General features: G+C 45.7%; 2 protein-coding genes across 2 annotated transcripts; one reads left to right on the top strand and one right to left on the bottom strand.

Annotated features, from left to right (window-relative positions):
- Positions 1-25,223: 25,223 nt before the first annotated feature.
- PMEL (premelanosome protein) lies at positions 25,224-32,814 on the bottom strand. The gene is made up of 12 exons (XM_077297573.1): positions 32,673-32,814; positions 30,637-30,768; positions 30,069-30,215; positions 29,826-29,966; positions 29,584-29,745; positions 29,008-29,382; positions 28,354-28,758; positions 27,907-28,059; positions 27,567-27,660; positions 26,036-26,241; positions 25,788-25,875; positions 25,224-25,552 (listed from the first exon to the last, which is right to left on the bottom strand). Exons 1-12 carry the CDS (start codon positions 32,734-32,736, stop codon positions 25,405-25,407), a joined length of 2,115 nt encoding a protein of 704 aa, XP_077153688.1. The 5' UTR covers positions 32,737-32,814; the 3' UTR covers positions 25,224-25,404.
- Positions 32,815-45,812: 12,998 nt separating this feature from the next.
- CDK2 (cyclin dependent kinase 2) lies at positions 45,813-96,933 on the top strand. The gene is made up of 7 exons (XM_077297572.1): positions 45,813-46,099; positions 54,428-54,505; positions 54,588-54,708; positions 63,331-63,501; positions 63,606-63,707; positions 94,735-94,938; positions 95,948-96,933. The coding sequence occupies exons 1-7, from the start codon at positions 45,984-45,986 to the stop codon at positions 96,047-96,049; spliced, it is 894 nt and encodes a 297-aa protein (XP_077153687.1). The 5' UTR covers positions 45,813-45,983; the 3' UTR covers positions 96,050-96,933.
- Positions 96,934-129,765: the final 32,832 nt, after the last annotated feature.

Here is a 129,765-nt window from a genome sequence, read left to right as displayed (position 1 = left end):
ACACTGACCAATGCAATTCAGTTTGCTGGCTCACGTGAACATTTTTGTACCTTGACCAGAAGTCTTCATGTAAAAAAAATTGCTGTATGCACTACTTTTATCCATAGTCCGGATCAGACTCGCCCATTATAAAGCAATGGGTGCACAAGCAACACATCATATACGGGTTGCCATTCATGTCATGTGTTTTTCACAGATCTATTAGGCTATGTTCAGGATTTTTTAGGGTATGTGCACACGTTGCGGATTCTCTGCGGATTCGCAGCGTTTTTTTGCAGTGCAGAAACGCTGCAGATCCGCAATTGATTTACAGTACAATGTAAATCAATGAGAAAAAAAAAAGCTGTGCACACTTTGCGGAAATCAGCAGGGGTAAAAATCGCAGGAAATTCTAAAAAAAAAACGCAGCAAAAATGCACAAAAAACGCTGCGGATCCGCACAAAAAACGCAGCTGCGTTTTCTGCCAGGAGAGGCAGAATCCGCACCAGAAATTCCTAAGGCTAATCCGCAACATGTGCACATAGCCTTAGCGTTTTTTCAGCCTTTTTCCGCTGAAAAAACGCTAAAAAAACGCTTACATAAGCACGCCATCATTTTTAATGCATTCCGCATTTTTTGTGCACGTTACATTTTTTTCCGCGGCGGAATAGCATTCTGGAAAAAAACGCAGCATGTTCATTCTTTGTGCGGAATCTCGGGGATTCTGCACACATAGTAATGCATTGATCAGCTTACTTCCCGCATGTGGCTATGCCCATCATGCGGGAAGTAAGTGGATCATGTGCGGTTGGTACCCAGAGTGGAGGAGAGGGAACCATATACCTGGAAAAAAAAAACATTAAAATAAAAAATCGTAATTATTTTTAACAATGTATCTTTTTACTATTGAGGCTGCATAGGCAGCATCAATAGTAAAGAGTTGGTCACACTTGTCAAACACTATGTTTGACAAGTGTGACCAACCTGTCAATCAGTTTTCCAAGCGATGCTACAGATCGCTTGCAAAACGCTAGTGTTTAGCGGGAATATGCATGCTAATTCTGCATGCGTTATATCCGCGGCAGGGAGTTGCAGAATTTCCACGGAAATTCTGCAATGTGTGCACATAGCCTTACAATTACAAAGATATAAAAATGGATTTGTCCTTCATGATTCTTAGGCCGGCGTCACACTTGGCGTAAGACAATACGCCACGTATTATACGTCCGTACTACGGCCGTAATACGGAGAAATGTTCCCAAAATATTGATCCGTAGTCAGGGTGTTTCAGCGTATTTTGCGCATGGCATCCTCCGTATGTAATCCGTATGGCATCCGTACTGCGAGATTTTCGCGCAGGCTTGCAAAACCGACATCTAATGGATTTATGTGCTCAAATGTTAGGGAAAACATATATACAGCATATATATATATATATATATATATATATATATATATATATATATATATATATATGTCATTGTGACACATATATATATATTCTGTATTTAGATTTCAATCAGCGCGATCTATGTGAAAAGCCGGTAATTCAATTGCCGGCTTTTCATTTCTCCTGCACAAACCCGACAGGATATGAGACATGGTTTACATACAGTAAACCATCTCATATCCCCCTTTTTTTTGCATATTCCACACTACTAATGTTAGTAGTGTGTATGTGCAAAATTTTAGCGCTGTAGCTGCTTAAATAAAGGGTTAAATGGCGGAAAAAATTGGCGTGGGCTCCCGCGCAATTTTCTCCGCCAGAGCGGTAAAGCCAGTGACTGACGGCAGATATTAATAGCCAGGAGAGGGTCCATGGTTATTGGCCTCCCCCTGGCTACAAACATCTGCCCCCAGCCACCCCAGAAAAGGCACATCTGGAAGATGCGCCTATTCTGGCACTTGGCCACTCTCTTCCCACTCCCTGTAGCGGTGGGATATGGGGTAATGAAGGGTTAATGCCACCTTGCTATTGTAAGGTGACATTAAGCCAGATTAATGATGGAGAGGCGTCAATTATGACACCTATCCATTATTAATCCAATTGTAGGAAAGGGTTAAAAAACACACATTATTAAAAAGGATTTTAATGAAATAAACACAGCGGTTGTTGTAATAATTTATTGTTCTCTCAAATCCATTTGCAGTCCCTCGCTTGGCAACATAATAAACGCACAAGATACATACCTTCTGATGTACTGTCAGGTCCAACGATGTAATCCATCTGAAGGGGTTAACTAATATTACAAGCAGGAGCCCTGCTATAATGCAGCTGTGCTCCGTGCTTGTAATTCCCCTGCGAATGAATGAAATGTAGGTCATTGACCTACATTTCATTCATTCGCGGTGAGGCGCCCTCTGGTGGATGTTCTCATGAACTGCAGCCTGGGAACTTTTTCCCACGCTCCAGGTCATATGAGGACATCCACCAGGGGGCGCATCACCGCGACTGAATGAAATGTAGGTCAATGACCTACATTTCATTCATTCGCAGGGGAATTACAAGCACGGAGCACAGCTGCATTATAGCAGGGCTCCTGCTTGTAATATTAGTTAACCCCTTCAGATGGATTACATCGTTGGACCTGACAGTACATCAGAAGGTATGTATCTTGTGCGTTTATTATGTTGCCAAGCGAGGGACTGCAAATGGATTTGAGAGAACAATAAATTATTACAACAACCGCTGTGTTTATTTCATTAAAATCCTTTTTAATAATGTGTGTGTGTTTTTTAACCCTTTCCTACAATTGGATTAATAATGGATAGGTGTCATAATTGACGCCTCTCCATCATTAATCTGGCTTAATGTCACCTTACAATAGCAAGGTGGCATTAACCCTTCATTACCCCATATCCCACCGCTACAGGGAGTGGGAAGAGAGTGGCCAAGTGCCAGAATAGGCGCATCTTCCAGATGTGCCTTTTCTGGGGTGGCTGGGGGCAGATGTTTGTAGCCAGGGGGAGGCCAATAACCATGGACCCTCTCCTGGCTATTAATATCTGCCCTCAGTCACTGGCTTTACCGCTCTGGCGAAGAAAATTGCGCGGGAGCCCACGCCAATTTTTTCCGCCATTTAACCCTTTATTTAAGCAGCTACAGCGCTAAAATTTTGCACATACACACTACTAACATTAGTAGTGTGGAATATGCAAAAAAAAGGGGGATATGAGATGGTTTACTGTATGTAAACCATGTCTCATATCCTGTCGGGTTTGTGAAGGAGAAATGAAAAGCCGGCAATTGAATTACCGACTTTTCACTAACACCGCTGCGTATTTCTCGCAAGTCACACTGCTGGTCCGTGTGGAATCCGTATTTTTCTCGCCCCCATAGACTTTCATTGGCGATTTTTTAGCGCAGTACGCTGACAAACGCAGCATGCTGCGATTTTGTACGGCCCTAGAAAGCCGTATAAGGCCGGTTTCACAGGTCAGTGGCTCCGGTACGTGAGGTGACAGTTTCCTCACGTACCGGAGACACTGACACACGTAGACACATAAAAATCAATGCATCTGTTCAGATGTCATTGATTTTTTGCGGACCGTGTCTCCGTGTGCCAAACACGGAGACATGTCAGTGTTCGTGGGAGCGCACGTTTTACACGGACCCAATAGAGTCAATGGGTCCGCGTAAAACACGGACCTCACACGGACATTCTCCGTCTGGGGTCCGTGTGCGTGCAGGAGACAGCGCTACAGTAAGCGCTGTCCCCCCCACATGGTGCTGAAGCCGGTATTCATATCTTCCCTGTAGCAGCGTTTGCTGTAGAGAAAATATGAATAATAGTGTTAAAAATAAAGATCCATGTGTCCGCCGCCCCCCCACCCCCTGTGCGCCCCCCCCCCCCCGCTGGTCAGAAAATAGTTACCCGCTCCCTCGCTCCTTCCTGGTCTGGCCGCGCCTCCTACTGTATGCGGTCACGTGGGGCCGATCATTTACAATCATGACTAGTCGGCTCCGCCCCTATGGGAGGTGGAGCCACATATTCATGACTGTAAATGATCGGGCCCACGTGACCGCATGCAGGAGAAGCCGCGGCCAGACCAGGAAGCAGCGAGGGAGCGGGTAAGTATTCTCTGACCGGTGGGGGGGCGGCGGACACATGGATCTTTATTTTAAACACTATTCTTCATATTTTCTCTACAGCAAACGTTGCTGCAGGGAAGATATGAATCGCAGCTTCAGCACCATGCAGAGTGGGTACCACACGCTCCGTGTGGTACCCACTCGCCATACGGGCGGCACACGTGTGCCGCAGGTATGGCCTCCGTGAGTTCCCAGGCACACGGACACGGATAACTCCGGTACCGATTTATTCCGGTACCGGAATTATCTGGACGTGTGGGACAGCCCTAATACTGAACCGCAATATACGGCTAATAGGAGCAGCCCCATTGAGAATAATTGTGCCGTATGTTATGCGAGTTTTACGGACGTAGTTTCTGCGCTCTTACGTCCGTAAAACTCGCCAGTGTGACGCCGGCCTTATTGTTCATGTAAAAAATGGATCCCAGATGCATGCAAAAAATGGACACAGATTATGAACATATCTATGACATACATATGAAAAAGAATGTCATTTTGTTCTGTATGTAAAACAGGAGTTTGCATTTGCTCGTGTGAACCCCACCTGAGACCTCCCACCATATTTATTAACGGAGCCATTCAATACACATGGTGCATATTTGGTGTCTAGAAAATCTAATACAGTACCAGCAATGCAAATGAGATTTTAAAATGTCACCAACATATTTTGAACATTTTACACACATAAATTGACCTGCGGTGCAGATTTAAAGGGGCAGGTGGGCCTCATGATTGTCCTTTACTTATGCTACAGAGGTATGGGTGCTGATTTCTTTAACCCCTTTTCCCCCAAGGGTGGTTTGCACGTTAATGACCGGGCCAATTTTTACAATTCTGACCACTGTCCCTTTATGAGGATATAACTCTGGAACGCTTCAACGGATCCCGGTGATTCTGACATTGTTTTCTTGTGACATATTGTACTTCATGATCGTCATAAAATTTCTTTGATATTACCTGCGTTTACTTGTGAAAAAAAACGAAAATTTTGAAAATTTTGCAATTTTTCAACTTTGAATTTTTATGCAATTAAATCACAGAGATATGTCACACAAAATATTTAATAAGGAGGTAATAACTCAGGAATGCTTCAATGGATCCTAGCGGTTCTGAGATTGTTTTTTCGTGACATATTGAGTTTATTTGTGAAAAAAACGGAAATTTGGCGAAAATTTTGAAAATTTCGCAATTTTCACATTTAGAATTTTTATTCTGTTAAACCAGAGAGTTATGTGACACAAAATAGTTAATAAATAACATTTCCCACATGTCTACTTTACATCAGCACAATTTTGGAACCAACATTTTTTTTTGTTAGGGAGTTATAAGGGTTTAAAAGTTGACCAGCAATTTCTCATTTTTACAACACCATTTTTTTTTAGGGACCACATCTCATTTGAAGTCATTTTGAGGGGTCTATGTGATAGAAAATACCCAAGTGTGACACCATTCTAAAAACTGCACCCCTCAAGGTGCTCAAAACCACATTCAAGAAGTTTATTAACCCTTCAGGTGTTTCACAGGAATTTTTGGAATGTTTAAACAAAAATGAACATTTCACTTTTTTTCACAAAAAATTTACTTCAGCTCCAATTTGTTTTATTGTACCAAGGGTAACAGGAGAAAATGGACCCCAAAAGTTGTTGTACAATTTGTCCTGAGTACGCTGATACCCCATATGTGGGGGTAAACCACTGTTTGGGCGCATGGCAGAGCTTGGAAGGGAAGGAGCGCCATTTGACTTTTCAATGCAAAATTGACTGGAATTGAGATGGGACGCCATGTTGCGTTTAGAGAGCCACTGGTGTGCCTAAACATTGAAACCCCCCACAAGTGACACCATTTTGGAAAGTAGACCCCCTAAGGAACTTATCTAGATGTGTTGTGAGAGCTTTGAGCCCCCAAGTGTTTCACTACAGTTTATAACGCAGAGCAGTGAAAATAAAAATTCTTTTTTTTTCCCACAAAAATTATTTTTTAGCCCCCAGTTTTGTATTTTCCCAAGGGTAACAGGAGAAATTGGGCCCCAAAAGTTGTTGTCCAATGTGTCATGAGTATGCCGTTACCCCATATTTTGGGGTAAACCCCTGTTTGGGCTCACGGGAGAGCTCAGAAGGGAAGGAGCACTGCTTTACTTTTTCAATGCAGAATTGGCTGGAATTGAGCTCGGATGCCATGTCGCGTTTGGAGAGCCCCTGATGTGCCTAAACAGTGGAAACCCCCCAATTATAACTGAAACCCTAATCCAAACACACCCCTAACCCCAATGGTAACCCTAAACACACCCCTAACCCTGACACACCCCTAACCCTAATCCCAACCCTATTCCCAACCCTATTTCCAACCGTAATTGTAATCCAAACCCTAACTTTAGCCCCAACACTAACCCTAACCTTAACTTTAGCCCCAACCCTAACTGTAGCCTTAACCCTAGCCCTAACCGTAATGGGAAAAAAAAAATTTTTAGGAATTTTTTTTACACATGTGAATATTTTTTTTTTACACTACAACATTGCCCCGGGGGGGACATCATGTTATAGTGTAAGATTGCTGATCTGACACGTTGCTGTGCACTGTGTCAGATCAGCGATCTGACGTGCACTCCTGCAGGCTTACCAGTGCTTGCTCTGAGCAGGCACTGGTAAGCCACCTCCCTGCAGGACCTGGATGCAGCCCAGTGGCTATTTTGGATCCGGGGCCTGCAGGAAGGAGGAGATAGGAGACTCTCGGAGCAATGCGATCACATTGCGTTGCTCCGGGGGTCTCAGGGAAGCCCGCAGGGAGCCCCCTCCTTGAGCAATGCTTCCCTATACCGCCGGAACACTGCGATCATGTTTGATCGCAGTGTGCCGGGGGTTAATGTGCCAGGGGCAGTCCGTGACCGCTCCTGGCACATAGTGCCGGATGTCAGCTGCGATAGCCCCGTGAGCGTGGCCGATCGCTATGACGTACTATCCCGTCGGTGGGCATACGGGCCCACCCCACCTTGACGGGATAGTATGTCTAATGTTAGAAAGGGGATAAGGGAACCTGTCAGCAGGATTGTGCACAGTAAGCTACAGACACTGTTGGCGCCATTATACTGATTAAAATGATGCCTTGGGTGATGAAATCCATCTTGTGGTCGTTGTGTAATCTTTATTTTTAGTTTCAAGTTAATGATATGCTCGTGCCCCGGGGCGGCCTGTAGGGGGTTCTTTATATGGTGCTCTGATTAGGTATTCATAATGCAGCCTGCTGATAGGTCACTGATCCCTCAGTGACCTGCCCGCTAGTTTGCATAATGAATACATGTAACACCAAAACACATCAACCTTCACACCAAAGGCAAAAAGATAAAATAGATGTAATCTTTATTTAAATACAGTACATATATATATTAGAATAAAATATTGGCGAATGAAAAACTCAAGACACAGGACAAAAGGTGGGTAGCCCAGAGCAAAACTCCATACATAACATAATAAATGAAAAATAAACGTTAATCAAAGTGCAAATGTGCAATTACTCATATATGACACGTCACAATAGTGAATAGTAGCATAAACAGCATTACTACTAAAGGCAAGGTAAGCCAGTAAAGTGACAATGTGCAAAATCTTATATATAACACATGTGATAAAGGCAGACAATAATATGTATATTTACCAGCAGGAGCGCTCCTGGGGACCCACCACTCCCGACGCGCGTTTCGCACCGAAATGCTTCGTCTGGGGGTGGTTAGGTGTCCACCAGCAATCATATTTGAATACATGTACATACTGAGGAAAAGAAAACATTCTACAGGCAGGTGCCGGCCGTGGTGCCTGCGATGCAGCATAACCACTGTCCTTGATGTTATGCACTGCGCATAATCTAACTAACTTGCTAGTGCCTGATGACCCGGATGTCGTCAGGACATGGCAAAGATGCCATGGCAATGATCGGGACCGCATGATGACGTCGCGGGATCTCCGATCCAAGGGCAGAGGGGCTTTCTTCCCTCTGCCTGCTCTCTAAATGCTGTGATCTCACCATTTAGGGGGCTAAAGTGCCTGGAGCGGTGCGGGCACCCCTCCTGGCACTGAGCCAGGTGTCAGCTGTCAGAATCAAATGACACCTGGAGGTGATTGCCATGACGTATATATACTGCAAATTTCAGGAAGGGGTTAAATCATTTCCCTATTAGTGTTGAGCGATACCTTCCGATATCGGAAAGTATTGGTATCGGAAAGTATCGGCCGATACCGTCAAAGTATCGGATCTAATCCGATACCGATACCCGATCCCAATGCAAGTCAATGGGACGAAAATATCGGAATTAAAATAAACCCTTTCTTTCCTTGTAGGTTCATTCTACATGAAGGAAAACAACTAAGAATAATGTAGGATGTATTGGGGGAGGTGGCGGAGACATTAAAGGCACAGAGGTTTAGCCCAATCAAATAGAATAGCAGGATTTTGTGTTTTTTTTTATGACGTTCGGCGTTAGAAAGATTTTGACTATGTTATTATTTTTTTTTTATTTTGTCAGATATTGATGTTTCACTGCTTCCACGCCCTTCACCTTCTTTTTTACTTCTCCCACATTTTCTTCTTCATTATCCTCATCATCAGCTTCTTTGACATCAACTTCTTCACCTTATTCATCTTCTTCTTCATCTTCTACCTATAATTTTTTTTTTTTACATTGTTCATATTCTTTTTATTTAACTATTATCTTCTTCATATTCAACTTCTTCATCATATTCTTATTTGTGACAGGCATTCCCGTAGTTGTTATCTATAAAAGTTTGAAGATTACACCTTCCGTTCTGCCTGTCACAAAAGAGTTACATTTGTCCGCGTTCAGTTTGGCCTGCAGCATCAGGCTTTATCCAGGGGCACCACGAGGAGGAACGGACTCACCCCCATACACTGCTTAGTCTTCTTCTGCTTATAATTTAGATAATATCTTTTGCTCTGATATTTAGTGTTATGCTTAATGTTCTTCTGCTCTTTGTTCTGCAGCCTCTTGTTCTTCTGCTTCTCGGTCTCCCATGTCGTCGTCGTCTCCAGGGTCGTCGTCTCCAGGGTCGTCGTCTCCGGGGTCGTCGTCATCGGGGTGGTCTTCAGGGTCATCGTCTCCAGGGTCGTCGTCATCTCAGTGGTTGTCATCTCTGGTGTCGTCGTCATCTTAGGGGTGGTCTTCCGGGTCGTCGTCTTTAGGGTCTTGAACTTGGAAATGTAGCAGAAGGTACAAGAAGGCTGAGAAAATGCCGAGAAACAGCTGATGGAACTGGAACTCGGATGGCTACCCGAAGGTCCAAGAGCCAATGGAACTACCGAGGACCAGCTGACGTTACTGGAACCCGGTTACTAAGCAGGAGGTACCCGTGCCTGAAAGCACTACCAAGGACCACCTGACGTTGGTGGAACTCGGATACCCAGAGGGAGGCACCTAAGCCAAAGGCTCTGCCCGGAACCAGCTGACGGTACTGGAACCAGGATGGGGAGCAGAAGGTACAAGAGCAAAAGACACTGCCGAGAACCAGCTGACGGTACTGGAACCCGGATGGGTAGCCGAAGGTCCAAGAGCCAATGGAACTACCGAGGACCAGCTGACGTTACTGGAACCCGGTTACTAAGCAGGAGGTACCCGTGCCTGAAAGCACTACCAAGGACCACCTGACGTTGGTGGAACTCGGATACCCAGAAGGAGGCACCTAAGCCAAAGGCTCTGCCCGGAACCAGCTGATGGTACTGGAACCAGGATGGGGAGCAGAAGGTACAAGAGCAAAAGACACTGCCGAGAACCAGCTGACGGTACTGGAACCCGGATGGGTAGCCGAAGGTCCAAGAGCCAATGGAACTACCGAGGACCAGCTGACGTTACTGGAACCCGGTTACTAAGCAGGAGGTACCCGTGCCTGAAAGCACTACCAAGGACCACCTGACGTTGGTGGAACTCAGATACCCAGAAGGAGGCACCTAAGCCAAAGGCTCTGCCCGGAACCAGCTGACGGTGCTGGAACCAGGATGGGGACCTATTCAAGCTTATCTTCCTAGAGCCCCAACTAGCGGTTTTGGAGCAAAGGGTCAGCAGGGGGAGCAGAGTGTAGGCCGAAGCCTGCACTGGAGGCATTTGTAGGTCTGTTGTGTCTGCGTGGCATTTGCAGGACACGTTGCCGGCTACACAGCAGGGGAACAGCTGGCGGTGCTGAACCCCACTGACACATTGGCGAGGTGTTTTTCTCTGTGCAGCCAGCACTTCGGGGCACCAACTGGCGGTGTTGGAGCCCAGGCTCTGCAGGGGGAGCAGAGTGTAGGCCGAAGCCTAATTGAACCAATTTTAAAGGTAACCTTTAACCCCCCCTCAGGTGTTACAAACTAGAAGAGCCACGCCTTATGCAACAGTAGTGCTGCACAAGTCAAAGGTTGCTCTTTTAATTTTGTTCCATGCACAAGCTGAATGAAACACGTACAACATTTTGGCCCTTATACAGTCAATCTGTCTTGGAGGCGGGAGTTCCCTTCGTAATGAGACGCAGCACAGCTGGCAAAAATACCACCTTGGTGCTTGGTGCGGCCTCCTGAGCATCGCATTTTGATGTACAGGAGTCTGCGTTGTTGCGTTATCCCTTGGCCATGCGCTGCCCGTCTTCTGACATCATTTCATGTCGGCTGGTGCGGTTCGCGATGCCCATGAATCCCAGCCCCGCAGTGTCTTTACAGTGTTTCACACTGCGGGGCTGGGATTCATGGCCTGGCGCAGTACATATGTTCGCCTCTCGCTCGTGTCCTTACACCTGCTACAGACTGTGCGGCGTCAGCTGATCCCTTATCGCATGCCACGACCATGAAGCCGCACAGTGTGAAGAAGGCGGAAGGAGCTGAGTGACAGCCTGGCGAAGATATGCACTGCTCATGCCCGTCAATCACACCCTCGCAGTCAAAATAAATAAGACACCGAGGGGCGTTGTGTCGGGCAGGGCGGCCGCAGAGGCGCAGCCAGCCAAACAATGATGCCAGAAGACGGGCAGCGCTACCAAGGGGGTTGCAGCGTGTCATTACAAAGGAAAGTCACACCTCAGGGACAGTTTAATGGTCACAGAGGACACATTTTAGACGTGTTCAGTTCCACATGTGCAAGGAGAATAAGTTTCTGAGCCACCTTGCACACATGCAGCATTACTGCTGTACAAGGTGGCGGTGAAACATACAAACGCCTGGGGGAGGGGGGACAGGTTCCCTTCAATTTCAGTTCTTGTGTCTGCGTGGCTGTTGCAGGACACGTTGCCGGCTACACAGCAGGGGAACAGCTGGCGGTGCTGAACCCCACTGACACATTGGCTGGTGTTTTTCTCTGTGCAGCTAGCAGTACCGGGCACCAACTGGCGGTGTTAGAGCCCAGGGTCAGCAGGAGGAGAGGGAGCAGAGTGTAGGCCGAAGCCTGCACTGGCGGCAGCTTTGTGTCTGCGTGGCTGTTGCAGGACACGTTGCCGGCTACACAGCAGGGGAACAGCTGGCGGTGCTGAACCCCACTGACACATTGGCGAGGTGTTTTTCTCTGTGCAGCCAGCACTTCGGGGCACCAACTGGCGGTGTTGGAGCCCAGGCTCTGCAGGGGGAGCAGAGTGTAGGCCGAAGCCTAATTGAACCAATTTTAAAGGTAACCTTTAACCCCCCCTCAGGTGTTACAAACTAGAAGAGCCACGCCTTATGCAGCAGTAGTGCTGCACAAGTCAAAGGTTGCTCTTTTAATTTTGTTCCTTGCACAAGCTGAATGAAACACGTACAACATTTTGGCCCTTATACAGTCAATCTGTCTTGGAGGCGGGAGTTCCCTTCGTAATGAGACGCAGCACAGCTGGCAAAAATACCACCTTGGTGCTTGGTGCGGCCTCCTGAGCATCGCATTTTGATGTACAGGAGTCTGCGTTGTTGCGTTATCCCTTGGCCATGTGCTGCCCGTCTTCTGACATAATTTCATGTCGGCTGGTGCGGTTCGCGATGCCCATGAATCCCAGCCCCGCAGTGTCTTTACAGTGTTTCACACTGCGGGGCTGGGATTCATGGCCTGGCGCAGTACATATGTTCGCCTCTCGCTCGTGTCCTTACACTTGCTACAGACTGTGCGGCGTCAGCTGATCCCTTATCGCATGCCACGGCCATGAAGCCGCACAGTGTGAAGAAGGCGGAAGGAGCTGAGTGACAGCCTGGCGAAGATATGCACTGCTCATGCCCGTCAATCACACCCTCGCAGTCAAAATAAATAAGACACCGAGGGGCGTTGTGTCGGGCAGGGCGGCCGCAGAGGCGCAGCCAGCCAAACAATGATGCCAGAAGACGGGCAGCGCTACCAAGGGGGTTGCAGCGTGTCATTACAAAGGAAAGTCACACCTCAGGGACGGTTTAATGGTCACAGAGGACACATTTTAGACGTGTTCAGTTCCACATGTGCAAGGAGAATAAGTTTCTGAGCCACCTTGCACACATGCAGCATTACTGCTGTACAAGGTGGCAGTGAAACATACAAACGCCTGGGGGAGGGGGGACAGGTTCCCTTCAATTTCAGTTCTTGTGTCTGCGTGGCTGTTGCAGGACACGTTGCCGGCTACACAGCAGGGGAACAGCTGGCGGTGCTGAACCCCACTGACACATTGGCTGGTGTTTTTCTCTGTGCAGCTAGCAGTACCGGGCACCAACTGGCGGTGTTAGAGCCCAGGGTCAGCAGGAGGAGAGGGAGCAGAGTGTAGGCCGAAGCCTGCACTGGCAGCAGCTTTGTGTCTGCGTGGCTGTTGCAGGACACGTTGCCGGCTACACAGCAGGGGAACAGCTGGCGGTTCTGAACCCCACTGACACATTGGCGAGGTGTTTTTCTCTGTGCAGCCAGCACTTCGGGGCACCAACTGGCGGTGTTAGAGCCCAGGCTCTGCAGGGGGAGCAGAGTGTAGGCCGGAGCCTGCACTGGAGCAAGTTGAAAGGGAACCTTTAACCCCCCCCCCCAGGCGTTTGTAGCTGAAAGAGCCATCTTGTACAGCACTAATGCAGAAAAAGGTAAACTTATCTCTTTTAATTATGGTCCTTGCAAACGCTGAACTTGACACTTCTGAAATGTGTCCCCTCACACCGTTAAAGCATCCGGTTGGAGGGACTTTCCTTTGTCATGTGACGCAGCACAGCCGTCATTCTTACCACCTTGGCGATGTGCGCCGCCTCCTCAGCGTTGTTTGAATCTGTCCCGGAGCCTGCGCTGTTAGGTTAGCCCTTGGCCATGCACACATTTTGCGCTGCCCGTCTTCTGACATCATTTGGTGTCAGGCTGGCTGCGTCTGTGCGGCCGCGCTGGCCAAGATCCCACCTCGCAGTGTCGTCCAATGTAATCCCACTGCGGGCCTGGGATCCATGGGCATGCGCAGTGCATATCTTCGCCTCTCACTCCCCTCCTTCCAGCTTTTTCAGACTGTGCGGCGTCACGGCCGTGGCATGCTATTAGGGATCAGCTGACGGAGCACAGTCTGAAGAAGGCGGAGGGAGATGAGTGAGAGGCGGATGTTAAGATATACACTGTGCATGTCCATGGATCACAGGCCCACAGTGGGATTAAATCAGAAGACACTACGAGGCGGGATCTCGTCCAGCGCGGCCGCACAGGCGCAGGCAGCCTGACACCAAATTATGTCAGAAGACGGGCAGCACAAAATGTGTGCATGGCCAAGGGCTAACATAACAGCGCAGGCTCCGGGACAGATTCAAACAACGCTGAGGAGGCGGCACACATCGCCAAGGGGGTAAGAATGACGGCTGTGCTGCGTCACATGACAAAGGAAAGTCCCTCCGACCGGACGGTTTAACGGTGTGAGGGGACACATTTCAGAAGTGTTCGATTCAGCGTTTGCAAGGAGCACCACGAAAAGAGGCACTTTTCCCTTTTGCATCATTACTGCTGCACAAGGTGGCTCTTTCAGTAACAAACGCCTGGGGGGGGGGCAGGTTCCCTTAAATTTAAGTTGTTGTGCCTGCGTGGCGGTCGCATGACACGTTGCCGTATACACAGCAGGGGAGCAGCAGGCATTACTGAACCCCACTAACACATTGGCGAGGTGTTTGGCTCTGTGCGGACAGCACTTCCGGACAACAACTAGCGGTGTTGGAGCCCAGGGACAGAAGGAGGAGGAGGAGGTGGAGGAGAGAGGAGGGATTGCCACACACACAGCAGGGGAACAGCTGACGTTACTGAACCCCAATAACAGAGGAGCGACTGTTGACTGTGCGGACAGCACTTCCAGACAACAACTAGCGGTGTTGGAGCCCAGGGACAGCAGGATGAGGAGGAGGAGGTGGAGGAGATAGGAGGGATTGCCACACACACAGCTGACGTTACTGAACCCCAATAACAGAGGAGCGACTGTTGACTGTGCGGACAGCACTTCTGGACAACAACTAGCGGTGTTGGAGCCCAGGGACAGAAGGAGGAGGAGAAGGTGGAGGAGAGAGGAGGGATTGCCACACACACAGCAGGGGAACAGCTGACGTTACTGAACCCCAATAACAGAGGAGCGACTGTTGACTGTGCAGACAGCACTTCCAGACAACAACTAGCGGTGTTGGAGCCCAGGGACAGCAGGATGAGGAGGAGGAGGTGGAGGAGATAGGAGGGATTGCCACACACACAGCTGGGGAACAGCTGACGTTACTGAACCCCAATAACAGAGGAGCGACTGTTGACTGTGTGGACAGCACTTCCAGACAACAACTAGCAGTGTTGGAGCCCAGGGACAGCAGGATGAGGAGGAGGAGGTGGAGGAGATAGGAGGGATTGCCACACACACAGCTGGGGAACAGCTGACGTTACTGAACCCCAATAACAGAGGAGCGACTGTTGACTGTGCGGACAGCACTTCCGGACAACAACTAGCGGTGTTGGAGCCCAGGGACAGAAGGAGGAGGAGGAGGAGATAGGAGGGATTGCCACACACACAGCTGGGGAACAGCTGACGTTACTGAACCCCAATAACAGAGGAGCGACTGTTGACTGTGCGGACAGCACTTCCGGACAACAACTAGCGGTGTTGGAGCTCAGGGACAGCAGGAGGAGCAGAGGAACACAGTGTAGGCCGAAGCCCGATTGGAGAAAGTCGAAAGGGAACCTTTAACCCCCCCCCAAGGCGTTTGTAGCTGAAAGAGCCAGCTTGTGCAGCACAAAGGATGCAAAAGGAAAAGGTGGCTCTTTTCATTATGCTCCTTGCAAACACAGAACTAAACACATATTATAAAATGTGTCCACTGATACCGTAAAACCGTCCCGGAGGTGGGACTTTCCTTCGTAATGTGACGCAGCACAGCCGTCATTCTTACCCCCCCGGCGACGTGCGTCGGCTCCTCTGCGTTGTTTGATTCCGTCCCAGAGCCTGCGCTGTTATGTTATCCCTTGGCCAGGCACACTTAGCGCTGCCCATCTTCTGACATCATTTGGTGTCAGTCTGGCTGCGCCTGTGCGGACGCGCTGGCCGAGAGCCCACCTCGCAGTGTCAACTAATGTAATCCAACCGCGGGCCTGGGATCCGTGGCCATGCGCAGTGCATATCCTCGCCTCTCACTCCCCTCCCTATGGCTTCTTCAGACTGTGCGGCGTCACGGCCGTGGCATGCTATTAGGGATCAGCTGACGGCGCACAGTCTGAAGAAGGCGTAGGGAGATGAGTGAGAGGCGGAGGTTCAGATATGCACTGCGCATGTCCATGGATCTCAGGCCTGCAGTGGGATTAAATCAGAAGACACTGCGAGGTGGGATCTCGGCCAGCGCGGCCGCACAGGCGCAGCCAGCCTGACACCAAATGATGTCAGAAGACGGGCAGCGCTAAGTGTGCCTGGCCAAGGGATAACATAACAGCGCAGGCTTCGAGACAGAATCAAACAACGCTGAGGAGCCGGCGCACGTCGCCGGGGGGGGTAAGAATGACGGCTGTGCTGCGTCACATTACGAAGGAAAGTCCCACCTCCGGGACGGTTTTACGGTATCAGTGGACACATTTTATAAGTGTTAAGTTCTGCGCGTGCAAGGAGCAAAACAAAAATAGCTACCTTTTCCTTGTGCAGCATTACTGCTGCACAAGGTGGCTCTTTCAGTAACAAACGCCTTGGGGGGGGGGGGACAGGTTCCCTTACATTTAAGTTGTTGTGTCAGCGTGGCGGTCGCAGGACACATTGCCGGCTACACAGCTGGGGATCAGCTGACGTTACTGAAACCCAATAACACTGGGTCGTATGTTTTGACTGTGCAGACGGCACTTCTGAGCCTCAACTGGCGGTGTTGGAGCCCAGGAATTTAAGTTCAGGTGGTAGAAAGATGAACACAACAGGAGACCTGGATACTGTAGACAGTCACCTAATTATTTAATCAGGAAGAGGAGTGGCAAATTCCTGCGAGATCCAGGCCTTGTTCATTTTCAGGAAAGTAAGCCGGTCAACGTTATTGGCGGATAGTCGCATGCGACGGTCAGTTAGTACACCACCTGCAGCACTAAAGACGCATTCCGATAATACACTAGCCGCAGGGCAAGCCAGCACCTCCAATGCATACTGGCTTAGCTCTGGCCATGTATCCAGCTTTGAGACCCAAAACTTGAAAGGGGAAGAGCCGTCTGGGAGTACAGCAAGAGGGCAAGACATGTAGTCTGTCACCATCTGACGGAACCGTTGCCTCCTGCTGACCGGAGCCGTCTGTGATGGTGTAGACTTTTGTGGCAGGCACACAAAACTGTGCCACAGTTGGGCCATACTGGTCTTGCCTTGGGCAGAGGCACTGCTTCTGCTCCCTCTTTGTGCAGAGCCTCCTCCACTGCCTGGACGCACTGAGGTGCTTTGTAATGCACTAGCAGCACTTCTCTCAGTTGGAATGGAGAAGATGATGGAATTCACCAGTGTGTCTTGGTACTCCCGCATTTTTTGCTCCTGGTTCAACGGTGTGATGAGGCTTTCTACGTTATAACTCAGAAAAAGAAAGATCATGTCCATATAATTGGGAGCACCTCAAACCAATAACCAGATAATTTACAATAAAGGCTTTTATTAATAAATAACACAGCAACTAACACAGAAAACAGAATAAAAACATTTAAAAGTGCAAAATGCAACCAAAACCAGCACAAAAGTCATTCCCTGATGTAGGGGAAATGACAAAACCACAACCCTGCCCTCTTCCACTAAATACATATAAAGTGCAATAGCTAAAGCATTATAACAAGAAACCATACCAAGATTTTAAAAAAATACAAAAATATATATAAATGCTCCAACTAGAGCTCCGAATGCATGGCTGTATAGAAAAAAATTTATTTTTTTTTTTTTTTTTTTTTTTTTATATATATATATATATATACCTGGTATGTACATATATATACGCAGGGCGTTATCTGTATCACAATACCACCTGGCTGGCAAAATAATTCACAGTGAAGATTACCAATAAATAAGCAGTGTGTCAGGTGGACAAGATATACATACGCCCTATGGACCTCAATCTAGGCCTGGTAAATGCAGGACATGCTCGAGCAGATAGAGGAAAAAATAGTATGAGGGAAGGACAGGGACGTGGGGTGCGATCCCACGCGTATCGCCGCAAACCTAGCGGCTTCCTCAGGGATGCTATTCTTTCCCTGAGGAAGCCGCTAGGTTTGCGGCGATACGCGTGGGATCGCACCCCACGTCCCTGTCCTTCCCTCATACTATTTTTTCCTCTATCTGCTCGAGCATGTCCTGCATTTACCAGGCCTAGATTGAGGTCCATAGGGCGTATGTATATCTTGTCCACCTGACACACTGCTTATTTATTGGTAATCTTCACTGTGAATTATTTTGCCAGCCAGGTGGTATTGTGATACAGATAACGCCCTGCGTATATATATGTACATACCAGGTATATATATATATATAAAAAAAAAATTTTTTTCTATACAGCCATGCATTCGGAGCTCTAGTTGGAGCATTTATATATATTTTTGTATTTTTTTAAAATCTTGGTATGGTTTCTTGTTATAATGCTCTAGCTATTGCACTTTATATGTATTTAGTGGAAGAGGGCAGGGTTGTGGTTTTGTCATTTCCCCTACATCAGGGAATGACTTTTGTGCTGGTTTTGGTTGCATTTTGCACTTTTAAATGTTTTTATTCTGTTTTCTGTGTTAGTTGCTGTGTTATTTATTAATAAAAGCCTTTATTGTAAATTATCTGGTTATTGGTTTGAGGTGCTCCCAATTATATGGACATGATCTTTCTTTTTCTGAGTTATTTCTGGTCTTTCCTTGTCCATGGTGAGCCCCAATATCTTTGCACTTAGTGGTGCCCTCCGTTTCTTTTCAATTATATGAGGCTTTCTACGTTGTCCCGGTAGCGAGGATCGAGGAGGGTGAACACCCAATAATTAGACATGTTGAGAATGTGGGCGATGCGGCGGTCGTTTCTCAGGCACTGCAGCATGTAATCCACCATGTGCTGCAGACTGCCAACTGGCCAAGAAACGCTGTCCCCTGCTGGAGGCGTGATCTCTGCCCGCTCGTCATCACCCCACCCTCGCTGTACACACTGAGTACTGGACAATTGTGTAACTCCCTCCTCTGGACGGATGTCTTCCTCCTCCATTGACTTCTCCTCATCCTCCTCACAAAGTGTCCCCTGCCTACGCGTTTGTGAGGAACCACGTGGCGCTGACTGTCCAGAAGATGATGGAAATGGTGAATCCTCATCCTCCACCTCTTCCACAACATCATCCCTTAGCGCTTGCAGTGATTTTTCAAGCAGGCAGATAAGGGGGACAGTCATGCTGACTAGTGCATCATCTGCACTCGCCATCCGCGTGGAATAATCGAAGGGACGCAAAACCTGGCAGACGTCCTTCATAGTGGCCCACTCTGTGGTTGTGAAGTCTGAACGGCGCGGAGTGCGACTTCTTTGCGCCTGATGCAGCTGGTACTCCATTACAGCTTGCTGCTGCTCACACAACCGCTCCAACATATGTAACGTGGAATTCCACCTGGTAGGTAGGTCACATATGATGCGATGTTCCGGCAGGCGGTGTCGGCGCTGCAGAGCCGCAATGCGCGATTTTGCCGTGCTGGAACGCCGCAAGTGAGCACACTCTAGGCGGACCTTGTGCAGCAGTGCATCAAGATCCGGATAGTCCCTCAAAAAACTCTGCACGACCAAATTGAGCACATGTGCCAGACATGGGATGTGAGTGAGGTTGCCGAGGCCCAGAGCTGCCACCAGATTTCGGCCATTATCACACACTACCATGCCTGGCTGGAGATTCGCTGGCACAAACCACACATCGCTCTCCTGCTTGATGGCATTCCAGAGCTCCTGCGCTGTGTGGCTTCGATTCCCCAAAGAAATTAATTTCAAGACGGCCTGTTGACGTTTGGCCACGGCTGTGCTCATATCGGTCGGAACAGGTAAACGTTCATCACGGGTCCATGTGGAGGTGGACTGTGACGGCTCCTGCAGCGATGATTCTGAGGAACTGGTGTAAGAGGAGGAGTCAATGCATACAGAATGGATTCCTGCAATCCTTGGAGTGGGCAGGACACGTCCTGCGCCACTCGCACGATCTGTACCCGGTTCAACAACATTAACCCAATGGGCAGTGAGGGAAAGGTATCGCCCCTGTCCATGTTGACTGGTCCACGCATCGGTGGTGAGGTGGACCTTGCTACTGACGGCGTTCAGTAGCGCGTGTTTTATGTGTCCCTCCACATGCTTGTGCAGGGCAGGGACAGCTTGCCTGCTGAAGTAAAAGCGGCTGGGCACATTGTACTGTGGGACTGCCAATGACATCAAGTCACGGAAGCTGTCAGTCTCCACCAGCCTGAATGACAGCATTTCCAGTGACAGAAGTTTGGCAATGCCTGCAGTCAGAGCCTGTGCTCGTGGGTGGTTTGACGAGAAAGGCCGCCTTTTCTCCCATGCCTGTACTACCGATGGCTGTAGACTGGGCTGGGAGTGTGTGGATGACTGGGAACGTGGTGCTGTGGGTGGAATTACTGTGGGTCTCTGGACAACAGGGCTAGAGGTTCTTCCACGGCGATCCTGGGAGGAAGCCGAACCAGCTGCGTGTGAGCTGGAGGAAGAGGCAACACGAGCTGAAGAGGTGGTAGCTGCCGCTGTTGGTTGGCCTAGCTCTTCAGTGTGTTTTTCTAACTCCGCCGCGTGCCTGGTGTGCACATGTTTCCACATGTTGGAGGTATTGAGGTTGCTGACATTTCAACCTCTTTTGACTTTGTGATGACACACCTTGCATTTGACATAGCAAATGTCATCTGCAACTGTGTCAAAAAAGGACCAGGCACTGCGAGTCTTGGGAGCGCCCTTTTTGGCTTTTGGAAGAGACATGCTCCAAACGGGTGCCAAAGTGGAGGCTGCAGGATCCGCAGTCTTCCCCCTCCCTCTCTCTCTTTGGCCCGTTTGGGGAATCTCTTCCTCAGAGCTGCTCCCACCACCTTCCTGTCCCTCACGCCAAGATGGATCAAGGACCTCATCATCTACACTACCCTCTGCCATCAACTGCTCCTCCTGGGTAGTCTCAGCTGGATACAACCAGGCTATGGCTGCTCACAGACTACAGGGCGAGCTGCAGTCACACGGAGACCGTGCAGACAGCCGTAAACGGCGCTGCAAGGCCCAAAAACCCTCCTCTACTTTATCCTATGTAGTGTTTTTCCACAAGTTAGCTGGATACGGGTGGAAAGACACTAATAGGAATTTTTTGAAAAAATGTGCAGCAGCCTGCACTACTTAAAACAAAAGGAAAATTGATTTTACGGTATGACGCAGTGAAGAACCCTGAGCTGGATACAACCAGGCTATGGCTGCTCACAGACTACAGGGCGAGCTGCAGTCACACGAAGACCGTGCAGACAGCCGTAAACGGCGCTGCAAGGCCCAAAAAACCTCCTCTACTTTATCCTATGTAGTGTTTTTCCACAAGTTAGCTGGATACGGGTGGAAAGACACTAACAGGAATTTTTTGAAAAAATGTGCAGCAGCCTGCACTACTTAAAACAAAAGGAAAATTGATTTTACGGTATGACGCAGTGAAGAACCCTGAGCTGGATACAACCAGGCTATGGCTGCTCACAGACTACAGGGCGAGCTGCAGTCACACGGAGACCGTGCAGACAGCCGTAAACGGCGCTGCAAGGCCCAAAAAAAATCCTCTACTTTATCCTATGTAGTGTTTTTCCACAAGTTAGCTGGATACGGGTGGAAAGTCACTAATAGGAATTATTAGAAAAAATGAGCAGCAGACTACACTACTTGAAAAAAAATAAAAAAAATTGAACAGTATGAGGCAATGAACCACCCTCCCTGAACTGAATACAACCAGCTATGGCCTATTGGCTGCACACAGACTAGAGAGTGGGCTGCACTCATACACACACACACACAGACCTTGCAGATCGCTGTGAAAACAGCGCTGCAAGGCAAAAGCAAGGTGATTAGTAGGTGAACACAGCAGTTGCTAAATTAGCCTTGGAAAAGAACAATGAAGCAAATCGCTATCTCTAAACTGGCCCTCAGTCAGCAAACAGCGTCCTGTCACTAACTGAATTCACAGCAGAGTGAGCGCAAAATGGCGCCAGCGACTTTTAAACTGCAGCATGACATCATTTCAGCAGCCAATCACAGCCTTGCCAGTAGTTTCATGCCCTCCATGCTGAACAGGATGTGCCCACACTTGGAATCATTCTCATTGGCTGAATTCGTGCAAATTTGTGCAGTTTGAATCATGGGGAACTTCCGATTCCGGTATCCGATACGCGGCAAGTATCGGATCTCGGTATCGGAATTCCGATACCGCTAAGTATCGGCCGATACCCGATACTTGCGGTATCGGAATGCTCAACACTATTCCCTATGTACATTTGTTTGCAGGGCAATTGTCCTGATTTTACCCCATTTAGCTTCCTTTTGCAGCCCCCTAGCCCTTACTCTGACCATTTTACAGCAATGAGGTTCAGGTCCCCATTGAATTATATGGGATTTGGAGTCAGAGGTCAAGTTCGGGTCCCAAATCGGACTTTTTAAAAAGTTTGTCCAATCCCAGCAAACCATCCATAGGTCCACTCATCACTAATTGTGATATTATTCAGTTACAGAACAAATACTCACCATATGTATCTGTATAATCTATATCCTGGCTGCTGCATTAACTCACATTCACCGCCCTTGCATAAACTCTTTACACTCCATCCATATCGGCCCCTCTGTCCTTGCCTTTCCTATGTATAGCACTCATGCTCTGTTCACATTGGTTAATAGCGCAGATCCATTTAGTCCCACCATCCAACACAAGAAACGCTCTCACAAATCACTTGACCACGCTGACGATCTGGCCAATTACTTCAAAGAAAAAATTGACCACATTCGACAGGAAATCATCTCCCAATCTCTTCATACCATGCGCTGTCCTCCCTCCCCCACTGCATCTAGTTCACTCTCTGACTTTGAACCAGTTACAGAAGAAGTAAGAAGGCTACTTGCATCTTCTCGCCCGACCACTTGCACAAGTGACCCCATTCTGTCACATCTCCTCCAGTCTCTTTCCCCGGCTGTCACCTCTCACCTAACAAAAATATTCAACCTTTCCCTCACTTCCGGTATTTTTCCCTCCTCATTTAAGCATGCCATCATACATCCATTACTTAAAAAAACCTCCCTCGACCAAAATTGTGCCGCTAATTATAGACCTGTCTCTAATCTTCCCTTCATCTCTAAACTCCTCGAATGCCTGGTCCACTCCCATCTTATCTGCCATCTCTCAGATAACTTCTCGACCCTCTTCAATCTGGCTTCCGCTCTTTACACTCTACTGAAACTGCCCTCACTAAAGTCTCTAATGACCTACTAACAGCTAAATCTAATGGTCACTACTCCATGCTAATTCTCTTGGATCTCTCCGCAGCATTCGACACTGTGGATCATCAGCTCCTCCTCACTATGCTCCATCGGCCTCAAGGACACCATTCTCTCCTGGTTCTCCTCCAATCTCTCTGACCGATCCTTCACTATGTTTTGCTGGCTCCTCCTCTCACCTTCCCCTTACTGTTGGGCTTCCTCAAGGATTAGTCCTAGGCCCCCTCTTCTCTTTGTATACTGCCCCTATTGGACAAATCAGTAGACTTGGGTTCCAGTACCATCTCTATGCTGACGACACCCAATTATACACCTCTTCTCCTGTTATCACGCCGACCTTTTTAGAAAACACCAGTGATTATCTTACCGCTGTCTCTAACATCATGTCCTCCCTCTGTCTGAAACTGAACCTGTCAAAATTGTTACCATCCACCTCTCGTGTCTCCCATTTTCCTCATAGTTTGTAAGCTTGCGAGCAGGGCCCTCATTCCTACTGGTATCTATTTTGAACTGTGATTTGTTCTGCTGTAATGTCTATTGTCTGTACAAGTCCCCTCTATAATTTGTAAAGCGCTGCGGAATATGTTGGCGCTATATAAATAAAAATTATTATAGTTACTATGTGGGTGGTAATATGTAGTCTGATCATGGTGTGGCGTTATTTTTCCTTGTATGTGGTACTATGTGGTCTGGTCACAGTGTGCCGGTATTTTGCACATATTTGGCTTGTGGCTGCTGAGGCCAGAAAATAGGCACAGCAGACCGTTGAGGTGACAGATGGTCATCCTATACAAATTTATTGATTAGGGTTTCTCTAGTACTAATTTTCAAAAGTTGTAGAGAAAAACAAAAAAAAAAAAACAAACCAACCTTGTACACCAAACCAAGACGATACTGACAGTTTAATTGGAACATGTGCTTGACAGGAGGCAATGAGACTATAGGTGTGGGTAGGCTGAGAAGGGTAAAGTTCTTTTACATTTAGCTACTGTTACTTATATTTTGTGGTTGAGGAAAGTGTGAACCGATGTGTGGCTTTAAATGGGCGTTATTTTCCAAGACAGAGAACCTCTTAAAAACTTTGAATCCTGACACCCACCCAGTTCACTGCCTGCCACTGTGCCCACAAGATCTCAAGCAGGATAATTGCTGTAGTTGTTTCTATGTTTGGAGCAAATTGCACGGAGTTAGCAAGTTAGTTTTCACAGGCACAGGACCCCTTGTATAGTTAACTGCTAGAGATGCCTTGAATGAGTAGTCAACTGGTGCAGTAATAAAAAAAAAAATTATATATATATATATATATAATATGTCACAAATTGTTCTAGTGTCTCGTCTGGAGGTTCTATGTTTCACATTTTGTGGGATTGTCCACTGCTTAAACCCTTCTGGGTGATAGTCCAACCCCTCATAAAGCGAGTTTTTGGAGTGGATCTCCCATTAATTCCTCAGCTCTTTTTAAATATTTTCCCTGAATCCATTTCCAGGAGATCCAATAGATTACAGCAGCACACTGTCTGCCTTCCACTGGAAGAAAACCTTGATGTTAGAATATAGATCTAGTTGGGAAGGTGGAGAGGTTATTAGGAACTTTGACTACCGGGCAGCCCTTAATGACAATACTGGGGAGAGATTTACCCTTGTTTGGTCTCCTTGGGATTCCTTTTGGTTCATGTTAAATATTTGATCTAAATGTGATAGATACAAGTAGGTCATAACATCCATTATCTCCCCCCACCCCCCTACTTTTGTCTGAGTCTGTAAAAATGTTACTCTATCTACTTGAAAATGATTACTAGAGTATAAGATTGGTTCTTAACCTATGAATGATAGATATTTTAGTGAAAATCTAATTTCTCTTCCTGTAATTTAAAGAAAATAATTCTTTTTTTTTTTTTTTAAAGTTCCTGAACATGGAGTATTTCTCCCAGAAAATTATTGCAATTACACACATTCCTTTGAGGATTGGAACTTCAAACAGGAAAACAAATAGGCAAATTGGACAGAAATTAACAGAAAACCCCCAAAATGAGCCTGACGTTGTTGGCACACCCTTTGGAATAATTCGAAGTTTGGGGAATCTTCAGACTGTAGTACACCTACTAGTTGGCCAGTTTTGCACAACATATTGCCCCCATACCTGTTAGATTAGCATGCAAGATTTTTTTTTTCCAGAAACATAGTACATGCAACATTGGGGCAGTAGTTACTGTTAGTCACATGGATGACTGCTGTATTTTAAAGACACCAGCTATAAATATGCTTAGTTTAGTTTTTAAAAAAAATTTTATTGGCAGAATTTCAGGAAGATTGCAGCAACTCCTATTTTCAGACAGTTTATGTACTGTTTGAAATGGGTTGGACCCTAGAAGGTAATCGTTACAGCCGCATGTTTGCTAAAAGTTGGGAAGTCATGAAAATAGTGACCCCTTTCCATCCTTCAGAAACTGTTTAAGGGTTCACACCACCCGGCCATTTAAGAGGGGGCTATTTTCCCCACTTAAGGAACGTCCAAGGGCATTTTGAATAAAGAGGCGAAGAGATGGACGATCAGGAAACCAGTTCACCGATTGTTCTGTTCTGAGAGGTGTGTAGGTCTTCAAATGCCTAAAGTGTGAGGAAAAAAAATAAATAAATATTGCATAGTTGTACAAGAAAATAGCTCCATATGCCACAAGTTTATTACATGTACTCCAAGTGAATATGCCCCCCATAAATACCCTCCCTTTGCAGAAAACCCTTCATGTCTAGTTCTGGGACATTGGTGTGTAACAACTCCAGCCTAATCTGCAGACAATGGCTTCACAAGTTTATCCCTCCCTAAAAGAATACTACCTCTCACCTGTATGTGTAAGCTACGGTAGCTACTGCCAGAGCAACTAGTAGTACACCGACTGTAACAGCAATTCCACTCACTGAAGAGGCTGCACCTGTACAGATAGACATTTGGGAATTTAGTATGCTCATCAGAAACACTAATGTTGCTACAGTATTTTTTGGACACTGGATTTATTTGCATGGGGCCTAGAATTACACTTTAGTTACATGTAAAATACAAGATATTGCTCTGGCACAAGGTCATAAACTCACCTGATGGCACACTAACTTGTGCACTAGCAACAGCCAAGCTAACATCATCGGTCAAGGACACATTTACACAGTAGACTCCAGTATCATTGAAGACTTGACGCAGTACTAGCTGGCAGCCAGATGAGGGCTCCACTGGGTTACATACAGTCTCTTGTGGATTCTCACAGTTCAGGTCAGAAATGACAGTACAGGCTTCTCTTGGTACACTAAAATACACAATTAAACAAGTTTCTAGGACAGGTGACACGTCTTGAGGAAATTAAAGTGGTGTTTGTGCAGGGAAGAACACACTAAGGGTATGTCTCCACGTTCAGGATTTTCCATCAGTATTTGTAAGCCAAAACCAGGAGTGGGTGATAAATGCAGAAGTGGTGCATATGCTTCTATTATACTTTTCCTCTGATTATTTGTAAGCCAAAACCAGGAGTGGAACAATCAGAGGAAAAGTATAATAGAAGCATATGCACCACTTCTGCATTTATCACCCACTCCTGGTTTTGGCTTACAAATACTGATGGAAAATCCTGACCAAATCCTGATGCAATCCTGAACGTGGAGACATACCCTAACACTCAAGTAGAGGACATGATTTTTTTTTTTTAAAAACCAGACAAAGAATTAAAGGCCATGAACACCTTTACACCGAATTTGCCCCTTCAATAGTTTGCCAGATGGAAACAAGCAACTTTAATACTAATAAAGCAGTTACACACACACACACACACACACTAAACCCTATGATGGGGCTTTGCTACCCATAGCTTATTTTGTTCTTGAAAATGGGAAATGTCCAGGTTGTAAGTGGAAAGAAATCATGATTTTTATGAAATGCAGAACAAGGACTGAAGCTGTACTGACACACGAGAGCTAGTGAGGAATCTGAGGACCATCACACCCATGGAAACCGGACATTCAATACTAATATCTTCTCAGCTGATCCACACACCCAGCACTGGGGCAAGACGTGCAGCTGGTTGTAAAAGTTTCTGAAGCATTTCAGGTGCCAAGTTTGCATCTTTTAATAAGGGAATGACTTCATGTACAGAACTGGGAAGAAACTATTGTTATTCATTTTTACCATCAACTCTGTACCAAGTGTTTATTGACATACAGAAGTGTATGTATGGCAGTGAACACCACGTCAGCAGATGTTGTGTCCAGGACATCTATACATTGCCACATGGAATATGAGGGGGACTGATGTGCGTCTGATTGCTGGATGCAGAGTGTGGACACTGACAATACAGGGAAAGATGTGACATTAATGATTTGATCATAGGCCATTTCTTTGCAGTTTACCCATTTTGAGTTCTGCTACAATAATTCTTTGAAGACAGTCCAAAAAAAAAAAAAATTATGTAATTACGGTGACATTTTTCTTAGCGTATTGCATCTACGCTAGTTCTACATAAAATCTATGTAGAAAAGAACCAGACTGTAACAAGGGTTCCTAAAGTGAAAGATGGCAGACAAACTCAGTACAGTGCTATCTGAAAGGTAACCACCAATACACACAATTACTTTTGTTTACCTTCCCTGGCATGTAACCACGAGATCCACAGCATTCTCGAGCCCAGCAGCCACAATTGGCTCCACTTGCACAATCTGTACACTTTCAATGCCAGCTGCAAAGGTAGAGTGTAACACATTAGTTGGGTTTGATGAGGTCATATGTCTTAGTGGGTATAACTAGCATCAGAAATGCTAATGGGGGGGGTCCCACTTAATTACTAGGGTGCTCTTTTCTTTAAGTGACATATCTAGCACTGCCCTATGGGTTCTGGTTATCGGTACCTTTAATACTTCTGCTGTGTCATTTGGTGGGGGGGGGACTAAATCCTTGTGTGCCTCCTATTATACAAGATACTTACAGACAATCTCCAGGTCACTAGCAAATGTTCCATATCTATACATTAGGCACCCAACATTTGGCCCCTCAGGAGCCTGTCGCTTGGCAAGCAATAGGACTTCTCCATTAGCTTCTGTGACTTGTACAACTTCACTGGATGCAGCCAGATCAGTTACTGAAAAATAAACGTTTTAGCAAATTGGTCAGAGGCAGACCATAAAATACAAGGAGTATCTAAGCAATATTGCTAGAGGAAAGCCAGCTGTAGGGAACAAGTCTTCCATTTGTAAGAGTGAGAACATAAGGCAAATACACAGGATCTGGTACTTTGTCATGTAGTAACAGATGCAATCTACTGAGCTAGAGTGCCATTATACATAACCACCAAGATGTATACATTACATTGAGACATGCATTGTGACTACCATGAGCCTTTATGGCCATGCCAAGAATTCTGCAGCAAGTATACCTTCAGCTGGTGCTAGTGTAGAGGAACCTTCATTTGTGGCACTTGGTGCAGCACTTTCCACAATGTCCTCAGAAAGCTGTGTTCCAGTTTCTGCAACCACTTCTGTTGGTAAGACTCCTGTTGCAGCTGCTGCATTACTTGGAATGACTTCCTGGGTAGTCGGCATGGCATCAGGTAAAGCTTCTGTTACAGCATCTTCAGCATTGACCACAGGGACTTGTGAAGTTTCATCTTCAAGGATAGCATTTGGTAGAGTTTCAGTTTCTTGATCTGTTCCTGGTTCTACAGATGCAGAATCTATGGCCACCTCATCGTTAACAGAAGTCTCCGTTACAGACAGATCAGCTTCATCAAGTGACAATGTGGAGTTAACTGGAACCAATACTGTTGTGCCACTGGGAATCACTACAAAAAAAAAAAAAAAAAATTTCCATACATATCTAGATTATGAAATTACTTATTCCCTAATAGCATTTAGGTCCAAGTTGAGTAAAAGTAAATTTGAATCTGTTGAAGATGGTCTACAAGTGTTTATGCATGTTGCTTTTTTGTATCCCATCTCTAAAGTTATGGTAGACAGACCCGAATACTATGCACATACTGAAATTTTACAATATTTCTGCTTCTTATAGTAGTCGTGCTGCATGGACATACCAGTCAGTTGTCCATTTGTTGTAGCTGCTCCAGTTGTGGGTTCTGCTGGTTGATTTGTCGTCACACCCTCCTGGGCAGATGTCACCACGGGAGCAGCACTGCCACATGGAGAGATTGGAATAGCAGCCTGAAGAACAACTTTTGCCTTGAATAGACCAGGAGTCACATATGTATGAGTAACGCCTGTATTCCGTGTTATAAGTGTACCACTCTCATCTCCAAAATCCCAGGAGAAAGATATGTCAGATGTCTCGAGATAATTGCTTGGGTCATGAACTGCTACAGAGAAGGACACTGCTCTGTTCTGGATGAAGCGCTTGTCCTCCTGGTCCAGATCAAGTACTTGCGATATGGAAACCGAGACTGGTATCTGATCTATAACATACAAGATTAAGAATTATGTCTAAAACAAGCCACCAGGACAATTTAGGTTATCTGTACATGGTGGTGTCATTGGTTACATTAACAAGTTCTCATCATCTCAACTGGACAATGCCTTAAAAAAAAAAAAAAAAGTAATAATTGTTTATATTCTAGAACACAAAGAAAAGTTTATACAGAGAAGCCATTTCATACCAGTGATTGCAAACTGGGAGGATGTACTGCCAATGGGGATGAATTTCTGTCTCCCTCGATAATGGTATACAACAACATCCATCGTGTATGAGCCAAGTGGAATGCTGTCTGTCTCTACAGTTAGATTGGAAGAAGGACCATCTACCGCCTGCCAGTACTTGCCTAGAAGAAATTATATTTTTATGTCATCTCTTCACATAAAAAAAAAAAAAAAAAAAGTGTAACAAGTTTAAGAAACCAACCCCATGCTTGCCAGACATAAACAAATTTGCTTTGTTTCTTCTCTGCTTCACGTGGGAAGGGACGTCCATCTGGAAAGGTACATTTAGAACCTTCTGCTGACTCATCAGGGTAGACTGGTTCACCTGCTGACACCCAGGTACCTACATAAAAAGAGATTGAACACTAGTTTCTGCCAAAGAAAGCCCTTAAAATCCAGTAAAGAATTTTCTCAGCACCAAGGTTTTCATTTAAGGGCTGCTTACTGTTGTCAGTGCAGTTTTGGCTCCATACAACCTGTCCATTAGGCAATATAGTCTGATTGTGGGGGAAATTCAGCTGGATAGAGAATGTAACTTTAGCACCAGTCAACGTTGGGGCATCATTTTGGATAGTAAATGTCACCTGGCCTCCTGTGAAGCAGAAGATGGGAAGAACACTTGTATTACCTTTGTGAACTAGTATATAAACACTTCTAAAAGCAAAATGCATGATATAAATGCCGATCATGCTCAAAAGTAATAAGGCTACATTCCATTGTTTTCATTTGAGGCTAAGTGAATTTATCTTAAATCTAGCTGGATTATTCAATGTTTTAGCACCTCAAATTTCGTCCCACAGCGTTTTGCAGCCATTTGAGTATAAGCTTTAATGTGGATTCCACCTCCAAGTAGTGACATGTCACCCTCTCAACCTGGCCAGATTAACAAAGCCTCAAGGTAGGGTGATGGGGCAATATTTATTTTGCCCTATGAAAAGCAATGTTAAGTGGAAAATCCAGGGAGTATTATATCATTTATTTGCATCTTGTCTAAGACCACTCAGTTTTCTGACCTGTCCAACAATCTCTTTTCTGGGCTTCACTTCCTTTCCAGACAGGGTACATCTGGCTGTTCCATGACTTGAAGGGCAGACGTTTCTTACTTTGCACCTCTAAAGCATTCTGTTGGATGCTGTTTCGAGACCCTAAAACAAAACAAAAAAAAAAAAGTTTAGATTGACATTGTTATGTGCCCTACTAAGCACAATACTAATGTATGACCAGAAGTCAAGAGTCACATGAGATAGTTTAATCCCCTGAGTTTGATTTAGAGGTTCTTCTGCCGTATGCTCAAGAATGTGCAGTCAGACTTTTTAGCTTAGAAAGCCCCTTTGTACCAGCATGTGATGCGTGATCTGGAGTCGTGCTGAGGGGCTCTAGGCAAAGTTGGTCACATGTAGGATTCCAAGGAGGATTGAGTTTCCATGTGACCCTCAGCTGAGGTGTCTAACCTGAGGATTTATGGGACCATGGTTATTTGTCCAGTGATACTATGATAAACTGTTGGTATACATTTATACTGAGGCAAGAGAACATTTATGCAATAACTGCAGTAGCAGAGATACAAGATTGTTTTAAGCTAGTTATCCTGATCACACACGTTCCAAGTGTCTGCACATCCCTTAGTGTTGTCCAGGATTTGACAAGTTACCCCTCAGAAAATGAGTCACTTGACCATAGGCCATGTCTAGTATTGCAATTCAACCCCATTTAAGTACAACTCATAGTCAAGGGTGGTGTTATTTCTTAAAGTTTCCTCTTCTAATCCTGAACATCCCCTTTAGAGCTTTATGCAAGTTTCTTTTTTCAGATATGACAGGTATTCTAGGCTTAATGCTCCATAAGGATGACCCTCCAGAAAGCTTGGAAGCCCCAGACCTCAATCACAGGTATTCAAGTGTGCTTGTTCTTCACCCATCTGACTGGCTTGGAGGTCAGTGCTAGGAATGGCATGTTCCTGACCCTCATGGAGTTATTCTACCTGAACCCTAGTGGCAATTTACATGCAGAAGTGATCAGACGTGAGGACTGAGGAGACATTTATGCGATGTTCTTTACATGTACCAGACTGAAATACATATACATTTTTTGAATTTTTAACCTATTGCCATCATGAACACAAATGACTTGGGTTTGTTTTCTTTTTAATGGTATTCATTAACTAGTGAGACTCAGGGACATGAGAGAGATTCAGGGATAGTATAAGTGAAACCAGACCATTTTTTATTTTTTATTTATTTTTTTATTTTAGGAGGTGTGAGTAGAACCTGATATTTTCCCCCATTGCAATGAGGCCAATTAAAATTGTAATTGTATGTGCCTTGCTGTACAGGCAGCCCTTGTAAAAATCAAATCTATACACATGCAAGCATGGCAGTAGTCATACACTACAGACCGAGTACTGCAAAGAACAAAGCAGCAGTAGAGCCAATACTGAAATTTATAAATGCATGCCAGTGTACAGCTGATTGAAGAAAAACTTTAAATGACATCTATAGTTACAGCCCCTTAAAGATGCTCCTCTTTGGTACATGGGACATTATGACATGCAAACCTGCGATGTGCCATGGCCAAAGGGCAGAAGATGATAGGAATCTCATCAGACCACATTGCCAGGGAGGACAGTCAGGCTCCACCAGTGGGAGCTGGGATTAATCCGTTACCAAGTACTTACGTTCCCATGATAGAACAAGACCTCTAAAGGGTTTAAGAGTGTGAACACAGCCTAAAAGGAGTTCCCTACCACTTTAATATTTTCTTTGCTGCCAAGAGAAACTGACATTTTAGATCTTTAGGCTACCGCACACTATATAATCTGTCATTGAATGTTGAGGATAAACTTAGTGTGAACCACCGAGTAACTAGACACAGGTCTATAGAACTACATACATAAATGCATTCTAGATATCGCAAACCTGCTTTAAACAATTAATGAGTGGGGAAACTTTTTTGGCACCCTGTTAAAAGTTAAGGCATTGCTACATTAGCTAGGGTCCTTAAAGGTTATTATTACATATCAAGCCAAGATATCCAGGCTGTCAGTACTCACTGTTCTGCGCCTCTATCCCAGCACACAGCAGCCACAAGACAGACAGCTGCCAGATTGCTCTCATCTCTGCTGTTGTCTTGATCCTCCAGCACAATGGAAGAGGAAAGTCAGGGGAACTTACTATAAAATACCCAACAAGTGGTCATTAGCATAATCATACCTCCCCCTGTGACTTTACATGGATTAATACATTCCAGTTCATCTCACAAGCCTCCCTACCCACAGAGGACAGAGTAAACGTTAGACCTCAGGCAAGGTATTTCATGTGATCACCATCAATTCTTATATAGAAGTGGGAACTTGAGAATCTGCCCAATTACAAGAACTACAGAGAGGAAAGAGGAACCATAATTTGCCCATTGAGTATCTCAGATGAGTTACATACAACGTGATCTGGCAACACAAATTGCCAAGAACTGGCATGCAGTATGCAAGCTTGGCCATGTGATATGCCTGTTCACACCAGTCACCTGGGGTACAGTCCATGCAGTTATAAACACTATTAAGTGTAACATGCTAATCCAGTCAGCCAAAGTTTGGAACAAGGTGTGCCATTCAGAAGGCTTCCACAACTGGTCTAACTTAACAGTTAGCAAGGCCAAAAAAAAAAAAAAAAACAAACATTTGTCCATTCAGTTCAGCCTATATTCCATCAGAATAAATCCCCAGATCTATGTCCTTCTAAGAACCTAATAACTAAGATACAATATTGTTACACTCCAGGAAGACATCCAGGCCTCTCTTGAACCCCTCAACTGAGTTCACTATCACCACCTCCTCAGGCAAGGAATTCCAGATTCTCACTGCCCTAACCGTAAAGAATCCTCTTCTATGTTGGTGGAATTATCTTCTCTCCTCCAGACGCAGAGAATGAACCCTTGTGACCATCACCTTCCTTGGTATAAGCAGATCCTCAGAGAGATATCTATATTGTCCCCTTATATACTCATACATGGTTATTAGATCACCCCTCAGTCATCTTTTTTCTAGATGAAATAAAACTAATCTCTCTGGATATTGTAGTTCCCCACATAGTCTTATCTTTATCCCAGACAAGATTAGTTACTATAACCACAGACGCACAAAGAGGACTTAAATATCCTCCAGAAAATTGACAAAAAAAAAAATCAGAGAAAAAAGCAGAGATGGTTACCAGGAGGTAACCATCTCTGCTTTTTTCTCTGATTTTTTTTGTCAATTTTCTGGAGGATTTTTAAGTCCTCTTTGTGCGTCTGTGAGCTTTTACTCAATGTTTAGCGTTAGGACCGGCAAAAATGTAAGGACCCTTGACGTGGGTTGCCGGCTTACGTATTGAGGCCCCAATATAAACGAATACCTTACATAAATTGATATGTTTTTTGTTTTTTTTTTGCACTTTATCTTGCAGGGCGCAGTCGGACCAAGATGGCTCTATAAGCTGTAGGCCTCTATTCACACAGCATGCATTTTGTAGCACTGGGCAGCCCGCCTGTATGTGCGTTAGTAATAGGCTGTAGACCAGATGCTCTGCATTGCTTGTGTGAACAATGCCACATACAGACTATTATCGCTTATCTTTTTGTGCACTAATGCCAAACAACCAATACTGGATTGAAAGTGGTTGTTTCATCAGTATTTTTTGCACCTGTTTTGTTGCCATCATTTATCGGGTCCGATGCGCCCAGCTGGTGCATTTCTTTGGAGGCTTCAGCAGGTAACCATCTCTGCTTTTTTTCTCTGTGATTTTTTTTTAGTTACTATAACCACCACACCAGGCACATGCCTGACAATCACATCACTGCCCCACCATTACCTGCACCTATACAGCCACTCACCTCATCCCAGGACATAAGGATCTACTATGAGTTTCCCATTTATATCTAAGCCCTGTAAGCTCAGCCCGGCTTCACCTGCTCATTTACACCTCATTAACCTGACAGCTAATGAAAGACTTTTGCTCTGATTGGAGGTCATGTGATCCTTTGATGCCTCTGAACTGTGACAAGCTGCCTGGATAATACATTCTTTTTATCTTTCAGAAAACTTGCAAAGCATGCCTATGTTGCAATTAGCCACACGGAGGGGTCCAGGGGTCTATATGCACAAGATGCACCTCTATATCACATGTAGGGGGATTTTTCATTCCCCCTCCATCAGTTTACTGGCATCAAAAAGTCACAACATTTTGCATAGGTTATAATAGTGCAAAAATGTGCAAGTTTCTGCTCTTTTGTGCCAAACCTAGAACTTTTGTTTAGGCCTCCTTCACACATCCGTGTGTCCAGTACATGTGCTGTCCTCTTTTTTATGGGTACCACACGTACCATATATATGCTATGCACTTGTCCATTTTTTTTACACGGACCATGTGTCCATGCAAAACTCACTCAGACATGTCTGTTTTTTACCGGCAGCATGGACGCCAAGGATCTGTAAAAAACACGTACAGCACACAGATGGCATCCATGTTCTGACCGTGTTTAACATTGCAAAGTATAGGAGAAGCTTTGTCATTTATTTTTATATTATCCGTACAAAACCCCCCCACTGATGACAGTCATTAAAAACAGACACACAAATGACACGCTGATGACACCAGTACTGTTTTTTCACATACGTGTTTTATATGGACGTCTGAAGGTGGGTGAGGAATGGCAGACGGTATTGTGTCCAGCCACCACGCAACAAATTTATTGGAAAAGTATGTGAATATAGCGTCTTTTAGGCTATGTGCACACGTATTTTTGAGGTCTGTGGATTTTTTCGCTGCGGACTTCTCAAATCCGCTGCGAAAAAATCCACAGACCTCAAAAATACCCTGCGTTTTACCTGCGGATCTACTGTAAACTCATGGAAAACTGCTGCGGACCCGCTGCGGATCTGCAGCAAAATCCACAACGTGTGCACATAGCCTTAGATGCTGAGATTTCCTAGGTGAAGCCGCTTCTGATAAATGATGGCGGCAGTTTCCTAAAGTGGCTTCACCGAAAGTTTTGCTCTCATACTTGCAGCGTCTTTCAATCTATACTTTCAAGTATAGAGAGCTTCCATTAGGCTAAGGTCACACCAGCATATATTCTCTCATCTGAGAAAATCACCCTGATCAGACTGTGATCGGACATGGCTGTGCACTAGGTTCATTTCTTGATCTGGGTTTGTAGTGCTTTTTCAGGGGAACACCATGTGGAATTTGACTAAGGCCACATTCACACGCTCAGTATTTGGTCAGTATTTTCCCTCAGTATTTGTAAGCCAAAACCAGGAGTGGTGATGTGTTTCTATTATACTTTTCCACTGATTGTTCCACTCCTGGTTTTGGCTTACAAATACTGAGGTAAAAACCTCACCAAATACTGATAGTGTGCACATGGCCTAAGAATGCAACAGTGTTTTTTTACGTGCGTTTTTTCAGGCTCCCCATAGAAGTTTAGAAAGAAAAAAATGCACCAAAAACTACACAATTGAACAGTGTCTTTACACTCACTGAGAGCAGAATATGGACACGGTTGCGTTGTGTTGTGTCGGACCGTCGCCACCAAAAAACATTGCATGTAACGTTTTTTGGTGCGTCGTCTGCAGCATTTCCGACCACGCATGCGCGGCCGGAACTCCGCCCCCTCCTCCCCGCATCTCACAATGGGGCAGCGGATGCGTTGAAAAACAGCATCCGCTGCCCCCGTTGTGCGGCGCTTCCACACTATGCGTCAGTGCGCTGCAACGTCACATATCGACGTGCAGTGCACGACGCTAGTGTGAAAGTAGCCTAAGCCAAAACCAGGAGTGGAACAATCTGAGGAAAAGTATTAAAGAAACACTTCACCACTTCTGTATTTTTCACCCACATTTTGGCTTACAAATACTGATGTAAAATACTGCCCAAATACTGAATGTGTGAACTTAGCCTTGAGGGCTCATACTCGTCAGTTTTAATAAAATCGGTCTGATGTTATTCCTGAAAGGTCGGACGTGTCATGCAAGTGTCATATATATGAGTGCAGTGTAATTTTTCTCACCTAGCATCCATATGACATGCATATGCAAACCCCAACACACCACAGTTCAGCAGCATCTTTAAACACACAGTGGACGCAGTTTTCTTGAAATCACATATGATTTACTTGGACAATTAGGCTATGTGCACACGCTGCAAATCCACAGCGGATTTGACGCTGCGGATCTGCAGCAGTTTTCCATGAGTTTACAGTACCATGTAAACCTATGGAAAACAAAATCCGCAGTGCACATGCTGCGGAAAAAAACACACGGAAATGCAGCGGTTTATATTCCGCAGCATGTCAATTCTTTGTGCGGATTCCGCAGCGGTTTACACCTGCTCCTCAATAGGAATCCGCAGGTGTAAAACCGCAGGTGGAATCCGCACAAAATCCACGGTAAAAAAGCAGTAAATCCACGGTAATTCTGCGGTAAATCCGCAGTGCGGTTTACCTGTGGATTTACCAAAATCAGTGCGGAAAAATCCGCACACCATTCCGCAGCGTGTGCACATACCCTTAACCCCTTTCTGACCTCGGACGGGATAGTACGTCCGAGGTCAGAAGCCCCGCTTTGATGCGGGCTCCGGTGGTGAGCCCGCATCAAAGCCGGAACATGTCAGCTGTTTTGAACAGCTGACATGTGCCCGCAATAGCGGCGGGTGAAATCGCGATTCACCCGCCGCTATTAACTAGTTAAATGCCGCTGTCAAACGCAGACAGCGGCATTTAACGGCGCTTCTGGACGGGCGGCCGGAAATGAGAGCATCGCCGACCCGTCACATGATCGGGGGTCGGCGATGCTTCTGTATAGTAACCATAGAGGTCCTTGAGACCTCTGTGGTTACTGATACCCGCTCACAGCACACCTGCATTTCTGCTGCATAGCAGCAATCTGATGATCGCTGCAATGTAGCAGAGCCGATCGCGTTGTGCCAGCTTCTAGCCTCCCATGGTGGCTATTGAAGCATGGCAAAAGTAAAAAAAAAGTAAAAAAAAATGTAAAAAAAATATAAAAGTTTAAATCACCCCCCTTTCACCCCAATCAAAATAAATCAATAAAAAAAAAATCAAACCTACACATATTTGGTATCGCCGAGTTCAGAATTGCCCGATCTATCAATAAAAAAAAAGCATTAACCTGATCGCTAAATGGCATAGCGAGAAAAAAATTTGAAACGCCAGAATTACGTTTTTTTGGTCGCTGCGACATTGCATTAAAATGCAATAACGGGCGATCAAAAGAAAGTATCTGCACCGAAATGGTATCATTAAAAACGCCAGCTCGGCACGCAAAAAATAAGCCCTCACCTGACCCCAGATCACGAAAAATGGAGATGCTACGAGTATCGGAAAATGGCGCAATTTTTTTTTTTTTTTTAGCAAAGTTTGGAATTTTTTTTCACCACTTAGATAAAAGATAACCTAGTCATGTTAGGTGTCTATGAACTCGTACTGACCTGGTGGGTGAATCATAATGGCAGGTCAGTTTTAGCATTTAGTGAACCTAGCAAAAAAGCCAAACAAAAAACAAGTGTGGGTCTGCACTTTTTTTGCAATTTCACCGCACTTGGAATTTTTTTCCCGTTTTCTAGTACATGACATGGTAAAACCAATGATGTTGTTCAAAAGTACAACTCGTCCCGCAAAAAATAAGCCCTCACATGGCCAAATTGACGGAAGATAAAAAAGTTATGGTTCTGGGAAGGAGGGGAGCGAAAAACGAACACGGAAAAATGGAAAATCCCAAGGTCATGAAGGGGTTAAACAAAATAGCGCACATCTCTCTGTTAGGCCGGTTTCACACGTCCTGATATTTCCGGTACCGGAGATATCAGTGTCCGTGTGTGTACTACATGCGCACACGTGTGGCTATCGTGTGCCCCATCAGTACCACACGGACGGCTGCCGGGGAAGTAGCGCTACTGTAAGTGCTGTTCCCAAGCAGCTGGTGCTGAACGCGGCTGTCATCTGTTTTCCCCTGATCGGCCAGCGAGCATGGGAGAATGAATGAATGATATGTAGCGGGCACAGGCTCAGTAACTAGTGCTGACGTCACCGAGTCTGTGCTCGCTCGCCGGCATGAACTCCTGTGACCTCAGGACCATGGGAGAATGCAAGTGATGAGCTCACGGCAGTTCAAGCTCTGTCACAGTAACCTCATGACTTGCTCGCTGGCATGAACTACTGTGACATCAGGTCCGTGGGAGAATGCGAGCACAGACTCAGTGACGTCACCGCTAGTTACAGAGCCTGTGCCCGCTGAATATCATTCATTCCCCAGTAGTTTACAGCCAGGCTGGTCGCATTAACACCACTCCCGGTTGTAAACTGAATATACTCCAGATATGGATTACGGTGTGGAACTGACTGTACGCTGGACAGGTATGGGTATATTGTTAGTTTGTTATTTTTTTTACAGGAGGGTCAAGGGCGTAGCTTGGATTACCAGTACAATAAAGATGGCAAAACTGTGTGGGGTATGATTTCGTAAAAATACTGCATGTGTGTTTAATTAACCCTTTACCAACTATAGGATTAGTAATGGATAGGTGTCTTATTGACATCTCTCCATTACTAAGCCGGCTTAATGTCACCTTACAATAGGAAGGTGACATTAACCCCTCATTACCCCACTTGCCACCGCTACAGGGCAAGTGGGAAAAACCAAAGCTCCAGAATTGGCATATCTAATAGATGTGCCTTTTCTGGGGAGCTGCGGGCTGCTGTTTTTAGGCTGGGGGGGCCATATCCATGGCCCTTTATCAGCCTGAGAATAGCAGCCCGCACCCGTGAGTTTTGGCGGGTTGGTTTAAAAACATAGAGGGACCCCACGTTGGGTTTTTCAGTCATTCGTTCTCCCCCGTTCACGCTGCTCGCCGGCACAGCAGGGGAGAGTGGATGAAAGCCGCGTTCAGCACCACACGCAGAGGAACAGCGCTTGCAGTAGCGCTACTTCCCCGGCGGCCGTCTGTGCACATGGAGGACAGTGTGCACTGTTCTCCATGTGCACCTGTGTGGCACGTTTTGTGGCCCGTGTGTCCGGGTAAAAATAGACATGTCTGCGTGTTTTGCACATGGACACATGGTTTCAGGACTCTGAACATTTTTTATTACCTTTTTGTGCATTACTGCCCTTTTCCAAGATGGCGTCTTTGGTCTCATGTGCAGTGTGTCTTCCTGCTATAAAACTCCACCCCAGCCTTCAGTCTGTGCTAGAGTATTCTGCCTTGCATCCAGCTCCTGACCTCTGGTTACTCTCTGGCTATATACCTGCTCCTGTGAAGTTATCCTGCTACTCTGTTCTGAGTTCCTGCTGCATACACCAGTTCCAGTAATCCTCCTTCATCTGCTGCTCTGTTTACTTCCATCTGCTTTTGCTGGACATGTAAGCTGTTGCTGCTCTGCAGGAACCTGAGACTATTACCCAGACCTCCCTGGTTGAGCTAAGATATTATTTGAACTGCCTTATAAGCATATCTATCTGTGTTTTGGACTAAGCAAGGACTTATTCATGTCAAGTATCCTCAAGAATAATTTTGCTTCATAGACTTTCTGCGTGATTGCATTTTCCTCTGAAGTTTCATATAGACTGCTGAGCTGCATTTGATATTTGCACCAAGTGTTGTGGACTTGAGTTTCTCTCTGCACCTGTTTGAATCACCGTGTGATAATATAGACTTTACCACTTATAAAACTGTGTCCTGTAGTTGTCTTGTTCCACGCAAAGAGTCTCCTGAGTTATCCCCTATAATTATTACACATGGTCCATGAAAACACATTGACATGTGCATAGAACCATTCATTTGAATGGGTCTACGTGTGTCAGTGTCTCATGTACGTGAGAAAACTGTCACCACACGTACTGGAGACACTGATGTGTGAAACCGGCCTTAGGAGGATCTTAACTACTGTGGGTGTGAAACATAACATCCAACAGGATTAAGGAAGGTGGGCTGCTGTATCTGAGACCGCTGATCATTGTAACAGGATAGTAGTTGCATTCCAAATTTCGGAAATGACGCGGTTATGCGTGTCATTTAACTGGAAGTGAGGTCAGAGGGAGGCTGCCGCCCTGTGTTCTATGATACCGGAAGCGACTCTGTTGTGTGTTGCAACGACTGGAAGTACAACTAATTTGAATCCAGAGTCATATTCTGGTTACACAAGAAGTATGGGAGTTGTTCTTTTGGAGCGGGACCTCTCAGAATAAGCTGGACAATTGGGGGTAAGTCCCTGAAAATGTCACTCAATTTCACTAATTGTCCACCATATATATACGGCCATTTGGTTACCTCACTCTCTGCAGGATTAGACAGAGAATGAAGGGACCCATTTTCACTCTGCATCTAGCACTTAGAAATCTATTCTAAAATACAAGTGTAAAGTCCCCTGAGGAATTTACTTGGTAGAATTGCGTTGGGACGTTCAATAAGTGAAAGTGCAGGGCCCCCAATGTAGGGCTAGCTGTAGACTGCCCTTGTCAGGGTAGGAGAACTTGGTGTTTCAACCAAATGTAGCCATTATAGGGATCTGTAGGGCTAGCATGCACGCCTTTTCTCCTGGATGATTCCTACCTGGATGAAGGACACTCCCACCTGCGGCAAAGAACACGGAATGTGTGAGAACGTTCCTTATATCTAACCATTTGGTGTTCTTAAATGTATCAGGGACCATATATAGGCTATAACCCCTCTGCTTGCCTGCTTGATAATCTTGGGCTTACCACTGTCAGCTTTTGACTTATGACAATGATATCTTGGGTAGAAACAACAAGAACTTTATGAATAATTGTCCTATAATTGTTTTGCAACAGGATATTACTGTCTCTAGGATTTGGATGGGCCATTTTGCAGTGAACACCTAGCTGTCCCTGTGTCCTACTCTATCCACGACACAACTGTTTGGACTTTCATGATCTGGACCTCCTTACTGCAGGGTCGTCTAGATCATTGTTTTTGAATCTCGTTTTACTAAGAGAGGTAGACCTCCATATCCCACAAATGGTCAGTTATACCTTGGGTGGTATCTACCCTCTTATTAGGCAGCACTGTGATTTTTTAAGTATTGAACTATTAAAAGTTAAGTCTGAAAGGGGTTGTCTGGTCAAAACAGATAAGCCTGCAGTCACTCTGTGTGACTGCAGATTTATAAATCCCCGGTTTCAGACCCAGGAACGGAGGGTATATATAACTTATACATACCCCTGGCCAGTGGGCATGGCCTTGCTCCATACACTTGTATTGAGCAGAGGCCAAGCCCCATCGAGTGACGGGGCTGTCTAGTAAGTGTGGCCTACTAGAGAGACCGGCCTCGGCCGATACAAGGGTATGGAGTGAGACTGCGCCCACTGGCCGGGGGGTATGTGTAACTCATACATACCCTCCAATCCCTGGTCTGAAACCGGCGAATCGTGTACTGGAGCGATTTATACGTCTGCAGTCACACAAAGCGACTGCAAACTTATCTGTTTTGACCAGACAACCCCTTTAATGTAACTCTCACATATTGCTATATTTGATATAATACAGTGAGGCGTCTTTCTTTGCAAGTGGTCTATTTATTCCCACTATCCTTGCTTTTCCTGAGGCTTGCTAATACTAGGAAATATCAAAAACAAAACAACTTTATTCAAATTATCACCTACCAAAATGAAACAAAAACAGCAGCATTAAAAACACATGAAAGGCCACATTCACACTTTGAGTATTTGGTGAATTTTTTACCTCAGTATTCGTAAGTCAAAACCAGGAGTGGGTGATAAATACAGAAGTGGCGAACTGGGAGAATATTGTGCACCACATTTTCTAAGGCTACGTTCGCATGTTGAGTTTTTCCATGTTGTATATTTTCTGCAGCATTTCTAGACCTATTCGGTATATTAGAAACTTGAGGTGTTTTTTCATTTTTTTTTTTTTGAGTACATTGTTTAATGAGGCAATGTTCACATGTTGAATATTTGGTCAGCATTTCACCTCAGTATTTGTAAGCCAAAACCAGGAGTGGGTGATAAATCCAGAAGTGGTGACGTGTTTATATTATACTTTTCCTCTGATTGTTCCTCTCCTTGTTACTGAGGTAAAAACTCACTCTGAAGAATATTGGAGATATAATTTCATGTCAATCATTTGCATCCTATTTGGCATGGGATTCTAATACCCGCCGTCAGTTGTGCAGCTGTAACAGGACACCTAGCTCAGCAGCACGGGTCAAGCATCAAAAGGCTGTAACAGAACTCACACCTTGAGCCAGCTAAGCTCAGAACAAGTAGTAGGAGCCAGGTAGCCAAGCTGTGTTTGGTCTCAATGCATAGCAGGGGCCTAGCTGGATCCGATGGCACTAAAACTGCCCCCCCTAGAAACGTCCATTAAGGCTGAGTGCGCCTCTTATTCCTGCACGCCCCTCAGTAAGGCCTGTTTCACACATCCTGATATTTCCAATACCGGAAACACCAGTACCGTGTCCGTGTGTGCACGACGTGTGGCAACCGTGTGCCACATCAGTACCACACGGACAGCCGTCAGGGAAGAAGCGCTACAGTAAGCGCTGTTCCCTGGCGACTGGTGCTGAAGCCGGCTGTCATAATTGTCCCCTGCTCTGCCGGCGAGCAGAGGACAATGATGAGCGTTAAATTAAAGTCCGAACGACAGCAGGTGGCAGCTTTTGGAGCTGTTACCCCCATTATCCGACACCTGCTGTCGCTAATAACAGTGACAGTAGGTGCGGAGGATGGGGGTATTCCACAGCTGCTGGCTGCGATCGTTCAGAAATAAATGAATGAAAAACCTGATGTGGGTTCCCCCCTATATTATTAACCAACCAGACAAAACTCACAACTGGGGGCTACAACCCTCAGCTGTCAGCTTCTGCAAGGTTGGTTATCAAGAATAGAGGGGTATATAAATAATTTAAAAAACGGTGTGGGGGTCCCCCCCCATTTTTGACAACCAGCCTTGCTAAAGCTCACAGCTGGGGGCTGCTATCCTCGGACTGGTAAGGGGTCATTGATATAGCCCCCCAGCCTAAAAACAGCAGCCCAGAAAAGGCATATCTATTAGATGCGCCTTTTCTGGTGCTTTGCCCGACTCCTCCTACTTGCCCTGTAGCGATAACCAATCTAGCTGAAGTTGGGGGATTGCAGCCCCCAGCTGTGAGTTTTGTCTGCTTGGTTAATATATAGGGGAACCTACCTCAGGTTTTTCATTTATTTCTGAACAATCGCAGGTGGCGGCTGTGGAATACCCCCATCCTCCGCACCTACTGTCACTGTTATTAGCGGCAGCAGGTGTGGGATGATGGGGGTAAGGCTATGTGCACACGTTCAGGTTTTTTTGCATTTTTTTCACGATAAAAACGCTATAAAAACTCATTAAAAACGCATGCATTATGCATCCTATCATTTAGAATGCATTCTGCATGTTTTGTGCACACGGTGCGTTTTTTTTTCCGTGAAAAAAAACGCATCGCGGTAAAAAAGCAGCGTGTTCATTAATTTTGCAGATTTTCTGCGTTTTTCCCGCAATTCTCTGCATTTGGAAAAAAAACGAGTCAAAAACGCGGTAAAATCGCATGCGGATTTCTGGCAGAAATGTCCGGTTTTTGTCAGGAAAATTTCTGCCAGAAATCGTGACGTGTGCACATAGCCTAACAGTCCCAAAAGCCACCACGTGCTGTCGTTCCGACTTTATTTTAACAGTCATCATTGTCCTCTGCTCGCCGGCAGAGGAGGGGGGAATGATGAGAGCCGGCTTCAGCACCAGCCGCCGGGGAACAGCGCTTACAGTAGCGTTTCTTCCCCGGCGGCCGTCCGTGTCACACGGAGGACATCAATGTGTTTTCTGTGTGCGGGACGTTCTGCTGTCCGTGATGATGGCAAAATACGGACATGTCAGAATGATTTGCCCACGGACACACGGTCTGAGGAAACACATTGATATGTGCATAGACCCAATCATTTGAATAGGTCTATGTGTGTATGTGCCTCCGGTATGTGTGAAAACTGTCACTACACATACCGGAAACACTGATGGTTTAGGAAGCCTAACATTGGTGTATGAAGTGCAGAACACAGATGCGGGGTGCGCCTCTTATTCCTGCACGATTAGTAAACGCTGCGGGTTGGACGCTGTGTACTTGTGCAGTGTCCAGATGTTACAGCATAGTGGATGGGATTTCAAGAAACCCCATGCCCACTATGCATGCACAGATGCCTGTGAGCCCCTGTGGAGACGGACATGTGGCGCGTCTTTCCAGACCACAGCACGTCTATTTATCTTTCGGAGACATCTCACCCATAGTGTATTGGACGCAGTGAATCTGCACGGTTCAGTGATCACATGCGGAATCACCTGCGCTCAATAGATAGCAGCGCTCCGGATGAGGCGAACATACACTGCGGCCAAAGCGCGGCCTCAGTGTGAACAGGGCATATAAGCACATGCAGATTATACAGCTTTTTGATCAGATCAGTTTAAAAACCCAACTCAGACTCTTCCTATTCATTTCTATGGGAATTCCACTTTGATGTTCGTGTGATTTTTTAGGTGTGGAGACGGTGGAGTGCCTGTCCCCGCTGTGGAGATGATCCTGACGGTATCCGTACGCTGGACAGTCAGGCTATGTTCACACGATCCTTTTTTTGATCCTTTTTTTTTCAGGTCCTTTTTCCATGCAGGGTACAGTCCAATGTTACTCTATGGAAAACAAAAACCGCTGTGCCCACTATCCTTTTTTTCTCAGGCACATCCGCGAGGATTTGCCTGCAGAAAAAAAGAAGTACCATGTCACTTCTTTCTGCGGATTCAGCTCCTGTTTTCAACAGGCACCAATAGGAAAGTGCTGTTGAAAACCCGCAGAGGAATCTGCAGAAGAAACTGCAGGAAAATCAGCAGTGCAGTTTTGCACTGCGGGTTTTCCAAATCAGGACCTGAAAAAAAAAGGATCAAAAAAAGGATCAAAAAAAGGATCATGTGAACATGGCCTTACCTATCAGGAAAAAACGCTTCAGTAAAAAAGAAAAACTTCACGCAGGAGCGCGGAGCGGTTTCCATTTCAAAAGTATTTGTGCAATAAGTGAGCGATGCGGATGACGTGACGCAGTCGGTGGCGGCAGTGTGTGGCCGCTCCTGGCGGAATTATTACTACGCGCGCGCCATTCAGAGCCTGACGTCACCGCAAGGTCTCCTGCTCGACCAATCGGAAGTTGCCGGGGCGTGGCTGACCGGTGGCGGGAAGTTTTCGGGGTCTGCATTGTAGGAATTCCGGAAGGCTCCGTTACCGATTCCAAACGAGTTTCCGGTCAGGCCCGGGTCCAACTGTACGGTCCTTGGCCTCAGCTGTCATGGATAACTTCCAGAAGGTGGAGAAGATTGGGGAGGGCACGTACGGGGTCGTGTACAAAGCTCGAAACCGGGAGACCGGGGAGGTGGTGGCGCTGAAGAAGATCCGCCTGGACACGTAAGTGCAGAGACGTGGGGGACTGGTCCTCAGTGCAGGGGAACTACAAGCAACAGCATGCTCTACTCAATGATAAGGGCTGTATCCTGCCCCCTGTGTACCTGCTGTAGTGATCGTCCACATGTATAATGGCCCCAGCCCTGTGCCATCCTCCCCCCCCCCCCCAGCCCTGTGCCATCCTCCCCCCCCCCCCCAGCCCTGTGCCATCCTCCCCCCCCCCCCCCAGCCCTGTGCCATCCTCCCCCCCCCCAGCCCTGTGCCATCCTCCCCCCCCAGCCCTGTGCCATCCTCCCCCCCCCCCCCAGCCCTGTGCCATCCTCCCCCCCCAGCCCTGTGCCATCCTCCCCCCCCCGCCCTGTGCCATCCTCCCCCCCCCCAGCCCTGTGCCATCCTCCCCCCCCCAGCCCTGTGCCATCATCCTCCCCCCAGCCCCGTGCCTCCCTCTCCTCCCCCGCCCCGTGCCTCCCCCTCCTCCCCCCGTGCCTCCCCCTCCTCCCCCCCTCCCCCCGTGCCTCCCTCTCCCCCCCGCCCCGCGCCTCCCTCTCCCCCCCGCCCCGTGCCTCCCTCTCCCCCCCCGCCCCGTGCCTCCCTCTCCCCCCCCGTGCCTCCCTCTCCCCCCCCGCCCCGTGCCTCCCTCTCCCCCCCCGTGCCTCCCTCCCCCCCCCCCCCCCGTGCCTCCCTCCCCCCCCCGTGCCTCCCTCTCCCCCCCCCGTGCCTCCCTCTCCCTCCCCCCCGTGCCTCCCTCGCCTCCGCCATCCTCCCCCCAGCCCCGTGCCTCCCTCTCCTCCCCCGCCCCGTGCCTCCCCCTCCCCCCCACGCCTCCCTCTCCCCCCCGCCCCGTGCCTCCCTCTCCCCCCCGCCCCGTGCCTCCCTCTCCCCCCCGCCCCGTGCCTCCCTCTCCCCCCCGCCCCGTGCCTCCCTCTCCCCCCCGCCCCGTGCCTCCCTCTCCCCCCCGCCCCGTGCCTCCCTCTCCCCCCCCGTGCCTCCCTCTCACCCCCCCCCCCCCCCCCCCCCCCCGGTGCCTCCCTCTCACCCCCCCCAAACCCCCCCCGTGCCTCCCTCGCCTCCGCCTCCCTCCCCCCCGTGCCTCCCTCGCCTCCCTCTCCCCCCCGTGCCTCCCTCTCCCCCTCCCCGTGCCTCCCTCTCCCTCGCCTCCGCCTCTCCCCCCCCGTGCCTCCCTCTCCCCCCCCCGTGCCTCCCTCTCCCCCTCCCCGTGCCTCCCTCCCCCCCCCGTGCCTCCCTCTCCCCCCCCCCCCCATGCCTCCCTCTCCCCCTCCCCGTGCCTCCCTCTCCTCCCCCCCGCCCCTAGGGGTTGAATAATAATTGACCCACACTTTTATGTTTAAAATTTATAAAAATTTAACTGAGCAACAAAACTTTTTGGTTTGTAAGATTTATGCATCTGTTAATAAATCCTGCTCTTGTTTGAAGTTTGAAGGCTCTAACTTATTTGCATCTTATTAAACCTGCTAAATCTGCAGGGGGTTGAATACTACTTGTAGGCACTTAGTGTGTGTGTGTGTGTGTGTGTATATATATACATATATCTATCTCATTAATTGGTGGTGAAAATGTGTCCGATAAAGGGTTTGTTTTTTTGTGTATGCCACAAACCTGTTTTATTATTTGTGCAATGGAAATGTCACTTTATTTGCTCCCGACTTGGTAGCATATCCGTCTGCTAGAGAGCTCTGCGAGTTCTTTGTCCTGGTTTCCTGTTGACTGCAGTAGACCATAGTTCAGTCATTCTTGTGCTTATTTGTTAGGCCTCTTTCACACTTCCGTCTTGGCTGCTCTGTCGCAATCCGTCGTTTTGGGGAAAAAAACGCATCCTGCAAATGTGCCCGCAGGATGCTTTTTTTTCCCATAGACTTGTATTGCCGACGGATCGCGACGTATGGACATACGCCGTGCACTGGATCTGCCTTTTTTTGGCGGACCATCAGCACAAAAAAAAACACGTTTTTTCATACGTCGGATCTGCCATTTCTGACCGCGCATACGCGGCCGGAACTCCGCCCCCTCCTCCCCGGACTTTAGAATGAGCAGCGGATGCGTTGAAAAACTGCATCCGCTGCCCACATTGTGCAGAAATTTCACAATGTGCGTCTGTATGTCGCGCCGACGGACCCGTACCGACGCTAGTGTGAAAGAGGCCTTAGCTACTGATGTTTCCATTACAAGAAATGCCAATGTCTGCATTTTGTGTTTTGGCTGGTACTTTCTAATAAAATATGCCTGCAAGAGTCGAAATATCATAGGAAGGTTTTCCCTTAAGTTGTTTACACTGCACCATGTTACTGGTCACATTATACCCAGTCTTCAGACAATGCAGCTGTGGTGCAGGTTGTTACCCTGTAACTTTGCTAATTTTTTTTCATCACCAAAAACTGCACTTGATCGAAAAGGCAGTATGATTGGTTACACGGTAATATAATTCTGCTAGACTTTTACCAAAATATGTACACATTAAAGAGAAGGTGCCGTGATTTGAATTTTTGTCTTCATAATTATTGATTATCACAATCAACTATTTTTTAATATAAAATTAAATTAACTACTTTCATAGTGTTTTTTTTTTTTTTTTTTAAATTTACCTTTATATTTGCAACTGGGGGCTGCCATTTTCATTAGTGTGGGCGTAAGTGTCCGGGCACAACACTTGTACACCTCACTTACCGCAGCCGACCGCATGTCTTGCTTTGAGGCCGCTCCTCCTGCCTCTTAGCTGTGACCTGGGCATGCCCTCCTGGGCTGTCCAGGTCACAGCTGTGGGAGGAGATCACGGCCATTTTGTTGTAGCCCGCAGCGTATATTGTGGGCTTTATTTTCCCGTCATCGCAAACACTGCTCAGTGTGTGCGATGACAGGAGCTGCCGGTCAGAGTGCTGCGGGGTCATGCTTTCACTTACGGCACCGATGCGTGAGAACTTTCCCACGCAGCGGTGGTGTCGTAAGTGAGCGCACCAGAGCTGATGAACTCCGGTGACTGCTCACGGCAGCTCAATGTTACACACTGACAGGAGGTAATCGCTCACGCAGTATCGTCGTCTGTCTTTGAGAGCAGTCACATCACTGATGTGATCACTGCGGACAGGTGAGGAATATTGTGGTTTATTTTTATTGCAGGAGACATTGGCTTCGCTGGATTAGGCGTTCGGTGAGTAGGGCTTAATTAAGATTATTAAAGGAGTCTGTGTTTTTATACAATATCACTATGGGGTTAGTAACGGATAGGTGTCTTATAGGGCTTGATGTCACCTGACAATACAAAGGTGATATGAACCCCACTTGCTACCGTTACAGCGAGGCTAAGCACCAAATTTAGCGCATCTTACAGATGCGCCTTTTCTGGGGCAACGGAGAGCTGATGTTTTTAGCCTGGGGGCAATATCCATGGCCCCTTCGTAGGCTATTAATATCAGCCCACAGCTGTCTGCAAAGCCTTCGCTGGTTATTATAGGGGTACCCCACGTTTTTGTTTTTTTTTGTGGGGGGGGTCCTCCATCTTAATAGCCAGTAAAGGCTAAGTATACAGCTGTGAGCTGATATTAATAGCCTAGAAAGCTCCATGGGTATTACCCCCTTCCCAGGCTATAAACATCTGCCCCTTGTCTTTCCCTCTGCTGGTTATTGAAATTACGCATGAGCTCACGCAATTTTTTTTTTTTTTTCACTTTTCTTTAAAATTAACAGTTAATAATAATAATAATCTTTATTTATATAGCGCCAACATATTCCGCAGCGCTTTACAGTTTAACAGTTTCAAACACAACAGTCATAGGTAACAATGTTAACAATACAGCAATAAAGCAAAATAAGATGACCCTGCTCGTGAGAGCTTACAATCTACAATGAGGTGGGGAGATACAAAGTACAGGTGTGTATTTACAATGATGTATTTACAATGATGGTCCAGCCATCTTCAGGGGGTGGGGGGTAGATGAGAGTGAATGGGCTACACACACACACAAACATAAAATGACTGATTAGGGAACGTGATAGGCCGCTCTGAACAAATGAGTTTTGAGTGAGCGCCTAAAGCTATGCAAGTTGTGGATGGTCCTAATATCTTGGGGTAGAGCATTCCAGAGGATTGGCGCAGCACGGGAGAAGTCTTGGAGGTGGGAGTGGGAGGTACGGATTAGTGCAGAGGTTAGTCGAAAGTCGTTTGCAGAGTGCAGCGGTCGGCTAGGCCGATAGACAGAAATGAGGGAGGAGATGTAAGGGGGTGCCGCACTGTGGAGAGCTTTGTGGGTGAGAACAAGTGCTTTGAATTGTATCCTGTAATGAATGGGCAGCCAGTGTAATGACTGGCGAAGAGCGGACACGTCCGAGTAACGATTAGCCAGATGGACGACCCTGGCTGCTGCATTAAGGATAGACTGGTGAGGGGAGAGTCGCGTGAGGGGGAGGCCAATTAAAAGAGAGTTACAGTAGTCCAGGCGGGAGTGGATTAGGGCGACAGTGAGAGTTTTTGTTGTCTCCATGGTGAGAAAAGGGCGGATTCTAGAGATGTTCTTTAGGTGTAAGCGGCACGAGCGGGCAAGAGATTGTATGTGGGAGGTGAAGGAGAGATCGGAGTCAAACATGACACCCAGACAGCGTGCTCTCTGGTTACAGCCTATGTACATTCGTTCTGTTAACGCTCCTACATAGGCTGGTGACAATGTGTGCGTAGGTTTGTGTGTGTGTTTGTGTTTACTTAGGCTACTTTCACACTAGCGTTGTGCACTGCACGTTGCTATGTGTCTTTTTGTAGAAAAAACGCATCCTGCAAAAGTGCTTGCAGGATGGTTTTTTTCTACATAGACTTGCATTAACGACGTAGTGCGACGCATTGCCACACGTCGCCACCGTCGTGCGACGGTTGCGTCGGACCGTCGCCACCAAAAAACGTTGCATGTAACTTTTTTTGGTGCGTCGTGCCCATTTTTTCAAGTCTGCCCCCGCCTCCCCACACCTCACAATGGGGCAGCGGATGCATTGAAAAACAGCATCCGCTGCCCCCGTTGTGTGGTGCTTTCACTGCTTGCGTCGGTATGTCGCAACGACACAATTCGTCGTACGACGCTAGTGTGAAAGTAGCCTTATCGGCTTAGTAATGAGTGTTTGAGTGCATGTGTTTTTCGCAGTTTGATACAGCGAGCAGCACCAACTAACAGAATCCTTGCTGCCTGCCATACTCGGTGACTGTCTATTTTTCAGTATAACTTTGTCACCGAGAAAATGGCTCCACCCTGTGTTCCTAAATGTCATCCTCTCTTAGGCTGGTTTCACACTTGCGTTTTTATCTGCATGCATTTTAAAAAAAAAACGCATGTGTGAAAAACGCATGTAAACGCGGTAAAACACATGCGTTTTTTAGACGCATGCGTTTTTATAGAAAAACACAAGAAAACACAAGAAAACCCTAACCCTACCCCTACCCCTAACCGTGACTGAAATACGTGGCACTTAAATACGTGGCACTTAAATACGTGGCACTTAAATACGTGGCACTTAAATACGTGGCACTTAAATACGTGGCACTTAAATACGTGGCACTTAAATACGTGGCACTTAAATACGTGGCACTTAAATACGTGGCACTTAAATATGTGGCACGTGGCACTTAAATACGTGGCATGTGGCACTTAAATACGTGGCATGTGGCACTTAAATACGTGGCATGTGGCACTTAAATACGTGGCATGTGGCACTTAAATACGTGGCATGTGGCACTTAAATACGTGGCACTTAAATACGTGGCACTTAAATACGTGGCACTTAAATACGTGGCACTTAAATACGTGGCACTTAAATACGTGGCACTTAAATACGTGGCACTTAAATACGTGGCACTTAAATACGTGGCACTTAAATACGTGGCACTTAAATACGTGGCACTTAAATACGTGGCACGTGGCACTTAAATATGTGGCACGTGGCACTTAAATATGTGGCACGTGGCACTTAAATATGTGGCACGTGGCACTTAAATACGTGGCACGTGGCATACGTGGCACTGAAATACGTGATACTTAAATACGTGGCAATATGACTGTCAGAAAATGTTCATTAAACGGTTAGGGGTGAGGTTAGGGGTAGAGTTAGGGTTAGGGTTTGGATCCCTTTATCACCTTGATGGTGGTGGGTGGCTTTTCAGTGTTTTCTGGTTTTTTTCTATAAAAACGCATGCGTTTTTAGCGCAAACAAACGCATGTGCTTAAAAACGCATGCGTTTACATAGACAGCAATGCATTTTTTTGCCGCGAAAAAACGCATGCGTTTTTTCGCGGCAAAAAAAGCGCAAGAAAATACTGCAGGTAGCATTTTTGAAAATGAACGCATGCAGACAAAAAACCCATGCGTTTGAAAACGCAACCAAACGCATGTGCAAAAAAACGCATGCGTTTTCAATGTTAAATATAGGGGAAAAAAACGCATGCGTTTTTTGTGCAAAAAACGCTGCAGACAAAAACGCAAGTGTGAAACCAGCCTTATCCCTTAGCAAACACGCAGAAGGGGAGGAGAGGAGTGACATCGCACCCATGTGAGCAGATTCAGTCGATATTTACTGCAGTCGTAATGTGAGCTAGTTGTACAGTAGGTTTTTGTCAAATTTCAGTAGCTGCTCCCCCTAGTGTTTAAAAGTGGAAATACCAAACCTTTTACAATTATTTTTCATATTTTACTAAATTATAAACAAATTATAATTTTTAGCAAAATGTAAACATTAATTCTTTACATTTTTTTTTTTTTTCCAATTGCTGAAAGAAAACATTTTTTGGGTGGCACCTTTCCTTTTAATATGTTATTTAACTGGATTGGAACGCCTAAGCCAGTTGCCGGTGTTGGTAAAATTGACAATGAAAATCCTAACTAGTGGATCCTCACATGATTGGACACTTGTAAAAAATCAAACACCGATGGTACTCTCCCTTAACAGGTCGTTGTGCTTTGGGTGAAGCGGTGACTAGAGCACACATCATGATTGGAGTACACATCACTGCATCATATCGCTGAGCTCGGTCATGCATCAGCAGAGTCTTCGAACTTGATTGGCTGCAGTGTTGATGTGCGCTGTAGTCGTCACCACTGCTGCAGCCAAAATGGAGAGACTGGTGCAGCAGCTGGAAGCCAGCGCTCTATTGGGGGAGGATGAGTAAGGTTATGTGCACACACATCGTCTTTTTAAAGCAGATTCTGGATATAAAGCGCTCAAAAAACACTGAAATATAAACATGCATTTCTATGTAAATAGACTTGCTGTTCATATGTTCGGGCATTTGAGCGTTATTTAACCACTCTAGGTTTCAAAAGATGCCAAGTGGCTAAATGAAGTCACCTGCCAATTGTTTACTCATTTTCCACCTAGTAGACTAGCTATACTTTACAATACCAGGGAATAGGAAAGCTCATGAGAAACCCAGCATCTGTTTTTACATCTCCACAACTTTTTTGTACAAAACCATACGTTAGAAAGCATGCTATTCTTTGGGACACTATTGTACCTTCCTTTTGATTAGAGCTTCCGATTTCACAGAGGCGCATTCGTAAGTGCTGATTTACTAAGCTAGTTTTGCAAAAAATTTGGCTAAGGCCAAATTCATATGTCCGTGAAACGTGGTTTGTGTGAATACTGTGATGTAGAAGACTGGCTGCTGGTCTGCCATCTTGAATGGCATACATGACTGAGTATAATTCAGGAAGCCCACTGTCGGTACATACATCCCCGACCATTTTGTATGGACGTATGAATTCGGGGGGACTTTGGGCGAGAGCTTCTTTAATTTTATTTAATAAAAAAAAAGTCTTTCATGGGCACGGCAAATTTATGGCAGCGGCATTCCTTAAAATTTATGGTGCAGTGCACACAGTCACCCATCACTTTTCAGATGCATCAAATTCATTAACAGGTATACGTGTCTTAATGAATCAGGAGTGTCTGACTCCAGCATGCCCCTTCATCCATATCGGGGTGAACAGTGCTGAATCGGGACCTTGGACTAAACAGTACACAGATGTGCCAGTTTTTTTCAGCCATCGCGATGAGCCACTTTGGTAAATTTGGTGCATTTTAGGTCTGTCTAGTCTCTAAATTAGCATTGTCTAAAAGTTAAGCTGGCTTTAGTAAATGAGCCCCAGAGTGCTTTTATTTTTTTGTTGGCCGAAAGAAAATGGTTGCATGATCTATTGGATGCCACATTATGGAGCTACAGTATTGTCCTCTAGAAAGAAGCTCTGCCCAGCAACTCATGTGCTAGCTTATTTTATTTTTGTAGTGCAGAAAAAAAATAAAAGCTTTACTGAGAAGAAAATGTTCACTTGTGATTTTTCTCCTAGGGAAACAGAAGGCGTACCAAGCACTGCCATCAGAGAAATCTCACTCCTCAAGGAACTTAACCATCCCAACATAGTCAAGTCAGTGGCTCCTCAACGTATCTGTGAACTTGTGTGCATTATTTGTTTGTAGGTTTTATTCATAGGTGTCTACTCTTGCTAGGCTACTGGATGTCATTCACACCGAGAACAAGCTGTATCTGGTCTTTGAGTTTCTTAACCAGGATCTGAAGAAATTTATGGACAGCTCTAATATAACAGGGATCCCATTGGCTCTTGTTAAAGTGAGTTCCAAGTATTGTCAGCTACACGGAACTTTAGACTGCTTGGCAAGTGTTATGTATGTATGTTTGTTTTGTGATGTGTGGTTTTGTTTTTTAACACTGACCTCCTGTAATAAAATTACCATTCTTTGAAACGTTTAGGATTTTTTGTGAGATTCCATTTATTTAGTGGTTTATCTTCTTGCTTTCTCAAACTTCTGACTTTCTAAAACTGTTCTTGCAGTCATGCATCGCAAGCTCTAACTTTGCTTCATAAAGTGACTCTGGCATATGATTCAATGCTGCTCGAACCACAGCAAGCATCCATCTGACTTCATCATGTGTGTGTTGAAGAGGGGGGAAAAAAAAGGGGGGTTTGGTACCATGTTAGCCAGTTGAAAAAAGAGACCTCTTAATGGAGGAAGCCATCCTCTTGGACTAGAGTCTCAAGCTGCGTAGTGCCCAGCAAGCCTTTAAACGTACGAGGGGCGTTCATTAAAGATTTCTCCTGACCCACTTCCTGTGGACTGAGAGCAATGAAACTTGGCACTGTTATTAGTCTTTCTCTACATAAGTGCCACCTAGGGACACACACTTCTCCCATCTCTTTAAGCATCTGTGGACACCGCTTGTAGTAGACAGGTTGCTTCAAAAGCCATATTGTGACATCAGAAATCAGTCTCCTATCTGGAAAATGCATGCCCTTCAAAAATAACTTCATTGTTGGAAAGAGGTGGAAGTCTGGTGCAGGGTTGGGTGAATAAAGGGGATGTGGTAGAATTTTAAAGCCACAGCAGCATGCTTCCATTTGGGCAACATGTGAGTTGTGAACTGGTGCATTGACTTGGAGAAGCTGGACGCCTTTTGGAGAGCATGCCACGTCTCTTGGTTTTGATGCTACAATTTCTCAGCAGTGAAGCATAGTATGCCCCAGTGATCATGGTTCCCTTTGCTAGGAAATCCATCAATACTACTCCGTGCTGGTCCCAAAATACTGTGAGTATGCCCTTGCCTGCTGAGGGTTGGCACATGCCTTCTTTGGAGGTGGTGAGTCATGATGCTTCCATTGCATCGACTGGATTTTAGTCTCCGGATCACAGTGATGGACCCAGCTTTCTTTCTGTGATGATCAGTCTGCTGAAAAAAGTCTTCCTAGTTTCCATGGCACATCTTCAATAGAGCCTGAGAACATTTGACTCTTTCCTGCTTTTGGGAAAGGTGTGAGCAGTCAGGAAACCCAGCGAACAGATACCTTATGCATGTGAAGATGGTCTTGGATGATTTTTTTTCCACGGACGCTACACTAATCTTGACATTTTGGGCTAGGTTTCGAATGGTTAGGTGGCGATTTTCCAAAATGGCGACCTCCGCTTGCTGGATGGTGTGTTCATCAGTAGCAGAGTTGGAGTTACCCTGGCATTGGAGCGGTTTGCCAGTTCTTGACTACATCATATGATGGGGAATCATCACCATAAACCTTTCATCTCATTGAGCGTCACCTTTGGTGTGCGGCCTTTCACTAAAGGAACTTGATGACTGCTCTGTATTCCACTGGGTCCATTATCAAACCTCCCAGCGCTTCACACCTGTAAAATCAAGACCGTTATCAGTTCTGAGTTACAAATTAGCACGTAAAGTATAGAGACTTATATCATTACACGTGGAGTTTCAGAGTCCTGAGATAAATAGAAGTGTGTCAGGGGAAATCTTTAATCACCGCCCCTCATATGTCCTCTCTGAAATACCAGAGCAAGTGTCTGATTCTTGCTGCCTGTGGTTTGGAACACATGAATCGGCTGTCCGGTACACTGAAGTCTGCATAAGAAAGAAAGTGAATCTGTGAATTTGTGTGCGTTTCTGTATGTTTACTAGGTTTAATTCATACATGTCTAGGCTACTGGAAGTCATTTCACACTGAGAAGAAGCTGGGTGTAGTGGGGACAGACAATTTCTTATTGGGGTTTCTAATTCACATTAGTTGGCTTAACAAGGAGATAACAATGAGCTCATGATTTATAGTCAAGTGGTATTAAAGATTGTCCAACCATACTCCCATCCAATCTGAGATCGGGCAGAGTGTTGCCTCTCAATGCACAATGTCAGGTCGGATAGTTTATGATTTATTATTGATAGGCTATATTCTGACTCATGGGTATGTAGAACGCAGTGGTGCCTGGATAGACCTATTCTTTTGGGCGCTTCCGTATTGACCTGTACTCACGTTCATACCGATTTATCAGATAGCTTAACTCAGCCACGATCTCATGTAAGAAGACTCCAGGAAAAGAGGATTGCTTTAACCGAAATTCTTGTATTATGATGAAAGTAGCAGGTAAAAAGGAATATTCAACAGAGGACATGTAGAAGATGCATACAGATATGGTGATGATGACAAAATGGAGAATAAGGGCGTGAACAAACATACATCACAGGACTACAGTGAGAGAGTTGGGACAAAATAAAGGGAAAGGCAAACTTCTGCCTAGAAAGAAGGATAGAACACAAGCAATGCAAAACATTGAATGATTTCCCAAGTCGTGGGACATGACACTCCCCGTCTGAAATCCTTGGATTTCACGATGTCCGTAATTCTTCGAAGTCGTACGAACCTGAAAAAAACAAGAGGAAGAAAACGTGCATGCAATAATAAAACATAAAAGATTTTTAAGTCCAACTCGTTGTTGTTGACCCGTAGATCACACCGAAAGATAAGTTCAAGTATATAAAACCCATCTTCAGATTGGGGAAGCCGCAAACATGCAAACTCTTCCACCAACCCAGAATCCAATGGGAATGTTAAGGGTTCAATCCAATGGAAAATGTCAACATTCAATAAACTGGGGAATGAGGAGGAATGCTCCCCGCCGTGAACAACGTCCAGGAGCATGTTCAGTTCATGTGATGTCCTCCTTTCGTAGAAGCAACACGAGTTCAGTGACCGGGCGGAAGAAGGTTCGGGTAGAGCCCCCTTTTGTCACCTTAACTTCTACCTTACGAGTCTTTCCGTCCTCACTGGGTAGGACCTTGGTGATAAGTCCCATTGGCCAGTCATTACGATGAGCCTCTTTGTCCTTTAAGAGAACAAGGTCTTCTTCTTGGATATTGGGACTGGGCGTCTGCCATTTGTGACGGTTTTGAAGCAAGTGTAAATATTTGGTCTTCCATCGATGCCAAAACACGTTAGCCAGGTGTTGTACTTGCCTCCACTGACGTCTGTAAATGTCCTTGTTATCGAAGTTCCCAGGTGGAACTGTAGCAGCTCCAATCTTCTGTGTGAGAAGTGTGGCTGGAGAAATATCAGAACCCAAGTTGAGGTCCTTTAGGTTTGTGGCGTGGTCCTCAGATGGAAACGCGTTCATTACGTCTTGTACAACTTCAGCAATTTCTACTGCCAATACCGCAGCGCAAAGCTCGAGTCTGGGTACAGAGTGTGCAGGCTTTGGAGTTAATTTGGCTTTACCCAGGATGAAACCACAGTGTACCTTGTTAGCTCCTAAGGTCATCAGATAAGCTACTGCGGCTATGGCTTCTGTAGATGCGTCAGAGAAAATATGGACTTCTCTTCTGATTGCAGTCAAAGGTGATCTTGGAGAATAACAACGTGGGACTTGGAGTTGCGCTAAGAACTTCAGAGACTTCTTCCACGCCTCCCACCTTTGCTGTTTCTGAGTTGGGAGCGGGGTGTCCCAATCCGTGTTCTCGGCCGTAAGCTGTCTTAACAGTATCTTGCCTTGAATAGTGATGGGTGCTACAAACCCGAGAGGATCATAGATGCTATTTATGACAGATAGGACTCCTCGTTTGGTAAAGGGTTTGTCATAGGGTGACACTTGGAAAGTGAAGGTGTCCCGTTTGATATCCCACAGTAGACCAAGGCTGCGCTGTGTTGGAGGAACATCGGAACCCAAGTTGAGGTCCTTTAGGTTTGTGGCATGGTCCTCAGATGGAAACGCGTTCATTACCTCTTGACTGTTAGAGATAATCTTGTGGAGTCTGAGGTTTGATGTGGATAGCATTTCCTGTGTCCTGGAGAGTAGGTCAATTGCATCTTCGCTTGTGGGCAAGGACTTGAGCCCATCGTCCACGTAGAAGTTCTTCTCTACAAATTGCCGAGCATCGGAACCGTACTCTCTCTCACCTTCCTGGGCTGTCCGTCTCAGTCCATAGATCGCCACAGCAGGTGAGGGACTGTTGCCGAAGACATGGACCTTCATCCGGTAGTCTATGACCTGATTGTTGACGTTGTTGTCCTTGTGCCATAGGAACCTAAGATAGTTTCTGTTGTCTTCTTTCACAATGAAGCAATGAAACATCTGCTGAATGTCGGCCATTATGGCAACAGGTTCTTGTCTGAAGCGGATCAATACTCCAAGGAGGCTGTTGTTCAGGTTGGGCCCAGTTAGGAGCAGGTTATTGAGAGAGAGGCCTTCAAACTGAGCACTGGAGTCAAACACCACTCTGATCTGATTAGGCTTGCGAGGGTGATAGACACCAAAGGATGGAAGATACCAACATTCTTCTCCCTCCCTCAGTGGTGGCGCAGGTTCAGCATGATTTCTGTCAAAGATGTTCTGCATAAAGTCAATGAAATGCTTCTCCATCTCTGGTTTCCTCTTTAGGGTACGCTTTAAGGATGAGAACCTTGCAGTTGCTTGCTGCAGGTTGTTCGGCAACCTCACTCTTGGGAAACGAAAGGGTAAAGGAGCTACCCAACTGTTGGAGTCGTCTTGAACAAATTCTTTATCCATAACCTTTATAAATTCTTTATCTTCCCTTGTGGGTGCCAACTTGTTGTCATTACTTGTGGAATCGAACACTGATGACCCGAGGTTTTCTTCCCAGGACTGGAGTGTGTTCATGTTGTTGAAGGATTCCTGTTGCCACTTGGTGTTGCTCACTTTCTCTTTCACCCAGTAGTGATGTGGGCATGGTTGGAAATGGGTGCTGCGACCATTTGACAAAATGTGTGTCTTGTAAGAGGAGATGTTGTTAGGTCTCTTCATCTTGTGTATGCAAACATTGCCTATGATTACCCAGCCTAGATCTAAGCGTTGGGCAAATGGTGCATCGTGTGGTCCATTAATTTGCTGACGCACCTTGTGCAGCCGGAGGATGTCTCTGCCTAGCAGAATCAGGATATCTGCACTGTTGTTGAGGGCTGGTATCTTGTTTGCTATCCCCTTGAGATGTTGGTGATGAAGAGCAGCCTCTGGCGTTGGGATCTCTTCTCGATTGGATGGAATCTGGTTGCACTCGACCAGTGTAGGTAACGGTATCTCGACGGTGTTCTCGAGAGATGTCGCTGTAAGACCACTGGCCCTTCTCCCATAAACCTCTGTAACACCACTGCAGGTACCTAAGGTGTAAGGGTAGGCATTTCCCTTTAAGTTAAACATATCAAAGAGTTCTGACCTTGCAAGTGATCGGTTGCTCTGATCATCCAGAAGGACGTACACCTTCACGGCTTTCTCTGGGTGACCGTTGGGATATACGTTCACCAGGCAAATCTTCGCACAGGACTTGTCCCAGAGGTCTTCTCCGCAGACTTCTGTGCATGAAGAAGATATTGTGGTATGGCTTGCAGTTTGAGCTGCGTCCTCCCCGCCATGGCTCGTGGTGGGGGAAGGAGTAAGTGTAGAGTCAGGACGGAATGGGTGGAGTGCTTGTACGTGGTCCTCACTGTCACACTCCATGCACTTAATTGTAGTTTTACAGTCTTTAGCAAGGTGTTCAGTAGAAGCACAACATCTGTAGCATACCCCGAACCTCTTTAGAAGCTCCTTGCGTTCCTGGAGCGGTTTCTTCCTGAAGCCGATGCACTTTTTTAAGGGATGTGGCTTCTTGTGGATGGGACATTCACGATTTGGGTTCTCTATCTTTTCACCTTTGTTACTCTTGTCTGGGGCTGGTGTTGGTAAGGGAAGAATATCCGTCTTCTTCACTGACACTGGACCTCTGCGGTTTCTGTCGTTCGAGCGTGCGCTGACGTATTTAGAAGGAGGTGAAGCTGGGCCACTGGATTCTTGGTAAGAAAAGCTTGGGTCGTTCTTGCGCTCTGCCACGTCTTTTATAAACTCACAGAAGTAGGAGAATGGAGGAAATGACACTTGATGGTCTTTCTTGTATTTTGACCCTAGTGTAGTCCACCTTTCTTGCACGTTGTACGGTAGCTTGGAGATAATGGGATTTACTCCACGAGCAGTGTCCAGGTAGCTGAGGCCAGGTAGGTGGGTGTCTGCCTTGGCCAGCTGGAGCTCTAACAGCAAGTCACTGAGCTCCAGGAACTTTGAACTGTCTTTGCTTGCTATCTTTGGAAAACTCTGTAGACGCTTGAACAGTGCATCCTCTATGGCTTCTGGACTGCCAAAGTTTTTCTCTAGTCTTTCCCATGCAGCCATGAGACCAGCCATTGGATTACTGATATGTACAGACCTGAGTCTCTTGACACGCTCTGTGGATTGTGGTCCTAGCCATCTGATTAGCAGGTCCAGCTCTTCGGCAGCAGTGATGCCGAGGTCACTAGTTACGGTTCTAAAGGCATTTTTCCAACCTCTGTAATTTTCAGGTTGGTCGTCAAACCTTGTGAGACCGGTTTTAGTAAGTTCGCGGCGAATCATGTACCTTGCGAAGTCAGACATGTCTGTTCTTTCTGACTTAGGATGCACGAATGTGGGCTGAGCGGTGTTGTACATAGGAGTGGAGACGTCTTGGCCTTGAAACGTGGGTAAGTATGGAGTGGCATATGCATTTAGTCCAGCAACCGGTTTGGTGGGTATAGTCTCTGCTACATGCGGAGCTGGCACTATGCGGTTGTCGAGAGTATAATGACCTGCCGGTATATTGGGTTGCGTGTAGATAATAGCCTGTGGAGTTTGATGAGATGCAGGGTCTTGGCGCATACCGGAATACGAAGGAAGTTCAAGTTCGGGAGCATTGTACTGACCTTGAGTGTAGGGTTCTGTAAGTGGATAGGCATCCTGGTGCCCTGGAGAAGCATGAACGCCATCAGGAGTGTTAGTGATGATCTGCGGTTCGCCATTTTGGCTTAGCACGTAGTCTCTTGTGCGTTCAATAGGGTCCTCTGCCTCCACTTCACACAAACTGATGCTGTCTCTTTGACTCCCACTGATAGCTCGCTCCAGGATCCTTAACTCCGCCATGGCTGTTGCATGCTCACATTCCTTCTCCAGAGCTTCCTTGCGTGCTGCATCCGCATCCATGTCTGCTCTCCTTTGTGCTGCATCCATTTCTGCTCTCTTTTGTGCTGCATCCATTTCTGCTCTCTTTTGTGCTGTGGCTGCGTCCATATCTGCTCTCCTTTGCGCAAAGGCTGCTTGTATCTTAGACGTTTCTGCCTTAGCACGTGCCCTTATAAGCTGCTGGCTGAGAGTGGAATATTTTGATGAACTTGACCTAGATGAGCGTTTTGAGTGCTTAGACGATTTGGATGAGCGAGATGATGCATCTGGTGTCCGTGCAATTTTAGCCTCTATCTTTGTCTTAATGTCGCGTACGGTGTAGTCCCTTTCAGAATTAAGTTGCTGGAAACTTTGCAATTCTTTTAAAGTCTCTGGCAGATTCAGTTTTTTCAGGAGAGTAATGTATTGGTCAGTCTTCTCCATATACCTTTGGTATGCTGTGCATAATTGTTCTAGGACTCCCTCTAGTGGTAACTCATGAGAAGCAGGCCTTGATACAGTGTCTATGTGACTCAGCACTTTCTCCCATAGTGAAGACACATCACGATATACAACACCTTTTTCAGTCTCTAAATTCTCCATGACTTTCCATGTAGGTTTAACTGTACGTTTTCCCCTTTCACTAGCTGGTGGATGGGGATCTAGGTCTCTTTCCTGTGTCTGTAAGTCTGGTAGGGACATTGTATACCTCGCTTCAGACATGATTTGTTTGCAGGCAGGAAGAGTGGATGATGAGGGTTATACTTCTCACTGTTTATCTGCAGTGTGTGCTTCTATGCACGCTGGGGTCTGGCTGGGAACTGGGTTACTGTGTATCTGGGAAATGTCCTTTTCCACTGAGGTTCAGCACAGACCTTGAGTTACTGTCTCTGAAGGCAGGTTATTCCTTTTTACTATTCTGACTCATGGGTATGTAGAACGCAGTGGTGCCTGGATAGACCTATTCTTTTGGGCGCTTCCGTATTGACCTGTACTCACGTTCATACCGATTTATCAGATAGCTTAACTCAGCCACGATCTCATGTAAGAAGACTCCAGGAAAAGAGGATTGCTTTAACCGAAATTCTTGTATTATGATGAAAGTAGCAGGTAAAAAGGAATATTCAACAGAGGACATGTAGAAGATGCATACAGATATGGTGATGATGACAAAATGGAGAATAAGGGCGTGAACAAACATACATCACAGGACTACAGTGAGAGAGTTGGGACAAAATAAAGGGAAAGGCAAACTTCTGCCTAGAAAGAAGGATAGAACACAAGCAATGCAAAACATTGAATGATTTCCCAAGTCGTGGGACATGACAGGCTATCAATTTTCAGAACCTGATAAATATCAAACGTGATAAACATGCTATTGCAGACTACAGTATAAGTATGGTTCTTGGTTGTAGATGATTGTTGTTTTTGAATGAGATGTAATCTGTGCCTTGTACATTTTCAGAGTTATATGTTCCAGCTTTTACAAGGCTTAGCCTTCTGCCATTCACATCGCATCTTGCACCGTGACTTAAAGCCACAAAATTTACTTATTAACTCCGATGGAGCGATCAAACTTGCAGACTTTGGGCTGGCTCGAGCCTTTGGTGTGCCAGTCAGAACCTACACACATGAGGTGAGCAGAGTCCATCTTTATCTCCACTAACAAATAGTTATGTTTTGCTTGTTGTACTTTTTTTCAACCTGTCTTGTACAATACTCCATGTTTTCTTTTACTAGGTGGTGACCCTTTGGTACAGAGCTCCAGAAATTCTTCTTGGCTGTAAGTACTACTCCACAGCGGTGGATATTTGGAGCCTTGGTTGCATCTTTGCAGAAATGGTATGTATATGTTAACTAATTGCATCGCGTAAACATATAAGTTGACTACGGCGCTGTCCATGTCACCTCTTTTGTCACTTTATGAAATTTTCCATGAATGAAAGTCTTTCTGTATGGTTCTGCCTCTTTTGTGTATATGAATAATGCAATAATTGGCTAAATATTTTCCTTAATAAGCAAAAGAAACGAATGAGGAAATGCTTGCCATAATGTTAGTTTTTCTAACAATTTGCGAGGAAGAATACAGCAGATAATATAATATTTCTGGCATACGGATTAGATGTTTCCTGGTCAAAATTAATGCAACTGCCAAGTCTTTGACATGAGCAAATATTATACAAGATGCAAAAAACAATGATCAAATTTAATTGCCAATCAAACTACCCACAGCCTCAGAGTGGAAAGCATTTTGAGCAGACTATATACAGGGGATGCTTCTGTAGACCAATGTTGTAAGCTTGACTTATGAGTTGGCTGCAGTGAAGTCTTGTTCACAATGGTTCCTGGACTTCCCCCCCCCCCCCCCCCCTTGCTCCCTTTTAAAAGCTTGGTAGGCAAATGCTGCTCCTAGAATTCCTGACCCATTTGAAATCCTGTGTGTTCCCAAAGACACATCTATCTACAGAAGAGCCACTGTTAGCAGTGAGGTGGCCATGCATGCCTGGAGCTCTCCCATTTATTTTGAACCATGTCATATGTGTCCACATGGGACAACCCCTCTTGGGGGGAATGTCTTAGGAAGTACTATGAACACATGCTTTCTCTAGTGATTACACCCCCCCCCCCCTCCCGCACAACCCAATAACTCCTTAAGAACTGGGCGCAAGTTTTTGTTCTTGTTCTTCCACCGCATTCTTTGTGTTAAATTCCCTGAATCCTGATTATACTCGGAGGACTTGATCCTGCGATCATCTGATTGCTTATACCTATATACTGCAGTATTGTAGTGTACTGTGAAAATCTCAATCCCCTATAGCTGGCCTTCGTAAGTATACCAATATGGCCGTGACATGGACCCCAGCTGTCATAGTAACCCATTGGTGCACCGTGATTGTGACGTGGGGGCTGATGGGAAGCAGTGCTTGCAAGCATCAGTTTTATTAAATGATGTTGTGAGAGATTGACAGCAGCATTTAAATAGTTAGAAGTAGCGACCAGAGCTCAGCTCTGCTTGCTGCTGTTAGTGATACATGCCAGCTATTTATTATTATAGCACCATTTATTCCATGGTGCTTTACATGTGAAAAGGGGTATACATAATTAAAAAAAAAAAAAAAAAAGTACAATCTTAAACAATACAAGCCCCTGACTGGTACAGGAGGAGAGAGGGCTCTGCTCGTGAGGGCTTAGTCTACAAGTGATGGGTGAGAATACAGTAGGCGAAGGTATAGGTGGTTGTGCAGAGTTATAGTGAAGCACTGCAGGTTGTAGGCTTGTCTCAAGAGGTAGGTCTTGAGGGGGGATGATGCACAGGAGAAATCTTTTATTTAAATGTGGGAAGGGGAGATAAGAGGGAAGTAGAGAAAGAGATCTTGTGAGTATTGGAGGTTGCGTGCAGGTAAGTACCGGGAGTATGGAGGAGACAGGTTGTGTATGACATGGTTAGGGTTTTGAACTGGAGTCTCTGGGCAATGGGGGAGCCAGTGAAGGGATTGATAGATAGGAGAAGCCAGTGAATAGTGGAGGGGCAGGTGGATTAGTTGGGCTGCAGAGTTCAGGATAGATTGGAGGGGAGGCCACAGAGCAGGAGGTTGTATAGTCGAGGCGGGAGATGAGGATGTACACAAGTGTTTTTGCAGATTCTTGATTAAGGAATGTGGATCTGCAAAATGTTGGAGTTGGCAGGAAGTGGAAAAGGCTGATATGTGGTTTGATCAGAGTCAAGGATTACCTCGAGGCTGCAAGCTTGCGGAACTTGGGAGAGTGAGCAGCCATTAATGTCGATAGATAGATCTGTTTGGGGGCAGGGAGGGGGTTGAGTGAGATGGGGGACAGATGATGTATTCAGTTTTAGGAATTAAGCAGAGATAAAAGATGAAATGGCAGATATATATGGTGGGATTCTAGTTAGTAAGGAGGTGATATCGGGTGCAGAGGTAGATCTGTGTGTCAGCATAGAGGTGATACTGAAAGCCGTGGGACTCTGTTGTGCCACACCAAAGGTATAGATGGAGAAGAGCAGTGGTCCTAGAACTGAACCTTGGGGGACACTGACAGACGGGGTGAGATGAGGAGGTGGTGTGTGAGTGGGAAACGCTGAATGTCTGGTCTGTTGGGTATGAAGAGATCCAAGGTAGGGCCAAGTCTGATGCCAAGAGACTAATCCGTAGTAAGAGGGAATGGTCCACTGTGTCGAAGGCAGATGACAGCGTAGTGTCGCTTGGATTTGGCAGTTAGTAGGTCATTGGTGATTTTAGTCATGGCAATTTCAGTGGAATGATGCAGTCGAAGAGGAAAGGCGGGAAGACAGTTCGTAATGGAGGTGTTGTTCCAGTAGTTTTGAAGCATAGCGGAGAAGAGATATGGGATGGTAGCTAGACAGAGGATGGGTAAAGGGAAGGCTTTTTGAGGATGGTGTGATCGAGACCTGTGGGAAGAAAGAGGGGAAGACACCAGTTGTTAGTGACAGGTTGAAGAGATCGGTAAGGTTTGAGATGAAGACTGAGATGAGGTGGGACAGGAATCGGGTCAAATGCACAGGTGGTGAGATGTGATCTGGAGAGTAGAGAGGAAAATTGATATTTCGTAATGGTGGAGAAGCTGTTTTTGGTGGAGGAAGGCTGTGGGGGACTGCAGGCCAAAGCTGCTTTGATTTATAGCAATCTTCCGCTTGAAAAATGAGGCAAAGTCTTCAGTTGGGATGGGAGGAGAGGGAGGAGGTGGTGAAGGATGGATGAGAGAATTGAAAAGGTTGAATAGCTGTCAGGGTTGAGACAGGTAGGATATGAGAGATGAGAAGTAGGTTTGTTTTGCTGCAGTGAGTGTTGACTTGAAAGTAGTGAGAGAGTGTTTGAATGCGATGAAGTGCTCGATGGAATGTGATCTTTTCCATCTCCGCTCAGCAACCCTGGAAACCCTCCACAGCAAATATAGTGTTAGAAGGTGGGAGCAGGAGAGGGCATGAGTTGGTTGTCTGTGTTTTGAAGACACAGGATTTTTTGTTGAGGAACATTTCTGAGGAACAGTTCTGAGGAGGTGAGATGGAGAGAGAGAACCAGTTTAGTGATGAGCGAATGTGCTCGGATAACGTCTGATCTGAGCATATGGTTTTGCTTGTATACTATGTTAGAATTCCTTCCGCCAATCACACAGCCGCTGTTAGACATCCTCAACACGTGGGGATTCCCTAACAAACAGGCAAACCCCACATGTGTTGGCTGTCTATCAGTCGCAAACCATGCTGCCGCAGGGACTCTTAACATACTAAACGAGCACGCCCAGATGCTCGGATAACACCCGAGCATGCTTGGATAACACGTTATCCGAGCATATTCTCTCCTCTCTAAGGCTAAGTTCACACTTGCGTTTGGCTGGTCTGCGTATGGCTGCGTACTTCCTCCCTTAAGCTCCGCCTACTTCCGCATGTGTCCTGCGTGCCTATCTTTAACATTGGGTACGCAGGGACATGTGCACGCACAGGAACGTCAAAACGACGCATGCGGACGTATCCGCATACCAAGCATGTCCCTGCGTACCCAATGTTAAAGGTAGGTACGCAGGACACATGCGGAAGTAGGTGGAGCTTAAGGGAGGATGTACGCCGACATACGCAGACCAGCCAAACGCAAGTGTGAACCCGGCCTAACCCAGTTAATTACTAGGTGTAGAGAATAGGGGGTTAGTAGGAAGTGAAAGACTATGGGCGAGAGTGGAAATAAACATTGTTTACTGTGCCTATCCAGTTACCTTCAGTTCCCCTCTGGTCTAATTCCGTGCAGCACACTTAGCCAGTGTCTGCCCAGTGCATCACCCATGTAATATAGCCAGCATCGATTGCTTGTTTGTGTTGCCTAGCTCCTTGGCTTCCTACACCGTGGTAACCTCTGTATTCATGTACTTGTATGTGATATTACAGTAAGTGGTTAAACACCGCATACACTATAAAATGTATTTGTTTTTTCATGCTATCACAATTTTTTTTTTTTTTTTCCCATAAGTGAAATCCTAGAAAAAAAGCAGTAAAACTTCAGACATGAATTTACCACACTTACCACAGTAATTATTGTTTATAGTTCTGTACCTTGTGTGCCACTGTAATGTCGGCAGTGCATTTCTGGTTGTGTGACGGTATGTCATACAGTGTTGGAAGTTTTTACCCAGGAACAAATAAAATGTAAAATCTGAATTACTGAAAAAAGTGTAGTCATCTGAGATACAAATACAGAATGGAGCTTTTGTGTATTCATATGGTGTGACTTGAATGTGGCTTCCACCACAGTCATGACCCTCTGCTTCCGTCCCCCTGGGGTAGGGATGGTATTCATGATTGTGAATAACCCTTCATATTAGGCTCTTCTCTGATAAAAGAATGCTCCTCACGGCACAATTCCTTGAACTTGCGATAGCAGCATGTGATTGGTGTATTCAGAATCTGAGACACTAAAGGAGCGGGCAGTTTGGCATGTAGACCTTTCAAGGATGTAATATATAACAAAGCAAATCTCTCATGAGCGTGGCAAAATGGCATAGTTCAAAGCCATAGAGTCAGCATCCATCCAGCAAAAGGCACCTCTGCAGGACCCTGTATTGAAGGGGCAAAAACTTAGTAATATTTGACATTCAGAAATTGCAATCAGATGGCGGTACAGACTGTTCCCATAGCACTGTGTTGTATCACTCGTAGCATATTTTGTACCAGGCAATGGGTTAATACAGTGGTGTGGATGACCATCAAGACAGCAGACTGTGACACACTACCACATAAAAAGGAGAACTTGTCAAAAGAAGGTGGAATGTGGTCCAGTCGTTGATTTCTGTACTGTTCACTGGATTGTATTAAATAGGCACATCTAGATATCATTTTCTGATATAAAAACTGTAGCGTTTCACCTACTACGTGTCTTGGGGAACACTCGCTTGGCACGGGATTAACGCACTCGGGCACGATTTTCTTACAAAACACAGTCTCTTAGGTTTTATTTCACATCAGCAAAACCACATCCACAGGAACCTGATAACAGCATGAACACCGTCTGCATATATTCAGCTTTACCACAGTTCGTCTCTGACCCCGGTCAGCATAAGCCACAGACTTCGTCCGTTACCTGCTGGTGACCTTCACAGGTTCCTGGACACCTCTTGGCCTCAGAGGTGCCCCATACACAATGTCTCTCTCTGACCCCGGTCAGTATCACACAGATCCCTTTCCGTTACCTGTTGGTGCTGCACAGGTTCTTTCCTTCACAGAGGTATCATTCAGACGTTCTCACTGACCCCGGTCAGTATTACCCACAGTTATCAGACCGTTCCACACACTGCCATATGCCAGGTCCAAAGCCCCACCATGTGCTCTCCAGGACCTTCCAGCACAGACCATTCAGGTCCACACCCAGAGCTCATGTGACCAGACCTCAGTCACATTATATGGTACGAACCACTCCCCTAGATGGGAGTGTGTGTGGCTAGTTTGACCCTCCCATCTCTCATAACTAGCCCTGACAGCCTCCCTAGTTGAACAACACAATTTACTTGTGGGACTACAGGTCCCAGCACATCAACCTAACTTCAGACTGACAGCGCAGAGTGTCTTCCTCTGCAACACACACACTGGCCATTTACACTCCTGCCGGATTTTGTCTCATCACATTTATGCCTCCAAGCGCATCTTGAAGCACATACACAGCGCCCCCTGGCTGTAACATTGGTCACTACACCACAAGACGTAAACCCCTCCCCTGATCCGTATGGAAACCTGTAAGGTAACCGGATCAATGCCTGCATCCTCCAATGTTTAATCACATGGAGCGAACAATTTGTTTTCCTAACTGGTGGAGAAAGGTTCAAATTGATGCACCTGGGTCTTTTTTTTTTTTTTTTTTTCTTTCTTTTTCTTTTTTCAACCTATCTAAAGTGTCGGTACTCTGTGCTCCGATCCTCCAATATAAAAGAATCGCTAAAAGAACATTTTTGTGGAAAAAAGTTAATGTTCACTTTTTTTTTTTTTTTCCTTCCACATTGCTTCAGTTCCTGTGAAGCACCTGAAAGCTTAATAAACTTGAATGTGGTTTTGAGCACTTGAGTTTTTAGGATGGTGTCACTTTTTGAGTATTTCCTGTCTTATAGGCCCTTCAAAGTCACTTCAAATGTGATATGGTCCCTTTAAAAAAAAAAAAAAAAAAAATTTGATGGAGAAATAAGAACACTGATCAACCTTTAACCCTTATAGCTTCCTAACAAAAAAAAGTTGTTTCCAAAATTGTGCTGATGTAAAGTAGACTTGTGGGAAATGTAATTTATTAACTACTAGCTGAAGAGCCCGGCGTTGCCAGGGCTTAGTAAATATCTGTGGTTAGTTATAGCACCTCACTTCTCTTATTTTCCCATCACGCCTCTCGTTTTCTCCCTTACACTTCTCATTCCCCCCTAACACTTGTCATTTCGACCTCACATCTGTCATTTTCCGATGAATCCACTATTTTCCCTCACTCCTCTCATTTTGCGCTCACACCTTTTCATTTTCACCTCACACCTCATTTTCCCCTCAGTATATACATGTTTGTCATCTCCCTTATATATAGTATACACCTGTATGTCATCTCCTGTATCTAGTATATACCTGTATGTCATCTCCCCTGTAAATGGTATATACCTGCTGTATGTCATCTCCTCCTCTATATACCTGTCATCTTTTATATAGTATATACCTGTAAGTCATCTCCTCCTGTATATAGTATATACCTGTCATCTGCTCCTGTATATAGTATATACCTGTCATCTGCTCCTGTATATAGTATATACCTGTCATCTCCTCCTGTATATAGTATATACGTGTGTCATCTCCCCTGTATATAGTATATACCTGTGTCATCTCCCCTGTATATAGTATGTACCTGTATGTCATCTCCCCTGTATATAGTATATACCAGTGTCATCTCCTCCTGTATATAGTATATACCAGTGTCATCTCCTCCTGTATATAGTATATACCTGTCATCTCCTGTATATAGTATATACCTGTGTCATCTGCTCCTGTATATAGTATGTACCTGTATGTCATCTCCTGTATATAGTATGTACCTGTATGTCATCTCCCCTGTATATAGTATATACCAGTGTGTTCTCTCCTCCTGTATATAGTATATACCAGTGTGTCATCTCCTCCTGTGTATATAGTATATACCTGTATGTCATCTCTCCTGTATATAGTATATACCAGTGTGTCATCTCCTCCTGTATATAGTCAGGGCCGGTTTTAGACAAAGTGGGGCCCTAGGCAAAAATTTAAAGTGGGGCCCCAAATGCTAACATTGCAAAATCACACAAACATTTAAGTTACATTACATGAGCAGGATGCGGATACAGTTGGTGGAGGGGCCTGGAGCCAGTGCTCACACTGTGGCCCCCATATTTAGGGGCCTTATATCAGCCAACAGGTCTGCCACTAGTAGCTGTATGCAGGGGCATTGCTAGGGTCAGAAAAGATTGTGAGCCCAAGACAAAGAGTTGCCCCCAACCCCCTCTTAATTTTTTTTTTAACACCACAGATAATACAGTGATAACTCTCTGAGTACAGATAATTTAGTAGATGTCACTTGCAGTCCTATGTAACACCACAGATAGACATAGCGTTTCAGAGTAGGACTATGTTCAGATGCAGCATTGTTTTCAGTAGCCAAAACCTTTTCTATTAGCAGTAAAAACGTTGCGTTCAAAGCACCTGTTTTTCAGCTTGTTTTGTGGTGTTCTTCACACTTTTTTCAGCTTTTTTTTTTTGGAGTGAGGATGTTTGCTTTGTCTACAGTATGTTTACAACCACATTCATGCGATCAGTATTTGGTCAGTATTTCACATCAGTATGTGTAAGCCAAAACCAGGAGGGTGATAAATACCAAAGTGGTGACGTGTTTCTCAGGGTATGTGCACACGTTGCGGATTTTGCTGTGGATCTGCAGCAGTTTTCCATGCGTTGTACAGCACCATGTAAACCTATGGTAAACAAAATCCGCCATACACATGCTGTGGAAAATACCGCGCAGAAAGCTGTGTTGTATTTTCTGCAGCATGTCAATTCTTTGTTCAGATTCCGCAGCTTTTTACACCTGCTCCATAATGGGAATCCGCAGGGGTAAAAATGCTGTTGAAAACCGCACAAAAAACGTGGTAATTCCGCCGTAAATTTGCTGGTAAAACGCAGGGCATTTTACCTGCAGATTATTAGGAATCTGCATGTAAAAATCCACGGCAGATTCGCAAGGTGTGCACATAGCCTCATTGTTCCACTGCTGTTTCTGCATTACAAATACTGATGTGAAATACTGAACATGTGAACGAGACCTAATAGTTTAATTCACCAAAACCACTTAAAAAATTGCAGTGAAAAATGCCGTTGCAATATCTGCAGCTTTTTTATTCTTTCATTGCTTTTTACAGGTGAAAACACACTGAAAGAAGTGACACGCTACAGATTTAAAAAGCGCTACTGTAATGAAATCCAGTCAGAAAAAAACAAGCGCATGCAGGAGATTTCGGAAATCTCCTATGTTTTGCTTGCACTTTGAAAAGCAGCTTTTCACCATGTTCATATGCAGAATTTTTGCAGCTTTTTCTTCTGCAATTAAGAAGTTTACAGCATTTTACAGCACAAGCAAAAACTGAGATTTTCAGAAAGACCCTGCACACCCTTTTATTTTCTCCTGACTGAATTTCAAAACTGCAACGTTTTTTTAAGTCTGCAGCATGTCACTTTCAGCAATTTTTTTCACCCATAGAAAGCAATGAAAAAGTTTTAAAAAAAAATGCTGCAAATGTTGCAACAAAGTTTTTTTTATTTTTTTTTCGCTGCTTTTTTTGTGAATAACACTAACTTTATTAACCCCTTCCCGACCTTTGACGCCACGTAGGTGTCATGAAAGTCAGTGCCAATCCGACCTGTGACGCCTATGTGGCGTCATGGAATGATCGCGTCCCTGCAGATCGGGTGAAAGGGTTAACTCCAATTTCACCCGATCTGTAGGGACAGGGGGAGTGGTACTTCAGCCCATCTTCCAAAATGGCGGGCGCATGCGCAGTGCGCCCGCCGAATCTGCCGGCCGGCAGATTCGTTCCAGCTACATTTTGATCACTGTGATAGGTTTTATCACAGTGATCAAAATATAAAAAATAGTAAATGACCCCCCCCCCCCTTTATCACCCCCATACGTAGGGACAATAATAAAATAAAGAAAATATATATTTTTTTTCCACTAGGGGTAGGGTTAGGGTTAGAACTAGGGTTAGCGTTAGAATTAGGCTATGTGCACACGGTGCGGATTTGGCTGCAGATCCGCAGCGGATTGGCCGCTGCGGATTCGTAGCAGTGTTCCATCAGGTTTACAGTACCATCCGCTGTGCCCATGGTGCGGAAAATACCGCGTGGAAATGCGTTGTATTTTCCGCAGCATGTTAATTCTTTGTGCGGATTCCGCAGCGTTTTACACCTGTTACTCAATAGGAATCCGCAGGTGAAATCTGCATAAAAAACACTAGAAATCCGTTGTAAATCCGCAGGTAAAACGCAGTGCCTTTTACCTGTGGATTTTTCAAATATGGTGCGGAAAAATCTCACACGAATCCGCAACGTGGGCACATAGCCTTAGGGTTGGAATTAGAGTTAGGGTTGGAAATGGGGTTAAGAATAGGCTTGTCGTTAGGGGTGTGTTGGGGTTAAAGTTGGGGTTAGGATTGGGATTAGGGTTAGGGTTGTGGTTAGGAGTGTGTTGGGGTTAGGGTTGTGATTAGGGTTATGGCTAGAGTTGGGATTAGGGTTAGGGGTGTGTTTGGGTTAGTGTTGGAGTTAGAATTGAGGGGTTTCCACTGTTAAGGCACATCAGGGGTCTCCGAACGCAACATGGCGCCACCATTGATTCCAGCCAATCTTGCGTTCAAAAAGTCAAATGGTGCTCCCTCCCTTCCGAGCCCTGACGTGCTCCCAAACAGTGGTTTACCCCCACATATGGGGTACCAGCATACTCAGGACAAACTGGGCAACAACTATTGGGGTCCAATTTCTCCTGTTACCCTTGCGAAAATAAAAAATTGCTTGCTAAAACATAATATTAGAGGAATGAAAAATTATTTTTTATTTTCTCTTCGCCACGACAGCACCCACTTGAGAGAGGGGATCCGCCCCTAGGAACAGGAAACCCTATGGAGAGATAAAAGGGGCGGTCCCCCTCGCTCCCACAGTTGGTTTCCTGTTCCTACGGGAGACGCTTGGAGAGAAGAGGATACCCAGCCTGGATGCCGCTTGCGCAGTTTACCTTTATGGGACGGCAAGGGCTCCAGAAGCTGGAAGCAGCGTCGGGGGTCCTATGGCAGCTTCCCCCCTCTGCTGGCAGGTACCGTGAGGCCGGGTCCGGGGAGTCGCCTGGCTCACGAAGATCTACCCAGCGGACCTGCAGGGACCGACTCGCTGGGGTAAGGTGATCCTGCGGCGCCATCTCGCATGGTGCGCAGGCAGCGTGGGTCCGGTGTATTGTCCCCCGGAAGCAGTATTGCGAACTTCCGGGGTGATTCAGGAGAGACGGCGCCTGCGCTGACGCTGGTGGGTGCGCAGGCGCATACAGATGGCCGCGACCCGGATGTAGCGGTCACTTCCGGGTGCGGCAGGAAGCAAGATGGCGGGATCAGTTTGTAACACCATGGGTATTGAGGACACGAAAACCCCTAAAACCCCACAGGACGTGATGTTTGCAGGCCTGTCAGAGAAGAAAAAACCTTCCTTTCCTGTAATTCCAGCAATAAAAAATGTAGTAAAAAAGGAGTGGGAAAGCCAGGGACAAAGAGGATTACCGTCTTCGTCAAAAAGACGCTATCCCTTTAATGATGAAGATTTCTCCATATGGTTAAAAGCCCCGAAGGTGGATGCAGCAGTGGCCTCCACTTCTAGGAAATCTTTGCTACCCGTGGAAGATTCCGGCTCCTTGCAAGACCCGCTGGACCGCAAGGCGGATACCCTCCTAAAAAGAGCATGGGAATCCTGTACGGGAGCCTTCAGGCCGGCTATATCAGCCACTTGCACTGCCAGGTCCATGTTGGTCTGGTTGAACGATTTAGAAGAAGGATTAAAAAGCGGCCTTTCCCGAGATAGATTAATCTCTTCCATGCCGTTAATTAGGGGAGCTACAGCCTTTTTAGCGGATTCTTCAGCTGATTCCATACGACTAGCGGCCAAATCGGCAGGTCTGACTAACGCGGCTCGTCGAGCCATATGGCTAAAGGGGTGGAAAGGAGATCCCCAAACAAAGTCTAAATTATGTGGTCTTCCATGCCAGGGTGAGTACCTATTTGGTACTAAGTTAGATGAAATACTAACTAAAGCGGGTGAGAGGAAGAAGGGGTTCCCCAATAACTCTTATCTTCCATCCTACAGGAGAGCGTTCCGAAAGCCCATCTTTAATAGGAGAAAGGACTATAAAAACCAAGACCGCTGGGCTAATAAAGATTTTAAACAAAAAGGAGCGTTTTTTGGGAAACGTCCATTCAAACCTGAGGATAAACCCCGTTAGGACAGATCTACCCGTTGGTGGTAGGTTGTCTTTTTTCTCATCACAATGGCTGACAATAACTTCCAATCCGTGGGCAACTAGCCTTATATCTACGGGTCTAAAATTAAAGTTTGCCCGAGTCCCTCCGGACTCATTCTTATTGACTTCCTTAAGGTCTCAATCACAACAAGAGGCCTTGGAACAAGAAATAACAAATCTACTGTCCAAAGGGGTACTAGTGGAAGTACCTTTTCATAAAAAAGGAAGGGGTTTTTATTCCCCTTTATTTTTGATTCCGAAACCAGACGGATCGTTTAGAACAATAATTAACCTGAAGAGACTAAACGTCTTCTTAGAAAACCAAACCTTTAAAATGGAATCTATACGATCAACCATTAAGCTTATTTTTCCCCATTGCTTTATGGCAGTGCTTGACCTTAAAGATGCGTATTATCATCTACCAATCTTCATCGAACATCAGCAATATCTTCGGGTGGCAGTTACGATGGGAGGTCAAGTAAGGCATTATCAGTATACAGCAATGCCCTTTGGACTGTCGATAGCCCCGAGAGTCTTCACAAAATTAATGTCGGAAGTGATGTCATATTTGAGATTAAAAGACACACTTGTAATACCATATTTAGATGACCTTTTGATAGTGGGTAACTCCTTTTCCCAATGCCATCAGTGAGTACTTCATACAATTTCGTCCCTGCAGGAATTGGGGTGGTTAGTAAACTGGGAAAAATCCAGATTATCCCCCACAACTCGTCAAACATTCCTGGGGCTTATTCTAGATTCTACAAGTCAGAGGTGCTTTCTTCCCGACTCTAAACAAATAACAATTATAAACAAAGTACATTCGGTGATTAATAACCCCCTAATCTCCCTAAGAGAAGGGATGTCTCTTCTTGGTTCTTTTACATCGTGTATCCCGGCTGTCCCCTGGGCCCAATACCATACTAGAAAATTACAGTATAAAATTCTACAAGAAGAAGAGAGGTTACAGGGCCAATTAGATAGTCGGTTATCTTTACCAACAGACGTGTTAAATTCTCTTACCTGGTGGTTAGATCAGAGTCATTTTACCAGTGGGGTTCCCTGGGTGGTTAAACCTTCAAGAACAATCTTTACCGATGCCAGTCCTAGTGGTTGGGGAGCACACTTAGGAGATCAAATAGTTCAAGGTCTGTGGTCTCTTGAAGATTCGAACGATTCTTCTAATAAAAAAGAACTGAAGGCTATCTATCATGCCATATGTAAATTTCTTCCACAGCTACACGGAAAGCATACAAGAATCCTTTCAGACAACATGACAGCGGTGGCATACTTAAATCACCAAGGGGGAACAAGATCAGAAGCTCTCATGTTTATAGCCGCCGACATTCTATCCATAGCAGAGGAGCACCTCCTATCCTTGTCTGCACTACACGTGAGAGGAGTCGACAATCCAAAAGCGGATTTCCTCAGCCGCCACACTCTCCGCCAAGGAGAGTGGGTTCTCAGCCGACGTATCTTTTTAATGATAGTCAAAAAACGGGGCACTCCCGAAATAGACCTCTTTGCGACGAGATGAAACAGACAAGTCAAAAGGTTCGCTTCATTGTTCCGATCCGACAATCCAGATATCTTCGATGCTCTGCAAGTCCCATGGACATTCCAGAAAGCATATGCCTTTCCCCCACTAATACTTCTTCCAACAGTGATCAGGAAGATAAGGGAAGACAGAGCTCATGTGATCTTAATAGCTCCATTTTGGCCCAAGAGGCCATGGTTTTCCTGGCTGAGTGCCATGTCAATCTCAGACCCGTGGATCCTTCCGGAGGATCAGGATCTTCTCTATCAAGGCCCCTTCAACCACCCTCAGGTGAAGGGACTGCGGTTGACAGCCTGGCATTTGAGAGGCAGCTGCTAAAAATGAGAGGGTTTTCTAACAAAGTAATTGACACTCTGCTACTAAGTAGGAAAAAATCCACCACATCCATTTATGTGAGAGTGTGGAAACAATTTTTAAACCTCTACCCAACAGCACTATCAAACAAAATTCATATCCCTATGGTCCTAGAATTTCTTCAAAAAGGGCGCGATTTAGGTCTGGCAGTCAGTACCTTAAAAGTACATATTTCTGCGCTTGGTGCTTTATATGGTCACGATATTGCAGGTGACAGGTGGGTAGCTAGGTTTATCGCAGCTTGCCAAAGGTCAGAGACAGTCCAAATTCCCCATGTACCACCTTGGGATGTTAATTTGATCCTCGAAGCTCTAACAGACCACCCCTTTGAGCCACTACATTCAGCTCACATAAAACATGTCTCCATCAAGACAGCTCTTCTTGTTGCTTTGGTATCAGCTAGAAGAGTAAGTGACATACAGGCATTATCGATAGATCCACCGTTTATGTCTATATTTCCAGATAGAATTGTCCTAAAAACAGACCCTTCCTACTTGCCCAAAGTATGTACTAAATTCCATAGGTCACAAGAAATTTTTCTTCCCTCCTTCTATGATAACCCTACGAATCAGGAAGAACAAAAATACCACACATTAGATGTGAGGAGAGCCATATTAGCCTATTTAGACAGAACTAGCACCTGGAGGAAGAGCAGGGCTCTCTTTATTTCTTTCCAGGGCCATAAGAAAGGAGATGGAATCACGAAGGGTACCTTATCTCGGTGGATTCGGGATGCAATATGTCTGGCCTATTCATCCAAAGGGGAGAACCCGCCTGAGACCGTAAAAGCACATTCCACTCGTGCGATAGCATCATCCTGGGCCGAGCGAGCGGAAGTTCCAATAGAACTAATATGTAAGGCCGCAACCTGGGCTTCTCCTACTACATTCTATAATCACTATAGATTGGATTTGTCTTCTTCATCTGACCTGTCCTTTGGTAGATCAGTTCTTAACACTGTGATCCCTCCCAAATGACTATCTCTGAAAGTCTCTCAAGTGGGTGCTGTCGTGGCGAAGAGAAAACACCGGATTACGTACCGGTAATGCTCTTTTATAGAGCCACGACAGCACCCCTTTACTTCCCACCCTATTAAGTTATTTTTATAAAAGCACGATTAAGGGTGTTTTTTTTTTTTTTGGTTCTTGTAGTTAGCCATACTAAGTTAACTAATGATAAATGATGAAATCAAATTGCATACTAAATCTGGTGGGCGGTTCCTCGCAATCTCTGTAACCCAACTGTGGGAGCGAGGGGGACCGCCCCTTTTATCTCTCCATAGGGTTTCCTGTTCCTAGGGGCGGATCCCCTCTCTCAAGTGGGTGCTGTCGTGGCTCTATAAAAGAGCATTACCGGTACGTAATCCGGTGTTTTCACGGCTCTGCGTTATAAACTTCTGTGAAGCACTTGGGGGTTCAATGTGCTCACTACACATCTAGATAAGTTCCTTTGGGGGTCTAGTTTACAAAATGGGTCACTTGGGAGTTTCTACTGTTTAGGCACATCAGGGGCTCTGCAAACGCAACGTGACGCCCGCAGAGCATTCCATCAAAGTCTGCATTTCAAAACGTCACTACTTCCCTTCCAAACCCCGACGTGTGCCAAAACAGTAGTTTACCCCCACATATGGGGTATCCGCGTACTCAGGAGAAACTGGACAACAACTTTTGGGGTCCAATTTCTCCTGTTACCCTTGGGAAAATAAAAAATTGTGGGCTAAAAAATCATTTTTGAGAAAATAAAAATTATTTTTTATTTTCATGGCTCTGCGTTATAAACTTCTGTGAAGCACCTGGGGGTTTAAAGTGCTCACTATGCATCTAGATAAGTTCCTTGGGGGGTCTAGTTTCCAAAATGGGGTCATTTGTAGGGGAGCTCCAATGTTTATTCACACAGGGGCTCTCCAAACGCGACATGGTGTCCGCTAATGATTGGAGCTAATTTTCCATTCAAAAAGTCAAATGGCGCGCCTTCTCTTCCGAGCCTTGCCGTGCACCCAAACAGTGGTTTACCCACACATATGAGGTATCGGCGTACTCAGGAGAAATTGCCCAATAAATTTTAGGATCCATTTTATCCTGTTGCCCATGTGAAAATGAAAAAATTGAGGCTAAAATAATTTTTGTGTGGGGAAAAAAAAGTACTTTTTCATTTTTACAGATCAATTTGTGAAGCACCTGAGGGTTTAAAGTGCTCACTATGCTTATAGATAAGTTCCTTGGGGGGTCTAGTTTCCAAAATGGGGTCACTTGTGGGGAAGCTCCAATGTTTAGGCACACGGGGGCTCTCCAAACGCGACATGGTGTCCGCTAAAGATTGGAGCCAATTTTTCATTCAAAAAGTCAAATGGCGCTCCTTCCCTTCCGAGCCCTGCCGTGCGCCCAAACAGTGGTTTACCCCCACATATGAGGTATCAGCGTACTCAGGACAAATTGGACAACAACGTTCGTGGTCCAGTTTCTCCTTTTACCCTTGGGAAAATAAAAAAATTGTTGCTAAAAGATCATTTTTGTAACTAAAAAGTTAAATGTTCATTTTTTACTTCCATGTTGCTTCTGCTGCTGTGAAACTTCTTGAATGTGGTTTTGAGCACCTTGAGGGGTGCAGTTGTGTCACTTTTGGGTATTTTCAGCCATATAGAACCCTCAAACTGACTTCAAATGTGAGGTGGTCCCTAAAAAAAATGGTTTTGTAAATTTTGTTGTAAAAATGAGAAATCACTGGTCAAATTTTAACCCTTGTAACTTCCTAGCAAAAAAAAAAAATTGTTTCCAAAATTATGCTAATGTAAAGTAGACATGTGGGAAATGTTATTTATTAACTATTTTGTGTCACATAACTCTCTGGTTTAACAGAATAAAAATTCAAAATGTGAAAATTGCGAAATTTTCGCCAAATTTCCGTTTTTTTTACAAATAAACTCAATATGTCACGAAAAAACAATCTCAGAACCGCTAGGATCCGTTGAAGCATTCCTGAGTTATTACCTCATAAAGGGACACTGGTCAGAATTGCAAAAAACGGCCAGGTCATTAAGATCAAAATAGGCTGGGTAATGAAGGGGTTAAACATGTACTGTAGACAAAATGCATACTGTAAAAAACGAACAGCAAAAGCTCTAAGGGTGTATGCACACAGTCGGTAAACGCTGCGGGTTGGCTGCTGTGTACTTGTACAGCTTCCAACCCGCAGCGGCCAGATGTTACAGCATAGTGGAGGGGATTTCAAGAAATTCCATCTCTACTATGCGCGCACCGACACCCGAACCTCACCCGCAGAGACTGATATGCGGCGCGTCTGTCCAGGCTGCAGCATGCTAATTTATATGGCGCAGACGCGAGTCTCCACCAGAGAAATCTCACCCTTGCAATGTATAGGATGCAGGGATTCCGCACAGATCAATGAACAGATGCGGAATCACCTGTGTTCAAAAGATGGCAGCACTTTGGACGCAGCACATGTCCACTGCATCCAAAGGGCTGCCATTTCCGGATCCTCTGCACATTCCCTAAAAAAATGGGTGCTTTGAAAGCAGTGTTTCTCTAGTCCCCTTCCACGACAGCCACTTCGGAGGTTGTCTTCCCCGCCCTAATAGGGGACAGGAACACAAAGAGGTTAAATACCCCTCCCCTTCCTGCACCGTCAGTGTTTTCCTGTCCCCTATGGGGCATGAAGAGATTCTGAAGGGGCTGCCGTGGGCGGCGACCGGAGCTCCACTTACCAGAAGCCGGGCAGCATGAGGTCGGGCGTCCCTCCTCAAAAGAACGCTGCTCCCGCCTCCTCTCTTTGGAGGGACTCTGGACCTTCCCGCCCCTCCTGCGCTCCCTTCGTGGGGTAATGCGGGGCGGTGAGGTGCGTACCGGGGGCCACCTGCAGCCCCCCGGTTTCCTCCTCCCTGGCTGCAGCGCTGGAGGTGGCGCGCGTTCCGGAGTCTGTAGCCGGCCGACGGCTGGGTCACTTCCGGGTTGACGCGCGTCACTTCCGGTTCACTCAGGTGCGCTCCAGGGAGCACGCACCGGCCGGCAATGGCGTCCGAAGCAGCAAACACGCCATACAGCAGCGGTTTCGGGGGCGTTCCAGGACCCTACCCCAATCGGGCAATGGGGTGGGGGGAGCACCATGGCGCTGGCCCTTCGATCCTTCATAAGAGATCCGGGTAGCAAGGTAAGCTGTCTGACTGTTCACTACGTGACGGACATGGACGGTGACAGACCCCCTTGCTCTGCTTCTGCAGATGCGAGCGTTCCCCCTCCTACCAAAGTAAGTAGCAGGTGTTGGGCCCAGCTATCCCGTATATACACATATGTATATATAAGTATATACCCTTAAGTGGCTTAGCAATCCCTCTTTCTCTCTTTTATAGGGAGAAAAGATTTCTGATCCTAGAAAATCAAGCCGCAAATGTAAAGTGTGTGCGACCAAACTCCCATTAACATACGGGAAAAAGCTCAGCCAATCCTGTACGGATGAGGTCCTACGCGCTGAACAGCCCTCGCTGCTGGATAGCATTAGATCCCTCATTAAAGATGAGGTCCGTTCCTCTATGGCCACCTTCTCACAGATGTCGGTGCCTCAGCCACCCCCTCCAAAGAAGAGGAAAAAAGACCCAGTAGAATCCGACCCAGACTCAGGGGAAATCCAGTCCTCGGGTTCGGAAGATAACTGGGAAAATGAAGGCTCCACTTCAACTCCCACCCTTAAATCAGAAAACAAAAAAGTACTACTTTAATTCTGAGGACATGAGTGACCTAATCAGTTTAGTACGAGGCACCATGTGGGTAGAGGATGAAGAAGTTACACTCACAGTACAAGATGAGATGTTTGAGGGTCTGAAACCCAAAGATCAAAAAGGGTTTCCAGTACATAAGAATTTACGAGATCTAATTCTTCATGAATGGGACCTCCCTGAAAAGGGTCTGACTGTGCCATCAGAGCTAAAAAACCGGTGTCCATTGGACGGGGATAACTCTCTATGGGAAACCCCGAAAGTGGATGTGCAGGTCTCCAGGGTAACTCAGAAAACAGCCCTTCCATTTGAGGACTCTTCGCAACTCAAGGATCCGATGGATCGTAAAATAGAGAGTTTGTTAAAGTCCTGGGACACCTCCACAAATTTACTAAAATCCAATATAGCCTCCACTTGCGTGGCCAGATCGCTATTTGTCTGGTTACGCAAGCTTGAGGATCACTTGACACAGAGTACCCCAAGAGAGGAGATTTTAGACTCCCTACCCTTGCTACAGAAGGCAACGGGATTCCTAGCTGATGCTTCTGCTGAATCGGTCCGAGTAGCCGCAAAAGCTGCCGTCCTTTCTAACTCATCCAGGAGAGCACTTTGGATAAAATCCTGGGGAGGCGATTTTGTCTCCAAGTCCAAATTATGTAGCATACCCTTTCAGGGTCATAATGTGTTTGGACCCGTTCTGGATGACATTTTGGATAAGGCGGCAGATAAAAAGAAATCTCTCCCTGAGCAGAAGATTCCTAAAAAACGCTTTTTTCGTCCCTCCCGTGACCAATCTTCACAGAGAGGAAAAGGCAAAACGGGAAGGTGGAGCTATCCCAAGGGAGGCAGGGGAAAAAATATCCTGGCCCCTCAGGCCCAACAGACCCCAGATAAGCAATGACTGTGCTCCGGTCGGGGGTCGACTCTCACGTTTTTTCACCAAGTGGCAGAACATCTCCACAAATAAGTGGGTCCTTCGTACAGTTCAAGAGGGACTAAAAATAGAATTCGTGAGACAACCCCCTCAATGCCTAAAGATAACCTCCCTTCAAAACCCAGACCTCCAAAACTCCTTGTTACAAGATCTACAAAAACTACTGCGGTCAAATGTGATCTCGCAGGTACTGAAATTGGAGGAAGGACGTGGTCATTATTCACGCCTTTTTCTGATAACCAAGCCATCGGGGAAGAACAGAATTATCATAAATTTGAAACCCTTGAACGAATCAGTCCGGTACAGGAGATTCAAAATGGAGACAGTCAAATCCGTAATCCCCCTCATCGGTCAAAATTGGATGATGGCGACTGTGGATCTGAGGGATGCGTATTACCATGTGCCAATCCACCCAGAGCACAGGAAATTCCTCAGATTCGCAGTCTCCAAGGGTCACCAGATCGAACATTTCCAGTTCAATGTCCTCCCCTTCGGCATCTCATCAGCCCCACGGGTTTTCACGAAAATTATGGCAGAAGCAATAATCTTCATCCGTCAACAAGGAATATGCATCGTCCCGTATTTAGACGACTTCCTGATTATGGCTCCATCTGCCCTCCGTCTGGAAACAGACGTATCAAAGACCCTAGAGATATTACAAACTCTGGGTTGGATCCCAAATCTGGAGAAGTCAGAGATCCGTCCCTCCACAAGGAGAAAATGTCTGGGGGTGCTACTGGACTCGGAAGTAAGAACATCTTTTCTGCCCAAAGATCATCAAATCAGGGGGGCGTGGTTTGCCAAGGGAAAGGAGTGGACGTGCTTTTGCTGGGCTCCTGTTAATCCCTTAATTGCTACTAATTCAGCCTACTTAATTCTGGACTATCCTATTCCCCAACATATATAAACATGCCAGGATCAAGAGGGAAGAGGAAAATCGCTGGCACACCTAAGAATTCTCCCTCATTTGGGCAGAGGAATACCCGGGAGAAGAACAATGGCGGCAGCAGCAGGCTTCCCCCTGGTGAGGAAGAAAGAAGTCCCGGGAGCCAAAGCAATGGAGCTAACGGCCGAAAACCAGAGGTCCTGCAACACCAAAGTGTACAGAAAATCACCCAGACAGCAGCTCTGGGGTCCCCTGCCCCTGCACCAACTCTGACAAAGACTGCAGGTACGTCGGTGGGAGGCAGAGGAACCGCTGAGATCCACAACGCAGCGATGCGGCGGAGGGATACCTTGAACAACGCTGGAGCGCCGGCTACAAGAATCCCGACGCCGGTCAAATCTACGACGCCGGGCAAATCAGCGACGCCGGTCGGTGAGGACAGGAGAGGGAACCGAGGATCCATGTCAGCGGCGCCAGCCACCGCGCCGTTGTGGGAGCCAAGAGCGGAGTTACCAACGGAGCGACAGTTCAGGCGCGGAGGGATCCCTCCGATACAGAGCGGCACACTGAGGAGCGACGCGAAGGAGTTCGTTCCCGGAAGTAAGTGGAACAGGGGACGCCAGACTCCGGGAGCCGCAGCAGGGGGCAGAGAGTTCACAGAGCAGCGGTGGGACTCGCCCGCTGCATTAAATTCAGAAGGAGAGTGCTGTGGGAGCCGATCGCCCCCCCAGAGCAAGGGGGGAAGGTTGCTCCCCAACAAAAAGAATGAGAACGATAATAATAAAAGCAACTACAAGCAAAATAATTCAAAAGGGGACAGGCTCATGGGAGATGGGGCGGAGCCATATTTCCAGCAGGGGCCCAACCACAGATATGGCTCCTATTCACCCCCACTGTTGTGCAATGATAAGAAGGAGGCAATAAAAATGGAATTAGGCAGCCAAATGAACTCCACCAATGACTGCATACCATCATTATGTAATAAAACAGCAGAACATGCTGTGTTGTTGCCCAAGTCACTTATGAAATCTTTGGCCACAGGGCTTGAAAAGAAAATCAAAGAACAGTTTAATTTTGATAACCCCTATTTGACCCCGGATCTTTCTATGACATCAATGGAAGAGAAAGGTGCACACTCAGACAATCATACAGATTCCTCAGCTTCCTCTGACCACGATTTTAAAGATTTTATGGTTGACTGTGACAATGAGGGGCTATCAGATCTAGAGGGATTCTCAGAGGAGTCCAGTGATTTTGAGGATTTTATTGGTTCAGATAATACGTCAAAAACCTCAGATGTGAGCGACATGGAGCAAGAGCAGCCATGCAGGGAGGTCCCTATTCACTCCCCGATTGATAACATTAAGGCCTCTGACGAGTATCCCTCTATGAAATTCATGGTTAACCTGTGTAAGGCTCTTCTGTCATCTATGGAGCTAAAGGGAACTAGGTCATCTGAAAAAATATTCAAAAAACTATTCAGAGAAGTTTTTTCGCAAATTGGCGGTGCCCCATTCTCTAACATCAACATGACCTCTGATGATTCTCCCAACATCCCGAATAAATCCTACTCTCCAAACAAACACCAAAGGTTGGCGTTTTGTAATGATGCGGAGGGCGAGCCTGCATGTCCAGATCCCCTGGTCAATCTAAAAAACGATATAGACTCCTTCAGGGCCAAATTAACTGATTTTGAAAATTACAAAAGAAAAAACAACTTGAAAGTCCGTGGTATCCCGGAATCGGTGGGGAAACTTCAGTTAGAAAAATATATCTCATCTATGATATCTTACATGCTCCCCGAGACTAAAGGTAAAAACCTAATAGTGAAAGCATTTAGGATACGGAGACCTCCCTTTCTCCCGCCCAATACTGCCGCTGATGTCATCGTCTCACTATATCCCAATTGGCTAAGAGACTCGCTGCTAGTCGCCGCAAGGGAGCCAAGGTTTCTCTCGTCTCAATATGGACACTTGACCTTGTACAGGGATCTGTGCAAGGACACTATGCAAAAACGTAAACGGTTTCAGTTCGTCACCAATAAACTGCAACAGGCTGGAATGCAATATAATTGGCACCAGTTCTCTAGTCTAAGATTCCTCTTCGCGGCAAAATGGCGTACTTTTACTTCTCCAGCAGTTGCGATGGACTTCCTAGATCGTGCGGGTATAGGACTTCCCAGATCTTCTTCTGACCCTACTTCCAAACCCAAAATTAACTCCTGAATGTTTCTCTTCTCTTTGTATAGTCCAGGTCACAACATGTGATTGAACCGAACTTGTTGCCCAATTAGTCTTGGACCATTAAATGGTCCTACTCCTAAGGTCATCTGGAGATGACCCAGAACTGACAGGCCTTCATATGTTATTCAAGTTTACTGGACTGCTTTAGAATATTATTGCATTACGTATGTCATTGCATTCTTTAACCATCTCCTTTTATTCTAGGTTTTTCTCTTCGTTAAGCTACAGCGTATTACATAAGGCCTACTACGGTGTTTCAGCCATACCAAGCTATAGCATTACATATAACCTAGATTCTATTGCCTATTACAACTAAGTTATTACTTTTTTGGTTTAAAAGAGCTACGTTTACCCTACTTAAAATCTACTTTGTATTATTTTATGATGCCACACCTATTTTGTAATTTTTACAATACTATGATTGCCTGTATCCCCTATCTTCATAGGGGATCTTTCCCTAGCCTCTTATCCCTCCCTCCCTTCCTTCCCTCCCTCGTTTACCCTTCCCGGTTAAATACAAAATTTAATAAAACGTTTGGAAAAACAAAGATCATCAAATCAACCTTGTCCACAAAGTAGCCAAATTCAGGGGCCAGCGTACACCGACCCTCAGAGAATCAATGTCTGTACTGGGGTCCCTGACCGCATGTATACAATCAGTGTCCTGGGCCCAGGCTCACACACGAGCTCTCCAGACTTACGTACTCCTACATTCCAGGAGACGACAGATTCCACGGAGTCAAAAGATTCCTCTTCCTGGCCATGTAAAAGCATCTCTAAAATGGTGGCTAGATTCCCAAAATCTCCAGAGAGGAGTCAGCTGGGATCACCTTCCCCTAAAAACACTCTGCTCAGATGCCAGCAAAAGAGGCTGGGGTGCAGTGGTAGAGGGTTTCCACTTTCAGGGACAATGGGCATCGAATATCAGCAGCAGCTCCTCGAATCTAAGGGAACTAAAAGCTGTAGAGGAAGCCCTAAAAGCGTCATTTTCGCTGATCAAGAATCATCACGTTCGTATTTACTCGGACAATATGACCACGGTAGCCTATCTACGACACCAGGGAGGAACGAAGTATGCCTCTCTGAAGGAAGTAGCTGCAAGAATATTTTTCTGGGCAGAGAAAAACCTTCTATCGGTCACAGCGGTACATCTGAGGGGGTTAGACAACACTCAGGCAGATTTCCTCAGCAGGAAAGACGTTCATCCAGGAGAGTGGTCCCTAGACCAAACAGTGTTTCAATCCCTAACCTCAAAATGGGGTACTCCAGAGGTGGATCTATTCGCCAACAGACAAAATGCGAAGGTAGAAACATTTTTCTCCCTTCATCACAAAGACAAGGCACAGGGAATAGATGCCTTCTCACAGCAGTGGAAGTTCAACCTTGCATATGCTTTTCCTCCCATTCCCATGCTGGCGAAAACTCTGCAAAAGATCAGAGCAGATGGAGTGACCACAATTTTGATTGCCCCATTATGGCCCGGGAGGAGTTGGTGCGGCGCCCTGTTAGATATGGCCCTGGAAGGTCCCTGCCTTCTACCTCAAAAGCTCGATCTCTACACCAGGGTCCCCTACTACATCCAGTCCTAAACAGGTTGAACTTGGCAGCATGGCTACTGAAGCCACAATCCTAAAAGCTAAAGGTCTCTCGGATGACGTAATTCAGACCCTTCAAAAAAGCAGGAAAGCGGTAACCAACGCCATCCATACTAAGGTCTGGAAAAAATTTACGTCCTGGTGCTCCCCAGAAGTTCCAGACCCCTTCAATCCTGATATAGCAAAAATCTTACAATTTTTACAGAAGGGCTTGGAAATGGGCCTTACCCCTAGCACACTCAAAGTGCAAGTATCGGCCCTTAGTAGCTTTTTTGATTTCAGCTTAGCCAATCACCGCTGGATCAAGCGATTTATGACAGCAGCATCCAGAATTCGTCCTACGCTCCGTAGTAAGGTGCCTTCCTGGGACCTCAATACAGTACTTAACGCACTAACCCAGAGTCCATTTGAACCCCTGGATGCTATAACCATAAAGAACTTAACTTTGAGAACAGTCTTTCTAGTTGCAATCACTACGGCTAGACGGATTGGTGAGTTACAGGCCCTGTCGATACAGGAGCCTTATCTAACGGTCACTGCGGATAGCATTATACTAAAACTAGACCGGTCCTTTTTACCTAAAGTGGTCTCGAATTTCCACAGAGATCAGGACATTCTACTACCTTCATTTTGCCCAAGCCCCTCCAACCCTAAAGAACAGGCCTTCCACACCTTGGATGTTCGCAGGGTGGTCTTATCTTACTTACAACAGACTGAAGCCTGGCGAATTGATCAAAATTTATTCATCCAGTTCTCGGGACGAAACAAGGGAAAGAAAGTGGCAAAAAACACTATTGCAAGATGGATTAAACAGTCTATTTGTCTGGCATATTCATCACAGGGACTGGATCCACCTGCCTCTCTAAAAGCACACTCTACCCGAGCGATGGCAACATCATGGGCAGAGAGGGGGAATGCCTCATCAGAGCAGATTTGCAGAGCCGCCACCTGGTCGTCCATCCATACGTTCACCAGACATTACCGGCTTAATTTCAATAGGGATTTAACATTTGGCAGACGTGTTCTGCAGGCTGTGGTCCCTCCCTAGAGAAATTAGTTGTTGCTACTACTCCGAAGTGGCTGTCGTGGAAGGTGACTAGAGAAAATAGAATTAGTTCTTACCGGTAATTCGGTTTCTAGGAACCTTCCACGACAGCACTAATTTCCCTCCCTATCTGATATTCTTATTGGATGATTCCTGCACTTTTGTGGTAATTATACATGCTACGGTGTCCAGGAAAACACTGGCGGTGCCGGAAGGGGAGGGGTATTTAACCTCTTATTGTTCCTGTCCCCTATTAGGGCGGGGAAGACAACCTCCGAAGTGGCTGTCGTGGAAGGTTCCTAGAAACCGAATTACCGGTAAGAACTAATTCTATTTTTCACTGCCAAGAGAGCAGGTTTTGGCTGCAAAAAAAATGCACCAAAAACGCTGATTCCTATGCACACCTGTGCTATATATGTGTATAGTTTACCCTTATTGTTTCACGTGGAATTAATTTATTTCTATATAATAAATGCCCTGATTCAGCAGACAATATTCCTGTCTTGTGTCATCCAGACAGTAGTGACAGCAGGTCGCCCTGTCAGATTGCAAGCAATGATTCAGTGATTGTGGTCAGAGCCTATGCTGATGGCTGCTGTATGTGACTGTGAAACCTGATCCTACAGCAATCAGCACAGAGCTCACTGCACTGAGGGGGTCTCAAGGGGGTTTGGGAGACACGTTCTGGGACTACAGAGCAATGCACAGCATTATTCGCTGCTGAAAACCCTCTGGGCACTTCTTACAGGGGTTGCAGATGCAGGGGGCTCCCTTGTAGGTGGGGGCCCCAGGCGTCTGCCTGTGCCAAACGCCGGCCCTGTATATAGTATATATCTGTTATCTCCCCTATATATAGTATATATGCGTGTTATCTCCTCCTGTATATAGTATATACCTGTCATCTCCTGTATATAGTATATACCTATGTCATCTCCCCTGTATATAGTATATACGTGTGTCATCTCTCCTGTATATAGTACATATCTTTGTGTCATCTCCCCTGTTTATAGTATATATCTGTATGTCATCTCCTCCTGTATTAGACCGCGTTCACACGTTATTTGGTCAGTATTTTTACCTCAGTATTTGTAAGCTAAATTGGCAGCCTGATAAATCCCCAGCCAACAGGAAGCCCTCCCCCCTGGCAGTATATATTAGCTCACACATACACATAATAGACAGGTCATGTGACTGACAGCTGTCGTATTTCCTATATGGTACATTTGTTGCTCTTGTAGTTTGTCTGCTTATTAATCAGATTTTTATTTTTGAAGGGTAATACCAGACTTGTGTGTGTTTTAGGGCGAGTTTCATGTGTCAAGTTGTGTGTGTTGAGGTGCGTGTGGCGACATGCATGTAGCGACTTTTGTGAGATGAGTTTTGTGTGGCGACATGCGTGTAGAAACTTTTTGTGTGTCGAGTTGCATGTGACAGGTTAGTGTAGCAAGTTGTGTGCAGCAAGTTTTGCGCATGGCGCGTTCTGCGCGTGGCGAGTTTTATGTGTGGTGCGTTTTGAGTATGTGCAAGTTTTGTGTGAGGCAACTTTTGCATGTGTTGCAACTTTTGTGCATGTGGCAATTTTTCCGCGTGTGCAAGTTTTGCGTGTGGCGAGTTTTCCATGAGGTGAGTTTTGCACGTGTGGCTAGTTTTGCATGTGGCGAGTTTTGCGCGGCGACTTTTGTGTTTCGACTTTTATGTGGCAAGGTTGGTGTATGTGTGGTGAAATGTGTGCTGAGGGTGATATGTGTTCAAGCACGTGGTAGTGTGTGGCGCATTTTGTGTTTGTGTTCATATCCCCGTGTGTGGTGAGTATCCCATGTCGGGGCCCCACCTTAGCAACTGTACGGTATATACTCTTTGGCGCCATCGCTCTCATTCTTTAAGTCCCCCTTGTTCACATCCGGCAGCTGTCAATTTGCCTCCAACACTTTTCATTTCACTTTTTCCCCATTATGTAGATGGGGGCAAAATTGTTTGGTGAATTGGAAAGCGCGAGGTTAAAATTTCCCCTCACAACATAGCCTATGACGCTCTCGGGGTCCAGACGTGTGACTGCGCGCACACACACACACACACACACACACACACACACACACACACACACACACACACACACACACACACACACACACACACACACACACACAGCTTTATATATTAGATTTTGTGTGACTGATTTAACCCCTTTCTGACCTCGGATGGGATAGTACGTCCGAGGTCGGATCCCCTGCTTTGATGCGGGCTCCAGCGGTGAGCCCGCATCAAAGCCGGGACATGTCAGCTATTTTGTACAGCTGACATGTGCCCGCAATAGCGGCAGGTGGAATCGCGATCCACCCACCGCTATTAACTAGTTAAATGCCGCTGTCAAACACTGACAGCGGCATTCAACTAGTGCTTCTGGCCAGAAATGCATGCATCGCTGACCCTCGTCATGTGATCGGGGGTCAGCGATGCGTCGGCATGACAACCAGAGGTCTCCTGTAGTCAGCGCTCATAGCAAAGCAACAATTCTGCTACATAGGGGTGATCTGAGCTTCGCTCCTATGTAGCAGAGCCGATCAGATTATGCCAGCTTCTAGCATCCCATGGGGGCTATTGAAGCATGTAAAAAAAAAAATGTTTTAAAAATATAAAAGTTTAAATCCCCCCCCCTTCACCCCATTCAAAATAAAACAATAAAAAAAACAAACCTCATATTTGGCATTGCCGTGTTCAGAATCGCCCGATCTATCAATAAAAAAGGATTAAACTGATCGTTGAACGGCGAAGCGAGAAGAAAACTCGAAACGTCAGAATTGCGATTTTTGGTCGCCATGACATTTATATTAAAATGCAATAACGGGCGATCAAAACAACGTATTTGCACCAAAATGGTATCATTAAAAATGTCAGCTCGGCGCGCAAAAAGTAAGCCCTCACCCGACCCCAGATCACGAACAATGGAGACGCTACGGGTATCAGAAAATGACGCTTTTTTTTTTTTTCTTTAGCAAAGTTTGGAATTTTTTTTCACCACTTAGATGAAAAATAACCTAGACATGTTTGGTGTCTATGAACTCGTAATTACCTGGAGAATCATAATGGCAGGTCAGTTTTAGCATTTAGTGAACCTAGCAAAAAAGCCAAACAAAAAACAAGTGTGGGATTGCACTTTTTTGCAATTTCACCGCACTTGGAATTTTTTTTCCAGTTTTCTAGTACATGACATGCTAAAATCAATGATGTTGTTCACAAGTACAACTCGTCCCGCAAAAAATAAGCCCTCACATGGCCATATTGACGAAGAATTAAAAAAGTTATGGCTCTGGGAAGGAGGGGAGCGAAAAACGAAAATATCCCGGGTCATGACTGGGTTAAGGGCATAAAAAGTAAAAAAAAAATTCTAACTTTTTTCCCCCCAACAAATAAATGCAAGTCTTATTAAATACATTTTACCATGATCATGAAGTAAAATGTCAGGAGAAAAACAAATCTCAATCAGTGGTATCCGTTGAAGCGTGCAGAGTCACTAGTCAGAGTTGTAAAATTTGGCCTGGTCATGAAGGTTCAAACAGCCAAGGGGCGTAAAGGGGTTAATATTTTTTTATTTTTTTTTCAGAAAACTACAGTGAGTATTTATATATTGACGCAGTAATTTTTTCGGTTATTCAGGTTTTCTGCATCCTTTTCATCTACTACCCATTCCTTTTCTCATGCCTTCCTTTGGTTTGGTTTGCTATTCAGTTCAAACCCAATTATAGTACTCGCAAAATGTGGACAGTTAAAGTTAACAAGTTTACACATACATGATTATGCATTAAGGAGTTTTGTGCCCATGCCATCCACAGTGGTAGCAATATACAGTTGGGATCTGAGCTACCGTATATACTCGAGTATAAGCAGAGGCACCTAATATTGACACAAAATACTGGGTAAGCTTATTGACTCAAATATAAGCCGGGTATGCATTGTCCCCTAATACCTGTCCTTGTATGCATGGCTCCCCCGTCCCTGTCTCCTTATCCCCTATCTATGTATGTATGACTCCTGTTAAAAAAAACTAAACAAAAAAACATCCTACTTTCACACCCACAGTGGCACTGTATCTCGTTCGTTCTGGCGCCAGCAGCTCTTCAGGCCGAGCGATCATGTGGCCCGGCTCATTAAGGTAATAAATATGCGCTCCACACCTATGGGAGTGGAGAGACGTGCTTATGCATTGCCTTTAATGTGCAGGGCCACGTGATCGCTTGGCCGGAAGAGCTGCTGGCGCCAGATCGAAGGAGATGCAGTGCTACTGAGGGTGCGCCAGTAGGTGAGTATGGTATGTGCTGGAAGCCTGTGGCTGGGGCTGTGCACTATTACAGCAGCAGCACAGGCTTTAGCCACAGCCGCTGGCTCCTGCCCCTGTGACCTGTGGCTCCGCCGCTCCCTCTCCCCAGACGGCCCTCTGGGACAATTGACTCGTGTATAAGCCGGGGGGGGGGGGGTTTTCAGCACAAAAAAATGTTCTGGAAAACTCCGCTTACACACAAGTATATACGGTATATCTGAGTCTCCAGCACTTGGACTCCTCAGATGCCTTGTGAAGGAGGGAGAAAGTTTCCTGTGTCAGCAGCGTGATTGCGGGGTATCGATTGGTTCCACAGCAACCTCCAGGTCTGCCATATATCTAAAGGCTATTGAATTCAGGCTTGGTTCATTGTCTTATCCCCCAAACGCTCTTGAACCTGCAGTTAATGGATTAACTGCATTCCAAAGCTGCCCGACTGCTGTACTGAAAGCCAGGCTGCCGAGAGAAAATTAACTTTATTCCTGCGGGTAGCCTCTGGCTTTCAGTTATAGAGGCGCCACAGACACCGCTTCAGTCACAGCTCAGTACATAGAGAGCGGCAGCTGTATCCAAACCCCCAAAAACTATAAATTGGGTATAACTGTAATCGCATCAACCCATACTGTAAAACTATTTTAATGTTGATTCTGCTCAGTGATGGCCTAAAAGACAAAACTGTCTAAATTACTTTGATGGTTTGTTTGTTTTGTGTGCAGAATTGGTAAAACAAAATTACATTTTCAAATACAGAATAAAGTTAACCTGTGAATGGCGAACAGTTTAATAAAAGAAGAAAATTACAGAATTGCTGTTTTTTTGCTTTGTTCCACCTCTCAAAAAGTAGTATTGAAAAATGACACGCTGTGTTACAGGGTTAAAATGACACTCCATAAGTAAAGGATGTTCTAATGACCTTTGCAAGCACCGATGGAAGTGGCAGCCTCCGTCATTGAGACTTCAGCAACCAAGCCAACACTGCCTAGAATAGCTCTGGTATAGGTCTATGGAGACTGGCATTTTTTTCTCTCATTAAGCTTTTTACTGATTTTGATTATTTGCTTTATATTTTGATTGAGATTTCACAAATGCAGCAATACAAAGTATGTTTTTTTGTTTTTTTTTCTTATTTTTAGTTTTAATTTTCAATTGGGCAATTTCTTTTACTCTATTTAATAGTCCCCTTAAGGGACTTGAAGCTGTGATCATCTGATCGCTTGTACTATATGTAGTTTGAATAGCTAAAATCACGATCTATGAATGCCAGCTAAAAGCTCAGGGGTCATCAGCAGATCCCCAGCTGTCATGACAACCCATCGGCACCCCGCGATCGTGTCACGGTCGCTGCATTGGGCAGGTGGCATGACACTGCCCACTTCTGGCATGTATTAAGTGCCACTGTTACTTATTGAGGTGGCATTTAACAGCTCTGCCCCACCCACGGCTGACAAAGGCATATGATAGCTGATTAAATGAATAATCATCTGCTGGGAGCAATGGGGGATCGGCGTGCGAGCCCGCATCAAAGTCATGGACACGACTCCTGACACACTTGTACGTCAAAGGGCATGAAGGCGTTGGTGTAATGTAAGTGCATGATATTTTGGAAAATGTAGCCTTATAATTTTTCTTTTATTTTTTGCACTCTTAGATAACACGAAGAGCTCTGTTTCCTGGGGACTCTGAAATTGATCAACTTTTCCGTATTTTCCGAACATTGGGAACTCCTGATGAGACTACATGGCCAGGAGTGACTACTATGCCAGACTATAAGTCCACATTCCCCAAATGGGCTCGGCAAGAATTTAGTAAAGTGGTACCACCACTGGATGACGATGGTAGAGAGCTTTTGGCTGTAAGTGTCATCAGTTATCTGTTTGTTTTGGCTTTCTTTAATGGCTATCAAAATTCTACTTTAAAACAATCTGTACAATGTGAGATGCCAGACATGGTGTAACTTATATTAGTTATTTAAATTTTTCTTACAAATCTTGCTTTTTCTGTTCTAGTCATGTTCATACACCATGTCCAATACCATAAGTTACAATTGCTGCAGTATTTCCTGTCCTCTTTGAAACATGAACAGCGGACATTGTTTTTTTGCCTACATGGTACAATACCTTACAATATTAAGGGAACCAGACCACTGATACGTGCTGCCTGATATACGGGCAGTATCTATTAGACTGTGGCTGTAAAACTTCAGCTATATATGTTGCAAATCTGTAATGCTGCACATTAAAGAGCCGCTCGGGAGACTAGTCAGATAGGCAGGTCCCCGGTGATCTGTCACCGGCTGCGGGTGGGGAGAATATGCCGAGGACCAGTCAGTCTCCTGTGCTGCTTGGTCCCTGGCAGCTATTACACTGTTTTTCTCTGAAATGTTGCAGTGTTTCAGGGAATTGTAAATGGCGCTAAAAAGTTCCCCAGTACTGAAAGTGTGGCTACCTGGAGAAAATGAACCTTATTCCACCTGGTAGCCACCCGCTTTCAGCCGTAGAGGCGGTGCCTAAGGCGCCTTCAGTCACTGCTCACAGCACGCTCAGGACTTGAATGCCCATATGTGCACTGTGATTACAGCCTCCATACATAGTATACATAGTGACTGTAGCAGCTCCACCGTCTCAGTCATGGGGACGTACACGGAGGGGCTTCAGTCACTGCTCACTATGCTGTGAAAAGTCTAGTTAGCGTTTCCAGACCTAGCTACATAATTGCTCCATGTGTCACTCATGGGATGAATTTCTGCTACGTACAGTTTGCACAATGAAAGAGATGAGCTCTAATATTTATTGGTGCCATTGACGCTTGTTAGTTGGTGTACTATGCTTCTGATCTCATAATCGGCATCATCTTCTTTACAGCTAATGCTCCAATACGATTCCAACAAGAGGATCTCTGCGAAGGCCGCCCTAACACACGCGTTCTTCCGTGATGTCAGCAGACCAACTCCACATCTTAACTAACCTGGTTGTGAGAGGAGATTGTCCATTGAATGAGTAATGGCACAGCAATGTAAAATAAGACTTTCTGCTTTAAGAATAGTACATGTATAATACCTCACTATTTATTACCATGGCGTTTAATGTGCCATTTAAATAAAACTTTTTTTTTTTTTTAAAGAATTGTCCTTTTACAGGTGACTGTCCAGATTTTATATCCTGGATTGATTCTGCAGTGTAGTTGAGAAATAACAAGTTTTAATATTTATGAAGCCTTGAGAATGTCTTTGCATTGATTTCATGCTTTTTGTAAGATCTGTGCAGAAAACCATTATTGCTTGTGGGAATGCCTCCAGTCTATACTGAAGGTTTCATGAATTGAGGATGAACAGAACTTGACAGCAACTGCTCGGAGATGAAGCTTCTTGGACCCTACATTTTTGGCGCTATAAGGCTTGACATCGCCAGAAATCTCCCCTTCCGTATGAGCCTGCTGAAGACCTAAGTGGCTTTCACATCTAACCATATTTCTATACAAGTCTGAGCTGGAACCTAGCCGAACAGTGTGATTTTCTCATTTTAATACATCAAGGACACGCCAGCAATTTTAATATATTCAGAATTTTTTTTCCCCTAAGTTTCTTGTTGCACAGATCTTTTAAAAATTGTTTAATACTAAAGTCTGCACCTTGTCTCTGATATGCATACCACCGTTTTCATGTATTTTTAATATAGATGTTTCGTTTTAGTGTATTTGCTTGTTCATTTAGTTAATTAAAATATTTTATTTCACCTTTGTCCCTATCACAAGCACATAAGGCCTCACTTTATTGTATTGCTTTCCTGGGTCTGTATACAGTTTTATGTGTGTGAGAAATTTCCGTGTAAATTATATAATTCATCTAATGGTATGTCTCCATCGATTACTTGTACACAATTCCCCAACACAAGGAATTATTAATGCACTTACATAGTTTATCTTTACGCAAAACATCTGACTTTCACTATTCGAAAGCTGTTCATTGCAATAGTAAGATATCCGCTGTTGAATTAATGCCAATGCTTGTAATGCATAGACTGGCGAGGCCTGCCACACTGGAGCTTTCTCCATATTCTCTGTACTGGGATGCTGCGTTAATAATCATGTCATGTTGCACAACTGCAGTACAAGGCTCTGTTCGCACTTAGCGCTCCTCTTACATTTCTCTACAGTCAGAGTATGCCCTGAAAACAAAACCTTACACATTTCCCAATATACTGTAACTTGAATCTCATTTATCTTCTAAATTCATAGGGCCACTTACAAATGTCCATGTTCGAATTTAATACCCAGCCTGACCAGCGGGTCTCCGGACCTGAATTATCCTAGGCTTGAAAAAGGCAATTACCATGTTTGCCTTACTTGGTGAATGACATCTGAGTGAGTATGGTGTCTATGGGAGTTGGGGTGGCAGCGTAGTCCGGCTGATCCCATAGCTAAGCCTCCAGGGGTCAGAGCTGGACAGAGTTCTTCCAATCTCCTCCATGACATTCTGAGATGGGATTAATTCTTAATGTCAGCTGGTGCTGTAAGGGGCAGAACTCTTATCGTTTGGCATATTTGAGAAGCGCCATGTAGAACCTATTACTCAAGGAGGGACTTTGTTGTGTAATTCACCAGATTTCCACATTTTGGTGTAAAACTGAAATGTTGCAGAAATTGTCCATAGTTCAGTTGCACAATAAAATGTTTGGCTTTTCCCATCTTATGCCAGTTCTTCTCACTATTCAAATGGATGCTTCTTGCCTTACAGTGAGGAGTGAAGTGGTGTAAATTAAGACAGAAATTCAGCGAATCCTTGCCTCCAGTGCACTCTTCATGAAGACTGGTATGTGCGAAAAATCAGTCTTGACTTGACCCCCCCCCCCCCCCCCCCGACTGTATGATGGCTTTAAGTAGCCCCCAACACTGAATGGATGGCCCTCAGTAGTCGCTCCACGAGCACTATTTAATGAAAAAAAATAAATTTTATACTCTCCTAACCATGAATCCTGATGTAGAAAAGCCGCGGAGACACCATCACGTGTTTCTCAACGCAAGCAATGAATAGCCCGGTCTTTCACCGGGAAGGAACAACCACAGGAAGGGCAGCATCCAATAAAGGACAACTACCTATGCCAAAATGCTGTGGATGGATACCATGTTTTGGCATAGGTGGTTGTCCTTTATTGGATGCTGCCCTTCCCGTGGTTGTTCCTTCCCAGTGAAAGACCTGGCTATTCATTGCTTGCGTTGAGAAACACGTGATGGTGTCTCCGCGGCTTTTCTACATGCATTTGCATATTTCTCATAAGGGATGGGGGGCAGTGTTCTGGATCACTGCGTTGAGAAATACGTGATGGTGTCTCCGTGGTGTTGGATGTTTTGATCTCCCCGAGGTCATTCATCCTTATGTTTATAATCATGAATCCTGATGTGTCTGCTGGCAGATAGGACCAAGGCGTGGGCAGACCAATTCAGTAATGTGGGAAATGTGCAGTCCAGTGTGACGACGTCACCAAGACATCCAACCTTGTCCCTGCTTTTCTGTAGACCATAAGCATAAATCAACCTGCGGTCTACAGAATGTGGAGTAGTAGTGCAGGCCTGCTCCAATGCCGTGTTTAACTGTATCTGTGTGCTCCACAGTACGCTGATAGTTTAGAGTGGCGGTAGCTCTGGATGGGTCCCTCTGACTAGCCATCCACCCCGATCGCCCTTTGTTTGACGAGATTTTGCATAAGAAGTGACCCGTCAGTCTAGGGGATCAGGGCAGGAAGAAGCAACAGGGGCGGCCTGCCTTGGTCTTAGTGATACCTCAAAAATAAAGCCGCAGCGACTCCCACATTGAGTATCTTCGGCATTCTCAAATACTATTAGCACACAAGCATGCATGCTCAGATAACCTTATACGTGCACGTTCAGATGCAGTCATATACAACAGTGACAAAGAATGTCTCCTTAAGTTGTCACGCTGTGGCCAGAGAGGACATGAACTCTGTGCAGAAGACTGTGTTCTCTAAGTACTATTAGCACTCCAAATGTTGGAATGTGAGTGGCTAATTGGGGGACAAAGTGTAAATCCCATTCTCGAGATCAATGGGGCTTCCAATGGTCAGACCAGAGATCTATAAGTTAGCTTTGAAAATGACACCATAGCTTTGCCCCTCTAAGGCTATGTGCACACGCTGCGGATTTTGATGTGGATCCGGAGCGTTTTGGACATGCGGAATTGCATCAAATCCGCAGTGTAGTGCACAAGCACATGCTGAAGAAAAAACGCACGGAGTCGCAGCAGGTTTTTTTTTTTGCAGCATGTCAATTTTTTTTTTTTGCGGATCTGCAGCGTTTGTGCGCCCATTGACTTCCATTGTGTCAGGCCAATCCACAGCAAAACCGCAGGTTTAAAAAAAGATCTGCAGTTGTGCCTGCAAGAAACGCTGCAGATTGGGAGGGGAAGAGAGTGTGGGCGGAGACTGTGCAAGTGTGCGTTTATCTGTGTGGGTGTAGGCAGGCATCGTCCGATGGGACTACTAGTCTCATCCGGCTATGCCTGCTACAGTGACAGGTAGCCGGATGATGGGACAGTAGTAGTCCCATTATCTGGCTACTGTGTTCAAATGTAAAAAAAACAGACATGCAGTACATACAACATACAGTACATACTCACCAATCACCTACACTGTGAAATCCAATTCGCATAATAACTTGGAACAGTGTCAAAACGATTTGTTTTCTTTTTCAAATAAACTCATGGATGGTATTGTGTCTCAGGGCTCAATGGATTACTGAAATCAATCTTAAACACATGTGATAATTAGTTTTCCAGGTGATTCTAATTAAAGGAAAACTACTTAAAAATGATGTTCCACATTATTAAGCAGGCCACAGTTTTCAAGTAACATGGGAAAGAAAAAGGATCTCTCTGCTGCCGAAAAGCATCAAATAGTGCAATGCCTTGGACAAAGGATGAAAACATTAGATATTTCTTGAAAATTTAAGCGTGATCCTCTTAGGCTAGGGTCACATTGCGTTAGGGCAATCCGTTAAGCGCAATGTCTTTTTCGGGGTCGCGTTAAACGTCCCCGCTAGCGCAGATCCCCGATCTGCGAGAGTGGGGAACGGACCTCGGGCGTGCCGCGGACGCTGCAAGCAGCGTCCGAGGCGTACTACAAAAGACCGGCACATCGCTAGCGCGTGCCGAAAATGACACGCGCTAGCACATTGCGGGCAATGGGAGCGCTAACGGACGCGGTGCACGGCGTTAATTTCCCCGTGCAACGCTGTCCGTTAGCGCTCAGCCATAAACGCAATGTGACCCTAGCCTTACTGTTAAGAGATTTGTGGCTGAATCTGAGCACAGCCGTGTTCGTGCTGATAAAGGCATAATGAGGAAGGTTTCTGCCAGGCAAGTTCATCGGATAAAGAGAGCAGCTGCTAAAAAGCCATTACAAACCAGCAAACAGATATTTGAAGCCGCTGATGCCTCTGGAGTCCTTGAACCTCAAGGTGTAGGATCCTACTATTCGGCCACCCCTAAACAGTGTTCACAAGCAGAAACGGTTGTAGTGGGCCCAGACATACATGAAGACTAATTTTCAAACAGCTTTGTTTACTGATGAGTGTCGAGCAACCCTGGATGGTCCAGATGGATGGAGTAATGGATGGCCACCATGTCCCAACAAGGCTGCGACATCAGCAAGGAGGCGGAGGAGTCATGTTTTGCGACGGAATCATGGGGAAACAGCTGGTAGGGCCCCTTAAAATACCTGAAGATGTGAAAATGATCTCTGCAAAGTGTATAGAGTTTCTGACTAACAACTTTCTTCCATGGTATAAAAAGCAGAAACATGCCTTCAGGAGCGAAATCATCTTCATGCATGACAATGCACCATCTCATGCTGCAAAGAATACATCTGAGTCATTGGCTGCTATGGGTATAAAAGGAGATAAACTCATGGTGTGGCCACCATCTTCCCCTGTCCTCAACCCTATAGAGAACTTTTGGAGTATCATCAAGCAAAAGATCTATGAGGGTGGGAGGCAGTTCACATCAAAACAGCAGCTCTGGGAGGCTATTCTGACTTCATGCAAAGAAATACAAGCAGAAATTCTCCAAAAACTCACAAGTTCAATGGATGCAAGAATTGTGAAGGTGATATCAAAGAAAGGTTCCTATGTTAACATGTAACTTGGCCTGTTAGGATGTTTTGGAATAGCTTTTTTGTTCAGTGAATGTGACCTCTTAATGCTGCAAATTCCACAAATGAGCATTTTCAGTTCTTTAAAACATATCAAATGTCTAGAAATTCTACTGTGCCTAATAATTTGGAACAGTGCATTTTGAGGTTTTATTCATTTTGGAGATTATACTCTTATCATTGGGATGTTTCTTCAATAAAATTCGATGTATACTCTAAAGTGTGATGACTTTTATTAGACTGACTGTTATTTGGACCGACCATTTAGGAAAATCCGGGAAAAATATCATTTGCATAATAATTTGGAACATAGTGTAAAAGTGAAGCCCTCGATCACCTGTAAAGAAAAAAAAAATTTTTTTAAACAACCTAACAGTATACTCCCTCATCCGATGTAACACATTTAATAACGAGTGTCCCACGACGATCTCCTGTGGAGAGCTGTCACATCGGCAGATGCGACTGCTCTCCAGGGGCTCCGGTGATACAATGACGGAAGGTATCCTTCCGCACTGTATCCCTCTGCTGTTGTGAGTACAGTATAGTTCATACTGTCACTTGCGGCACCGCTGCATGGGAAAATTCTCTCGCAGCAGTTCCATAAAGTGAGAGGCCATTGAACCCTCAGTGATAACACTGCAGGAGCCATTTTCTCCTGTCAGCGTGTCACTGGAGGCCTATGGAGCTGTCAAATCTCCTGATGTGACAGCTCTATAGGGGATCTCATCGTGGGACTCTCGTTATTAAATGGACTGTGTCGGACTAGGGAGTATTTGTTAATTATTTTTTTTATTTTTTTTTCCAGGAGATCGAGGGCGTCGCATGGATTGGCAGAACAATAAAGATGGCAAAACTGTAGTGTTTTATTTCATTAAAATACTTCATTCTGCGTGTGTGTGTGTGTGTGTGTGTGTATTTAACCCATTAACAACTATAGGATCAGTAATGGATAGGTGTCTTATTGACTTCTCTCCATTACCAAGCCGGCTTGTTGTCACCTTGCAATTCAAAGGTGACATTAACCCCCTATTATCCCATATGCCACTGCTACAGGGCAGTGGGAAGAGAGAGGCTAAGTGCCGGAATTGGTGCATCTTACAGATGCCCCATTTCTGGGGTGGCTGAGTGCGGGTGTTTGCAGCTTGGGGGGGTCCTATAACCATGGTCCCTTCCTGGCTATGAATAACAACCCGCAACTGTCTACATAGCCTCTTCTGGCTATTATAGGGGGACCCCATGGCATTTTTTTTTTTCCTTGGGGGGGGGGGGGGGTTAATAGCCAGTAAGGGCTAAATATACAGCTGCAGGCTGATACTCATAGCCTGGGAAGATCCATGGGTATTAAGCCCTTCCCAGGCTATAAACATCGGCCCCTAGTCGCTAGCTTTCCCTCTCTGGCGCAGAAAATGGCATGGGATCCTGCGCCATTTTTATTTTTATTTTTTTTACTTTTTTTTAATAAACATTGCGTTTATTAAGGCCGGGGTCACACTTGTGAGAAACTTACACGGTCTCTCAGATCAATACCCGGCACTTGGGACTGGATCATGCGGCTGCATGTATTTCTATGTAGCTGAAAGCTCCGGTCCCGAGTGCCAGGTATTGATGTGAGAGACTCGTGCGAGTTTCTCACAAGTGTGACCCTGGCCTAATGCAGATTTTGTGTGTGTCTTTATTTAACTCTTTATGTACCATTTTATTATGTTTATTACTAAACACCGGCCTTGGAATTATCTATCCATATACACTGCTCGAAAAAATAAAGGGAACACTCAAATAACACATCCGAGATCTGAATGAATGACTGAAATATTCTCATTGAATACTTTGTTCTGTACAAAGTTGAATGTGCTGACAACAGCCTCACACAATCATCAATGGAAATCAAATGTATTAGCCAATGGAGGCCTGGATTTGGAACGATACTCAAAATCAAAGTGGAAAATCAAATTACAGGCTGATCCAACTTCAGTAGAAATGCCTCAAAACAAAGAAATGATGCTCAGTATTGTGTGTGGCCTCCAAGTGCCTGTATGACCTCCCTACAACGCCTGGGCATGCTCCTGATGAGGCGGCTGATGGTCTGAGGGATCTGTTGTGAATTCTGCTTTTGGGCTCCCTCCGGTGGTTGTAGGTGGTAATGCAGTTGCCCCTGAGTTGCAGTCCTGGTCAGGTGTATCTGCTGATTGCAGATCTGACTGGGGTATTTAGGCATGCAGGATTCATTAGTCCTTGCCAGTTGTCAATTGTTGGGAGGTGTAGGACCTCTGCCTGGTTCCTCCTGCCTTTCTGCCAAATCAGCAAAGATAAGTGTCTGGTTCTTTTTCCCTGTGGCACACATGTTGTGTGCTTCACAATTAAGTGCTATTCTTTGTGTTTTCTTGTCCAGCTTAGATTGTGTCAGTATTTTCTCAGTCTTGCTGGATTCTCTGGAGTGGCAGATATACATTCCATGTCTTTAGTTAGATTGTGGAACTTTTTGTATTATCTGCTGTGGATATTTTTGGAAGGGTTTTAATACTGACCGCCTAGTAATCTGTCCTATCCTTTCCTATTTAGCTAGAGTGGCCTCTTTTGCTAAATCCTGTTTTCTACCTGCGTTTGTCTATTCTCTTACTCACAGTCATTATTCGTGGGGGGCTGCCTATCCTTTGGGGGTCTGCTCTGAGGCAAGATAGCATTCCCATTTCCATCTATAGGGGTATTTAGTCCTCCGGCTGTGTCAAGGTGTCTAGGGTATGTTAGGCACACCCCACGGCTACTTCTAGTTGCGGTGTTAGTTCAGGATTGCGGTCAGTACAGGTTCCACCGACTCCAGAGAAAGTTTCATGCGGCTCCAAGGTCACCAGATCATAACAGATCTCCCAGACCTGGACTAAAGCATTCGCCAACTCCTGGACTGTCTGCGGTGCAACGTGACGTTGGTGGATGGTGCGAGACATGCTGTCCCAGATGTGCTCAATCTGATTCAGGTCTGGGGAATGCGCGGGCCAGTCCATAGCTTCAATGCCTTCATATTGCAGGAACTGCTAACACTCCAGCCACATTAGGGAGGTCTGGCATTGTCCTGCAATCCAGGGCCAACCACCAGCATATGGTCTCACAAGGTGTCTGAGGATCTCATCTCGGTACCTAATGGCAGTCAGGCTACCTCTGGCGAGCACATGGAGGGCTGTGCGGCCCTTCAAATCAATGTCACCCCACACCATTACTGACCCACTGCCAAACTAGTCATGCTGAAGGATGTTACAGGCAGCAGATCGCTCTCCACGGTGTCTCCAGACTCTGTCACATGTGCTCAGTGTGAACCTGCTTTCATCTGTGAAGAGCACAGGGCACCAGGGGCGAATTTGCCGATCCTGGTGTTCTGTGACAAATGCCAAGCCTCCTGCATGGTGTTGGGCTGTGAGCACAACCCTCATCTGTGGACGTCGGACACTCAGGCCATCCTCATGGAGTCGGTTTCTAACCGTTTGTGCAGACACATGCACATTTGTGGCCTGCTGGAGGTCATTTTGCAAAATTCACTGGCGCCCTGTGCTCTTCACAGATGAAAGCAGGTTCACACTGAGCACGACTGACGTGACAGTCTGGAGAAGCCATGGAGAGCGATCTGCCTGCAACATCCTTCAGCATGACCGGTTTGGCAGTGGGTCAGTAATGGTGTGGGGTGGCATTTCTTTGGAGGGCCGCACAACCCTCCATCTGCTCGCCAGAGGTAGCCTGACTACCATTAGGTACCGAGATGAGATCCTCAGACCCCTTGTGAGACCATATGCTGATGCAGTTGGCCCTGGGTTCCTCATGCAGGACAACGCCAGACCTCATGTGGCTGGAACGTGGCAGCAGTTACTGCAAGATGAAAGCATTGAAGCTATGGACTGGCCCGCCCGTTCCTAAGACCTGAATCCGATTGAACACATCTGGGACATCATGTCTCAAACCATCCACCAACGTCAAGTTGCACCTCAGACTGTCCAGGAGTTGGCGGATGCTTTAGTCCAGGTCTGGGAGGATATCCCTCAGGAAACCATCTGCTGCCTCATCAGGAGCATGCCCAGGCGTCGTAGGGAGGTCATACAGGCACGTGGAGACAACACACACACACTACTGAGAATCATTCCCTTGTCTTGAGGCATTTCCACTGAAGTTGGATCAGCCTGTAACTTCATTTTCCACTTTGATTTTGTGCAGCATTCCAACTCCAGACCTTCATGAGATATTAGTTGTGATTTACTTTTGATAATTTTTCAGTTTTATTCAACACATTCCACTATGTAATGGATAAAGATTTACAACTGGAATATTTCATTCAGTGATATAGCGTTCCCTTTATTTTTTTGAGCAGTACATACATATATAATACATACATACATACACACGTATATATACATACACACGTGTGTGTGTGTATATATATATATATATACATACACACGTATACATACATACACACGTATACATATATACACACACGTATATATACATACATACATACACACAACCGTATACATACACACACGTATACATATATATACATACATATATACATACATATATATTAGGGTGTTTCATTTTTCCAAAGTTATGATTTTCATATGACTTTGCTTGAATCCTTGATCTAAGTCATCTAAAAGATCCATGTAAAAATTTTTAGCGAAATCAATTAATATTTAGAGGTTGCACACTTTGATCACTTTTATCTGAAAGTGCCAAAATTCATGAAAATGTATCATCGACATCACACTAATGTGTATGTTGTGTTTCTATTGTTTTGCGGGTAGTTTAACTGAAAAAGAGTACTAGAAAGGGAATTTGGTTACTTGAAAAGGTGCCTGGTGGAGAATTTTTGGGAGCTCAACTCCCTCCCAAGGAACACGTGCTTTTAGTTTTTATTTACCATCACAAGGAAATGAAAGAAACACTCTCCTGTGCTGCTAAATCCACAAGTATTAAACTAAAGGAAGTGTGGAAGAAAGCAAGTATCCCTGTCATGACAGAGGAGAATATCCAAACTCGTATACAGAAGTTATACAAGGAATATCAACATCTGGGTAAAGAGAAATCAAGAAACATTGACAAAGTAAATATGAAGCGGCAGATTTGGCAAGGTGATCTTGTTGAACTATTTGATATTGCCAGGCACAATGTGATCTCCATGAATAGCGTACTAGAAGACGATAAAGCATTCCTTATGTCACAAAGGATTATATGAGTTTATCAATGAGTGGTGTAGATAAGGTTCTTGCCTCACAAATTAAAAAGAAGAAAATAAATGCAGAAAAAAAAGGCATACAAGGAGAAACATAAAGAAATTGCCAAAATGAACAGTGGAACACTCAGTCTCATCTCCATCATCATCAATTCACGAAGAGGACAAATTTTCTGCACCACCAGTGAAAAAATTTTGTGCAGGTCGTAGATTAAAACCTCTTGATCAGACACTCACGGCTACATGGGATCGAGAACAACTCTCCATTCGACAAGCAAGTACTTCATTTATTGCAACTGCAAAAAGCCTTGGTCACGATGTTTCATGCATTTCCATATCTCCATCTACCATTTTCCGATCTCGGGCGATTAACAGAAGACAAATGGCTGAGAACATGGAGAAGTCACTGTTTGAAAATCCTCCTCAGTTAATCTTACATTGGGATAGTGAATTGTTGCCTGAGGGAGTGTCAAAACTCTAGAAGATAGAGCTGCTGTTCTTGAAACTGGAAAAGATTTTGAGCATTTGCTTGGCGTACCTGTTGCCCAGAAAGGTACTGGTGAGCTAATGGCTGAAGTTGTTATTCAGGAGGTGGACCGATTCGTGCTACATGACCTTATCATTGGTATATCTTTCGATACAACTGCATCTAATACAGGAATGATCCAAGGAGCATGTATCAGAATTGAAACTGAATTTGGGAGACCATTGTTGTGGTTGGCTTGCCGCCACCACACCCACAAATTAATCTTGAAAGGAGTGTTTGGTAACTGTTGTAACATCCCATCAAGTTGTCCTGACATCCAGGTTTTCCGAAAGTTCCAAAATCAGTCGAATTCAGTTAATAAGAAGTCCTATTTCACGATGTTAGATGAAGAAAATCCCATTCAAGGTTTTCTAGAAGAACGTGTGAAAATAGTGGACTACCTCAACAATGTCTTGCAAGATGGCGGTCATCCAAGAGAAGATTACAAAGAGCTATTAGAACTATCATTTCTATATCTTGGAGGCTGGGATGAAAACTATTTTGAATTTAGGGTTCCAGGGGCTCTGACTGAAGCATGGTGGATGGCAAAGGTCATATATGTACTCAAAATTGTGCTATTCACTCAACAATTGCATATTTCTAATACCGAATTGAAAGGAATAAGAAAAGTAGTGCGTTTTGTCTGTCTAATATACAGTATGTCCGCTTTTGGCACGAGGCAGTTGTAAGTCGATGGGCTCCAAAGAATGATTTGGAGATGCTACAGCTTTTGCAATATTATCCAGATAAAGATGTCAGAGAAAGTGCCCTCACAGTGGCTAAGAGACACATTTGGTATCTGTCAGAAACTAACATAGGATTGGCATTTTTGGATGAACGTATCAGTCAGGCTGAGAAGGATAATATGTTTGAAAATTTAAGAGTGAAACCTGCAAAGAAAAAGGAGCTGAAACAGTTGGAAGGTAAAAAACTAGTTTTTGAAGGAAAAGACCTCAGCGATTTTGTTACAAGTAAAACAAAGACATTCTTTGAATTGTTTGGGATCCACGACGTAGAAGAATATTGCAGTGATACTCTAAGAAGCTCCATCAATGCTCTTAAGGTGGTGAATGACACCACAGAAAGGGGCATTTCTCTGATAAAGAAGTTTAATAATTCAATCAGAGATGAACAACCGAAACAGTTCTTGTTAAGAGTTGTCGAGTATCATAGAAAAGCGGTCACCAAGCGAACAAAAGGAGTTGCATCTTTCACAGCACATTAGTGTAAATCATTTAATACGTATGATACTGCCTATCAATGTTACTGTTTATTGTCACTATTATTCTAAGTTTTTAATTGTTTGAATTTGTAATAAAAAATATTTAACATTGAAAATCAGTTTTTTTGCGTGCTTTTATTAAACTGATAAAAGTGTGCAACCTCTAAACATAATTCGATCATCTTGATAATTGGCATATATACTTTTTACATTAGTGAGACTCGGGGCGTAAGCAAAGTCTGCAAAAATTTGACATTTTAATTTTTACCATACAAAATGAAACACCCTAATATACATACATACATAGCCCCCACAACGGATCTGCCACCATCCACCTTCCCTATGCCATGGACTATAGCCCCCACAATGGATCTGCCCCATCCACCTCCCCTATGCCATGGACTATAGCCCCCACCCTGGATCTGCCCCCATCCACCTCCCCTACAGCTCCTACCCAACATCCCCACAGTCCCTATCCCTATTGCCTTTATACACTTGCTTTGGCAAAACTGATGTGTATTTGGTCCTGCCAATAAAGCTTCTTTGAATCATACATACATACAATGGACACACCTCATTTAAAGATTATTCTGTATTTTCATGACTATGAAAATTGTACATTCACACTGAAGGCATCAAAAGTATGAATTAACACATGCGGAATTATATACTTAAAGTGTGAAACAACTGAAAATATGTCTTATATTCTAGGTTCTTCAAAGTAGCCACCTTTTGCTTTGATGACCGCTTTGCGCACTCTTGGCATTCTCTTGATGAGCTTCAAGAGGTAGTCACCGGGAATGGTTTTCACTTCACAGGTGTGCCCTGTCAGTCTTAATAAGTGGGATTTCTTGCCTTATAAATGGTGTTGGGACCATCAGTTGTGTTGTGCAGTCTGGTGGATACATAGCTGATAGTCCTACTGAATAGACTGTTAGCTGCTTTTTTCTTGCCATAATACAAATTCTAAGTAAAGAAAAACGAGTGGCCATCATTACTTTAAGAAATGAAGGTCAGTCAGTCCGAAAAATTGAAAAACTTTGAAAGTGTCCCCAAGTGCAGTGGCAAAAACCATCAAGCGCTACAAAGAAACTGGCTCACATGAGGACCTCCCCAGGAAAGGAACACCAAGAGTCACCTCTGCTTCTGAGGATAAGTTTATCCGAGTCACCAGCCTCAGAAATCGCAGGTTAACAGCAGCTCAGATTAGAGACCAGGTCAATGCCACACAGAGTTCTAGCAGCAGACACATCTCTACAACAACTGTTAGGAGGAGACTTTGTGCAGCAGGCCTTCATGGTAAAATAGCTGCTAGGAAACCACTGCTAATGACAGGCAACAAGCAGAAGAGACTTGTTTGGGCTAAAGAACACAAGGAATGGACATTAGACCAGTGGAAATCTGTGCTTTGTTCTGATAAGTCCAAATTTGAGATCTTTGGTTCCAACCACCGTATCTTTGTGCGACACAGAAAAGGTGAACGGATGGACTCTACATGCCAGGTTCCCACCGTGAAGCATGGAGGAGGAGGTGTGGGGGTGCTATGCTGGTGACACTGTTGGGGATTTATTCAAAATTGAAGGCATACTGAGCCAGCATGGCTACCACAGCATCTTGCAGCGGCATGCTATTCCATCCGGTTTGCGTTTAGTTGGACTATCATTTATTTTTCAACAGGACAATGACCCCACACACACCTCCAGGCTGTGTAAGGGCTATTTGACCAAGAAGGAGAGTGATGGGGTGCTACGCCAGATGACCTGGCCTCCACAGTCACCAAACCTGAACCCAATCGAGATGGTTTGGGGTGAGCTGGACCGCAGAGTGAAGGCAAAAGGGCCAACAAGTGCTAAGCATCTCTGGGAACTCCTTCAAGATTGTTGGAAGACCATTCCCTGTGACTACCTCTTGAAGCTCATCAAGAGAATGCCAAGAGTGTGCAAAGCAGTCATGAAAGCAAAAGGCGGCTACTTTGAAGAACCTAGAATATAAGACATAATTTCAGTTGTTTCACACTTTTTTTGTTAAGTATATAATTCCATATGTGTTAATTCATAGTTTTGATGCCTTCAGTGTGAATTTCCAATATTCATAGTCATGAAAATACAGAAAAATCTTTAAATGAGAAGGTGTGTCCAAACTTTTGGTCTGTACTGTACATATATATATATATATATATATATATATATATATATATATATATATACACTAGACTGTGGCCCGATTCTAATGCATCGGGTATTCTAGAATATGCATGTCCCCGTAGTATATGGACAATGATGATTCCAGAATTCGCGGCAGACTGTGCCCGTCGCTGATTGGTCGAGGCAACCTTTATGACATCATCGTCGCCATGGCAACCATTATGACATCTACATCGATACTGTGCCCGTCGCTGATTGGTCGAGGCCTGGCGGCCTCGACCAATCAGAGACACAGGATTTCCAGGACAGACAGAAAAACCCTTAGACAATTATATATATATATATATATATATATATATATATATATATATATATATATATATATATATATATATATATATATATACATATATATATACTGTGGTGCAGTGACCAATCTTACAGCCAGGGGGCGCTGTGTGTGCGCTGCAGGATGCGCTTGGATGTATAACTGTGTTGGTGAAAGTCCGGCAGGATTATAATTGGCCGGTATGTGTGTCGCAGAGGAGGACACTGCGCTGTCCGTCTAAAGATATGTTGTGTTCTGGGACCTGTAGTCCCACAAGTAATTGTATAGTTCTGATGGGAGACTGGCGGGGCTAGTTGTGAGAGATGGGAGGGTCAAACTAGCCACACACCCATGGGAGTGGTTACAGGTATGTAGTGTGACCAGGGTGTGGGTCACATGTTCCTGTGTAGGGAGCCGTTTGTTCCTGTGCAAGGTCCTGGACGGTCAGTGTTGGAGACTCCTGGGAGTGGAGTCGTCCTGGAAGCACATGGAGACCGTAGACCTGGACAGTCTGTGTTGAGGACCTGGGACTGATGTGAAATCAGCATGAGGAGTGGAACTCCTGAAAGGTAAACCCGGACAAGAGGATTGTAATATATGGCAGAGAAGTTTGTCTGCTGCATGAACAGACTGGTGGTCGTGATAAGTTCATGGACATAATGAAATAGACTGTATGTCATGGGGTTTATGACGTTTAATAAACCAGATTTGTGTGAGGTACCGTGCCTGAGTGCTTGAATCCTATGCCAAGCGAGTGTCCCCCAACACACTCAGGTAGCGTATCACCACAATACATATATATACATATATATATACAGACACATACATACTGAAGACTAAGAACACAATAGTGTTTGAAACACGTTCAGTGAGGGCTGTTATGTGATCCTCTTTTCAGCCACTTCTTGGGATTTTTATCATGTTATTTAAAATAAAATTTGGATTTTAACTAAACATATTTCTTTCTCCTGGAGCTGGATTTTTTCAAGTTTTTTCCTGCAGGAAACTAATGTGACTGGATGGAACATCATTGCTAAACCAGTCAGAGATCCGGTGTGTCCTACACAGCCACACTCATTACAAGGTATACACACACAAGTGATATATTAAAAAAATGACTTCACTTAAAATTAGCAGCTGGAACATCCAAGGCCTGAACACCTCTGTGTTTGGATGTAAAACAAATGACCCAGATTTTATACAAAGACTGAAAAGCATAGACATTCAGATTCTCCTAGAAACATGGACCAGGGCCGAAAATGAATCCCTGGTGCCCGTCGGATACAGGGAAATCTGTGTCCCTGCCCTGAAAAATAAGAACATTAAACGGCCGCTGCTCAGGAGGAATATTGATCTGGCATAAAGAAGAGCTCCGCCAGTACATCAAACCGGTGAAAAGAGGAGACAGCCACATATGGTTTAGAATCAGCAGCTCCATCCTCACCTGTCAGTCTGATTTCTATGTCTGCGCCATCTATATACCACCACCAGAATCACCCTACTTCAATCCAGAGAGCTTTGAGATCTTACAAGGAGAAGCCGCCCATTTTCAGGCCCTGGGCAAAGTTCTCATCATCGGAGACCTCGACGCAAGAACTGGAAGAGAAAAAGACTTTCTGACGACGGATGGAAACATCTACATTCTTGGAGCAGAGGCTGACAGCCATGACTCAGTATACGTGGAGAGAAACAGCTATGACAGTACAGTCAACAAAAGTGGCAAAAAGATCCTGAACCTATGTAGAAGTTTAGGACTTCATATTCTTAATGGCCGTACCAAGGGAGACTCCCTGGGAACATATAAATTAGACTCCCATGTAGGAAGGAGTGTAGTAGATTACGCCATTACAGATATGGACATGGAAAATATCGGCGGCTTCATAGTCACCCCACAAACGCACCTGTCAGATCACAGCCAACTTCTTCTGTACATAAAATCTACAGAGAAACCATCGACACAAAAGCCTCAGCAGAGCGGCCTCTTCAACCTGCTTCCATCCTATAAATGGTCCAAGACGTCAGCAATAAAATATCAAGAGGCTCCCAGCAGACCCAGAATACAGGAGATGCTCCACCACTTCTACAACTACGAGTACAAGCCTAACCCAGAAGGAGTGAACCAAGCTACAAAAGACCTCAATGATATATTCTACACCATGGTAGAACTGTCCGACCTTAAAAAAGTCAACTATAAAAGGCCAAAAGAAAAACAGACCAACGGTTGGTTTGACAGAATGTAAAGCCATACGGAAGATCCTGAGAACAGCCTCAAACAAGAAACACAGAGACCCCAACCATCCGGGTTTGAGGGTTGCCTATGACACCATACAAAGGCAATACAAAACCACCCTCAAGAGGAAGAAGCAGAATTACATCTCCACCAAACTTAACCAACTGGAAGACGCCCTCCAAGACAACTCCTTCTGGGAACTATGGAACCACATGGGCACAAAAAACAAGAAAAACAACATCCATATCCAAAATGGCAATATCTGGCTTCAGTACTTCAGAGACCTCTACAAAGACATCCCGAAGGAAGCACTAAACCAAGAACACAAAAACATAACGGAAAAACTAAAAGCTATGGAGGAAAAAGTCAAACATTTCCAAAACCCACTGAATACACCAATCACACTACAGGAAGTTACAGAGAGAATATCTTCCATAAGGTGTAGAAAAGCCAGTGGCCCAGAATCCCACCAGAAATGCTGAAATACAGCCCACCAGGAATACAGGCAGCAATGGTCAAATTGTTCAATATTGTGCTGAGTGCTGGCTACTTTCTTTGTACCTGGAATCAAGGCCTCATCTCACCCATTCACAAGAGTGGGGACAGGTACGACCCTGCCAACTACAGAGGAATATGTGTCAGCAGCAACCTGGGGAAACTGTTCAATAGCATCCTGAACAAAAGGATCCTTAATTTCCTCACCGAGCATAACGTCCTCAGCAAAAGCCAAGTGGGGTTCATGCCAAACCATCGCACTACCGACCACATCTACACCCTGCACAGCCTAATTCAGAGCAATGTCCACAACACAAAGCACGGGAAAATATACGCTTGTTTTGTGGATTTCAGAAAGGCTCTTGACTCAGTGTGGCATCCAGGCCTGTTACTGAAACTGCTGGAGAGCGGAATAGGAGGCAAGACCTACGATGTCATCAAAAGCTCCTACACTGAGAACCGCTGCAGTGTGAGTGTGAACGGTAGAAGAACGGCTGATTTCCAGCAGAGCCGCGGAGTCAGACAGGGCTGCACCCTAAGCCCAACGCTCTTCAATATCTACATCAATGAGCTGGCCACCACTCTGGAATCTTCCATGGCACCAGGTCTCACACTCCATGATGCCCAGGTGAAATTCTTGCTGTATGCAGATGACCTATTGCTGCTGTCACCAACTGAGAAAGGTCTCCAAGAAAACCTGAAAATCCTGGAGAAATTCAGCTCCACGTGGGCACTACCGATCAATGCAAAGAAAACCAACATCATGGTGTTCCAGAAGAGAAAGCCAAGACCGAACCAGCACCTTCCATTCATGCTCAACAACTGCGCTCTTACAGAAACGGAGAAATATACCTACCTGGGCCTGGAAATTTACCAGTCAGGGAGCTTCAAACAAGCCATAGAGACACTGAAGGACAAGGCCTGCAAAACCTATGCCATCCGAAGGAAGCTCTACCATCTGAAGCCACCAGTGAGGGTCTGGCTAAAAGTCTTTGATGCCATAATCACCCCAATCCTCCTATACGGCAGTGAAGTCTGGGGCCCTCACACATACCCAGACTGGTCAAAGTGGGATTTCAGTCCAACAGAAATATTCCACCTGGAATTCTGTAAACACCTTCTCCAGGTCCATCGGAGCACCACCAACAATGCCTGCCGAGCTGAGCTGGGCAGATTCCCACTGCACCTAGCATTCCTGAAGAGGGTGCTGTCCTTCCAGGCTCACCTACAGAGTAGCAACCCAAGCTCCCATCACCATAAAGCCATGCTACATATAGGTGGTCTCCTCAAACCAGGACCCCCGGAACAGCTCACCCAAACCCAACCTGACCGACCCGTCAACCAAAACAACTTGACAAAAGCCACAATCAGGAAGATGGTAGAGGAGGGGCAGGAGAGGTACGTCAATGTCTGGAGGAACGAGATCAGCAGCTCACAGAAACTGTCCATGTACCAGAGTCTACAGAGAGACTACAGACTGGCTCCATATCTGGAGAAACTCTCGAACCCCAGAGACCGCCAGATCCTGAGCCGGTATAGACTCAGTGCCCACAATCTGGCCATCGAGGTCGGCCGGCACAGACAGAGCTACAAGCCCAGGGAGGACAGACTGTGCGTACACTGTAACCTCGAAGCCTTTGGAGGATGAGAACCACTTCCTGCTACACTGCCCCAAATACTCAGCAGTGAGGGACACACTTCAGGAGACTCTCCGATCTCTTCCCGGATTTCAGCACTATGAAGGAGAACAGAGAAAAGAGAAAACATATCCTGCTGGGAGAAGATGAGAGCACGGTGGAGATAGCAGCGCAGTATGTGAGCGCGTGCCATAGACTGCAAGAAAGACAGCCATGATATGCCATGGACTTCCTTACCCCCACCCTGCACCCCATCCATCGTTCCCACAGTCACCATCCATCGTCCCCACAGTCCCTACCCATTATCCCCACAGTCCCTACTCCCTACTGTACTTGTGCTTTGGCAAAACTGATGTTTATTTGGTCCTGCCAATAAAGCTTCTTTGAATTTGAATTTATACACATATATATATATACTAGATTGTGGCCCGATTCTAACGCATCGGGTATTCTAGAATATGCATGTCCCCGTAGTATATGGACAATGATGATTCCGACTGTGCCCGTCGCTGATTGGTCGAAGCAACCTTTTTTACATCATCGTCGCCATGGCAACCATTATGACATCTACGTCGATACTGTGCCCGTCGCTGATTGGTCGAGGCCTGGCGGCCTCGACCAATCAGAGACGCGGGATTTCCATTATGACATCATCGTCGCCATGCTATGCCCGTCGCTGATTGGTCGAGGCCCAGGCGGCCTCGACCAATCAGCGAATGAATAAACGGGACAGACAGACAGACAGAAAAACCATTAGACAATTATATATATAGATATATACATATATATACACACACACTATATATATATATATATATATATACACTAGATGGTGGCCCGATTCTAATGCATCGGGTATTCTAGAATATGTATGCGTAGTGTATAGTACAGGCCACGTAGTACATTGCGCAGCCCACGCAGTACATTGCGCAGCCCACGCAGTACATTGCGCAGCCCATGTTATACATTGCGTAGCCCACGTTGTACATTGCGTAGCCCACGTTGTACATTGCGCAGCCCACTTTGTACATTGCGCAGCCCACGTATATTGCGCAGCCCACGAAGTATATTGCGCAGCCCACATAGTATATTGCGCAGACCACATAGTATATTGCCCAGCCACGTAGTATATAGCACAGCCCATGTAGTATATTGCGCAGCCACGTAGTATATTGCCCAGCCCATGTAGTATATTGCGCAGCCACGTAGTATATTGCCCAGCCACGTAGTATATTGCCCAGCCCATGTAGTATATTGCCCAGCCACGTAGTATATAGCACAGCCCATGTAGTATATTGCCCAGCCACAGTATATAGCACAGCCCATGTAGTATATAGCACAGCCCATGTAGTATATTGCCCTGCCACATACTATATTGCCCAGCCCATGTAGTATATTGCCCAGCCACGTAGTATATAGCACAGCCCATGTAGTATATTGCCCAGCCACGTAGTATATAGCACAGCCCATGTAGTATATAGCACAGCCCATGTAGTATATTGCCCAGCCACATACTATATTGCCCAGCCCATGTAGTATATTGCGCAGCCACGTAGTATATTGCCCAACCCATGTAGTATATTGCACAGCCACGTAGTATATAGCACAGCCCATGTAGTATATTGCCCAGCCCATGTAGTATATTGCGCAGCCACGTAGTATATTGCCCAACCCATATAGTATATAGCACAGCCCATGTAGTATATAGCACAGCCCATGTAGTATATTGCCCAGCCACGTAGTATATTGCACAGCCCATGTACTATATTGCACAGCCCACGTAGTATATTGCACAGCCCACGTAGCAATGTGGGCATCACGTCCCTGTTAAAAAAAAGAAATAAAATAAAAAATAGTTATATACTCACCTTCCGGAGCCCCGGATCCAAGCGAAGCGGTTACTGACGCTCCTCGTGCGCTCCGGTCCCAAGAGTGCATTGCGGTCTCGCGAGATGATGACGTAGCGGTCTCGCGAGATCGCAGCATGGACCGGTTACCGTAGCGTCGCGAGCAGGAAAGGCCTGTTGTCGATCCGGGGGCCGACAGACGGTGAGTATATAATGATTTTTTATTTTTTCATTATTTTTAACAGATCGTTTTACCATTCATGCTGCATAGGCAGCAAGAATAGTAAAAAGTTGGTCTCACAGGGTTAATTGCGGTGGTAACGGAGTGCATTACACCGCGGCATAACGCGGTCCGTTAGCGCTGCCATTAACCCTGTGTGAGGGCAGACTGGAGGGGAGTACGGAGCGGGCACTGACTGCGGGGAGGAAGGAGCGGCCATTTTTCCGCCGGACTGTGCCTGTCGCTGATTGGTCGTGGCTGTTTTGCCACGACCAATCAGCTACTTGGGTTCCATGACAGACAAGAGGCCGCGACCAATGAATATCCGTGACAGACAGAAAGACAGACAGAAGGACAGACAGAAGGACAGACAGAAAGACGGAAGTGACCCTTAGACAATTATATAGCAGATATACACATATATACATACAGTATATATATATACACATATATATATATATATATATATATATATATATATACACATACATATATATACACATACATACAGTGGGGCAAAAAAGTATTTAGTCAGTCAGCAACAGTGCAAGTTCCACCACTTAAAAAGATGAGAGGCGTCTGTAATTTACATCATAGGTAGACCTCAACTATGGGAGACAAACTGAGAAAAAAAAATCCAGAAAATCACATTGTCTGTTTTTTTATCATTTTATTTGCATATTATGGTGGAAAATAAGTATTTGGTCAGAAACAAAATTTCATCTCAATACTTTGTAATATATCCTTTGTTGGCAATGACAGAGGTCAAACGTTTTCTGTAAGGCCATGTGCACACGTTAAGTATTTTTCGCGTTTTTTTCGCGTTTTTTTTCTATAAAAACGTGATAAAAACGCGAAAAAAACGCTTACATATGCCTCCCATTATTTTAAGTGTATTCCGCATTTTTTGTGCAAATGTAGCCTTTTTTTCCGCGAAAAAATCGCATCGCGGAAAAAAAAGCAACATGTTCATTAAAATGCGGAATTGCAGGGGATTCCGCACACCTAGGGGTCCATTGATCTGCTTACTTCCCGCACGGGGCTGTGCCCACGATGCGGGAAGTAAGCAGATTATGTGCGGTTGGTACCCAGGGTGGAGGACAGGAGACTCTCCTCCACGCACTGGGCACCATATAAGTGGTCAAAAAATAAGAATTAAAATAAAAAATAGCGATATACTCACCCTCGATGTCTTCCCGCCTCCACTGCATGCTGCCGCTTCGGTTCCTGTAGCTGATGTGCGGCGAAGGACCTTGCCGATGACGTCACTGTCCTGTGATTGGTCGTGAGCGGTCATGTGACCGCTCACGTGACCGTGACGTCACACTAGGTCCTGTGCGCACAGACCAGCTATAGGAAGACGAACGGACGCCGCTGATGAGATGTCTGGGTGAGTATAAGCATTTTATTATTTTTAAACATTCTATCTTTTACTATAGATGCTGCATAAGCAGCATCTATAGTAAAAAGTTGGTCACACTTGTCAAACAGTATGTTTGACAAGTGTGACCAACTTGTCAGTCAGTTTTCCAAGCGATGCTACAGATCGCTTGGAAAACTTTAGCATTCTGCAAGCTAATTACGCTTGCAGAATGCTAAAAAAACGCGAAAAAAACGGAAAAAAAACGCAAAAAAAAAAATGCGGATTTCTTGCAGAAAATTTCCGGTTTTCTTCAGGAAATTTCTGCAAGAAATCCTGAACGTGTGCACATACCCTCAGTCTTCACAAGGTTGCCACACACTGTTGTTGGTATGTTGGCCCATTCCTCCATGCAGATCTCCTCTAGAGCAGTGATGTTTTTGGCTTTTCGCTTGGCAACACGGACTTTCAACTCCCTCCAAAGGTTTTCTATAGGGTTGAGATCTGGAGACTGGCTAGGCCACTCCAGGACCTTGAAATGCTTCTTACGAAGCCACTCCTTCGTTGCCCTGGCGGTGTGCTTTGGATCATTGTCATGTTGAAAGACCCAGCCACGTTTCATCTTCAATGCCCTTGCTGATGGAAGGAGGTTTGCACTCAAAATCTCACGATACATGGCCCCATTCATTCTTTCATGTACCCGGATCAGTCGTCCTGGCCCCTTTGCAGAGAAACAGCCCCAAAGCATGATGTTTCCACCACCATGCTTTTCAGTAGGTATGGTGTTTGATGGATGCAACTCAGTATTCTTTTTCCTCCAAACACGACAAGTTGTGTTTCTACCAAACAGTTCCAGTTTGGTTTCATCAGACCATAGGACATTCTCCCAAAACTCCTCTGGATCATCCAAATGCTCTCTAGCAAACTTCAGACGGGCCCGGACATGTACTGGCTTAAGCAGTGGGACACGTCTGGCACTGCAGGATCTGAGTCCATGGTGGCGTAGTGTGTTACTTATGGTAGGCCTTGTTACATTGGTCCCAGCTCTCTGCAGTTCATTCACTAGGTCCCCCCGCGTGGTTCTGGGATTTGTGCTCACCGTTCTTGTGATCATTCTGACCCCACGGGGTGGGATTTTGCGTGGAGCCCCAGATCGAGGGAGATTATCAGTGGTCTTGTATGTCTTCCATTTTCTAATTATTGCTCCCACTGTTGATTTCTTCACTCCAAGCTGGTTGGCTATTGCAGATTCAGTCTTCCCAGCCTGGTGCAGGGCTACAATTTTGTTTCTGGTGTCCTTTGACAGCTCTTTGGTCTTCACCATAGTGGAGTTTGGAGTCAGACTGTTTGAGGGTGTGCACAGGTGTCTTTTTATACTGATAACAAGTTTAAACAGGTGCCATTACTACAGGTAATGAGTGGAGGAAAGAGGAGACTCTTAAAGAAGAAGTTACAGGTCTGTGAGAGCCAGAAATCTTGATTGTTTGTTTCTGACCAAATACTTATTTTCCACCATAATATGCAAATAAAATGTTAAAAAAACAGACAATGTGATTTTCTGGATTTTTTTTTCTCAGTTGGTCTCCCATAGTCAGGCTTGGACTGGCCCACCGGGAAATCGGTGGATCCCCCGGTGGGCCCCTGACTCTGACAGTGTCTGGCTTCACAGCATCGCTGCATGCACGATTTAAGGCCCCCCATCCCCACTCAACAGAAGAGGAGAGAAAGGCTGAGCCCTTGCATTGCGGTGTATAACGTAGGGTGGGAATCAGAGGCTCAGCTACAGCATAGGAGTGTGCGGGCTGGATCTCTTCCCTCTCTGGCTGGCTAGGATGTAGGGGGGATGCTCAGCACAGCCATTCCCCCATCTGCACGCACTATGCTGTTCCTGGAGCTTCACAGCTTTAAGCCCCGCCCACCAGCACGGACTGGGTCAGGCTGATGGAGCATGCGTGCAATCATCACTGCTCCTGAAGAAAGTGCTAATGGAAGCGAATGACGGCCTCTGTCTGCGGCACTGCTGTCTGCCAAACTCTAAGCTCTGTCGTCGGCACTGTCAGGAGGGGGAGGGGAGGCTCAGGAGGAGCAAAGTGCTGGGCTGAAGTGAGTACTGGAGCTTCCTGTTTATGTCTCTATCCTGACTCTCTGCTGTTCTCGATTCCTGTTTGCCCCACACACATACCTCCCAACTTTAGGGGAAGGGAAAGAGGGACAAAGTCAGCGGCGCGCGTAGCGCGTCGCGGCAAATTTTAGGCCACACCCATTTCACAACTAGCCACGCCCCAACCACACCCATTTAGCACTTCTGATCACAATGTTTCGTTAACAATAATTATGAACAAAAAAATATGGCCACACACGACGCTCCATACTGTACAATGGCCATTGGCCACATTATGCTCCATACTGTATAATGGCCCCACATGATGCTGCGTACAGTATACTTGCCCCACGTGATGGTCCATACAGTATAATGGCGCCACATGATGCTTTGTACAGTATAATGGCCCCACACGATGCTGGGTATAGTATAATGGCCCCACACAATGCTGGGTGCAGTATAATGGCCACACATGGTTACCCCACCCCCATCATTGCCTTCTCCATCAGTACACACAAACACCTTTCACCGCGCTCCCTCGCAGCAGCCGGCAGCTTCCACTCCCACGGCGCTGAATGGTGTCATCCAGCTGCGCCGCTGACTGCTGTATCCAGCATTACAGCTCAGTCCCCATAGAATGTAATACAGCACAGCCCATAGAATATAATGCTGCACAGCCCCCATAGAATGTAATGCAGGCAGGTGGCAGCCCCCATAGAATGTAACGCAGGCAGGTGGCAGCCCCCATAGAATGTAACGCAGGCAGGTGGCAGCCCCCATAGAATGTAAGGGGTGCTGCACCAGGTTGGTGGAGAATCCGATGGATGGGTACCAGGGGGAGAGTGGGAGCGGGGTGCGCGCACCATGGGGAGACAAAGTTTAGTTTGTCAGTCCTCCTATGCTGTCAGAGTCTCTGCTGTAACCGCAGCAGGGCAGCGCTGCATGGAGAGGGGGAGAGACACATACATTCACTTACAGTCTGGAGATCCGCTCGCTGCTCCCGCGGTCACACAGACACGGAGTGTCTCACAACTCTGCCCCCGTGCCAGAAACCAGTCCGGGTGCTGCCGCTCTGTCCTCAGAGTCCGCCCACGTCTATAGTTGAGGAGGAAGCCGGAGGCGGGCGGTGAGGCAACTCAAGGGGGCGTGGCTACAACGCAGTCCCAGGGAACGGAACGAACAGCGGGTACTAATCGGGCTCTCTCTACGTCCCGGAAGTGGGCGGGGCTTCACCGGCGGCCGCAAATTCGGGATTTTAAATGCCCGAAGCGGGACAGCGGGACCCCGGTGCCAAAGCGGGACTGTCACGCTGAAATCGGGACGGTTGGGAGGTATGCACACAGCTGTGCTCTCCCTGCCCCCTCTACCCTGCCTTATAATTGATGATAATACCTTCCTCCACTGCTGTTCTGTGATGGTGACTGGGGGTCCCATCTTCATGGCGCTTGCTGCCAGAGATCCATCTTACTTCTGTGTGTAGAAGGGTATGTTTCCACGCTAAGTATTGGTAGCGCTTTTGCACGCACGGTGATTCCGCATGTGTTCATTGAACCGTGCGGAATAGCCGCATCTCCGTAAGATAAATAGACGTGCTGCGGTCTGGAAAGACGCGCCACATGTCCGTTTACGCAGGGAAGCCAGAGGCATCCGTACATGCATAGTGGAGATGAGATTTCATAAAATCCCCTCCACTATGCTGTAACATCTGGAGGCTTCGGATGTACGCAGCGTCCAACCTGCAGCGTTTCTTGACCGTGGAAACATACCCTAAGATGTACAAATCGCATGTATACACTATTAGGGCCCCTTTCCACTTGCGAGATAAACATCTGTGTCTCGCATGTGAAAACCAAGCTCTGGAGCCGGCACTTGGGAGCGGAACATGCAGCCGCACTCTCCGCTCCCAAGTGCCGGCGCCACAGCTTGGTTTTCACATGCGAGACAAGGACGTTTATATCGCAAGTGGAAAGGAGCCCTAAAACTAAGTGCAGTGTGTGTGTCTGCAATGCATTTATGTCAATAAGTGAATACTTGTGACATTTCTAGTGATAGACATTAAAAAGCATACATGGTTTAGGTAAAAGCGCCACAAAAAATGTACCTTTAAAAAAAATACCTGCCATTTTTATATGCAGAATGAATAATTAATATATCTATAATGTTATTTATAGAAAAAATATAATCGTAAAAAAAATTGCCACCTCCCATGCCCCAAGAAGTTAATAAAAGTAGATAATTAAAAGGGTTGTCCCATTTCAAAAATTACTCCATAAGCTCAGGGGTATAAAAAAAAAAAACCAAGCCATATACAACTGAGGCTATGTGCACACACTGCGGATTTGACACTGCGGATTTGCAGCAGTTTTTTCTGAGTTTACAGTACAATGTAAACCTATGGAAAACAAAATCCGCAGTGCCCATGCTGCGGAAAAAACTGCGCGGAAACGTAGCGGTTTACATTCCACAGTATGTCAATTCTTTGTGCAGATTCGGTTTACACTTGCTCCATAATAGGAATCCGCAGGTGTAAAACCGCAGGTGGAATCCGCGGAAAAAAATGTGGTAAATCCGCAATGCGGTTTACCTGCACATTAACCAAAATCAGAGAGGAAAAACCTACACACCTTTTCACAGCGTGTGCACATAACCTGAGATTTAGGCTATGTGCACACGCTGCCGAAAGGTGTGCGGATTTTTCAGCACTGATTTTGGTAAATCCGCAGGTAAACCGCACTGCGGATTTACAGTGGATTTTCTGCGGTTTTTGTGCGGATTCCAGCTGTGTTTTTCACCTGCGGATTCCTATTATGGAGCAGGTGTAAACCGCTGCGGAATCCACACAAAGAATTGACATGCTGCGGAATGTAAACCACAGGCTTCCGCGCAGTTTTTTTCTGCAGCATGTGCACTGCGGATTTTGTTTTCAATTGGTTTACATTGTACTGTAAACTCAGGGAAAATTGCTGTGAATCCACAGCCGCCAATCCGCAACGTGTGCACATAGCCTAAAAGACTGCGCACATCCCAGTAGCTCAGGTTTTTTTTTGTGTCCCTGAACCTACAGAGTAATAATCTTTTAAACAGGACAACCGCATTGTCACAATCAAGCCCTTATATAAACTTAAAAATAAAAGAGTGGTCTCTGGGAAACTAAAAAAAAATACTGAATCTTGACGGCCTAAAAGTGCACAGGTGTAGCTAGGATCCCATCAGTATGTGTAGCCAAAATCGGGAAAGGATCAATCAGAGGAGAAGTATCATAGAAACACGTCACCACTTCTGTGTTTATCACCCACTCCTGGTTTCGGCTGCCAAATTCTGATGTAAAATACTGACCGAATACTGACCGTGTGAACGTGGCCTTAAAGAAATGGATCTGTCACATAACAGACAAAAATGGTGACTGACAGAACCAATGAAATACAGTACTCAGGTCTTTGTTGTTTCTGTTACAGTGTCCACCTTCTAGGAGGAAAAAATGTGCAGCATGTTGTACCTGTTTTTGTATTGAATATAAATGAAACTTAGGGTACCGTCACACAGTGCAATTTTGATCGCTACGACGGCACGAATCGTGACGTTGCAGCGTCGTATGATTATCGCTCCAGCGTCGTAGACTGCGGTCACACTGTGCAATCACGGCGCTGGAGCGATGCCGAAGTCCCCGGGTAACCAGGGTAAACATCAGGTTACTAAGCGCAGGGCTGCGCTTAGTAACCCGATGTTTACCGTGGTTACCAGCGTAAAAGTAAAAAAAAACAAACCGTACATACTTACCATCTGATGTCCGTCAGGTCCCTTGCCGTCCGCTTCCTGCTCTGAGTGTCTGCCGGCCGGAAAGTGAGAGCAGATCACAGCAGTGACGTCACCTCTGCGCTCTGCTCTCACTGTACGGCGGCACTCAGTCAGAGCAGGAAGCGGACGGCAAGGGACCTGACGGACATCAGATGGTGAGTATGTACGTTTTTTGTTTTTTTTTTTACTTTTACGCTGGTAACCACGGTAAACATCGGGTTACTAAGTGCGGCCCTGCGCTTAGTAACTTGATGTTTACCCTGGTTACCAGCGAACGCATCGCTGGATCGCTGTCACACACAACGATCCAGCGACAGCGGGAGATCCAGCGACGAAAGAAAGTTTCAAACGATCTGCTACGACGTACGATTCTCAGCAGGGTCCCTGATCGCAGTAGCGTGTCAGACACTGCGAGATCGTAACGATATCGCTAGAACGTCACGAATCGTGCCGTCGTAGCGACCAAAGTGCCACTGTGTGACAGTACCCTTACTCCTAACAAATACTACAACACAAAGGTGTACCTAGCCTGAGCATTGAAATGTAGAGTGGGCCCCTGGAGTCAATTCGACTGGTGGGCCCTAGGCACCCCAGTCCGACACTGCCCATAGTTGAGGTCTACCTATGATGTAATTTACAGACGCCTCTAATCTTTTTAAGTGGTAGAACATGCACTATTGCTGACTGACTAAATACTTTTTTGCCCCACTGTACATATATATATATATATATATATATATATATATATATATATATATATATATATATACACACACACACACACACACATATAGATTCAAGATTCAAAGAAGCTTTATTGGCAGGACCAAATACACATCAGTTTTGCCGAAGCAAGTGTATAAAGGCAATTGGAATAGGGACTGTGGGGATGTTGGGTAGGAGCTGTAGGGGAGGTGGATGGGGGCAGATCCAGGGTAGGGGCTATAGTCCATGGCATAGGGGTGGTGGATGGGGGCAGATCCAGGGTGGGGGCTATAGTCCATGGCATAGGGAAGGTGGATGGGGGCAGATCAATTGTGGGGGCTATAGTCCATGGCATCATGGCTGTCTTTCTCGCAGTCTATGACATTCGCTCACATAACGCGCTGCGATCTCCACTGCTCTCTCTTCTCCCAGCAGGATATATGTCTTCTCTTCCTCCTTCATGGTGATGAAGTCCGGGAAGAGATGTGAGAGTCTCCTGAAGTGAGTGTCCCTCACTGCTGAGTATTTGGAGCAGTGTAGCAGGAAGTGGGTTTCGTCCTCTATGGCCTCCTGATCACAGTGTTGGCACAGTCTTTCCTCCCTGGGCTTGTAGTTCTGCCTGTGTCGGCCACATTCGATGGCCAGACTGTGGGCACTGAATCTATATCGGCTCAGGATCTTGCGATCTCTGGGGTCCGGGAGTTTCTCCAGATATGGGGCCAGTCTGTAGTCTCTCTGTAGGCTCCGGTACATGATCAGTTTCTATGAGTTGTTGATATCATTCTTCCAGTCACTGACATACCTCTCCTGGCCTTCTTCTGCCATCTTCCTGATTCCGGCTTTTGTCAGGTTTTTATGATTGGTGTTCTGGTCCGGTTGGGTTTGGCTTGGCTGTTCCGAGGGTTCTGGTTTTTCTGTTTCACCTACATGTATCAGGGCTTTATGGTGATGGGAGCTTGGATTGCTCCTATGCAGGTGAGCCCGGAATGACAGCGCCCTCTTTAGAACTGTTAGGTGTAGAGGGAATCTGCCCAGCTCGGCCCGACAAGCACTGTTGGAGGTGCTCCAAAGGACCTGGAGAAGGTGCTTGCAGAATTCCAGGTGGAATATTTCTGTTGGACTGGAATCCCACCTTGACCAGTCTGGGTAGGTGTGAGGACCCCAGACTTCGCTGCCATACAGGAGGATTGGGGCGATGATGGAGTCAAAGATTTTTAGCCAGACCCTCACTGGTGGCTTCAGATGGTAGTTTCCTTTGGATGGCATAGAAGGTTTTGCAGGCCTTGTCTTTCAGGGTCTCTATGGCTTGTTTGAAGCTCCCTGACCGGTGAATCTCTAGGCCCAGGTAGGTATATTTGTCCGTTCCTGGGAGGTCGCAGTTGTTGAGGACAAATGATGGGTGCTGGTCTGATTTTCTCTTTCTCCTCTGGAACACCATGGTGTTGGTTTTCTTTAGGTTGACCGGTAGAGCCCTGGTGGAGCTGAATTTCTCTAGGATTTTCAGGTTGTCCTGGAGGCCTTTCTCGGTTGGTGACAGCAGCAGCAGGTCATCTGCATACAGCAGGAATTTCACCTGCGTGTCGTGGAGGGTGAGACCTGGTGCTGAGGAGGATTCCAGGGCGGTAGCCAGCTCATTGATGTAAATGTTGAAGAGTGTTGGACTTAGGCTGCAGCCTTGTCTGACCCCGCGGCTCTGCTGGAAATAAGCCGTTCTTCTGCCGTTCACACTCATGCTGCAGCGGTTCTCGGTGTAGGAGCTTTTGATGACATCATAGGTCTTTCCTCCTATTCCGCTCTCCAGCAGTTTCAGGAATAAGCCCGGGTGCCACACTGAATCAAAGGCCTTTTTAAAGGCCACAAAGCAGGCGTATATCTTCCCATTCTTTGTATTGTAGACGCGTCTCTGAATGAGGCTGTGCAGAGTGTAGATGTGGTCAGTGGTTTGGTGGTTCGGCATGAACCCTGCTTGGCTCTTGCTGAGGACGTTGTGCTCGGTGAGGAAGGTGAGGATCCTCTTGTTCAGGATACTGTTGAACAGTTTTCCCAGGTTGCTGCTGACACATATGCCTCTGTAGTTGGCTGGGTCATACCTGTCCCCACTCTTGTGGATGGGTGTGATGAGGCCTTGGTTCCAGGTACGAGGGAAGTAGCCAGCACTCAGCACAATATTGAAGAGTTTAACCTTTGCAGCCTGTATTTCTGGTGGGCTGTACTTCAGCATTTCTGGTAGGATTCCATCCAGGCCACCGGCTTTTCTACATCTTATGGAGGAGAGTCTCTCGGCTACTTCCTGTAGCGTTATAGGTGTATCCACCGGGTTTTGGAAGTTTTTGATTTTTTCCTCCATTGCTTTTAGTTTCGCCATTATGTTTTCCTGTTCTTGGCTTAGTTCTTCCTTTGGAATGTCTTTATAGAGGTCTCTGAAGTATTGGAGCCAGAGGTTGCCATTTTGGATATGGGTGTTGTTTTTCTTGTCTTTGGTGCCCATGTGGTTCCATAGTTCCCAGAAGGAGTTGTCTTGGAGGGCGTCTTGGAGTTGGTTAAGCTTGGTAGAGATGTAACTCTGCTTCTTCCTCCTGAGGAGGGTTTTGTACTGCCTTTGTATGGAGTCATAGGCTTCCCTCAGACCCAGGTGGTTGGGGTCTCTGTGTTTCTTGTTGGAGGCTGTTCTCAGGGTCTTCCGTACAGCTTTACATTCTTTGTCAAACCAGCCATTGACCTGTGTTTCTTTTGGTCTCTTGTAGTCGACTTTTTTAAGGTCGGACAGTCTGGCCATTGCGTAGAATATATTGTTGAGGTCCTTTGCGGCTTGGCTCACTCCCTCTGGGTTTGGCTTATACTCGAGGTTGTAGAAGTGGTGGAGCATCCGCTGTATTTCAGGTCTGCTGGAAGCTTCTTTATACTTTAGTGCCGACATTTTGGACCATTTATAGGATGGAGGCCGAGTGAAGAGGCCGCTCTGCTGTGGCTTCTGAGTGGATGGTTTCTCTGTAGATTTCATGTACAGAAGAAGTTGGCTGTGGTCTGACAGGTGCGTTTGTGGGGTGACTATGAGGGCGCTGACATCTGCCAGGTTCAGATCTGTAATGGCGTAGTCTACTACACTCCTCCCTACATGGGAGTTTAGTGTATACCTTCCTAAGGAGTCACCCTTGCTTCGTCCATTAAGGATATGAAGTCCTAAACTTCTACATACTTTCAGGAGCTTTCTGCCACTTTTGTTGACTGTACTGTCATAGCTGTTTCTCTCAGTGTGTACATGGTCTTGGCCGTCATTCTCTGCTCCAAGTATGTAGATGTTTCCATCCGTGGTCAGGAAGTCTCTCTCCCTGTTCTTGCATTGAGGTCTCCAAAGATGAGAACTTTGCCCAGGGCCTGATAATGGGCGGCTTCTCTTTGTAAGATCTCGAAGCAGTCTGGATTGAAGTAGGGGGACTCTGGCGGTGGTATATAGGTGGCACAGAGGTGGACATCAGACTGGCAGGTGAGGATGGAGCTGCTGATTCTGATCCATATGTGGCTGCCTCTTTTCTTCACCGGTTTGATGTACTGGTGGAGCTCCTCTTTATACCAGATCAATACTCCTCCTGAGCCCCGGCCCTGTTTGATGTTTTTATTTTTCTGGGAATGGACCGAGAATTCCTTGTATCCAATAGGCACCAGGGATTCGTTTTCGGCTCTGGTCCATGTTTCCAGGAGGATCTGAATGTCTATATTTTTCAGTCTTTGTATAAAATCAGGGTCCTTTGTTTTAGATCCAAAGGTTGAGGCGTTGAGACCCTGGATATTCCAGCTGCTGATTGTAAGTGAAGACATTCTTCTGTGTATTTTGTGTGTATATACCTTGTAATGAGTATAGCTGTGTGGGACAAACTGGATTTCTGACTGTTTTATAGAAGTGCTTGGTTCCATCCAGTCACATTAGTCTTCTGCACAGTGCATTGAGCAGGTTCTTTATCTCATCCCTATCTCTGCTCTGCATGTGTACGTGCGGGCTCGGTGGTCTCCTCCGTGGAGGTCTCCTCCTCTGATGGTCTGACACTGGGTGAAGAGCTTTGTTTCCCGCTTCAGGAGGAAGCGTTGGGGTTTTCTGCTCTTTCGTTCTCGGGGGGTCTTTCAGTGTGATTATGGCCACTGTTGGATCCAGGCCTGGGGTCTCTGTTTAGCACGATGTCCTTCAGCTCTTTGGCCAGGAGGCTGACCCCTTGTTTGTTGAGATGTTTATTATCATGCAGGTGACTGATGTTTATGGAGAGGTGTTGTGCCAGGGTCACGTTTGGCACAGTCTTGATACTTTCAGTCAGTTCTGTATTGATGGTTTGGGTGTTTTGCCTGGGTATGTCCTTTCTTGGGAGCAGCGATGACAGAATGATTTTACTGTCCGGGAATTTTAGTTTTGCCATCTTTGCCAGTTTGATCAGTTGTTCTGCGATCTGCTGGTGCTGGTCTGGCAGATTGTTTGTACCCGTGTGTATAATAATATGCTTTGGATTGGTAAACCGTGGTTTACTGATAACCTCTGTCACCTGTTCAATATTTGTACAGCGGATTGTACGGACCTGTTTTCCTGGGAATAGCCGCTGTGTGTTTAAGTACTTCCCATTTGAGTCCATTATTAGGACAATATCAGGACTTTGTGATGTCTTTAGTGGGCTACGGTGCTGCTGACGGGGGTCTGTGATGCTGGCTTTGCTGGTG

Source organism: Ranitomeya variabilis, chromosome 3, assembly GCF_051348905.1.
Source record: "Ranitomeya variabilis isolate aRanVar5 chromosome 3, aRanVar5.hap1, whole genome shotgun sequence".
Lineage (NCBI taxonomy): Eukaryota > Metazoa > Chordata > Amphibia > Anura > Dendrobatidae > Ranitomeya > Ranitomeya variabilis.
The sequence above is the reverse complement of the archived record's forward strand: the minus strand, read 5'-3'. Positions and strand labels throughout refer to the sequence as shown.

What these genes read in the sequence shown, in the direction of transcription:
- PMEL (XM_077297573.1), bottom strand. Translation starts at nt 32,736, where the DNA reads ATGAGAGCAATCTGGCAGCTGTCTGTCTTGTGGCTGCTGTGTGCTGGG. An exon ending in TGGGATAGAGGCGCAGAACA is followed by an intron (nt 30,769 to 32,672) that starts GTGAGTACTGAC and finishes GTTTTGTTTTAG; the next exon opens with GGTCTCGAAACAGCATCCAA. An exon ending in ACCGTAGCTTACACATACAG is followed by an intron (nt 25,553 to 25,787) that starts GTGAGAGGTAGT and finishes CTCACACTTTAG; the next exon opens with GCATTTGAAGACCTACACAC.
- CDK2 (XM_077297572.1), top strand. Translation starts at nt 45,984, where the DNA reads ATGGATAACTTCCAGAAGGTGGAGAAGATTGGGGAGGGCACGTACGGG. An exon ending in AACCATCCCAACATAGTCAA is followed by an intron (nt 54,506 to 54,587) that starts GTCAGTGGCTCC and finishes TACTCTTGCTAG; the next exon opens with GCTACTGGATGTCATTCACA. An exon ending in TCAGAACCTACACACATGAG is followed by an intron (nt 63,502 to 63,605) that starts GTGAGCAGAGTC and finishes TTCTTTTACTAG; the next exon opens with GTGGTGACCCTTTGGTACAG.